Genomic DNA, 115,463 nt, shown 5'->3' with positions numbered 1-115,463 from the left:
CTGGGGCACCAGGTGGAATGTCCAAAACAAAGGCCTTTTGAGGCATAATGACAAGGCCATGGGAGAAATGTCCAGCAAATACTGGTGATCTATATACATTTTGCTACTGTAAAAGTAAGGTTTCCTTAATATATATCTTAAGCATTTTCATTGAAAAACAAAACACATTCTTATTATACTACCATTCGCTTCTTGAAGCCTGCCATAGATCTCACAATAAGACTAGGTAAGGGGATGGGAATCATGGGTATTTATATGAATTGGGGTAGAAAACATCCATAGATACTAACAATGATTACTCTTGTTTAATGGGAGGTTTGCACTCTAGAATTTAAAAGGTTAACAATGACACACGTACACTGCTAAAACATAGCCTGCTCTCCCTCTCTCAGGATGCAGCTGCTCCAGACACTTAGGGTCACGTTATCCTATGTGACTCAGGGGCCAGCCATAGATCTCTGTGTTAGCCAGCCATGTGGATGAGGCTTCTAGACCAGCCCCAGAAACTCTGGGTGTGTTAGAGTGTATGTGTAAGTTAGCGAGTAAGTTTTGAGTGCGTGTTAGTATGTTAAAGTGAGTGTTATAGTGAGTGTGCGTTGGGGTGAATGTGTGTAAGTACTGCTAGGAGGCAAGGTGCCAGGTGCCACCTGGCTTCACGTGGCCAGAATATACCAGGTCTCCCCTGACCACTACTAGTTTGGCTAAAAGACATGAATCAGAGCAGCAAACGGTTTGGATCACCGATTCCTGTAAACACTTACTTATAATTACAATTATGGTTTCATATGAGAAGAAAGCAAACCTTGCCAATGCAGATAGTACCATTTTAAGATATACTGTGGGATTCAAGTTGACCCCGATTTATTTCAAAATATAAATTCTTTAATAATCTGTATTGAAAATGCAATGGAGTAATTCACCATATGAGTTTGGGATATACTGATAAACATTTTGGCTGCACACAAGTTTTTCCATTTCCATTGTAAATGTACAATGATATTGTACAAAACTTTAGCCAACAATTCTGTATTACTATGTTGCGTGAAAAGTGACAAAAATGTTCCCCTGTGCAGAGCCACATGCAAATTCACAGCATATGTCACCTTTTGACACATAGTTGGCCATAGTTTCATGTTTAAGAAGTCAAGATAGACACGGCTTCAAGGAAAACGTCCATGTACTTTCATGCTTTCATTCTATGCTGTCTAAAACACCAGGTTTAAGCAAATGAGGAAAACCATTTAAATATGGCCAAGGTATCAAAAAGTGACTTTTGTGTGTGTCTTAGTATTAGACATGTCAACATTGACATTTTGCTTGTTTCACAGAACTTTCGCAAGTTAATTTTTACCTGATGGCTTATTGTAATTGCTGGAATTTTAGCAGAACAGCAGGAATTGCTATTTTTCACATTTTGCCTATTCTTTCATACCAAGGCACAAAGACGTGAGCAAGTTAAATATAGGAAAATGATCTGTGAAACTGTATTTTACATTTTCGTATGCTCACTTTTTTATGTTTTTAATAATAAAAACTATTTCCACTTACCAAATAACCATTTTAATAAAAAATCATGCACATCTAAAGACGATACTACATATATATATATTTTTTTTTAAAAAAATTTTTTTGAGCAATGCATAAAAGAATGGAGATTTGATAGCACTGGCAGTAAGAGGTTAGCACCATTGTTTGTCAATTTCTATTTTCATTGTACCTTTATAGCTACTGCAGCTAAATACAAAAGAAAGTTAAGGAGTAAAACATAAGCATTATTGTCTATTTTCCACCATCCATATGTTTACAACAGTAAATATTATATTCTATTCCAGCTAGCAGGAATCGCTCAATACTGTAGCATATCTAACTTGTTAACACTAAATATAAAATATTACTGTACCTCTGGCCTTCCTGGTTTTGGTAATTCCAATCAACAGCCACAGCAGCCACATAATACTCCCTGAGTACCCCAGCAGCTTGGGGTAGGCACTGTACAAGGAAGCCCCCCACCAGCAAGAAGAAGACAGAGGACCTTTTCCCTGGATGCATGGCAGACACTCACTGCCTAGGCAGAACCCAGCCAGCTTCAATTGTAAACACCAGAAAAAACCTGATCAATAAAGCTGACCTCTTGTTCCAGGTATTGACACTTTGACCAGGAGATGCTGAGCCTCCCACATCCCCTTAGGGCAGCTTACATAGTAGTGGAAGTTGCAAGTGAGCAAAGCACAAATTATTTGCACACACCCAGAAGCTGACTGCTTGCATTTATAGCACAAAAGGGAATAAGTGGGACTTGCAACATCCCAAGGCGAATCGTGTATATGTCATCCATGGAAAAGTCACTAGCAGGCCCATAGAGAGATGAGGTTGTGTGAAGTATGTATAGCAGAGGTGGTGGGGTTTAACATTAATGACTTAAACCTTCACACTACCTGGAGAAGTGCTCTACAACATCATAATGGGACATCCTGCAAAAAGAAAAACTGATTGTAAAATAAAATTTGGAATTGATCATTCTGTTTGTTTAACATGTTGCATTTTTGAACACTAGAAAAATTAAATATGTGATTCACTTTTTCATAGAAATAAAGAAGCTTAATTTGCACTTGGATAACTACAGTAAGCCATCTACACAATGTATTTTCTTTTCTTTTGAAGGTGGGGTGTATCCCATTGATTGTACAGGATTAGTCAAAGGGTTAAAAAAGGTATAGAATTTACTTTATGTTTATACAGGTAGGTTAATGGACTTTGATTTAAGTGACCTAAAAAACATGCTTTGTTGGTGGTCTGCGGAGGAACAAAGAAGAGGCTTTAAAGCAAAAGTGTCTCTTTGGCATTTTTACATTTTTGTTGGTATGTTAAAAGAACAGTAAAGATTTTTAAAAAAAATAGTTTATCTTTTTTTGCCCCTTTCCTGATAGAATGTGTTACATGAGCCAAAATAATCATATACATTCTTATCCACCATAAAATTATATGTTTTGTGTCATTTGTTTGTTTTTTAACGAAAAAGGTTGACGTCTCGACCACACTAATGCATGCTTCCCAACAGTCAGTGTTCACTGTCCCATTGGTCAGGGAGCTGGCCCATTGCCCGCTTTTGCTGGCATTGGGGATTACGGGCTGGCTCGGGAGATCCTCTGATCTCCCCTGACTGATGAGGTAGTTGTAATATTAATGGAGCTTTGAGTTACATCTGCACAAACCTCCACTGCAGATCCCACGTGCCCACCTTCGCGAGGTGGTCCTTCATGTAAGGTCCGACACTCCCTACAAAACATTTGTTCTCATTTTGACACCTGAAATGGGTATGCTTGTGAATTTAACACTTGGGTGTGAGTATGGTTCGGACTCGCAAAAACTGGGTCTATGGTTGAACACGATCGCAAGTGGGGGAAAGTAGGCAGCTGCCGATGGGTAGCCAAGCAGCATTTCCCATTTAAATGCTAATGGACTGAAGAAAGACATAGTTTAGCAAACATTTTAATTCACTGATCCCTGTAAACATACAACATTTTAATCTGTGATAATAGTTAATTTATTCAGTTTTCACAAAAGCAGATTGGGTACCACAATTAGAAGAAAAATATAGCTGGTTGAGAAAACATTGGCTGGATTTTGGCCGGGCCCTGGGTAGCGAAGAAGCAAAGGCTCCAAGCCAGAGGTGAGTTCCCTAAAGTTGTGCTTTTGAGTTCAGGCTTTTAATGCAATGGGGACCGGCCCAGAGCAATACACAAAGCTCGGAGGTGCTCTATAAATGGTGAATTTGTGAAGCATTATTCCCCCTTTCCACTTGCATCTTATCCTGGATGTCGGGATTAGTAAATTTTCCCCTTGGCAGCAATGCCTCTTTTTGGTAGGAAGTCTACCGAGTATCTCACTTATAGAAAACAACATATATTGTAGTTTAATGCCTGTGAATCCTGATTTAGAATTTCAGGGTAAATCTGAAGATTCTCATGTGACCCTCCTAGGCCATATCCTACTTTACAGTGTCACATACATCTGTGGTTTCATAGAATTAAAATCATGCCTTAATTCATTAAACCCAACCCAATAAATGACACCAATGTACATGTTTGATGGCAAACTTAACCTTTATAAAAGTTTTTGCAAAAACCCAGGAAATATTAAACCCCATACATTACATCATTGAATTATTAGTGATTAGTGCAAGGCTGCTGACATAAGTACATGGTTATAACATGACTGGACCTCCCAATAGCACCCCTGGGTAGTACATCAATTTCTACCAGGCTGCACCCATTATATGGCAATAGCGCTGGCATTTTCTTTTTTTTTTTTTCTACGTCTCCCAAATGGTATGCCTTTCTGCACTTCTTCCAGAGTACCTTCTCCTGTGTCCATCTTCTTTACTGTAAAATGTTTCATTAGCAGCTGGGACAGGAGCCCCTGAACTACAAGAATAGGTTATTTCAGGATATCAGCAATCACATTTATATAACAAAAAAGGTGCCATCCATCATCCGACACTTGAAAAACATATTTTTCTTTGTCAAGAAACCTTTCCTTGGTAATTCTAACCTCTAGTCTGGACCCCGGAGTTCACACCAAAACCTGCTGAAGCCTGTAATGTGTCGTTTCCCACAAAAGACATTTTCCCTGCAAGATTTTTGTGCAGCTGGAGACAATATTTTGACAGAGGCAAGTGAAAACATGAATAAACAAAGTCAGAGGACATCCCTGTTGACTGAGTGGCCGAGACTTGCTAAAGGTCAGAGCAGGCTACAGAGTATTCTGCAAGCATTATGTTGAACGATATATTATATTTGATGTGAGTGGTAAAGTTGCAAAATGAAACAACTGGATTACAATCAGTCATAAATAAAATGCAATGAATTCATTTCTTCCCAGTAAATGATGCTTGTTTTGGCTAGTAAAACATTATGTCCTCAAGTGTCCAATGACATTTTGAATGGGACTTTGTTGAACTATTGATAGCAGATTATGTAACAGAGTATTTGGAATGTATTTGATTAGCACAATTGAATTGTTTTTCACTTTTTTTGCACGTTATTTTCAGGACTGTAGAACGCTGTGATACCCTCATATACAGAAAACATTGCGCGCTCTTAGAAGAGAGAGACATAATGGGAAAAAGGGCAATAAAGGTTTTATCAGCAGATACGTAAATAAGGTGAACCCCTATCTCCACCCAGCCGTTGATTGTATATAAATAGGAGTTTTGTGTGATTCCTGTTTATGTACTGGCATGGAAAGGGTAAAAGGAACATATAAATCACAACACAAATAGTAACAATCTTTAATAGCACGTATGTATATTTTGTTATAATCAGGTGTTCCATCGGTATGCTAAGTACAAGGCATGTTTACTTAAATGATACGCGTTGTACTGAGCAAGCAACACGATGTTTGTTCACTTTAAACAAAAAGTTAATATTTAGTCATAGAAATAGTGGTTTCTGGAAAGTGCATCACAGTTAACTTTCAATTCCTTCTCGGTGAACTAGTAGTTATGCACGTTGCCAGTATGTACATTCAACTTTAAAAGGTAAACAGGAAATTTAAAGTATTATACAAAAAAAAAAAAAAAAAAAAAGGATTAAACAAAGGGAAAACCCTGCCACGGTATCAAAGCGAGGCATAGATTATAGGAGACATAACTTTAATTCAGATCTAAGTAGTGACCCGAGTTCAGTCTGTCAATCATTAAAGGGTCAGAAGTATATTATGAGAAAATGATTTGACATAAAACAAAAAAGGAACCTCTGATGTAAGAGGATAGGAATCGGGAATAGGGATGCTATAATATGATTTTTTCACCATTCATCTTCGCGATAGCTACAGAAGTTTCTCACTAGGGGTTTGGGAGGAAACAATTATTATGTTACCTAACAAACAAAAAAAGTGAAAAAAGCAGAACCTAAGTTATTTTCAGGCTTTTCCAAAGTCCTGTGGAAATGTTCACACATGAGCTGTATTTTGTTAAGTATTTCAGGTAGAGATGAAAAGACTTTAATCTGGTGTAAAAAAAAAATATATATTGCTGAAATAAACTTCAAAGAAATGTGGTTGTTTTCGTGTTATCATGAGACCTGACAATTATTGAACTGTTTTTCCACATACATAGTGGGATTAACAGCAATGGACAGTGACCTCTTGCATTGATAGCTTGTTATGACTCATATCCAAGTATTACAATTGTGGACGTGAGGATCTCAATGTACAACGATGGAATAAAACCATCATTTTCCTTCCGCAATAAAAAAAACAACCCCCCCCCCGCCCCCAAATAACTAGGGAGAGGAACCCTGGGATGGGTGGTGATTTCATCAGAGGGAGCTGCTGACACCACAATGCCCCCAAGAGGACATTTAGGAGAATGAAGTAATATTTGAGTCTCATTAGGCCACTTCAGCATCATGTTTCTCAATGTGATGCTTGGAAAGTTTGGAAAACGGGGGTACTTGAATTAAAAAATAAATATATATAAATAAATGTATCAAGGTGTTTAACCAATCTAGATGTGATCGATTTAGCATCAAAAAACAGTAATGTACTCAATAAACTAGGAGCTTATGGGACACGCATGAACATTTTGGTTCTCAAGTTCATTGCATTAATAAATATTATCACTCTGCAGTTTGTGTGCGAGGAGGGCAAAGTAGTTGCTGCATAACACATAGCTAAATTGGTGCAATGGGTATCAGAAGAACAAAAAACACACAAAGCCAACCTAGACTCCTTTTTTGCATGGGCTCACTGGGACTGCATCTTTAGAATACCTAGGGGTTTGTTGCCTAAAGGGAGAGTGGTCATGGGAGTTTGCAAGGTATTTGTGGCTTTGTTGGTTCTCACCAATTTAAACTAGGAATTATACGGGGCCAGGCAAGTCCTTCTTGCAGCAAAAACATACTGGGGTAAGAGCTTCAAGATTTATAGTGAAGTCAAGGAGTTGGAACCAGAATTCTCCTACAAAGTCTTCTTATAACTCTCCCTTTAGCAAATGTGTGTAACCTTAAAACAAGTAAAAATTGTGACATTACACTTTTGCAACATTATTTTTGTAATATTTAGTCAATAAAAACAGGAAGCTGATTCTCAGAAAAGAATCAAGAAGCCAGAGTAGAGTTCAGTTGTATTTATGAAAGGTCTTGATAGCATGAGTCTTAAGGAACTGCAGGTCAGCAGTCATCTCTCAAATCAAAGCTATGGATTGAGGTGTGTAGTTAATGGGACTCCCCACTCTGCTTTGTTTAGGGTACAGTAAGCAGCCCACACATGCGCCATGGCACATGCTTCCTTAACTCATGAGCACCCAAGCTGTGTTTTGTGTGCCTGTCATACTATTGTCATACTATTTTCATATCAACACCAATTTTGCTGCCCAAATACATTTATCAAAGAGAAGCTACAGTAGATACATTCAAAGGGCATGTTTTAGGATATGCCGTGCTTCTACAGTTGTACTACAGTTCCCGTATTTCCCTTTTATTTATTTTTTTTACATCATATTGTTACACAAGTTCCCTTTAAATGAATTCATCTCTTAGCCAATGCATGTGAAAAACTACTAACAAAAGATGCAACTCAGGAGTACAGGAGATAAACATCACAGAACACAAGATCGCAAACGTTGGCGTTAAACCTTAATAGGTGAAGAAGAAACACTGAAACACTTGACCATGCCCTAAGGCAACTTTTTTCCCCAAAAAGAAAAAACGCTACAATCCCCCCTTTAATTTATTATAAAATTGGGTGATAGGCAAGGATAGGCAAACACTTTTGTTTAAATGCAGGTATTTAATCAAATAAGCTTATAATACATTAAAGAAACTTTGCATATTTGTATGTATGGGAAAACCAAAAAAAAGACATGGTATGTAACTGTCTTTAAAAATCAGCTGTTGTAATTGCATTTCAGCATGTTATATTTCAGTTCATTGTAAAATGTCTTGTATAATCATATTCTAGGGTGGGAATGACCGCTTGTACAAACTTTAGAAAAATAAGAAGGTACCTGGAAAAAAAGCAATTAAGGAAAAAGCTTTCGCTAACAAGTTACATGACATACCTAAAGTCAATTATTATTACATTATTGCTATTAAAAAAAAATAACATATCTTAATAATAGGAGGACAAGGTTGGTATACATAATATATTATATTATGTCTATAACCAAGGTTCCAGTCTCTTCTTGTCTCAAGCCTTTCAGATTCATCTGCACTTTTCAAAACCGAAAATCATACCTTTTTTTGTCTACATTGCTATTGACAGGCTGTAATGAAAAGATGGAAAGGTAAGTGTTGATTTGCAAGAAACACGTTTGGATCATTTCAGGTCTGCCACAAATGTACAGATTACTGGTAGTTTGAAGGATGGAGATCAGATTCAGAGATCCTAGCCTTTTTGCCACAAAATGTGACATTGTCATTCACATGACAACTGCTCCTAGTTTAGAAAGTTTAATCGAAGGGACAGCCAGCCATACGAAAGATTAATGCATATTAAAACACTGAATACTTAAAATACGGATTCTTTAGATGTTTTTTTTTTTTCTTAATAAAGAATAAAGAATAAGATGTAACTGACAGGTAAGCAAGCCATGGGGCTAAATTAATAATACCAAAGGATACATATGCACTCCCAATTCTCCTCCGCCTTCAGCGACTGTTTCAATTATTTTCTTCATAACTTCTGCATGTCTGATGGCAAGAAACAAAAGTGTGACAGTTCTGAACTATTTGGTTGGTTTTCCTTCTCATCATTAATTTTTTTTTACATAGACATAAAAATAAGGACACACATACTAGGAAGCAAACAGCAGAAAATTCAATCAAAACCAATAGAATATTTCTACCAAATTGCTTAAAGGTGAACTAGTGTTTTATTTTAAAAAATATCTGCCTAGTGCAGTCAACAAGGAGAACACAATAAAGAGACTTAACCCCTACAGTTTTCATAAACAAGCGATTAAAATATTTTTTGTCATTTCTTGTTAAACCAAGATTCCCCTTTTCCATATTTAATCCACAGAAATTATACATCATTTTGTTCAGGAGAAGCCGGGCCTACTTAGGGATCGAATACCCTTTGTGACCGCGGCTGTTATAACATTTTTGCGGTACTCCTGTTTAGCGGTTACTTCAAATGCTAGTATTTTAACTTTTTCCATGCACCAGCCTTAGTCAAAGTTTGCGGTAGTATTTTGTGTGAGGTTTTTTTTTTTTGTTCACAACAGCATCGCCTGACTACAGTGATCCCACCCATGCGTAGGTTTGTCTGGTTGTTTGAGGGCTAAGGGGCCACATTTGGGAGGTGCGCATTTTTCAATTTGGAATTTTGACATATGTTCATCCCTCCTCCATGTCCTGTTTGGGGTATCTTTGAAGTCGCCCAATTCTGCTTACCCAATAAAAACATATATTTTTGAAAACTAGACACCCCGGCATATTTCAAATACTGATATTTTATCTCTTTCTATACACTAATTCTACCACCAGGTTTTCTCAAGGTTTGTGGCTGTATTTTTTTCACACACATTGTACTTTAGGTATGATCTTCCAGACACCCCCCCCCCCCCCAATATGTGTTCAGCAACATCTCCTGAGCACAGTGATACCACTCTAAAAAGGATACATTTCGAAGGTGAGCATTTTTTCTAAAAAATTGTTAAATCTGCTTTATTGTTGAATCCAGCTGAAAACTAGACATCCCATGGATATTTCTGAAGCTTAACTCTTTCCACGTCAGAATTTTGTTGTAAGATACTACAACTAAGACTTGCTCATAAAAAATCTTTGTATTTTTCATTTTTTATATTTTTGGACTTTGCATGGGGGTGGTTACCTGCAAGGATGGACAGAGCACATTGGTGGTGGTGGGAGGTTGGGATGATTCTCAATCGTCACAGTTTTCTTCACATGATCTTGGCTAATGTCTTCATACATGTGTTCTACAGTCAATGGCCGACGTTGCTAGGAATAATAATGAAGACACTGTAAATACAAAAAGAGTTTCACAACATAACAAACAAAAAGCACAGTAAAATATGAGGTATTAAGTGCAAGCAAAAAATACATTTTCAGAAAAAAAAAAAAAATAAAAAAAAAATAAAAAAAACTTACCCAGAGTTCATGTTATTTTGTTCATGTATAAGGGAAACACGCGAGTAATATATATATAAGAATTTACAGTATGTATTCAAGAATAGTAATCACGAGCAACCCAATTAAACATATCAGGACACAGACACAAAACACACACATAACATTTCTGCCACATAATAAAACAAACATTGTTTTCCCAATTCTGATTTTTCTCAGGAAATGTACATTGTAACAGTGACTTATTTAAAAATATTTTTGTTTCTCTGCATTATAATAGCATTTAATGTTTCTATTGATTTTAATTTGTAGAGTGTGGGTAATATAATTCAGGTATATATTTAACATTTATAGAATCGCTCATAAAAAAATAAGTGACTAATGATTAAATGAGGAATAAAAAAGGGAAACAAGATAAATAAAAACATTTCTTTTGAGAAATAATCCTATGACTTCTATATTTTTCTTGAAGACAAGGCACTTTAACACCAGTGAAAGAATAATTAAATTCTTAAATTGCCCTTTTAAAAGAAAAACTATATTTTATAAGGGACATACCTCATCATAACCAAATAGCCAAAGTCTTGGTGTCTGATAATACTTGTCATATGTGATATACAGGTCATAAGTTCTAGTCTGCAAGATTGCATCTTCACCTCCAAGATCAGATTTTGTTTTGCAGGCATCTGTGATTTTGCTGGTGTCTACAGTGGCCTGGAGAGACATTTGCAATTAAAATAAAAGCAATAACATACACTCTGCCTTGAACAGTGTGCCAATACTTAAAAACTGTGAATTTTAGTGACAATTCTAGTAACATAGTAACATAGTTCATAAGGTTGAAAAAAGACCAAAGTCCATCAAGTTCAACCTATACACATATTGTGTCCCTACTTCTCTTAGTCTATGTTGCATAAGAAAAACAGGTGAATGTTCACAAAAAATAAAGTTTTGTTGTAGGTCTTCCACTTACATCATCATTTTCCAGTAATCCACTTTCTTCATAAGCTGAAGCATAAAAGGAATAATATCTTTAATAAAGGAAATATTCAAAATCATTTAAAAGATCATACTGTATAGATCAGGTTTAAAGTAAATTATCTTCAATTACAGAAATCAAAATCATAGTTCTATTTGTCTCTTTATAGATTCTTCAAATAGGTTAGTAGACTTTCAATATATCATTTAGATTAACACTGACATTTGCTATCTTTTGTGCTTAGAGTAAATTATTTTACATTTTACAGCTGAGGTCCTCCACTTAATTTGGTCTGAATATAGTGTATCTTTTTTCCTCCTACGTGCATTAACTACCCCAACAGCTATTCAAATACACAATTAGGATTAAAATACACAAATAATGTGAAAAACGAAAGGGTATATCCTCATCTGGATTTACCAGACTACTCAACATGGGAACACCTTTCATCATTGTTTATCAATAGTCTATGACCTATATGCTAATATGCCAGTGTAAAGATTTCAAAATACATTTTTACTAAAGCACCTGTACAAGTAGAGAATTAAAATAAGAAAAACAGAAAGGGTTCCCACACAACAGAACCCAGGCATTGGTACAGCCAAAACCGCCTCTTCTACTCATATAACAGAAAACCCCAGTGCGTCTTGAATAATAATAAGCATGTGAGAAGAGTTTGTTCATCAAAACCATCTCATGCAGGGTTCCTCCTAGTACCACAAAGCCCCTGCAAAGTCTGCAGCAAGAAGACACCAAAATTAAAAAAAATTAAAATAACTGTGAAAGCCACTGTTTTAAAAAAAGGAAGTAGATATAAAAAGTGGTCATTTTTTTTTTAGCTCCACATATCTTACCCTTAAACCAGGAATCAGAATTAAGATATTAGAACCCCCCAAAAACACAACTTTTTAAGTTGGATGTTTGTTACTGAAATGGCTACATCAAGTCTGTCGAATTGACTTTGGTGAAATAGCCTACACCCTCTAAACCACACAATCTGTACCTGGCCAAACGTCAGTCACACCCTCTATATCTGACCTGCAACCGTCTGAACAAGTTAATACATTCAGAGCATTTCTTTTTCTTTAGGTGCCCAATTTAGGTGCATAAACAACATCGCAGATAAAACTGGGAAATGTGCTTTTTATTTTTCTTATTTTTTATGCATAGTAACAGGCAGGACATACACACACACACTTTGTGTGGGCAATACTAAAAGTAAAATACAAAAATCGTGTCTGAATATCCACTTAGCAAAAATGCCAAAAAAAGCTCTGGCCCCTGGGGTTTACCAGTGAAAAATAATAAGTTAGATATTCAAAACAATGTATCACTGGTAATAAAAAATGTAAACAGGAAGGTGTTGAGTATCTGCTTTATGGTTCCTTAGTGAGCTCCACAGTAGTTATGTTTTAATCACTGAAATGGTTATAAATTCAGAAACGTTTAAAAAGGACATTTAAATATAACATGCAAACTAGGATTTATACTGCATGATTAATATCACACTCCAATAGAGAACTATTCCACTTTAAAGGGATAGCTCCTTAAGATTGTAAGCAGGGCTCTCTCCACCAAATATATCGGTTTGTCTTAGTCTGTCAATTCTCGTCTTGTCATACCCCTTGAATTTATGTATTGTATTAAGTGCTGCGTACATTGTTGGCACTATATAAATAAAAGATAATAATAATAACTTAAAAAAAGTGAAAATGTAGTCCTAACATTTCCTGCTATGGGATTTGGACACAAAGCTTTAGATAAGAACAAAGAGTCACAAAGAGAACTCGTTGATTTGTTTTGTGACACAATAGGCTTTGGCCTTATACTTACCCAAGAAAACTTAATAACTTAAGAATATGTTTTAATAAAAAAAATATAAATGAGTCAAGATTTTTTTTTTTTTTTTTTTGATTAGGTTGATAACTATACACTAGTAAAGAAACAATTTCTAATGAAAAGATTATACATTATACTACAAAGGAGTGGCTTTTCTTTGCTTGCCAGCTTCAAGTAGAAACAAACCACAGAGGAGGGGGTCAGCTGCAGTAGCATCATGGTCAGGTAACTTTTCCTTTTTTCATTTTTAAAGAATGCACAATACAGTATGCACATAGCGCCTAAATATGCATCCTTCTTTGAAGGGAATGTTAGTGACATAAGACTGTCTGTTTAAGACTAGTATTCATTACAAAAAAACTTTTACTCTGAGAGACATTGTCCACTGCATGGATAATGACCTGCATTGGAACAGAGCTCAATGAAGAGTATTATGTTGTAAAAGATCATATTAAAACGTTCTTCCTTATTAACGGTCAGAAGTGAAACTAATAAAATGGAAGAGAAAAATAATACCAACAAAGCTATATTGGAGACGGAACCTGCATTCATTATGTTTTTATTTTTGAGCAGCTTGGATACATCAAGCTGAAATTGCTACACACAACTCCAAGAGTTGCTCAAAGCAATTTATTTTCAGCAGGAATGTGGAAATGTCTTACCAAGATCAAGTGGACCCTGCTGCTCTCCCTACATTAACCAAGATCAAGTGGATTCTGCTGCTCTCCCCACATTAACCAAGCAGACAGAGGAGATGAATGACCAAATTGCCATGCCATAAATCACGCAGGCTTGGCAAAAACTATCTGCTAGTGCTGGTTGTAGTTTGATGTCAGTAAGAAAAGAAAAAAACAAATTTGTGAGGAATGAAGAGAAAATCACCCGAGAAAAAAACTCTAAAAACTGTCAAAGTACTAAAAAATACAATACGGAGGACAATATACCCAACATCAGTTTTCATGATAGCTCATAAACATACCCTCCATATCAGCTGCTTCTCCATCATCATCGTCGTCGTCTTCATCATAAACTGAAGGTTTCTGTGTTGATTTCCCACTATCCTGATTTTTAAATACACAAAAGCACAACTTTAATTGTTCAAATAAATGTAAAAAAAATAAATAAATAAATAATTGGTTCAGTGCATCATAAACAGTAATATCTAACTTATACCTAAAAAGTGGTTTAAAAGTTTAGACGCTATACAAAGTGGTTTTTAGTTTGGTCTTTGGTTTCAGTAAAGTTGCATTTGTTTCTGCAACACAAGTAAAATTACATTTGAATATATACTAAAAGTTTATTTCATTTCTGGAGTTTGATTAGTTCCATATTTTTGTGGCAGTGGGTATTACATCATATCATAAGGGATATCCAGCCAAGTAAGAAGGGACAACAAAAAAATGATAGCAAGTATACTACAGAATCTTAAATTGTTTGGCCAAAGACTAGATCAAGGAATGATTAACCCCTTATGGACCGAGCTGTGTTTTTGGGGTTTTTTTTCCAGGACAAGAAGGACTTATTTTGATTATGTCATCTAATTTGCTATTTTAAAAAATTCATATGGTGAAAAATTGAAAAAACTTTTTCTGAATTTTTTTTGAAAAACATACAAAAACATGCTAAGTAGATTCTAATATTTGTCCTGAGTTTAGAAATACCCAATGGTTTTATGTTTTTTTTTGCAAGTTATAGGGTAATAAGCTCAAGAAGAATATTGCTATTTCAAAACCATTTTTTTCAAACCATGTAATCCTGCCTCTATGTCCTATTTGGGACCTCACATGGGGACTTTGGAGCCGATTTCTGTGTTGCTGAATGCCTCGACATTACAGGAACAGTTTACGCATTTAATGCCATGACGTGCCAGGCACATCATTGGTTCTTAAGGGGTTAAGAGCTGAGTCTTATCCAAGAACAACATTGGCATACTAAATGGGCCAAATGGTTCTTATCTGCTGTCAAATCTATGTTTCTATAAAACAGACAACTTCCCAAACTTCATATACATAATTGAAAGTCTTGCTTTCATACTTGATTAACCTACAGTCCTGTAAAAAAGTATTTGTCCCTACCCAATTTCTTTTGTTGCTTATTTGTCACAATAAGATGTTTCACATCATCAAGCTAATTTTAATAAAAGACAAAGGCCATGCGACTAAGCACAAAAGGCAGCTTTTAAATGATCATTTCATTTATTGAAGGTAAATGGTTACTCAAATTCTATATCACCAATGTGAAAAAGTAATTGCTACCCTAAACCTAATAACTGGTTGTGCCACCTTTAGTGGCAGCAATTGCAATCAAAACCCTTTGAGTTAACTGGCAATGAGTCTTTTTAATCACTGTGGAGGAATTTTGGCCCACTCTTCTTGGCAGACTTGTTCAGCCACATTGGAGGGTTTTGCCGCCCCAACCCCCTTCTCACATTCAGCAAACTCCCCTACCGTATGTCAGCCTACAGCAGTATACATGAGCGGTTTTCTTTCAGGGCAGTGCTTGTTCTTTATTTCAAGCTCAGTTGCAAGTTTGTTGCAGTCACAATTTCCCTTACCATCCTATTGTATTTTGCTATCTCTTCTTACCCGTGTACCAAACCCTGGCTGTCTTACTGGAATACCTTCATCTCTCTGCCATTTATTTCATACCTTGCTGATCCTGCTTACTTGTGTACCAAACCCTGGCTCTCCCATTGGATTACACAATTTATTTTCTATAGTCGTACTGGATTATTCCTTCACTGCCCTCCCGCAAGTCTGACCTCTTTTGGCTGTGAGTACTTTTTAGTGCCGTATCTAAGTTTATTATTGAATCCTCCTCTGCTTAGTGGACATATCCAGACTGGTGTTTGAACATGAACTGCCTTATTTTAAGGTCGTATCACAGCATCTTAGCCAGATGCAAGTCAGGACTTTGACTAAGCTTTCATTTTGTTTCTTTTGAGCCATACGGATGTGGACTTGCTTGTGTGATTCTGATCATTATCCTGCTGCATAACCCAATTGTGTTTGAGCATTTTCCTTCAGAATTTTCTAGTATGGTTCCATCAATTAGGGCAGGTCTCCAAGTACTGAAACAGCAAACTAGCCCCAGGTGATCAAACTACCACCACAATGTTTAACTGCTGGTAAAATTTTTTAATTGTGAAATGCTGTATCAGCATTAGACCAGATGTAACAGTACACAAGTCTTCCAAAAAGTTACATTTTTGACTCATCAGTCCACAAAATATTATCCCAAAAGAATCAAGATGGTTTTTTTTGGCAAACATAAGACAAGCCTTTGTGTTCTTTTTGGTCAGCAGTTTTTTCTTTGCAACTCAACCAAGGATGCTATTTTTGCAGGCTCTTTCTTTTTGTAGAATCTTGAACACTGACTTTACCTGAGGCAAGTAAGGCCTGAAGTCCTTTACACGTTATAAATTTAGTAGGCCACCCCAGGAAAAGTTCACTACTGTTGCAAGTTTTCTCTGTTAGATAATAGCTCTCTCACTGCTGTGTGCTGGAGTCACAGAGCCTTAAAAATGGCTTGTAACCTTTTCCCCACAGATATATGTTAAGGACTTTACTTTTCATCTGTTCTTACATGTTTTACGATCACGGCATTATGTGCTGCTTTTTGAGACCTTTTAGCCGATATTGCCTTGCAAGACAGGTTCTATTTAAATGTTTAAACTCAACAAGGCTGCCAGTAGTCACGCCTGGGTGTATCTAGTCAAATTGAACCCAATTATTAATTAAATTGGTTGATTTAGTAACTAAGGTAGCAATTACTTTTTTACATAGGGCCAGGTTGTGTTGATAGTTTCATGTATAGAAGGAAAAAACTATCATAAAAAAAATCTCATTTATGTGTTTACTGAGGTTATCTTTGTCTAATATGAAAAAATAGAAGAAATCAGGAAGGGGCCAATACCACTTTGCAGTAATGTATGTTGAAGCAACAATGCCACTTTAAATGACAAAGGGGAGTTCTTGCGTTAAGTTTTTAGCTTAAATGGACATTCAGCCCCACTGAAGAAAATATACATTTTCCTCAGTGAAGCAGCCAATCAATAGCAGGAAAGTTCTTCAACTGAAATCAATGGGATGCTTTTTTGTGCAGGTATCTGAAAAGACCACTGCCTGCACGGTGCTGGAGCTGACTGGCAGTATACCTTGTGTAGGGAAATGTGTTTGACTCAAATGAATTCTGCTGAATCCCCAGATTTATTTGCAGGGGGCATCACGAAAATGTAGAAGTGCATATGATGACTGAAATGTCCGATTAACTTAATTAAAATGACCTATAATCTATCAGGGTTAAAAGTTAACCGTATAAAAGATTGCAGACAGCTTGTGGCAATGCCAGAAATAAGCATTATTAGAGCCAGTTAACCTTAGTATCGCTAGTATGATCCTTGTATATTCACATGTACCATGAATTCTAGTTTATTATAACTTACATTCTTTTTGTGACACCATTTCACAACATTAATTATTTAAATGTTATTTATTTTAACATTTTAGCAAATGGGTGTTACCTGGGACTCAAGGGTTATTTCTTTCACTGCTTCTGTGATACCGCTCACACCTGCTTATTACAAATTTGAAAAAGTTAAAGAGAAAAGGTGCAAGTATATACACAAACATACTGTTTTTTGGCAAAAGCTTCGTTGTAGTCATGCTTTGAATAGATGTTAAATATCGGTATACTAGAGATACTGGCGTTAATTCATTTTGAGTGAGTTTTATCTCACTGATTAAACAACAAACGCCTAGCAACTCTTAGATGGCTCATAATTAATTATTCCATATTCCATACGGTTATGAAACTGCCAACGGGCAAAGAAGTATCTCACATAACTATGCCATTTACACATGAATTTATGCTATTCCTGAATTAAATACCTTGTGACATGTAACAATTTGATTGTTTTGGCGACAAACCTGAATGGTGAAAAGTGTCTACCCAGCCTCCATCTCCATCATCCTCTTCTATGATCGCTTCTTGCTCATCTGAATACTCCATCTGTTTACACCTTTTGTAGCATGGCACTAAAAAGGCAGCAAATCAATTAAATGAGCTCTATGGTACTGATAGACAGATATGTATATTAGTGTTGTTCAAAGACTAAACTTAAAGGGAATCAGTGGTTGGAGTGAAAACCCCATGCAAAAAATATATAAATATATATCTTTGTTTTCCTTTTGCTCAGAATAGTGTTTTGTCCTTCTGGTATAATCACCTACTTAGTATACAAGCGTGTCACTAGAAAGTATGAATGCTGGTAGCATTTAATCCTGAACCCTGCTGATAGAACACCATCCTGTAATTTAAAACACACATTATATGTATTCCAAGGCAGCAGCCACCTTAAATGTCTGCCTACATAATGTGGATGATCCTCTCCCAAATTATTCCTACCTTTCCTTTTTGGTTTTGTCTACCTTGTAAGGGTAGGGCAAGGAGACATGATAGGGCTTAAAGACAGAAAGCTAATGAATAACACACTTTGGCCAGAGCCAACCTCCGTAGCCATTTGTTTTTTTCCCCACTGACTGAAGGGCAACTGTGTCCACTACTGCTCCTTGGCAATAATGCAAGGTAACTAGTGTAACTAGACAATAAAAGGCTCTGAAGGAATTTTAAAGGTTTTTGAACTAAACATTTTCTCACAAAGTTTTCAGCTATTGTATTTATTAAGAGCCTGAATCCTCAGTGTCCTTAACGGCTGCAGAGCAGGATCACACAAGCATATAGGAACAATAGCTGACTGGAGTCATAATTTACTGCCAAATCAACACATGCATATTAAAATAAATTAGTTCTGAATACTCAGATTAGTGCCTCTTCAGAAATGTGTACACGTTGGCTAAATAAAAGTATGCATGACATACCATTTTTTGTCAACAGAAACTGTTTCTCACTCGGCAGATATGGCTTTATTTTCGACTCTTCACCAGTTGCCCTGAATTAAATAAATTGTGTTAAAGTGATAAACACTAAAATCAAACAAATGCTTATAAAATACAGACAAACAAATACAATCGAGATCAACCCCTAATCTGTGGATGTTATGATGTAATAAATACACCCTGCACAGCACATGTTGGAGCCCATATTTTTATACTACTTTGTGGTGCACACACTTTCACGATAAATTATTTAATCACTGTTGGCTTATTAAGTAGAAACGAAAGAGGTCATACCACATTCACATTAATTTTTAAGTGCACAGCTTGTTAGCAATGATGCAAATGGCAATATAAAACCTAGCTCAGATATGTGTCGATATTTTTAGAGCACATACACTGATAGAGAGTATTTATCAGGATCAAAATAGTCATGGGTGGGGATATTTGGACGTTGCATTGCATTTGGTTTAGGGCTGCAACTAACGATTATTTTCATAATCGATTAGTTGGCCGATTATTTTTTTGATTAATCGGATAAAAAAAATGTACATTTTTCATTTATTTAAAATAATTTAATAAAGTAACATAGGATGTTAAAAACAAAATGGCAGAATTAAAAAAACTTTGATAAAATGCATTTCTTGTTTTTATTTCCCAACCTGCCCCCAGTTATGCACATTTGAGCCCAGGCTTGCTACACTGCCACCCAGATATGCCACATACCCCCTGATATGCCACACTGCCCTCCCAGACATGCAACTCCACCCTCCCCAAATATGCCTTATACCCCCAGATATGTCACTCCGTCCTCCCCAGGTATGCTGTATACCCCCCAGATAAGCCATAGTGCACTCATAGGTTTGTAGACTCGTTCACAGACACGATACTTTTATAAATAAATACAGGGCTAATCTTCACTGCCCCCAGGATTTAGATTCCCCTCAGTTTGTCCCCCTTTACCTCTAACTGCACCCTAAGTTCACCTTATTAAATTAATTAAATTAACCCTCAGTCCTCAGCATTAAATTAACCCTGAAGAGAAGACCCCCATCAACCACAACTGCCCCTAAATTAACCCTGAGGACCCCATCTGCCACAACTGCCCCTAAATTAACCCTAAACCCATTAACCATAGCTGCCCTAAATTACCCCCACCTCCCCTAACTTTCAGCAGCCCAAATATTAATTTTATACTCACCGTTAGATGAGTTCCTGAGCCATGTGGACGCTATAGGAAATGTGCGGGGCCAATCAGCAGTTTGGCCCCGCCCCTTTCTTTCTCCCTGTCCTTCCTTGCAGCCAATCAGCAGTGACTGCAGGGAGGGACTGGTAAGTAGGAACTGCTGCTGTGAGTCACACTGAAACGGATTATAAAACCCTCATTTTATAATCGATAAAAATCGATTCAACTAATAGATAATGAAATTCGTTGGCAACGATTTTCATTATCGATTAGTTGTTGCAGCCCTAATTTGGTTTTTGCAACATGTATTTATTGTTGCTTGTTAAAGGTGTTGTTTCACATACACTGCTGAATAAAACACTTTTGTAAGTGCAGCAGTAGAAACATATTCCAATTATTACTGATGTCTTTTCCCATTTACCACTACATGACCAAATGTATGTGGACACCTGACCATCACACTTGTCATTCAAAAACCATGGAAACTTATATGGACTTGCCTCCCCTTTGCAACTATGACATCCTTCACGCTCCTGGGATGGCTTTCCACAAGATTTTTGAGTGTTGTGTGGGAATTTGTGCTCATTTAGCCAAAAAAGCAGTTGTGATGTCAGGCGCTGATGTTGGACAAGAAGGCCTGGCTTGTAATTGGTGTTCCAATTCACCCCAAACCGGTGCCACAAGGTTGGTATCATCCAATTCTCTTAAAAGTCTTTGTATGCTGTGGCATTAAAACTGGAACTAAGGGACCTAGCACAAACTCTGAAATTCAGCTCCACCAAACTTTACAGAAGGCATTATTCATTCCGGTAGGTAGCGTTCTCCTGACATCCACAAAACCTAGATTCGACCATTCGACTTCCAGATAATGAAGCATGATTCATCACTCCAGAGAACATGTTTCCACTGCTACAGAGTCCCACTCCAGAAGACACTTGGTGTGCCACAATAATCTTCGGTTTGTGTGCAGCTTCTTGGCCAAAGAAACCCATTTCATGGAGCTCCCAACACACTGTGCTTCTGTTGATGTGGCTTCCAGAGACAATTTGGAAATCTTTAGTTAGCAATGCTTCAGAGGGGATTTTTTACACACTACGCGTTTGAACACTCAGCAGCCCCACTGTGTAAGTGTGAATAAGCAATTCAGGAGTGAAGTGAAGTGGTAGGCAACCACTTCGTGACAAAGGTGTTGTCACTCCTAGATGCTTCCACTTCACAAGAACACTCACAGTAGATCGGGGCATTATTTCATGAATTGACCTGCGGCCAAGATGGCATCCCATGAAAGTTTAAAATCACTGAGCTCTTCAGTACAACCCATTCTACTGCCAATGTTTGTCTATGTGCTTGATTTTATACACATATTAGCAATAAGTGTGGCTGAAATACCAAAACCCAATAATTAGATTGGGTGTCCACATTTTGGTCATATTGTGTTTATTGTTCTAGTCCAGGGGCGTCCAACCTGCGGCCCTCCAGCTGTTGCAGGACTACATCTCCCATAATGCTCTTTCAGCTAAGGGGCTGGCTGAGGAGGATGGGAGATGTAGTCCTGCAGCAGCTGGAGGGCCGCAGGTTGGACGCCCCTGTTCTAGTCACTTAAAAAATGTACCTCATTCATAATATTTGCTGACAACACTTAATTGCCATTTGACAGAAAACCAGACACAAGCTGTTGAGATAAAGTGTCTCTGTTGTTTTGATGTGTTTGAATTCAGGAAAGAATATTGTGACAGAATGACCTGTCATACAGGGCCCCAAGGTACTCAGAGATGGCCCCAGCCTGGCTGTCAAACAAAGGTAGCACAGGTAGGAATCCCATCAATAGGATTGCTGCCAGGGGAATTAAAGGTTGGGTTGAATACATGTATCTGTTAATTTATGTTGCAGTTCTGTAGATATACGAGTCTATGTTTTACAACAATAAAAATGTTCATTCTTGCTGTACTGTGTCTACTTATTGGGTACACACAGCAGGGTTCCAAGGTGTGGATGCTGACTGGTGCTGGAAGTGATTTTGGGGACTACAGGAGGAAACATCTGGGTGGTCTCTGGGAGTAACTACAGCTCTCTTGGTGAACCTGTTACAAATATAATAACACAATTGTTAAGGTTTATTTGTTTAACCCCTTCAGTCCCCTATGGATGTACTGGTACGCCCTGCCCTTCTTGCAGCAGCAGGGACACATCCCCGCCGCTACACAGGAGACCAGGCTGTCTGACAGCCTGCACTCCCCCCTGACAGCAGAAGCCAGCATTGCTGGCTTTCTGCTGCCCGATCTCATGTAACAGTATGTTCCCTATAAGTCCTGGGAAAGTATGGGAAATCTATATAAATTAGGTATTTCTGAAATCAGGACACCTGAATTGATGAAGTTGGAGGGGATTTTCCATCACTTTACCTAATTTTGTACATGTACGGGCTTGCGATGCAATGCAACAACGGCAAAGCTCGTACATGTACGGGCTGCTGTTAAATAGCTGCATTGCTGCAATTGTGGCGTTTTCGTCGCACCATGAAAGATCGCGGCGGTGACTGGCTAAAAAATAATCGGTGTTGCTGAAAATGCCTCGATATCGGCATGTAGCAACACAAACCCCTTACCCTGATCGCCTTGTGATTGCTCCAAAGAACAACCACAAGCGCCATCAAGTGAATTACGTTTCTGCCACTAACAAGATGGCATCGCCAACTGAGAACTGGTCGTCTTCTAATCAGAGCTCAAATAGGGCCAGGGTGCTTACCGGTGCTTTGGTCGCACAGTGTGCGAGCAGTGTCCCTTGTACCGGCCAGGGAAACAGGAACCCAGCAGAGTCCCGTGAATGCACATCACGTGCCTCTGCTCCCCTCCTTCTTCCTCTGGGGGCGGGACAAGAGAAGTTGCAGAGGGAAAAAGCCGAGCCCCTGCAGAAGTCTGCCAGCGAGAGATCTGCAGTTCAGGTAAGGGGTGGGAGATGGTTTATGAGGAAGTATGCATGATTAAGGGAATTAATATTTAAATGTTTGTGAATGTGTGTGTGTGTGTGTGTGTGTGTGTGAGAGATAGCATGGATGTGTAAGGGGAGGCTGTAATCACACTCCTATCATGCCCAGGTTCCAGCATGTACTGGCTGTCTGGACATGATAGGAGTGTGCTCGCTGTTAGCAATCATATATGTATATATGTCTCCAGAAATGCCTTTTAACCCCATATATGCCACTCTGCCCCATGATATGCCTTTTAACCCCCTTATATGCCAGAGGCATATCATGGGGCAAAGTGGCATATAGGGGGTTAAAAGGCATATCATGGGGCAGAGTGGCATATAGGGGCGGTATAAAGAATTTCTGGGGGCAGATGTGCATAACTGGGGGGGCAGGTTGGCAAAAAAAAGGAAATAAAAACAAAAAATATTTTTCTCAAACATAGCTTTTATTAAATATGAAAAAAATTGTATACATTAATTAATATTTACTAGTAGAAATTTTTTCTTAAAGGGTTTACTTTTTTTCCTAAATTAATATTCAGATTTGGGGGGGGTCATCTTATAATCAAGCAAATACAGTATATTATATATAAGTCCAAAATTAACAATCGCACACCTATCACCACTTTTTTAGTTTCCAGTGCCCATTAAAAATGGGCACTGTTTTAGTGCCAAGTAGCTGCAACAGCAAATCATATAACATCCAAAAATAGTTACCGGCACTCCAGGGACTTCTTTAAATAATCACTCGAGAAACTGCAGTTTTCTAATCAACGTTTCAGTCAGGACCTGATGAAAGTCTAATAAACAGACTGAAACGTTGATTAGAAAACTGCAGTTTCTCGAGTGATTATTTAAAGAAGTCCCTGGAGTGCCGGTAACTATATATATATATACACACACACACACATATATATATATATAAAGTTTTTTATGAGCAAGTCCTACAATTTGCGCTATATCTTCCTGCATGGAAAGAGTTAAAATATTGGCATTATAAATGCCCATAGGGTGCCTACTTTTTAAAAATGTATGATTTGAATTGGCCGGCTTCAAAGATGTCCCAAATATGGGAAGTGGACAAACCCATGCATGTGGGGTATCACTGCCCTCAGGAGACGTTGCTGAACACATATTGGGGTGTTGTTTGAAAGGGACATATACCAGGAGCAGTAAATTCATACCTGAAGTACAACGTGTGAGAAAAAAAATACAAAAATCTTTTACTATCAAAAAGTTTGACAAAGGCTAGTGGTAGAATAAGTGCATGGAAAGAGTTAAAATACCAGCACTTGAAATACCTTGGGGTGTCTAGGTTTTCAAAAATATATGGTTTCATGGGGTAAATTGCATTGGCCGGCTTCAAAGATACCCGAAATAGCACATAGGGCAGAATGACCAGCTTTCAACATTTTTCTGCCCCATAACGTGTAGAAAAAAGCAAAAAAACACTGGGTATTTCTAAACTCAGGACAAATAGAATCTATTTAGCAAGTTTTTTCATTAGTTTTTGCAGATGAGTAAAAGATTTTTTAAAACAAAGTAAGAAAAATTCCCCCCCCCCCATAGATCACTTTCTAAGCTTGTTTAATGAAATGATGTGTCAGACACGTCATAGTTTTTCGTGACGTTCCTGACCCGTCAATGGACGTTAAGGGGTTAATATACTAGAGAGTGTTATTTTGTTTTGTAAATAAAATAATAAATCGCATGGCACGCATATTACACAGCAGCTGGGGGGTCATTGTACTACAGCATTTTTGTACAATATATTTAATGGCACTTGACAAAAATTGCAATGGCAGAGGTCTGTGTGATTTTTAATGGGCACTGGAAAAAAAATTGCACCATTAATCTAATCTACAAAAATAAATCACAAGAATTATTTTACGGTAGCCAAACATTTTGTTCCTAGAAAGTGAAACTAAATAGCAGTGGCAGTGTCAAGTAACCCATAAATGGGTATTCAATGCACAATACAAATCCTCTCTGATTTGTATCCTTATTTGAAGGAATATAAATTTTTTTCTCCTACATGTATCGTGACCATAAAAGACAGGATGTCAGTAGTGCGATGTCATGATCATTTATGCGAAACTCTGAAAAGCCGCAGAACACATAGAAACCTTTTCACATATAATTTGACCTGCTGTACTTACCACTGCCAAGTAGGGCAATGATGGACTAGATGGTCTCCTGCTGCCAAAAACTGTTAAGGAATGAAAGAAAATTGGAGAATTAGTTCATGATAGGGCTGTTAAGGCTCACATATATCACTTCCAAAAGCAAATCTACACAAACATTTCCACAATTTATTAAGCAACGGTAAATAGTGTAATAAAGGCCTTTTCTGGCAATATTGGAATGACGAGTGATTGATTTATAATTTGAAAGCTTCCTAAAAGGCAGTGGATTGCTAAATATATGCCACAATATACAATAATATATTTTTTCTTTAAATGGAAAAAAATGCTAATAGAGTAACGTGCCTTTAGTTCAAGAGCGGATCAACAGATGTTTCATAATATAAACAATCTGTTAAGAGTCAAGAAGATCTACACACATTATCACATACTAATGCACAAACAGAGTAGATGCGCAGAGCTTACCAAATAAAAAACCTATATTGAAAACTTTGAGACAACAAGTGGTTCCCAATATATATGCGGTCAAAGGTCAAATGATTGAAATGCACACATTCAAGCATGCTGGGAAATGAAATGTTATCCATGGTTGGCACAAGTCAGATTTTTTATATCAATCGCTATACAATTTCAACAACCAGTCAAGAAAAAAAAAAAAATTATAGAGCAGTATGAGCGGAACTAATTCCGCTTGCAAATGGACAAAGGGGAAGTGTTTTAACATTTTAGAGAACTAAAGAAACAAATCTTGGTTCTCATATGCCTTGTGTTTCAATTTTTACTTGACACTCGCAAAGGAAGAAATATAATATACACTAACGTGGAAACAGTCCTGATATCATTAACAAAGCAAAATCATTTTCTACCCACCTCTTCAGGAGTTATAACACCCGTCTCCTTAAACTTTGATTCCTATTGAAATAAAAACATAAATCAACACAATTATTAACTTAAAAACCACAAGGCCTCTTACGCTACAAATCTTTAACAGACTGCATTTAAATATAGTATAATATAGTAAGCTGTGAGGGAATCATTAATGGATATGTTATTAAAACACACCTTTTTAACCAAGACAATCCAGTAATGATGGACAAAAGTCTTCAACATTTTGTCTTATAATATATACAGTAAGTGGGGCAGTGTTAAAGAAGTCAGGGGGGTCAGACCGCAAGCATGGCTTTGATTATGATTAATGTAATTAGTGCTCTTATATTCATGCGTCGGGGTAATTTTTAAAATAATTTCAAAATTATGTATTTTCACTAACTTTTTACTTTACTTACATTTTTTTTACTAACCTGCAGATTTCTTTGTGAGCTTTTATTACTGTAGTGCTGTCATTGCTTTGTATATAGTACAACAAACACAGTCCCATTTACGGAAAACTGTTTCTATTTCTTTAGGAACTATTTTACCAAGAAGAACACCTACGCCTATGTAAATATACACAATACACCATATTGGATATGTGCAAAATACCTCTTAAATTTGGCTTTTGACACTAACTACCCAATTCATCATGTGATGCCCTGTGTCTGCCTTTCACCACCCCGATCCATTCTGACCATCTCTGCCAGATTGATTTTCTTATCCCACCGCTACTCATCTACTGCTCGCTGTGCCAGTCCCTTCACTGGCTCCTCATACCCTCCGCCATAATATTCTCCAGGCCCTTACCTACAGAGTTCTTAATGCTCTGTTCTTATCTCCTAACTGCCATATCTACTCTGATCACAAATTGTTTCCCTCCTGAACTATTAAATCGTCTTTCCAGGCAGTCAGGATTTTACTTGCCTTGTACCGGTTCTCTGGAATTCCCTACCCCATTCTATCAGACTCTCCCCTACACATCCTAAGTGTAGCCGCTAACTAACCTCCCCCCCCCTGTTCCGAGAAGCTTTCAATCTATTATGTCAACCACGTGACACCTGATAATACACCATCAGTTCTTCCCACAATCCAGATAATCAGACCACATGACTCTTGTGGGTCATCATACTTATTGAAGCAGCCCTTTACCCTCCTGATATATTGTAAGCTTGGAAGAGCTGTCTTGTATTGTGTTAATGTTATCATCCATCTGTGTATTGTCAATTTGAACATCATTGTTCATTTTCACTCTCCTCACTGTAATAGGGCTACAGAATCTGTTGATTTCATATAATTTAAACATAAAACACCTCCAGCAGCCAAGTGCAAGCTGACAAGAGTACTACTTCCTGTACACTAACACCACACAGATGTCACCAGACCCCTGGAGCCTCTCTACCCACTCGTGTCATACCTTGAGCACAGGAGTCAGGTACTCTGCCACCTCCAGCGCTTTGCCCTTCACCGTGTTAATGACGTTCTGCATTGTCCCTCTTCACAGGTAAACAAGTAGCACTAGAGAGAAAAACACCACCATGTTAGTGGTATCACATAACACCCCATTCACTTTCGTTTTTACCTCAGACACTCCCGTCAGCTTCATGTCTGGCTCATCCTGCACTAAGCCTGTCACCATGACAACCTGTGCGCGCCCACCTTGTTCTCACCCGCAGTCAAGGGTCTCGAATGTAACTGTGGCTTCTCTCAGCCCCGCCCACCAGCTCTTCTGCCGGTCACGTGAGAGGCTCCACTACCGGATACGGCTGTCGCGCAGGCCGGGGGGGGGGCAACTGGGGTGTCTGAGGACAGGGCAAGATGGGTGGGTGTGACGAAAGCCTCTAGGCACCACCTAGATACTTTCAATAGTTCTTTTAACGAATGTAAGTGATGCATAGTGGCTTTCGGTACAATAATAAGGTTTGGTTCGCGTACTGAGGTAAAGCTGCAACAGAGCCGTTAAGAGGAGCGCGTCTCATGTGTACCAACGTGTTTAGCTATAAATAAATATCCAGAGCTAAAAACTGCACTGTTTAGTTGTGTGCTATTCCAGGCTAGGATGTAATTTATGTACATCTGTGGAGTTGATACATCCAGTTCGTATTTAATTTTTTGTTGTTCAACTTTTACATGTTTATTTTAAGAAAAAATAAAATGGACATTATACAGGAATAAGTAACGTTTCAATGTAACTGTTTGTTGAAGTAGTTTGGGAAGGAAGCCGTTAAGTCTCTCCTATCAAGATTGACAGTCAGGTAAGCAACATAATTGTCAGAATCCAAAACGAGGCACGGAGCGCGTGACGTCACTACATGTTATCCCGGAAGAGCGAGTGGTAGGGTATGTGCACGGTTGTGTTTGTAAAGGTGTGCAGCAGAGTGCTGTGGGATCACATGATGACGTGTCTTACTCTCACCCTGCTTTATTGAACTCGAGGTAAGTTGTGGATTTAAGTTTTGTAACAATTTTCCCAAAGCATTGAACATTTTATATGGTTCTGATGTACACACTTTGAATTGAAATCTATTAGTTCACATCTGGTTGGTCTGAAATTCACTTTGTATAATACACATAATGGCTTTACAGTTGGCATCTCTGTTTTCATGGGCGATGCTGGTATTTCAAACAAAGTAATTGCATTAAGTCCTACAGGACAGCATGCAAATTCTAGAATAGATACTTATGACTATTAAAATAGATCTCACTGCTAAATATAGAGAGATTTAAACCTTTAAGAATTGAGCGTGGGATTAAAAAAAAAAAAACTATTATGAAAAAAGAGCATTTCAAATACAGCATATGTATGAACAGGAAAATCAGTAACAGATTGAGGGGTATTCATCACAAAAAACATTGTGAGGTCAGAATACGGAACACCTAACATGATTGACGCTGGCAAGCAATAAACATTACGTTTATTTTATGAATAGTTTGCTTTCTTAAAGCCATTAACACATTTTGATACAGAGGTTGGAGCATTGACATTGTTGGGCTCTACTCTTGGATGTAAAGAAAAAAAAAAGTGTTACCTTTATGCCAGGATACAATGTATACAAACATGGGATTTTTTTTTTTACCCCCCCCCCCCCTCTAGCTGGGAACCTGGTTGGATGGTAACTTGTCATTAGGAAGGAATTACTGTTAATCTCCAAACTGGAGTGAGCTGTATTCTCAATTTAGCTTGTTTATTTGCAATCTACTTTCTTATTTGCTCTTAAACTGTTGGAGAAATAAACACAACAAATGTTTATTCTGATGGCCATTTATTCTAAACAGTGTTATAAGAAATGGTCTACCCCACCCCTGGGTGGATGTGGGTGTATATATGTTTGTGTGTGTCCAATTACTATTCTGGACTTGTTGTGGACTTATTAGATTTGCACATGTATAGGTAAAAGACAGGTATAACGTATGTATTTTGTTTAAAAATGGGAGCTGATTAGGGTTGTGTAAAGCTTTTCAGGCGGCGGACACCTTACAAATAAATAGAATCCTTTCTGAAGTAAAAAGTTACATACCTTCAATTTATTATGCCTATTACCCTGATTGATACTTACTCATAATACATATACATATGTGATGTCAAAACAACTGATGCTTTTTTTTTTTTTTTAAATATATAATACAGTGGCCTCCACTAATATTGATAGCCTTGGAAAATATAAGCAAAGCAGGCTGTGAAAAATTTTTAACCTTTTGATCTTTTCTTTGATATATATTAGTATTTTATTTTTAAACAATTGCAAATACAACACAGGTTTATTAAAATGTTATAAATATATGTGTGGTGCAATTATTGGTACCCTATGAATTCATATGAGAAAAATATATTTGAAGTATATTCCAATGATGTTTTACATTTTTTTTGTAAACCTGGGTGACTAGCAACAGGAAATTGTTCAACCATGACTTCCTGTTTCACATGGGTGTAACTATTAGGTAACACATAGGCCAAATTGCCATAGTCATTCATCACAATGGGTAAGAGCAAAGAATAAAGCTGCAATGTGCGGCAAAACATTGTTGAGCTTTCCGTATGCAAAAAGGCTGAAAGAAAATAGCAAATGCATGGAAGATGCCCATTTCCTCCATCAGGGCAATAATTAATAAGTTCCAGGCAACTTGGAAACAGGCCCGGATAGGCCATCGGGCACACCGAGCATTTGCCCGGTGGGCTGTGCCGCGGCAGGGCCTGATTGACTTAGGGGCTGATGGAGCTGCAGCTCCAGGCTCCTACCTTAAAATAGGCCCAGTCAGGACCAGACTGACTGGGCCTATGCGGCCTTATTAACGCAGGGCATAAAGGGCACCTGCCCCATAAGCCCACCGCAACTGCGACCGGGTCCGCCACCCTAAGGGGACGGGAAGCCCCCCACCAGGGCTGGCCTTACGGGTGTGCGGCCGCACAGGGTTTAAATTAAAACATCGGGGGTGTTTTTGGTTTTTTTTTTTTTTTACTTTATTTAACATCCTCCATGTTAAATAAAGTTTTTGTTAACTTTATTTAACATGGAGGATGTTAAATAAAGTTAACCCCCCCCCCGATGTTTTAATTTAAGCCCTGTGCGGCTGCAGACCCCTAAGGCCGGCCCTGGTGGGGGCTTCCTGGCCCCTTAGAGTGGCGGACCCGGTCGCAGTTGCGGCGGGCTTAAGGGGCCCTGCGTTAATGCGGCCGCATAGGCCCAGTCAGTCCGGTCCTGACTGGGCCTATTTTAAGGTAGGGGCCTGGAGCTGCAGCTTCATCAGCCCCTAAATCAAACCGGCCCTGCCGCGGGGCCCGGTCGCAGTTGCTGCTTGCTCCGGCAACAAGGTAAGTAGGGTGAGGGAGGTTAGATAGATAGTGAGAGGGGGGTACATAGTGAAAAGGGGGAACATAGTGAGAAGGGGCAGATAATATGGGGAGAGGGGGTAGTGTGAATGCGTATGAGAATGAATAAATGTGTGGATGAATTGTGTGAATGCCTATGACAATTAATTAATTCATGTGTGGATGAATTGCTTGAATGATTTGTGAGACTGCATTAATGAATGTGTTAATGATTTGTGTGAATGAGTGAGTAAATGCAACGATGGTACATGAAGGTGGGCTTTAACAATAAATAAATAAATAAAAATGGGCTGCTCAGGCTTAAATGCCTGGGCCTATGTTTTGTCCCAGTCCAGACCTGCTTGGAAATGTTATGACAGTCAACCTGGAAGATGTTTTCATTGCCTCAACGCACTGTGAAGAGGATGGTTTGAGTGTCCAGAAATTCTCCATTTGGTTGTGTTTTGGGGTCAGAAAGTCTCCAAAACTACAATCATACATCACCACGAGTTGTTTAGAATCGTTTCAAAGAAAAAGCCTCTACTCGCATTTAAAAAACAATTCAGATGAAAGCAAAATCAAACCTTTTGGCAATAAACACCAGGGGTGGGTTTGGTACACACAGAGAGGTAGCCATATGGAAATGTACCTCATGCCCACGGTTAAATATGGTGGTGGCTCTTTAATGTTTTTGGGCTGGTTTTCTGCCAGAGGCATTATGTTAGAGTCCATGATGCCATGTATCCTATCAAATATCAACAGATATTAAATTAACACCTGACTTCCTCTGCCAGAAAGCTCAAAGTGGACTGTGGTTGGACCTTCCAGCACAGTAATGATCCAAAACATCCAAAATTGATTACTGAACACAAAATCAAGGTCCTACCATGGCCATCGCAGTCCTGACCTGAACCCCATAGAGAATCTGTGGGGTGAACTGAAGAGAGTCCACCAGCACCAACCTTGAAATTTGAAGGATCTGGAGAGACTCTGTAAGGAGAAATTGCGTCAGATCTCTTTCTGTATTCTCCAACTTCATCAGCATACCTGGGAACTCTCCATGTTTGGCGCGGAGAAATCTGGGAGAAGCTCCAGGTCTGCGGGTCAACACCTGAATCCTCTGGGTCGCAGGGCCCTGACACAGCCGCCCTTTGCTCATTTTTACCAAAGGTGCCAATATTGGTGGAGGGCACTGTACTTAGAATTATCGTATTTGCTCGATTATAAGACGACCCCCGCAAAATCTGAATATTAATTTAGAAAAAAAAACCCTGAATATAAGACAACCCTATAGGAAAAAAGTTTTACTAGTAAATATTAATTCACGTAAACTATTTTTTCATACTTAATAAAAGCTATGATTGAGAAAAATATTTTTTATTTCCTTTTATCTGCCCCCACCCAGGCTTGACACTCTGCCCCAGAAATGCCTTATGCCCCCCTATATGCCTTATACCCTCCTATATGCCATTTAACCCCCTATATACCACTCTGCCTCCAGAAATGTCTTATGCCCCTATATGCCACTCTGCCTCCAGAAATGCCTTATGCCCCCCCCCCCATATAACATCCCCCCCCGGACTTACCAGTGCTTCTGACTCCCTGGTGTCTGGCGTTACTCCTTACTCATGTGACGCCGGTGCTCCGTCATAGAAGCGGAAGTGCCAGCAATAGCAGGGGTTGTCTGCATCCATCGAGCGGACCTTCGCCGGCTGCCAGAGAAGAGAATTCCCCGCAGTGCTGCGGGGAATTCTCTCTGGCAGCCTGTGAACGTCCGCTTGATGCGCGTAGACAACCTCCACTGCTGGCGCTCGTGATAGAAGCCCCTGTGGAAGTGACAGCAGCAGCTGAGGTTACCAGACAGGAGGATCCAGGTCCCCTGCAGCGCTGCGGGGATCTGGATCTTGGTCTCACAGTCAGACCTGTAACGTCATGTATTACACTAAAGTAGGTCATTAATAATGGTGTTTGCATGTGTCTTTAGGGCTAATGAAGTTCACAGTTACAGAGAAATTGTGGCCAAAAGTATGTAAAAGGTAAGGAGAAAATAATGACTCGTAGCAATAATTTTGATACAGACTGATTTGTGAAGTGTGTCCTACTACTGTACTCTGGTCTGTTTCAGTCAAGTGTTTGGTTACCGCTACAGCTGCAATTCAAATCGCCTAAATTGCATGAAATCCCTTGAGATTATTTTATAATTTTACTCCTATAGAGAGTGCTGCCATGTTTCTAAAGTAGACCTATCACCATTTTTAAACCTGCCATCAATCACCTCCCCCGGGTTAGCCCCCCCATATTAAATTTTTTTACAAAAGATCATGGCATTTGTTAGATCATTGTTAGATCAGGTTTGATCAACTGTTTTTTTCGTTAGATCTACTCTAAAATAGGCAATATTAACAATCTTTTTCAGGGGGGGCTAACCCGTAGCCAGCCCCCCCTCAACAAAAATTTCAACAAAATGTTACTGATTATGATAGCTCTACGTTAGATCAGGTTTGATCAGACAAAATTTTTGTTAGATCTAGTCTAATTACTGAGATATTGCATATCTCAACTGAAATTTGGATTTTTTTTAATAGATCTTGGTAGATATTCGTTAGATCAGGTTAGATCAACTGTTTTTTTCGTTAGATCTACCACGCAGGAGGCGGTATTCACAATCCTATTTTGTGTGCGGGGGATGGGTACACATACGGTCTGGCCCCCCCTCAACTGAAATTTGGATTTTTTTTAATGGATCTTGGTAGATATTCGTTAGATCAGGTTAGATCAACTGTTTTTTTCGTTAGATCTATCACACAGGAGGCGATATTCACAATCCTATTTTGTGTGCGGGGGATGGGTATACATAGGGGCTGGCCCCCCCTCAACTGAAATTAGGATTTTTTTTAATGGATCTTGGTAGATATTCGTTAGATCAGGTTAGATCAACAGTTTTTTTCGTTAGATCTATCACACAGGAGGCGATATTCACAATCCTATTTTGTGTGCGGGTAATGGGTATACATAGGGGCTGGCCCCCCCTCAACTGAAATTTGGATTTTTTTTTAATGGATCTTGGTAGATATTCGTTAGATCAGGTTAGATCAACAGTTTTTTTCGTTAGATCTACCACGCAGGAGGCGGTATTCACAATCCTATTTTGTGTGCGGGGGATGGGTACACATACGGTCTGGCCCCCCCTCAACTGAAATTTGGATTTTTTTTAATGGATCTTGGTAGATATTCGTTAGATCAGGTTAGATCAACAGTTTTTTTTCGTTAGATCTACCACGCAGGAGGCGGTATTCACAATCCTATTTTGTGTGCGGGGGATGGGTACACATACGGTCTGGCCCCCCCTCAACTGAAATTTGGATTTTTTTTAATGGATCTTGGTAGATATTCGTTAGATCAGGTTAGATCAACAGTTTTTTTCGTTAGATCTACCACGCAGGAGGCGGTATTCACAATCCTATTTTGTGTGCGGGGGATGGGTACACATACGGTCTGGCCCCCCTCAACTGAAATTTGGATTTTTTTTAATGGATCTTGGTAGATATTCGTTAGATCAGGTTAGATCAACTGTTTTTTTCGTTAGATCTATCACACAGGAGGCGATATTCACAATCCTATTTTGTGTGCGGGGGATGGGTATACATAGGGGCTGGCCCCCCCCTCAACTGAAATTTGGATTTTTTTTAATGGATCTTGGTAGATATTCGTTAGATCAGGTTAGATCAACAGTTTTTTTCGTTAGATCTATCACACAGGAGGCGATATTCACAATCCTATTTTGTGTGCGGGTAATGGGTATACATAGGGGCTGGCCCCCCCTCAACTGAAATTTGAGTTTTTTTTAATGGATCTTGGTAGATATTCGTTAGATCAGGTTAGATCAACAGTTTTTTTCGTTAGATCTACCACGCAGGAGGCGGTATTCACAATCCTATTTTGTGTGCGGGGGATGGGTACACATACGGGCTGGCCCCCCCTCAACTGAAATTTGGAAAAACAATTATGGATTTTGGTAGATATTCGTTAGATCTGGTTAGATCAACAGTTTGTTTCGGTTGGAGGGACAACCCATATGTATTCCCATCCCCCCGCACACTATATAGGATTGTCAATACCCCCTCTTGTGTGATAGATCTAACAAAAAAAACAGTTGATCTAACCGGATCTAATGAATATCTACCAAAATCCATTAAAAAAAATCCAAATTTCAGTTGAGGGGGGGCCAGACCGTATGTGTACCCATCCCCCGCACACAAAAAAGGATTGTGAATACCGCCTCCTGCGTGGTAGATCTAACGAAAAAAACAGTTGATCTAACCTGATGTAACGAATATCTACCAAGATCCATTAAAAAAAATCCAAATTTCAGTTGAGGGGGGGCCAGACCGTATGTGTACCCATCCCCCGCACACAAAATAGGATTGTGAATACCGCCTCCTGCGTGGTAGATCTAACGAAAAAAACTGTTGATCTAACCTGATCTAACGAATATCTACCAAGATCCATTAAAAAAAATCCAAATTTCAGTTGAGGGGGGGCCAGACCGTATGTATACCCATCCCCCGCACACAAAATAGGATTGTGAATATCGCCTCCTGTGTGATAGATCTAACGAAAAAAACAGTTGATCTAACCTGATCTAACGAATATCTACCAAGATCCATTAAAAAAAATCCAAATTTCAGTTGAGGGGGGGCCAGACCGTATGTGTACCCATCCCCCGCACACAAAATAGGATTGTGAATACCGCCTCCTGCGTGGTAGATCTAACGAAAAAAACTGTTGATCTAACCTGATCTAACGAATATCTACCAAGATCCATTAAAAAAAATCCAAATTTCAGTTGAGGGGGGGCCAGACCGTATGTGTACCCATCCCCCGCACACAAAATAGGATTGTGAATACCGCCTCCTGCGTGGTAGATCTAACGAAAAAAACTGTTGATCTAACCTGATCTAATGAATATCTACCAAGATCCATTAAAAAAAATCCAAATTTCAGTTGAGGGGGGGCCAGCCCCTATGTATACCCATTACCCGCACACAAAATAGGATTGTGAATATCGCCTCCTGTGTGATAGATCTAACGAAAAAAACAGTTGATCTAACCTGATCTAACGAATATCTACCAAGATCCATTAAAAAAAATCCAAATTTCAGTTGAGGGGGGGCCAGACCGTATGTGTACCCATCCCCCGCACACAAAATAGGATTGTGAATACCGCCTCCTGCGTGGTAGATCTAACGAAAAAAACTGTTGATCTAACCTGATCTAACGAATATCTACCAAGATCCATTAAAAAAAATCCAAATTTCAGTTGAGGGGGGGCCAGACCGTATGTATACCCATCCCCCGCACACAAAATAGGATTGTGAATATCGCCTCCTGTGTGATAGATCTAACGAAAAAAACTGTTGATCTAACCTGATCTAACGAATATCTACCAAGATCCATTAAAAAAAAATCAAAATTTCAGTTGAGGGGGGGCCAGACCGTATGTGTACCCATCCCCCGCACACAAAATAGGATTGTGAATACCGCCTCCTGCGTGGTAGATCTAACGAAAAAAACTGTTGATCTAACCTGATCTAATGAATATCTACCAAGATCCATTAAAAAAAATCCAAATTTCAGTTGAGGGGGGGCCAGCCCCTATGTATACCCATTACCCGCACACAAAATAGGATTGTGAATATCGCCTCCTGTGTGATAGATCTAACGAAAAAAACAGTTGATCTAACCTGATCTAACGAATATCTACCAAGATCCATTAAAAAAAATCCAAATTTCAGTTGAGGGGGGGCCAGACCGTATGTGTACCCATCCCCCGCACACAAAATAGGATTGTGAATACCGCCTCCTGCGTGGTAGATCTAACGAAAAAAACAGTTGATCTAACCTGATGTAACGAATATCTACCAAGATCCATTAAAAAAAATCCAAATTTCAGTTGAGGGGGGGCCAGACCGTATGTATACCCATCCCCCGCACACAAAATAGGATTGTGAATATCGCCTCCTGTGTGATAGATCTAACGAAAAAAACTGTTGATCTAACCTGATCTAACGAATATCTACCAAGATCCATTAAAAAAAAATCAAAATTTCAGTTGAGGGGGGGCCAGACCGTATGTGTACCCATCCCCCGCACACAAAATAGGATTGTGAATACCGCCTCCTGCGTGGTAGATCTAACGAAAAAAACAGTTGATCTAACCTGATCTAACGAATATCTACCAAGATCCATTAAAAAAAATCCATATTTCAGTTGAGGGGGGCCAGCCCCCCCTCATTAAATATGCAATATCTCAGTAATTAGACTAGATCTAACAAAAATTTTGTCTGATCAAACCTGATCTAACGTAGAGCTATCATAATCAGTAACATTTTGTTGAAATTTTTGTTGAGGGGGGGCTGGCTACGGGTTAGCCCCCCCTGAAAAAGATTGTTAATATTGCCTATTTTAGAGTAGATCTAACGAAAAAAACAGTTGATCAAACCTGATCTAACAATGATCTAACAAATGCCATGATCTTTTGTAAAAAAATTTAATATGGGGGGGCTAACCCGGGGGAGGTCATCAATCAGTGTGTTTGTGTGTATATGAACAAAAATACAGAGAGACACACACCCTAAAAAATATACACATTCAGATTCCGGGGTTATGCTGAAACATGTACACACTACAAAGCACGAAATCGGTGCTTCCACTTTGTTCTGTGTAGTATTGCTAAGAGGTGTCTTCAATAGGGGTACTTCCTATTTTATGCATGTGCATCTCATTCTGGGAAGCAGGTCCACGTGCCATAGATTTAGATTGGTTGCAGTCTTTTTTGGCCATGGTACATTGCATGTGCTGTCAGTTTGTATCCTTCTTTTATGTTGGCTGCTCTTTTCATGATAGTTTATGCTGCTTTCCAGCACTCTCTCTGCCCAAGTAGGTACTTCGGGAACAGTGTTCTTATTAACCCATCATTTTACAGTTGGTTACTCTCTGTTCCATTTTTTCTATATAGAATGTCCTCTGTTCATATGACTGAATAAGAGTCCTTCTGAGGATACCCCATGTAAGGCATAGGATCAAGTATATGGCCTGTTTCATTTGCAGAAAGACTCTGCATGACCAGAATAGGTCCTTATGCTCTGCCTGCTTGAGAACAACAGAGTTTGTTGATGACAAAAATGGCTTCCTGGATTGGTCCTTCAGTTCGACATATGGAAAAACACGAACATTCAAAACCTGTGGCAACACTACTTATAAGGGAAGTTTGTGTGCTATGCCATTTATGGGGAAGTAGCTCTAGGTCCTGAATTGTAATGGCTTGTGGAAACAACCACAAGGAATATATTTTGGCTGTCCAAGAGAAAGTCCAGTTACACTAGAGGTGTTTCCTTTTGGGGTTTTGTGGGCAAGAGGAGGATTCCAGGTCCAGATCAAGTAGTGACAAGCCCTATGGCCGCTGAAACAATTCATCACGTGATTGGAGGTCACAAGACTTGTTCTAGCCCCTCGTGATACCAGATCTCTAACCATGGAGACTGCCTGAGTTTATTGTCGGGTCCTGAATCTCATCAAACAAGATTACAAGATGCAGTTCCTTGCAAGAGCAAGCCATGTTTTCTTCCATTTGGGTATACCAAAAAACTCTAAGGTAAAGATGTTGTTAATCTCCTTAATTTTCAGCAGAAGCAAGCCCTGGTAACGAAGGAACAAAGGCTTATTCTTATTCTTTTTTGATGCAAAATGTCTGTGGGAGTATAAAACTAATTCTGGACCCTTAACACCGCGTCAACTGGTTCTTCTAGATTTTTTAAATTAAAGATGGAGACAGTCAAGTCATGACCTGGATCGATATTTTGGATACCAATTTTCACATCCCAATCCACTTTGACCATCGTAAGTCCCTCAGTATGTCGATTCCGTATCAGGCCTTTTCATTTGTACTCAATTGGAGGTAGCTCATATAAGACAGCAGGGAGCTACCATTGTTGCTTACCTCGAAGACTAGCTACTGATAGCTCCTTCAGTACGTCCTCTTTTTGAAAGACCCTGGAAGATCTGGCTTGGATTGCCAACTTTCCAAATTACTTCTTAGTGCCATACATTGGTTGGGACTTCTAGGCCTATTTACCCGAAAACCCAAGAAGATATTTCATCACGGATTGGACAATTAGGAGTGCAATTCTATGACTGGTGAGGTAAAGATGGGTGTCCTTCTTGTGTGGCAAGTCAGTTGTGGAATTTCACTATGCTGTTCCTTGGGTTTTGGCTCACATGCAGCTGGAAATCCATCATTACAAGCTCCAGTTCAGTGGAGTAAAGCACGTTTTGAAAGCGATGATAGTGAGTGATGGTTTTTTTTTTACTGCTAACTTTTTGGAAGGTGATCACACAGTCACTCTCCACAAGAATACTCATGAGAGTTGCAATACTCAAAAGCTGGTGCACCAGAGGTCAGAAAAGGTTTACATGCTTTTGAGCCTTTCCTGCGCTATATTTTGTTCCCTGACCTTTATGGACTGCATGCAGAGCCGGCCTTAGGCGTTGTGGCGCCCTGTGCGGACTACTCCTCTGGCGCCCCCCCTCACTACCCCCCCTCTCTGCCCCTTCAAACTACCCCCCCTCTCTGCCCCTTCAAACTACCCCCCCTCTCTGCCCCTTCAAACTACCCCCCCCTTCTGCCCCTTCAAACTACACCCCCCCTGCCCCTTCAAACTACACCCCCTCTCTGCCCCTTCAAACTACACCTCCCCCCCTCTGCCCCTTCAAACTACACCCCCCCCACTTACCTTGTTGCCGGAGTCCTGCGGTGAGAGCGGGAGGCATCCGTCTTCTCGCTCTGCCGCGGTGCTGGCATTTCATGTTGAGGGCCGGAATAGTCCGGCGCCCAACATGAGATGCCGGCACCGCGACGGAGTCACGGAGAGTAAGGGGCGCCGAGCGGTTGCTTAGAACTTCACGAGCAACCGTTCGACGTATCGTTTTTTTTTAAAAAACTTTATTTAACATGAATGTTAAAGTTTAAAAAAAAACAAAAAACGATGTTTTAAGTTAAGTCCCGGGCAGGCGCCCCTGCTACCATGGCCCCCTGTGCGGTCGCACACCCCTAAGGCCGGCCCTGACTGCATGTGCAATCCACCTGCATGTATAACCGTATATTTCGGATGTACTTATTAAGGGGATGTGGGGCCTTTTAAGAAAATCATTCCTTTGAAATTACTTTTACTATTTGATTTTTAATTTAGGGGAAAAAATGAGGGGTAAATTGTGTTTTTCGTTTGATCATTTTGAAAAATCGCAGTCTTTCATGTGGTAAGATGCACGATTTACCCTAAAATCGGTATCTAGATATTTCTTTACTGTGTCCTGAAAAAAAACCAATCTAGGTGTCCTTAGTTAAAGTGCTAATGTATGTCTAAGATTGTCACCTAAATTGAATTAAAGCAAACTCAAAGCGTTTAAAAAAACAAATCTAGTAAAACAGATTTGTGTGGATTTAACAAGATGATATATTAAGCAGGCATTATGTGCCAAAAGAGTTGGGTAAGAGTTATAATATAAGGCTGTGAAATGAATGAGCACGGTTATGTTTTAACCTCATTAATTTACTTGTCCATTTTATGTACCAGTGAATTTGGTGAGCTGCAAGGTCAATAAATGAAATGAGCTTCAAGCTGTATTTGAATCCATCATGGCCCTCCAAAGCTTCCCTGCACACATTTCTACTTGGGTTTACCTATGTGAGCCTTGGATCCAGCCGTGTCCTTCTGGTGAAATTCTCGGCTAATGAAGGTGGGCTTTTCTTGTGTTTACACATACATAACGTCTTTCAAAATTCATATACGATCAGTTTTCAGACAAATGCATTGCCAGCAAAATCATGTCTATCATAGTGATCAGTCTATATGCAATAACGAGAGTAAATGCCCAATAAATTACCTGCCAGACCCTTACTTTGCGTAACTGAATATTATAATAGACTGCAGCACTTTGTGCTGTGCCAATTTACAAGGCGCATCCACAGCACAGCTTGGATGCGCAGACTGATATTCCGGTAATAGATAATAGATAATAGAGTTTACTATATCTTCTATTACAATACCTTATCAATTTTGGTAAGACATATGATATCTACCTATCTAGCTTTTTTGGGTAAATGGGATAATTAGGTGTACTTTTTCATGTGGTTTTAATTAAGTCCTCTATGGCAATGTAGCCTCCATTTGCGCTACATGCATTTAGCCACATCCACAGTATTCAGTTTTTGTGTGTGTTTATTATTTCTTCATCATTTGGAGGAACTGTGTATAATTATATTTTGAAGTTATATTTTATTCTTTATCATTTGTTGAGTTTGGTGTCTTCCTCTTTATGTCCAGTGCTAGGTAAAGGTACACCAGTACACGTAAGAAATGACATTTACCAAAATGTTTAATCAGACTTACATTTGAGTAAGGGTTTATAGTGCCTGGCTTACCCTCTTTGTGTGGCATAGTTCTCAAACCTACTCATCTTAGAGAAGATGCCTGCTGGGTTGAAAAAAAATAACTCTATTACTGGGGTTTAGATTTGAAGAGCTCTTCCAGATCTGAAGCTCTCACCCAAACAGTAAAACCATGGGTCCCATAACTAACTTCACAGGTTATTTTATGTTATCTGAAACACACACTCACTCGCATAACTCATACTCACATGTACATTCTCAAGTATACAAACTCACTCCATGCCTCACATACACATCTACATTTAGGACCCATTCTACCTGGGCTTAGGAGGAGACTGCTGGTCCAGCAGCTGGTGACAGGTCTGTTCTCCTGCCCTCTTACAATCTTTACACGCTTCCTGTGCCTGGCAGTGATGTCATATCATGGCGCTCATAGACAGTCAACACGCTGGAGCAGAGGGAACAACGATGGAGAGGGCTTTGCAGGTGGCTGTGGTTTTATGTACGTGGATATAATACACACCCCTTTTCAGGATTCTTGAAATTGGGGTAAATTTGGCGGTACCTGAGATATTATGGTACTCTAGTGGAAATCTTTTAAATGGCCATTTAGAAACAGTACCTGGTTAAGGGGGGAAATTACCAGTGACCTTTACCAAATCTTACAGATGAAATTATTAATTTATAACTTATTTATTATGGCTGTCCTTTTCTGTATGCAGTGTTGTGTTTATAGAGAACAACCGCCAACAATAGGGGGGCTGTAAGTCGGTTCAATGTATTTCTCAAGTAAGCTTTTGAACTTCATATTTACAAAAATCACTGATCCTTCGAAGAGTAAACAATTCACACAAATATATATTTTTTAACCCCTTAACATCCATTGCCGGGTCAGGCACGTCATGCAAAATGGTCACTTAACGACCTATGACGTGCCTGACACGTCATCAGACTTAAACAAGCTTAGAAAGTGATCAACGATCACTTTCTAAGCTTAAACGGTGTTGCTTTAATGCCTCGATGTCGAGGCATTCAGCAACACCGAGATCAGCATGATGGGCCATGTCTGGCCCCTCCCCGGGGCGTCAACAGCCGCCATACATTGTAAAGCGTTTAGGAGGCGATCTAGAGAACTCTGGCTCCACTTGCAGGTTGAATACAGGTACTGCATTCAACCATACAAGTCAATGGAGCCCAGCTTTCTAATCACTATGTGATTAGTAAAATATTTAAAAAAAAAAAAAAAAATTTAAAAAAAAAGGAAAAAAAGAAAAAGCTTAAAAAAAACATGGTAACATTTAAAAATTATTATGCTTTAGAGGAACTATCCAGTTCCAGCAAAATGTAAAAAAAAAAAGTCCAAAAAGAGTAAAATAAAAAAATAACGTTTATTATTATGAGCAAGTGCTAAAATTAGCGCTGTATCTTCCCAAAAATCCTGACGTGGAAAAATTTAAATAAAAGCATTTCAAATACCCAAGGGGTGTCTAATTTAAAAAAATGAATGGTTTGATGGGGTAAATTGGAGTGGCCGGGCTCAAATATAGGGCATAGGCACAGACTGACCAAAATAGGGGGGGGAAAAAAGCGCGCTTCCAAAATGTGGCCTTTTAACCCCAAACAGCAGTCAAACCCATGCATGGGTGGTATCACTGTACTCGAGAGATGTTGTTGAACACATATTAGGGTGTTGTTTGATAGTGACGTATACCTGGAGCTATAAATGTATACCCAAAGTACAATTTGTGTAAAAAAAAAATACCAAAAAAATACTAACACAAAGTGTGGCAAAGGCTGGTGGTAGAATCTCATGCATGGAAAGGGTTAAAATACTAGCATTTGAAATACCTTGGGGTGTCTAGTTTTCAAAATTATATGATTTGATGGGGTAAATTGCATTGGCCGGCTTCAAAGATACCCGAAATGGCACATGGGAGGAAGAATTACCAGATTTGGAAAAAATGGTTTTGAAACGCTACCTGTACTTAATGCTCCATAACGTGCAGGAAAAAACATAAAAACATTGGGTATTTCTAAACTCAGGACAAATAGTAGAATATATTTAGTAGGTTTTTTCATTAGCTTTTTTGGATGAGTAAAAGATTTTTGGGGTAAAAGTCAGAAAATGTGGGGTTTTTTTACATTTTTCATCATATTTTATTATTTTTTTTATGGGAAATTAGATAATATGATTATCTGAAGAAAGCCCTTCTTGTCCTGAAAAAAATAACATATAATTTGTGTGGGTTCACTAAATGAGTGAAGAGAAAATTACATCTAAACACGAACACCGCAAAAGTGTTAAAACAGGCTCGGTCCCAATGGTACAAAAGGTAAAACACAGCCTGGTCCTTAAGGGGTTAAAATTGAAGATTGAATGTTTCACCTTTCTTGCCCATAATGCAAAGCTTTTTGAGCAGAAATAATAATGTCCAGCAGAGGTCACTGCAAAACAGCAAATAGACCTTTATGAGGTCGGAATTCTACAATTTGCTGGTTATACTGGTTTTCTTCATGTGAAAAAAAATGGCCAACCCCAGAGAATTTCTCCTTCAAGAATAAATAAGTTATAAATGTGCATCATGCTGGGCCAGTTTTGCATTTCTGTTGTGGAAACTCTGCGGGAATGGCCCTTTACAATGCAATGATAAAATAATGAGGCCAGCTTTAAACTTAGTTTAGTGAATAATATTCCGTTGTGTGGGGCCTATAAGATAGGTATACACTTTTGAAAGCAAGCAAAAGTGTAAAGAAACAGGACTTTAAATGTTTTGCTCTGTGTTTATAACTGTACATTGCACAAACATGTTGTGGGTCATGATATAGCATATTTACTAATTGATCAACAATATTTTAGAACTAGAATGTAATAAAATTACATCATGTAATTGTGTAGTTATAGTAACACATTGAGTCTGAATACTTAACACTACTAACAAAGTTACCAATCTAAATACTTTGTTGTGTCCAAATGTAATCTGGGCATGCATATTTTTTTTAGGATTAGAATCCTAAACTGTAGATTAGCCAATTTCTGTCCAGGCAGTTACCTGACAGTTCTGCTGACAACTTGGGTATCGTGATCTATCTGTTGAGAGAAGTGGGAAGTGCCAACATAAATGCAATCATGAAGCTTTGGCAATTCTGAAAAGTACTTCAGTGTTGTAATGCGTTTCCAAATCACGTTAGATTTTCATACATCAAATATTAGCCGCAATTTTTTTTTCTTGTCCTACTTGGCTGGTTATTATCCACAAGAGCACACCTCATCGTGTTTACCTCATAGCAATGTGTGGGTAATGTGTGTAATGTTTGTGTTCTGGCTGAACACAGACTGTCTTGTGTGTGGTGGGTGGCTAATACCAAGTAGTGGCCAACTGAGGTCCACAAGCCCTCTCCAAGGCTCCAGTAGTGCTCTTCTCCAATTCCAAAGAAGGAACAATAAAAATGGAAAGGGCGACAACTCTTTTTCTATAACTTTAAGAAACTTTATTTTTTAAAGGGCACCAACACAGGACTAAAACGGCTGTCTCTTGATAGATTTCATGCACAGGTTGATAACAAAAGAAAAAAAATATATATTTTATTGTTCTGGATTCCCCCCCCCATCTTGATTATACTGTATAGTGAAACTTAATCTGTAAAATAAATTATGAAAATATAAATAACTTGCCCCCCCTGAATGCAGCATGTACATAAAGGTTTTCATAAGGGTTAATACAAGACAACTCAGTAACTACAGGTAACAATTGTCAATCAGCACATTTCGGTGGCAAAATGAAACCCAAAGACATCCTCTGAAGTCCAACCCGTGACATAATAGGAATAACAGCCAGCTCTTAAGAACTTATAGGAAACGCATTTTAGTTTTCCTCAAACTGAAAAATCTACTTTCTTCATGGTAGTCATGTATTAAAGTAACAAGTTTTTCCCTCTACAGACAATAAATACGATTATGTCCCAGCTACAGTAAATGTGTGTGCAGAAGCGGTGAAACTTCTCTTTTGTATGCTAATGGCTGCCAGAGTAATTATGAAAGGTGAGATTTGATTTCTTTTCTCAATTTGTTTGTCAAGGTCAAATTAGCAGTGCAAATTTTATCATTTTTGAGTGGAGTGAGAGTGCGCTAGAAAGGCCCCTCTGATGATATATAAGCCTTAGACCTTTAGTCAAGAGGTGAATGATCACAAACATGAGGAAAGTTTGGAAAGCTGGGTAGTCTGCAGTTACACAAATCTTGAGGTGAAAGACAAAGCTGATAACTGTTCCTAATGCTGAAATATGTCCCCTAAACTGTAAACTTGCTGTAAATGTACTAGTCCTACTGTTAGTTTTCATTCATAATGGAACAGCTGATGAATGAATAGATTTGTTTTTCAAAAAAATAGTGTAATGGAATAATAATTTCAAAGGCCTACCTTATGTTCTCTGATACAACACAGTCATTGTATGATACTTTTTTTAAGCTTGATATTACTAATAAAGTGATCTATATTTATTTATTTTTATGTATGGTTTTTTTTTCTTCTCTCCAGAAAAACGGCCTTTAAGATGTGGCACTTCTTTTAAAGAGTTTTGGCGGTACTTAAAGTGGGCTGTTCCAGCATTTCTCTACTTCTTAGATAACCTTATTATTTTTTCAATTTTGAGCTATTTGCAACCAGTAAGTAAAAGACAAATTTATACATGCAGATTCCTTAGACCAGGGCCTTGTGTTTCTCTGGAAGCCTTTTTATAAGAACACATTTTCCATCCTGCATTAAATGTCCCTTTGCATGGATGTCACATGTAGCTGTCCATCTAGCTGACAATGAAGTTAATGCCTTTTGCGAAAGATTGTTGTGGAAATATGAGATGCTAATATTGGAGAGCATCAGCCTCACCATGATGTGCATTTAATGCAGCCCACTGTGAAGTTGCTATGTGTGCATTAAGTAATAATATACAACCTTTATCTTTCTTTTTGTTTAGGCCATGGCTGTATTACTGTCCAATTTTGTCATTATTACAACTGCAGTTTTCTTCAGAATAATACTAAAGTAAGTATTACGAAACAATAAACGCATTAAGCGGTGTTCCTGTACTGTATAATAGTGGAAAAGGCAGCTTCAAGAACACATGTGCGTTTTACAAATACCTTACACTAACTTACAGAATCAATCAATAGCTGATCGTACTAAAGTTAGATGCCCCACAATAAAAACATATCACACCAGCTTTAGTTGGGGCCATTAACCTCCACATGTGAAGGATATTTTATACCTTGAATACCAGAGACTTTTTTTTTTTTGCACGTGATTGCTGGTTCTCATTCATTTTCATGGGATTGCATCAGGAACCTGCGGGTAGCAACACACACAGTATTTTGAGTAGTATGTAGTATGTCGGGATGGTATGGTACATCCATTTGTAAATCATTTTGTTAAATATTGGCTACTTTCTTTTAGAGCGTGGCATAACGTAAGTCCACTTTTATTTAAGGTTGTAAGACAATGAAGTGTGGTACCCCAAGTGCTGGTAGTGGGGTCTTACGAAGCCAATCAATAAAGACTGTGTACATCTAATATGTTTTTGTTTTGTTTTTGTAGACGGCATCTTTCATGCATACAATGGGCGTCTCTTTTAATCTTGTTCTTCTCAATCATGAGTCTAACGTCCAGAAATGGAGCAGGTTATGATGGGGTATCGATCGAAGGAGCTCGTGTTTTCCATGCTGTCCCATCCAATAGCTGTGTTTACATGGAGAAGTCTGAATCCCAATCCCAGGAAGAGCAAAGTGTGTCACAAGTATCAACTACAACCTTTAAGTACTTTCCCATCAGCCCTGGCCACTTACTGATTCTCTTGCAATGTGTCATTGCTGCTTTGGCAAATATCTACAACGAAAAAATTCTCAAGGAAGCAGACCAGATTTCAGAGAGCATCTTTGTGCAAAACAGCAAACTTTACGTGTTTGGAGTCTTGTTCAACGGTCTCACTTTGATACTTCACAATAAACACTTAGGCAAGATAAAGTCCTGTGGATTTTTTTATGGCCATAATGGATTTTCTATTGCTCTTATTTTTGCAACTGCCTTTGTTGGATTGTCAGTTGCGTTTATTTTAAAATTTAGAGACAACATGTTTCATGTCCTCACAGCACAACTAACAACTGTGATAATTACCATTGTATCATTTTTTGTGTTCAATTTCAAGCCGTCCATTGAATTCTTTTTAGAAGCTCCTGTGGTTCTTCTCTCTATATATATTTATAATGCAAGTCGAACCACGGAATCCAAAGGCCCCACGCAGAGAGTAAAACTAAAAAAGGTTAATGGCGACGCATGGGAAAGATGTAGCGGAGTAAGTATTTGTGTGAGTTTTTTTTCTCCTTCATTCATCAATTGCTTTTTATGTCCGCATATAAGGTGGCCATAACTATAAAACTGACTGGTTTTAGTGCAGTTTAGAAGATTTCTTATGGTCTATTTAGCCATGCAGGGCAAAACCCATCCTTGTTGCTGGAGAAACCATGAACTATATGTATCATTAAGAGCTAGCGTTGAACGAGGAATAACTTTGAGATTTCCTGCTTCAACTTGCCTACAACTCATAAATTGATAAATGGTCTGGCTTCCCCCCCCAAATGTGCTACAGCATTTAACATTGCATATAACTCCGTAAGCTCCAAAAGTTAAAATAAAGAAATCTAGTGTCAGCCATATAGGTCTTCTGCTGTGTTGGGTATCACCCAAGATTGCTTACCCAGCCATTCACGGTTGTTATTATACCAGTGGGAGTTATATTCACAATGTCTTCATCATTGCTTTGAAGTGCTTATTAACTTTCCTATGTATGTATTATAAAATGTTATACATTTATGGCTTTTGTATCACTGCAGGATGGCCAGGAGCTGGAGAAACTCACTAGTGCAATGGAAGATTCAGATACAGATGAAGAAATTTTCTAAGGGAAATAAATATGGCTAACTTAAAATGAACTGAAAAATCCCATATTTGGATACATTTATAACAACACATTTTTATTCTTCCCCAAGTCAGTGTTTTTACAATTTATTACCTTTTGGTGTTGCTACAAGGGGACTTTAATTACGATCACAACTTCAACTGTATACGTGATGTGAAAAAACAGTGTGTTTATTTTGTTACCTGTTAATACAGGAAAAGAAAGGGGTTGGTATTACTTGGGCTGCATATAACATTCCCCTGCTTGTGCAATAAGTAGTTTAGACTCAAATCTGTAATAAAATGTTTTTGTATAGTTGTATAAAGCACAGCTAGTGACTCTTCAGTTGTCCTAAAGAAAAAGGAGCCAAAAAGATGATCATCATACCATTTTATGGACTGGGGGATGTTTGGTTAGATATATGGTTCTTGAAAATGCATTTGTACAAGAGTGCCTTAACTATTTTTTTTTAAGGATTTTGTGAAATAAATGTAAATCAAAAATACCTTGTTATACTGTGAGTTTAGATGTAAGAAGAAACTTTAAAATGGCACAACCAAAGTCATTACAATACAAATTGAACAAAAGACTACGGTGCCATCACTCCAAACAGAATAAGGCTTGGAAAGACTTAACTAACATGGAAAGAGCTTGTTTTCAGAGTACCTGTTAGGGCTATTTTTTTCAGTATTACAGTCTGCTTGTGTCATTAGCAGGGCAATCACAAAACAGAGTTTCAAACTCCCTTACATTTTGAAAGGACAGCTCCAGTAAGCTGCTATTGCAAGGGGCTGAATTGGCACTTAATTCATAATTGTATCATTTTGATCTTTTAACAAGGGGAAGCTGCCCCAGGCGTACCAAGAGCCTCAACGTAGTAGAGTACTTGCAGGCACAATTCTCGCCTCCCTTGCGATTATAATGCATGATGCTGCCTTTTTTGTTAATGCGTCCTCCACATAGTATGTACACAGCTGCCAAAAATTCTCAATAAAGCTACATTTTTGTAAATTTGTCTAATATTATTACAATCTGAACTATCTTGTGCATATGCGTAGTCTTGTTTCCTTCGTCTTTAACCACAATTGCAATTGTATTTGGGTTGTAAGATCTTCAGGACCAACAATTTTTCATTCTGGGCAGCAAAATTGCTATCATCAAGGATAACCCCAGGAAAGGTTACCGATCTAGGCACTGATTAGGCTTGCCTTGTTCACAAAACTAGGGCTACAGCCACATAATCTAATTCTTCAACACTAATTCTTTTTGGGAAGCAAAACTATGTCTGACCTGCTCATCACCAAATGTGGCTGTTGGTTTGGTGTCTTAAAGTAATTATGGTCACATGCCACCTATGCTTCGTAAAATTGATTGCACCCTTACAAATATCTTCTGGCTGTCATGGGACATAGATGTCCTTAACTAAAAATTGCATATTCTTCATACAGTAATGGAGGACCTCTAAGATTTATTTTATTGGAATTCTGTTTCATATTCTTTGCATTGTATTTCTGACTGGAATCACCTTGATCCAGATGAAGCCAGGGATTAAAGAACTACTCAAAAGGTCACACTATTTTAAACAAAGCAGGAGACTGATGCATGCTTTTGGTTACTATAGAAGATTGGTCTTCACCCAGTAGGGGGGAATTATTAGACAGAGAGCAGTGAATAACTGCTTTAAAGGAATTTTGAATTTGACCATGGTAATGAAAACCACATTTGGAGGGCAATAAAACATGCACTTAATGCTAGCCGGATAAGACAAGACTTTACAGAACCAAAAAAGCTGAAAAAGTGCCGAAACATTTCACCAGATGGCAGGATGGAAAGTACAGAATGTGAGCAATACACCCTAGGCTCAGCCAAAGTGGGAACCTTTGATGCGGTTCCCACCAAGCCCAGTTAACCACTAGGTGGGTATGGCTTTAAACATCAGTTATACCTTTAAATATCAGTTATTCCCAGTGGCTGCCTGAATGAAGTATTAGTACACAAGCTAGTGGCAGGCTGATGTTTGTAAGATTTGTAATCTCTTGCAATGCTCCACTAGAGATTGCCCTGGAATATAATTTCCATTATTATTAGGTAAAGGTAGTTTTAGTTTACTGGTAGATATGGGGAACAGTTCCCCAGCAGAAGTGCTAGAGTTTAATACAGTTGAGGAATTTAAACATACATCGGGTGGGCATGTGGCGTAAATTTAAGTCATGACCAAAGATAGGTTTGAGTCTTTACAGCATGAAAAACAGGCAGACTGGACTAGACAATTTTTATCTGTTGTCAATTTCCACGACTCCATATTAAATAATAACTTTAAGCGTGTGTGATTTTTAGCGACACAGCAGCTGCTTTCAACCACAGCTCCTATAATGCCCAGCAAAGAGTATCTGGGAATAATGGGAATTGTAGTTCACGTTACTGTCAGATAGTCCTCGCTGAGAATTATATTAACTGTAGTTCACAGCAGTAGATGTACCCGATACTGCCTGTTCTGAATGTGTGGATTTGTTGCGCCCGATGCATGATTAACAGCGGTCTGCCTTTTGAATGTTAAGCAGTTTCTGCTGTATGCTCTGCTTTATGCTCTGCGTTTAAACCACCCCTTTAATACCTTGTTTCTATTTTTACTTCCTTACTTCAAACAAAAGAGCAGTCTGTTTCCAGGGGCAGCAGCCTAACAGCCCTGCAGAAGGGGCGACAACTCTGATGTAATTTCCTGCTGCTTTAGAATTACAGCTATATTGGTGTTTTTTCAGTACTACAGGCTAATTCCAGCTTCTGTATTAACTATTTAGTTGCTGAGTTGCCTGACTTTAAGCCGGAAACTCGTGTCATGGCTATATTAAAAGCTGAGCATGTAAAGATAAATGGGCAGATTTTAAGGGTCTGGAATTCTTTCCATAATTTATAAGAGAATCTTACTCAGGTCAAAATAAGTGGGTGGAGGGCAGCAGCCCCCCCCCCCCCCCTGCTGCCTGTATTATCATCTACAACAAATAATAAAAAAATAAAATAAATATGCATATCCTGGTCATCACCATGATATAATTGGAGGTAACATCTGGTTATAAGTGAGATTCTTGAGGTCTATAAAGACAAGTTATGTTCTCCCCACGCAAAGTAAAATAAAATTAAAAAAAAAACCAGGCTACTATGTAATGGAGTGTTTTGTTATGCCGAGTATTATTGCAAAAGCCAGAAATTTCACCTTAATGTAATTTTCTACAAGCTTATATAAATTCAAAGGCCCATTTATATTTTGTGTTGCTGTTCAGATAAATTCCTGTGACAAAAGACAAAAGTTATGAGGGAAATTTAAAGTTTAAAAAAAACTTTATTTTTTTTTTTTCACGAACGGCCGCATACCATGTTCACAATTCTCATAATTATACTTCCAAGAAAAATCAGCAAATCCCATCAGACTTAATAATGGTCTATGTTAATTAGGTTGTGAATTATTTAAAAAGGAATATAGAAAAACAAAGAAAACCCAGTTCATCCAAGTTTGAAAAAATTTCTCTCAGGTGGTCTTTTTTGCCAAGGACCCTTAAAAGAATGCTTTCTACAGGGCAACATACATTTTAAACAACTCTTTAATATATTTTTTCTATGCATCCTTGGTCATCCTATTTCACTTCAAACAATAAAAAAGGAAAAATGTTTTGTGTAACTAAAAATCATATTCACAACCAAGTTGAAAAAAAAAATCGTAAAAATTATGCTAAACAAGTGGCCTTTGGTTGCCTTTAAACAGAGTACTACTAGGTAGTACCATTTGTTTTTATGCAGTTATTTTGAGAGATATTAGGACATTAACCCCTTAAGGACAATGGGCAGTCCCTAAACCCATTGAAAACAATGCATGTACATGCTTTGTCATTAAGGGGTTAAAATTTAAAAATTCATGTTCCTCGTACATAAATGTATTGGGTACAGTGGCCTGATCCTGCAAGGCCCACGGTGGCAGATAAGATGAGACAGGAGCAATGTTCCATCTAATTTTTCTTAGTTGGTGTGCACAGAAAATTTCTCTTGTGCAAAAATTTTGTGCGCAGAATATCAGCGCCGCATAAAGTTTCAAAAAAATTATTATTTTTTTCTTTTTTGGGGAAAAACTGTTGTGCGCACAATTTTTGGACGTGTGCGCTGCCTAAAAAAGCTATGTGCGCGCGCACAAGCGCACAGCTTAGAGGGAACACTGGACTTGAGCAAATTCACCAGTGGACTATTGCCCTATTGAGTGACTGCCGCTCTAATGCGCCACAACTCTTTAAAGGCCAGTTTGGGAGATCAAAGATCTCCCTTAAAACCAGCCCAGTCATAATACTGAGCTCTGTGTTTTACTTGTACACTACTGCGGCATGCCTAGCATATAACAACATTTCCTGGCGCTTTTTACAAGGCTGCCAGTGGAGAAGGAGGACTGGGGCAGGTCGGGAGGTGGTGGCAGTGAATTGCACTGATTAGGGACACCCTTCTCTGTATATATTAACAAATAATATGTTGAGTCGTTACTCTTTGATGTTGTTGAGGACCATGGGGTTAGTCCCTTGAGACAGCAAACTTGTTACTATGACTAATATCTTCTAAATTTTTTTCATTTTTGTCAGCAAATGATAGCTATATAAATGAAAAAAATGTCAAGATATACTTCTTGGGGTTTTTATTAAATTAATTTTATTTATTTCAATTTAATGAGCATCAGTAATAATGTTTTTTATAAATGTAAACTATGTTTACATTTACGGTATCTAATTACTTTACAACATATTAACCACACTGCCAAAAAGGACCTTATTTGTAACCATCAGCCATATCTACAGTTGGCCTGGTTAAACAGGTGTAACGTCCAGGTGAAATAAGAGTTTTACACAGAAAAGTATATTTCTCTACACTCTAATGCATTGTGTTTCATAAATTAAAAACGTAGGCTGTTGTATTTTTTTTTTGAAGACTGATTGGCTTGAATGTTGGTCACTGATGGCGTATACTTAAATTTATGCGATTCCATGTGAATTTGAGAGTCACGTTGATGGTTATTATCCTTAGATTTTGCAACTGACTTCAGATCTCCAAAAATATATACTGAATATAAAATGAATCACAACAAAACACATATCTCCTCAAAGCTCAAAATCTAATATATAAACATTTAAGTTGCTTGTAAATTACATTTAGGATGGGTACTGCTTTCATCGATGTACTTGATGATTGAATAAAAACAGCATTGTATCATCCATGGTCTTTCTTGAAGGAATGGGAAACACATTAGTTCTAAACTGTGTTAAAAAAATAATGTAAACATTTTAGAGGTGGTAAACTGCATAGAGAGTACCAGAATAACATATATAAAAAATAAAGCTGGCAAAACAAATTATTCTTTAAATAACTAAACAATACAACAGTCTGCATTTCCCGCCATATTTAAAGCTAATGAAATCTCTCTCCAACAGGGCCTACTTGGTTGACAGACTGCTAAACTCCTTCTAAAACTTTGGCCATGTCTGCATTGACCTTTGTAACATTATTCTGATTAACTGATATGGCTTGTTCCTCGTTTCCATCCATTTATTTTAACATATCAGTTTTCCAATAAATATATTTAAAAAGATATACATAAAGAAACAAGAACGCTAAATTCTATTATCTGAAGATAAAATCGTGAAAATAACCAAGCAGAGAGCAATCTTGGTCCAATCCAATTTCTAAAAAAAACCATGTAAAACTATATACTACATTTATAGTTGTGGTTAAGGAAGAACAACTGAATTACCATTTGCAAGTTCAAATTCCTTTACTGTTTATTTTTTTTCAGTCATGGTATCTATGATAGTATCCCTCATGGTGTCGGTAATCGTCTTGATATCCTTCCTCATATCCCTGATGTGGGTACCCATGATAGCCATAACCTCCATATTCATCTTCCGGGCAGCGCATCCCTAGTGATTGTTGAATAGCCATCTCTTGCCGTCTGAGCTGCATGGAGTCAATTAAGTCGTATACAATTGCCATAGACCACATCGGAGAAGGATACCAGGATTTCACATTGCCGTCTTTGCCAACGAGAAGCATTGAGAAATATTCAGGGCTGACTTGAAAGTAATTTCTTATGTCTTTTACCAAATTAGAAGAAAGATCTTCTCGATCAACACTGGAGCTTCCTGTAAGGAGCAAACAAAATATATATGAATAGAGTTTGAGATTCTAGTTGGTAATGCGACTTTGCCCTGTGAGTCTGTCAGTTGATTCGGCAGTCAAGTTGATCATCAAGTTTGTCATTCCTATTTATTTTAATGGAGCTCTCGATCAACTCACTTACTCGTGAGGTATCAAGTTAAAATATGTGATTTGTTAGATGACTTAAAAGGTAGACAGCTCATCACTGTTGAGCAACTTGCATTTTCTTACCTTTCTTGATTTGACTTTTATGAATATTTAAGCTGGACAAGTTGGCCGGTGCAAACTCAGCTGAAGTGTGAACTTCAAACACACATAACCATCTATTCCAAAACTACATTGTCTAATTATCTAATTTCTTGGTAACTTCTTAAGATGTTTAGTTTACTACAAAAAGACAATGCAATGACTAATGCTGTAATGCACAGTTGCACATCCATATTTATTAAAAGACGGAAATGGTTTCTTACCGTTGATAGGATACAGTTCCAAAACACCACCGGCTTCAGTACCAATGCCTACCATTTTCAGAATTGATAAATGACGAAGTCCTGTGAGAAAATAAGTCAAATAATGATTACATTTGTAATAACCTAATGGTATTTTACTGTGTGACGTACTCTTACACTCAGTTTTCAGGGGGAATGTCTTAATGAAACCAATGCTGAGTTGTACTCAATGGCAGGCCCATTTTACCTAGATTTGGTAATGCAACAAAAGAAGTAGCGTCTCTAAAACAATACCGTTATTTCAGGTGTATTTTATGTCCAGAGATGGTGGTGAGAAGTAACTAAACATGCTATTATGAGTGGACAATAATTTAAGAGGCAACAGTAATTGCTAGTATAATTCTTATTAAAGGTGAATACTAATTTGTACTTCAGGCGTTCAGATTAGTTCAAGGGAAAGCTTTGATAAATAGTGTGTATATCATACTGAAGAAAAGGTATCTCGACTATATATTTAATTTCCTCCAAGTCAAGTCAATTTCGAATGTAATTAACTTCTAAAATAATATGATCTACATGTTTGTTTCCAAGGGGTCCTTGGTTTATATAGACGTGGCACATTTCCCTCCATACACAACACATATTGGGATAACTACTTGTGCTTTGGTATACCAGGTCAGTAACATGCACATGTTTGCAAGTATAACAGTTAAAGGGCATTACTGGCATTATGGAACCTGTGCCCATCCTCGTTGAATTAGTGTTTTGTTGTGTGACATAGAAAGTAGCAACAATGGTAAAATCCATGCCCTATAGGGGTATAACCTGATATCCATTTGGAAATATCGATAGAAACATCCTCACAGCAACTTGAGCTTAGTTTTAGGGATTTACAAGTGTCAGTACAAAAATACACGAAAACATTATGAAAATGGGGGTATATTTTTAAACCTATTATAAATTCCAGCTCTTATTATTCAAGGTACATTATCATATTTTCATTTATGAATATTCTTAAATATTGGATAACAAAGAAAATCAAAAGATAATGGAACACAACATTTATTATACAGATATTTTTTAGATATGGGTTTATGTTTGTGCCAGACTGCACTGGTAAATAAATATCTTACAGGGATCTGATTTTGAGTTACGTTGTTAAATGCTGTAAAAAAGCCTCAGTCAATTGGTATGTATGTAAAACCATTTAATAGTCCACCACAAGGAATGCATTGTCATGATTCATGAATGGTCACTAGGAAAGCCTTCATGGTGAAGGCACTTGTATTTAAGCAGGTTGTATACCGGTGAAAAAAGCACCAATCTGAATGCCAAGAAATGTATGTAACTATATGAAAGGCACCAAAAGCTTAGCAAATCTTCTGCTACCTGTACCACCCAGACTTAATGTTAACACTCTATGGACCTCCCTGTTCGAGAAGAAATGACACATTAATTCCATTACATTTTGGCAGCAATGTTTGTCTGGAATACATATGACTATTGAGATTATATTTGCTTTGGCAGGCAATCATGAGGATGCAGCAAAACCTGCATTTTCATTGTTTTAAAGAAGACTTATTACCATTTTTTTTCAATTTTAAATAATAATTTGAATTCTATGAATTTCTGAATTTGTGTTAATAAACACTATTCTTAAATAAAAATTGTTTTATAGTAGTAGGTGTTTTTTAATTAGACAGCATGGGCTAAATGATTCATGTAATGTAAGTGCCTATAACAAAAACTTGAAATATGCATTAATCTTGTCTATTTAAATTCTTATTGTTACAGGAAATCATTTTATAGCAGGCAAGGGGCTGCTGTCGATTTTTTTTTATCTGTGCACTTTCTGGTCGATGAAAGTAGTATGACAGCTGTGATCCTGTCATAAGAACAGAGCTTCGGTAGATAGTTACAAGGAACAGCTCCAGTCGTAACATTTTGATGACATCACAACCCATGGAAAGCTGCCGTTAAAGATGGTTAAAAGCACACTCCAGTTATCATTAAGTTCATTCAAAACTAGCGCTGGCCCAGGAAATGTGTGTCAAGCATCCCATTGACGTCAATTTTAGCTGGCCAATGTTCATTTTGGGGAAGGGACCTCTGCTGTATTGAAAGTGTATGCGACTAATGCTATATAAACATTTGCCCAATAAATGCTACAACATATTTCTTTGTACTAGACTACATAACCAAGAGTATTTTACACTACACTACACTGTAGCAGTTTCTGTGTTTTCTTCTACGAGGAGAGAGGCAGATAACAAAGACAAATGCAGTGCTCTGCTCCATTTGATTAACTATGAAATCGTTCACCAGGGCATCTGCTGTACACTCATTGCTGAGTGGACAATAAAAATGGTGGGGCCACAATCGTAGCAATGTGGGAGTGTTTTTTGAACCAATGACGTACCAGGTCCGTCATGGGTCCTGTAGGGACAACTTTTCATGATGTACCTGGTACATCATTGGTCGCAAAGGGTTAAAAAAATATATATTTAGCAAGGTTAACCACTTTCAGCTGGTCATTGCTTCAGTGGGGAATTCCAGTATTGGGACAAGAAATGCCATGCTGTCTGGTCACTAAAAGAATAGCCTTGACCTTAACTGATCTTGCTGATTCAAGATAAATGTGCTTGTTATATTTGGGGAAATATTGATAAAAGACCCAGAGAGAACTCAGCACTGTAGAAAAGTATATTATCAGAAATGTGGGCATGTTATGTTTTGATCCTCATCAGAGGATATTACATCAAATAAAAATAATCTCAACAAAATTACTGTAACATCAAAATGTGAGACTAAGGGGTTAAACACTATGTTCTACTTTTAAGGCCACATGTCTAATGAAAGATGACTACTAAGTATACTACTACGTATGGGCTAAAATTAGGTCTCAGGCTTTATACAGACTTTGGGGGAAAAAATAAAAATAAATCAGCTAAACTGGCTAAATCATCTTAATCTACAGCCATGTAGTTAGTTTGTATAAATGCCAAGTGAGTCATACAGGAAAACTCTTGAGGTGTGTTTTTTCAACTCCCCCTCACATTGAAATAGTTTATGTGGGCTTCTAAATTCTTCTAAAAACAACTTAAAGCAGCGTTGAACATGAGAAAAAAATCATGACATCTGTTTACATGAAGAGCAGCGAAATGCAGTTCAATATAAAGTCTTGAAATTAAAATGAGAAATGAAAGAGAAACTTAAGGACCTCCATAAATTATAAGGAGGCCCTCCAATAGAGAATTCTTGGAAAGGAGCATGAACTGGGGTAGATTTACATGTGCTATATTTGGACAAGAGATGTCTGGGGACCTGACCATGTTAAGGGCATCAGATATGGGGTTACTGATATTTGGTGTTAGAAGAGGAGACGGATAGATGTCTATATTAAGTTTTTATTTGAGGGAAGGTGCTTAAGAGGGATATTAGTGAAAATATTTTAACAATAGTAAATATATGGATATGGGAGCAGAAACTGTGAGGGATACCACATAAACTCACAACCACCACCAACATCAAATACAGATGATACTATGAGACGAAAGGACAGTTCAAAAGAAAACATTTGAGGTATAAATGAGCAAACATTTCCACTTTCTGTTGAAGGTATGATATGTGCAAAAGGGGAAAAACCTGGAATATAAATTAATTTCCCATGAGCTATTATACTTCTCCCAGAGCTATTATACTTTTCCTAATCCCTTGTTAGGGCTGTCTACAATTGTCCATCTCTTCACATGCCATGCCCAGTATTGGTATCTCTCCAATTTGTATAAGCCATTCCTTTGCATAGCTAGCCACAGATACTACAGCCCGACCCTTTTTTATTCCAAATGTGGAGCTGAGGTGTGGGGGGGTAGCCTCACATGCAACACATGCATATAGGGTGAGTTTCTTATACAGAAAATATGCTGAACGGTAGAATTTGGGATCTAGGAAAAGTCACAGATGCAATTAAATTGAATGAATGCACCATGCATACCCATGTTACAGGCTTGTCCCGTCAAAGCGTATAGTTGCTGTTGATAGCCCCATTCTTCATCATTAGGAGCTGATATGACCAGCAAACGTCTTCTCCAGCGAAACCTTAAACAAAAAAGTAAAACAAAAGTGTAACCAAAAATGAAAGTTGTTTCAAATTTGTGAAAAATTTGTGGTTTTAATAATTGCTGTTTCATGTGATGTTTCTTCTGCTAAATGGTTTTAGAAATAAAATGTAAATCTATTATCCCAGTAGTGGCTCAAAACTTTCTATACATTTTCCATTACACAACTTTATTTTGGTTAATATACAATTAAGTTAATTTACAATTACAGTTTAATATGTAGATAAAAGAACATTATGTCACTATTTATTATTAGTTTTTTTTTATATATATCAAAATCATTTGGAAGATTAGTGTTCTTTCTGTAAAATATATTAACATAAAACATTAATTCCTTCTGGCTGAATATTGGAAAGTACATTAACTTTATTGAAATAGCAGACCCAAGTTATATTACATACTGTGAAATCAGTTCCTGTGCAATGATTAAACTTTAAATCCAATCCAAAGAATTCTAGCTAAAAACGATTACTGCATTGCTACAGTACTTAACAATGTTCAGAATGAGAAAAGGAACCGTATATATGGAACAAGATGAATCATTCAGGCTTGAAATAAATGAATTTGAATATATGGTGGTTTAAGAATTTAAAGTAAAACCAGACAATTCTGTATTAAAGTCTTTTTGTGATTTTCAAAAAGATATAGCTCTTAACATCTGACAGAATGTAACTATTTCTCAAAGTTCCAGTGCCAGGGGAATAAACCTTTTTTGCACCTTATAGTACTTGTGTTATTTTACACTTGAGTTACTTGTTCAGTAAGCAATTTTAGAACAAGCCCAAATTATCTTTTTTTAACAATGTCTTTCTGAATATTAATTTAGTTTGGGTATGTTATATCAGTGTTTGGAAGCATATATATACAATTATGACCTATGAATTATGAGCCTGCTATGAGGATCTTAGGGTTGCTTGTTTTGACCCTGGCTGAGTGTGTGTCCCCTACCTTATCCCAGTCCCCTTGATATATTTTCATTTGTAAATATGTGTATCTCAGGTTTAATCATAGGTTGATCATAATCAACCTATCAGTGCCTGCTTTAGTTTCCCATGACAAGTGTTCCTTGCAACATTTTACAATTAAATAATTATTTCTGGGAAGGGTCTAAGCATGCCAACACAATAGAAATGATGCTCTTAGTTAATTCAACAGACTTGATGGAGTTGTGGCACAAAAAGACTGATTTCAATCTACTTTCTGTGAAATTCTGTGAAATTAATTCGGTTTAGGGCATTTTATATAAAATGCATGTTTTTGTACCAGTTGTAAACTATGTTACACACATTTGAAATATAAACAATGATGAGGAATAGAACATAAGAACAGGAGATACAGGGAATTGTGTCAATCAGTTATAGAATTCAATACAATGATGATTATTATGCTATACTGATTTGTGGAAATGTCTTTTCAGGTAACTGAATCAAAAGGTGTTTAGTATTACCCCACAGCTAATCTGATTTAACAGTTCTGTGCAATTACATGTCCAAGCAGAATACCTTCTTTAAAAGATTATCCATACATTCTATACATTCCAGAAACCATCAATGCTTTGTAGGGCAATGCAAGGAATGACCAAAGAAAGTCTTGTTGAAATTATTGTCAATGATGCGTGAAATTATGGTACATTCACAGTACCATTCATTGTTACCTTGTTATTAAGCGGCCCACAGGACAACCAGCTAGTTTGTTGTGGTCACACTGTTATATGCATTTATGTATATTATGTGAATTTGTAAGAACAGTAAGAATGAGTTTTAACTTTAGTTCATTCCCTTGATTTTAGTGGAAAAAGAATGCCAGTATTTTTCTGGCAATTCTGCAAAATATAATACTTTTGTGATTAAATATACTGTCATAGCTGTCATCTCTATTACCTTTTGATGCCAAAACGTACCCATCAATATGATTTTAACTAAAAAATGTTGGCAACATTATTTTTTTTATATAGGAAATTGGTCTAAATCGTACATTCATCTGATGGAACAATGATGACAAAGAAGATCATCGGCCTCCAAATGGGTTTAACAGAGATTTAATTAGAAAAGCTATCCTAATGAGTCTTGTATCTGACGCATTCATTGGCGACCATCAAGTTAACCTCATAAAAAAAAATTGCTAGGCAAGTGAAGGTAGATGGCGAGATCCAACATTGTTCATTGTTGATTACAATTAGCATTAAAATCTTGATAAAGTAGTCGGTATGTTTGGACTCTTTGAAACTGTAAGCCCTGCGTTCGATGATATGGCTGGTAAATTTGCTGTACTGTCAAATGGATGGTCAATGCAGATAAGAGAGAGAACAAAGATTTTGTCTCTTATTGCGTCAATTGAACCTTTAAAGTATGTTTCAAAGTCGCAGACTGTAAGGCAGAGGTGGTCATAACTGGGCTGAGTAGTGAATTGAAGGTACTGAAAAGGTGTGTAGAGTTGTGTTATAAGGGGGAAAAAGGGATGTGAATTAGGTCTATTTTGCAAGGAATAGGACTCAGTAATAGGCGCATAGTGTGAAATTACACTGAGCTCACCTTGTTCACATGCGTATATTATATTATGAGGGACATACAAAAAGTTTCCACATTACGTAAAATATAAATCACATCACTTTTCTACATGGTCACCTTCCTTTACGATGCAATTTTCCCAAAGTCGTACCAACTTTTTAATGCCATTAGCTAAAATGTTTTTGGTTGAACGTGAAGCCACTGATGCACCGCTGCTTTCACATCATCACATCATCACCAGTGACTATCTTCTTCACGATAGCGGGCCATGCATCACACACTTTACTGAACTTAAGGCTGTCATGAATAGACAGGTCCAACACTCACACTCATTCCAACTGAGCACACATGCTTCTTTGGTGCAATTTATAAATTTGGCAGCCATCTTCACCCCAGGGTGAAAACTCTTATACTAAACTAGGGTATTTGGCTTGCCAGACAGAACTAGTCACATGACACGCTAAGAGACGACCAATTACTCCTCCTCCCGCCTTCACCGTTTTCAATGACAAAAGTGCGGAAAATTTTGGAAGGTCCCTCGTAGTTATTTCTGAGTAGTTTCAAAAGCAATAACTACAGTTGCCCAGCCATCTATTTAAACAATTTATTTTCATTATTCATGTTTTTTCCCTAGCACACAAGATAACAAATACAAATAATATAATACGGTAATATAACACAGTAAATAAAAAAAACAATATATTTATATAAACTGCTTTATACTGTTATACTGTTAAAGTGTAAAGTTAGGTGTGGTACTGCCAAACTCCTATTGCATAGTAACACTTTAAGAAGGAGCTCTTAAAATTTGCACAGTAGTTTATTTTAAATGTGATAATATTCAGGCTAAATATGGACATATTTTCCAGTGCAGAAAACAGACTTTGGAATGAAATGTAGAGGAAACAGTCATCACAAAATCTTGCTGTCATAGGAACGACGTGCTACCCTAAAGGCTACTGTCTAACTAAGTTTATAAATACCATGCTTATTTGCCTTTGCCCAGTGAATAAACCTTTACCTCATCAATCAGACCTTTAACGTCTTGTGCTTAAAGGGACAGCGAAGACCCCAAACAAATAAACCTTATATTCATTTGGAAAATGTATGCCTACCTATGTTCAAAATCATAATTTTGAAAAACAAACTAAACCTTGTCTATATTTCCTAACACAAGCAGGTATAAGCTCTTCATAAGGCTGACTAGACCTTTGGAGGCAAAAGTGGAAAAAAAGGTGTACTCTTAACTATGCCCGCTCCTATTTATGGTCCATCCAGTAATTTTTAAAAGAGTTACACCTATTTCATTTACCTTTAATGTCCTGCCTACAAGGCCTTTACTTATTTATTCCACAGTGTGGAGGACATTTCACATCTTCGTGCCTATAAGGGCCCAGAATGTCGAGCAGAACCTGAAAGCATATCCCTGTACTAAAAAAAAAATGATCCTTCTAATAGGCCTTCATGGTTCCTAGGAGGCTCAAACTGGGTTGTCTACATACATTATGTCCAAATAGGCATGTACTCGTTTTGTAAGTGATCAAAGGTTTAAAGGTACTGTTACACAAAACAGTAATTACATATTATATCTGATATTATGGTTTTATTGTATAAAACAGAAATGTATTTTTCAGTTTCTATGGCAGTTATGTATCAGTGTCTACTTTTGCATCACATGACCATTAATTGTTCATAGCGAAAGTTATAAAAGAAATACAATTTTACATTAATTATTAATGAATTGTTCCTCAGCAGACATTAAGTCTGGGGGAAGCTTTTGGTATTCAAGTGTTCTGGGGATGATGGTGGCCATTTGGCGACTTACTGACTCTATTCAAACAGGAAAGTAGTTCCTCTGATTGATATATATATAAAGGATGATACATACTTTGTGGGGCTAATACTGCTTGCTCATGGAGGCATGGAACTTGTTTTTTTGTTCTTCAAAAAAATAATTTGGATTTTTTGTTCACTATTTACTAGTACTATACTCTGTTGCAGATGGACATTTGGTCTAATACAACTAATGATAACCCTGAGAGTATAAGTCTTGTCTATATTACTCATATACCCCTTTGGTTGAACCCCCAGGTACAATACCACCAGGAGTAATCAGCTACAACTCAAAGTCAAACTACCGCACACACTAACACACGCAGTAACATACTTACACACATATACTAATACACACACAATGACATACTTACTTGCATACACACATTTTTCTTACTTTTTTTTAGCTCAAGACAGCTCTTCTGCTCCCTCGCAGTCCTCACACACTGCTGGGAAATGACATAATACCCCCACGCTCATACTGCCCCAACTGAATACAAAGTACAACATGCACCTTAGAGTTTAAATTTAGCCCTAAACTGTGTATGGTACTTTTGTACAGTTAACCCTGTGCTCCCATGCAAAATCCTAGGCTCCAGGAAGTGATTTCTTGTCACCATGACGACCTGGGGTTTGTCGTGCCTTGTTCTATACATAATTAAACATTACAATCCAAAATGTGCTTAATTCATTAGTTGATTTTATGAATATATTTACCTAGAGAGAAAGTTTTCCAAGGACCTTGTCTTGTCTTCCCTTTTGCATGTTATTCCTTCCCTTTTTTGCTTCTCCATTTCCTTGATTCTGGATTGGAAAGTGTCTACTATGTCAAATATTGACTTCATTGCAATGGGGACCTCATAGTATTGCTGTGCAAACAAAGAAAAATTATTCACACAAAAAACTTTACATAAAACTAAAGCATATATCCAACAGGGAAAACAATGACAAATGTGTTGGGCTCCATATCACATCCCCACAAAAGAAAAATGGTAAAACACTGAGGTTTGGACTCTTAAGTCAAGTCATGGAAACTTTGGCAGACTTTCAGCTGTCAGACCTTAAAGACTCTGTTATTAATTGGCTATTCCACTGATTTAGAGAAAGCAGTTTGGGTGTAGTTCTGGGAAACTGTCTGACTTCCAAGAGCAACGAGGACAATTTCAGTGAAGGTGGTGTAGCCAGCCAAATGGCCCAGTCATGTAGAGTCACAAAAACATATCTGCCATAAAGTATACACTAAAACCTTCAATACAAACAAAGAATTTGAACAGTAAAGGCCAACAATTACTAACACTGTTCCAAGCATATGGAAACGCCACCAGTAAGTGGAAAATTATTGGCTAAGGTTTATGCGGTCTGGTGTATTTTGCTAATCTGTAGTAAAGATGCAACTGAAATAACCTCGTAGTTGTAGTCCTTTGTGAAAAATGTTAGTGCCTGAATAAACCCCGTTTGAAGTAGACTTGGTTTTTCTTTTCTAGGACTTGGATTTGTTTCATTAACACATAAGTAGATACCTAGTAGTTCTAGAATCTTGTCACCTTTATGGAACTAAACATTGTCACATAATAACACCCACCTGCCGTCTACATTTTTCAATGAACCAAAACATTCCATTTTTGTGTGAGTTCGCAATTACAATGGTCTTCTATAGGGGTCTATTTGTCTTACCAGAAACAACACTAGAGAACTCAATAATGACATATGTGTAGGACAAAAGCGGCAGGTCTAATACATTTCTCAGGGGCCCACAGAGGGCCACCCAGGTCTCCAACAGCCATCATATTTTGGTTTAAACCCCTAAAATGGAGCTAAGGGAAGAGAAGAGGTGCAGAAATAAAAAGAGGCATAGATTGATGGGTGCTGTATGAATCACATTAAGGAATTTGAGGCGCCCACCACCCAGTGTTTAAATTGTGCTCAATCTATAATAAAGACACTGCCGCATATCTCTTTGGTATTCTGCCTTTCTTTGTTTAACATTTGTCTTAAGAATACGAATCATTAACAGTTCAATATATATATATATATATATATATATATATATATATACACACACAATCTCTAAATCAGCGCACACACATCAAATAGATTATAAACTCTCATGACTGTAGTTAAAACTACTTAAAAACACCTTTCTAAGATGACAAAATTGGAGTTTTAGTCACATTATATGGCCATATTATGCTAAGCCCACCACTACGCCAAAGTACTCCAATGTAGGTGGGTCCTAACCTAAATACTGTTGCTTATATGGAGCTAAATCTTTGCAAGTACATTGCTTACCAGGAGCCAAAAGGCCTTCCTAAATACAGACACTCCTGCAATTTATAGGTTTCCATAAATAGAGGCTAGGATGTAGAAAGACCCTCGTTACAAAATATGTTCTACATACATAAAGAGGGTCTTTAGTCTTAAAGTCTTCTCTTAAGCCCCAACCTATTTAATATCTTGTAATCTATGCTCTTGAATGCGTCAAGATCTGACGTGGGCTACAACATGTTGTCTGTGGTAAAATAAGTTGTCATTTTAGGAGGCCAGTGTGGTAACTAGGTAAGGACCTGCAAAAGGCTGTATCCATGTTCCAGAGGTTTTACCCATGTATGGCAAACTTGATGTAAGATGCAGCAAATTAGAGATTCTAATTTATGGCTAGGGAGGTGGTGTCAAGGACAGTGTTTTCTTCCCACACTAGTCCTAGTGGACACAATGGGATATACCAATAGTTATTTTATAACCATGGATATATCCAAATGTGTCCCATGGATTTGCCTATTTTTACTTTGGAGAGTTCAAGTAGATCTTCTTGCTCTGTAAACACACATGATTTTACGGTGTTCTGGTTAAATATGCTAAAGACATATATTGTTACATATCTGGATGTAAATGGTTTGCAAGAGCGGGAGCAGAATGGGTTTACTGCAGATAGATCTTGTTAGACTAATTTAATGTATCTTTGTAGATACAGGATATCAAGATCTCAATAAGGCATTTGGCACTGTGCCTAAAAAAAAAAGACTTATAAATTGTAGTGTTTGGGTTTGGAAAATAAAATAGTTGAATTGGTAAAGGCAATGGCAGGAGATAGAAGGTGGAAGTTAATGGGAAGAAAATGGGACTGCTGCAGTTTAATGCTGATAACTTTAAAATAATGCAGTTATTTAAAAAAATCCCAGGGCAGAATATAGCATTGATGACAGTGTTCGCTCAGTGACAATAGAAGAAAGGGACTTGGGAGTAATTATTTCTGAATACTTAAAGGTAAGCAGGCAATGCAATAAAGCACTGGAAAAGGAAAGCTAGGTGCCAGGTTGTATTGCTAGAGGTGCCAGTAGCAGAACGAGAGTGATGGTCCTACCACAAAACTGATCATACCTATGTGCAGTTCTGGAGACCCCATCTCTAGAAGGATATTGACATATTGGAGAGAGTTCTGAGGAGGGCTACTAAAATGGTAACTGGTTTTCAGAGTAAAATGTTTCATGAAAGACTAATGAATGTATGGAGGAAAGAAGAGAGAGGGGAGATGTGACAGAAATATTTAAATACCTTAATAGATTTAACGAAGTACAGGAAGGAAAGTTTCTTTCAGAGAAGAAATGTTAGACAAGAGTCCATAGTCTTATGCTGGAGTGTGAGAGGTTTAAAAGCAGAGGCATATCTAGGGTATGGCACCTATGGCTCCTGCCATAGGCGCCATTTGAAGGCGGGCTTTTAAACGCCGTCTTTTATTTTTTGATGTGGAGGAGAGAGAGGGGCGCCTAGCAACCGCTCGGCACCCCTCATTCTCCTCCACGAGGCCTCTACCTCCGTCCCGGCGCCAGTGCCGGCGCGGGCATTTCATGCTGAGCGCCGTAATATGACGTCATATTTCGGCACTCAGCAGCGAAGCAGCGGGCACCAGCGAGCGGCTTTTAAACACTGTCTTTTTTTTGATGCGGAGGAGAGAGAGGGGCGCCTAGGCACCGCTCAGCGCCCCTCGTTCTCCCCCGCATCAAAAAAAAAAAAGACAGTGTTTAAAAGCCACTCGCGGATGCCGGCTGCTTCACTGCTGAGCGCCGAAATATGACGTCATATTACGGCGCTCAGGAGTGAAGCAGCGGGCAGTGCAGGAAGACAGAAGCCTCATGCTCCCGTCGCTGGACCTCAAGGTGAGAGAACTACAAAGGGGGAGAGGGGTTAGACAGTGATAAGGGAATAGAGGGGTTATAAAGTGATAAGGGAGGGAGAGGGGTTAGAAAGTGATAAGGCAGGGAGAGGGGTTAGAAAGTGATAAGGGAAGGAGAGGGGTTAGAAAGTGATAAGAGAAGGAGAGGGGGTAGATATAAGTAAAGAGTGTGAATTAATGTGTGGATGCATTGAGTGAATGAGGGAGAGCATGAGTTAATATGTGAATGTATTGTCTGAATGAGGGAGAGCATTAGTTGTCTGAATGAGGGAGAGCATGAGTTATTTTTGTGGATGAGTTGTCTGAATGAGCGAGAGCATGAGTTAATATGGGGATGAGTTGCCTGAATGAGGGAGAGCATGAGTTAATATGTGGATTAATTGTCTGAATGAGGGAGAGCATGAGTTCTCTGAATGAGGGAGAGCATGAGTTAATGTGTGGATGAATTGTCTGAATGAGGGAGAGCATGAGTTAATGTGTGGATGAATTGTCTGAATGAGGGAGAGCATGAGTTGATGTGTGGATGAGTTGTCTAAATGAGGGAGAGCATGAGTTAATGTGTGGATGAGTTGGCTGAATTAAAGTGTGAATTAGTGAGTGACTGTAAAAGTGTTTGTGTGTATCATAGATGTATAATTGTGGAAGGGCAAAGATGGCACTAGCAGGAGGTTTGAGCCTTAGGGACCAAGATGGCACAGGCAGGGTGTATATGGGACAAAGATGGCACAGGCCGGACAAAGTTGACTTGTGCTGGGCTATTTGGGGACAAAGATTGCAAATCTTATGTGTGTTATCTGGGTGCTGGTCAGGTTCTATGTGGGCAGTGTGGACGCCAGGGCTGACTTTGGTGTGTGCAACCTGTGATCTATGCCTGTAATTTAGGGGGTTTTAAATATACCTTTAATGCCGTGTTTTTTATGTGAATTCCAATTGATCTTTACCTGCAAAGCTGGGTTTTTGTGTTATTCTGTAGATCCATATGTGCTATGCTATGTTTCCATACATTATTTATGTGTACCTGCAAATACAGGGTTAATATGTCTTATTCAGTTGATTAATACCTGCAATGCTGTTTCCATGTATGTATTTGATCTATACCTGCGATGCTACGCTTCATATATTATTGTATACCTGCAAATACAGGATTTGTATGTCTGATTCTGTTTATTTGATATATATATACCTTCAGTGCTGAGATCACAAGTGAATTTCAATTGATCTGGGTTTGTATGTTGATCTATACCTGCTATCGGCAGCAGGGACTAATATTTATATATATATGGGCAGCAGAGGCTAGCTAATTTTAGATATTTGGACAGGGGCACAATTTCAGTGCTTGCCATAGGCGCTATTTTCAGTAGATACGCCTCTGTTTAAAAGTAATATAAGGAAGTTTTATTTTACTGAGAGAGTGGTAGAGGCTCATATAGTGAGATAATTTAAACATGCTTGAGATTGTGAATAGCCCTATGCCTACGTCAAGACCAATGATTGATAAAGGTCTCAGTTTTTACAACGGGCAGACAAGATGGGCTGAATAGTTTTCATCTGCTGTCAAATGCTATGTTCTGTGATGCTGAATGTGATTCATCCCACCTATATATGCATTTTGTATGTAAAATCTAAATGAAAACTTGCAGTTGGTGTAAGAGGTATGGATGGAGCAGGGGGCAAATCCCACCAAGAGGTTTTACTGATTGTAAAACAACTCTCCTATACCCATTCTTCCTCCTACAATATATACATGTAATCCTTCATATAAAAACGTGACGCTTGGTAAATTCTATTCCCCTGAGATTTTTTTGGCTTCCTATTCCAAAAAAATTACATTAACAAATGTACTCCAGTCAAGCAATATTATATTATGTATTTTTTATATCATATAGTTGTAGTCTGAGTACCATGCCTTTAATGTATGTGTCCTGATGATGGATCTTTTCACAAGCTGAGCTGTGTCCCGTCCCTGATCCCCAGCAACACAGCTTTGAAAAATAGGTTCGTGCTATGGGCACATGCCTGGCTCCACATTTTAGATTTCCTTTATTTTTAGTCCAAGAATGTTTTTTTTTAAAGAACAGATAATTTTATTATAAGTACAGCTCTTTCATATCCTCAAGAGCCGTGTTTCCTACTGCTTAGATGTGAAATCATGTTTCCTGGATGTAATCTGAAACAAGATTGTGTAATAGTATGTTTACATAAAGACTTATCAAAACACATGGTATACTGTTCTGTATGTGTTCTTATGACTACACCTTACAAATAACCAGCAAGCTTGGCCTTTTGACAAGAATGTTGACTTATCCAAGAAATTGTTTTTTTTTATCATTGCAGTCTGAGGAATTTTAAACAGTAATTCTTTTATTAATATGCCATGACAGAATTCAAGTAAACTAAAGTGTATCTCGGAGGCTGCCTGTAGGACTACTGAATATTGTTTTGTGTGTCATGCATACTTCACATTCGTCTTGATCTAATGGTGTTTTAACCTTGTTAAAAAAGTACTTATATACTTAAACATACGGTATTACTGCTTCTCATCCTATTGCAAGAGACAACTGTAAGATTATACAAAATTCTATTTCTAAGTGTCTACCTGGTTCTCCATTGGGAGGGAGCAAGGATTCTGGCTTACTGCCACAATGAACCCCACAGTCACAGGATCTTCTAGTTTGGTTGATAAGTTAAGCTGTTTTTAGTATTAATATACGCTAAATTCATCACACAATATTTCCTCTTATACTGCTTATAGCAGTATAATAATATAATATGTCATAAGCCAGGGGCGTCCAACATGCGGCCCGTGGGCCAAATGAGGCCCGCGAGACCTCGAGGTGCGGCCCGCGTAAGATCGGCAGCCAGGGCAACCGATCTTACGCGACTTACCTGTGGGAGGGTCTTCTGTACTGCATAGAGGAAGCGGAACATAGCAGAGGCCACGTGACATCACATGACTCTGCTCCAGTCCCGCTTCCTCTGTGCAGTGCCAGAGAACCAGAGAGGCCGCGCCCTCTGCTGAAGTCTGTGAGCAGCATCGAGGAGCTGCAGTGCAGGTAAGGGGGTGGGGAGGGTGTTTGGATGAGTATGCGTGATTGAGGGAATTAATCTGTGAATGAATGAGTATATGAATTAATGAGTGTGTGTGTGATAGCATGGATGTGTAAGTGCTGGAACCTAGGCATGATGGGACTGTGATTGCTGTTAGCAATCACACTCCTATCATGCCAAGTCAGCCAGTACATGCTGAAACCTAGCTAGCTGCCCCCCTTGTGTATTGATGCTGACAGCAGTATGGGGTCTGCACATCACTTACAGCCACCCTGTACCAGCATGTACTGGCTGACTTGGCATGATAGGAGTGTGATTGCTAACAGCAATCACAGCAAGCACAGTCCCATCATGCCTAGGTACCAGCATTTACTTGTTGCCTGGGTATGATAGGAGTGTGATTGCTGTTAGCAATCACACTCCTATCATGCCAAGTCATATTGCTAATTTTTTGTCCAATTGTGGTGTGTTACCTACTTTTATAAAAAATGTGAGTTTTTATTATTATTTATAAAGGTGGGGGGTCATTTTTGGTTTTGGCTAAGTGAAATGTGAATGTTTTGGTCCAGAATTTTCATTTTGGTGCATCCCTAGAATAAACAGAAGTATTTCATTTTTAATTATCCTGAATTTGTAGTCACAAACCTTTCTAGGCCCAGAAATCAGTGAGAGGAAAAGTAAAGGTTTTGTGTCATTTACTTTATTTTAATCGGCATATTTTATTACAGGCCATATTTTCTCACAGTGAAAAATGAGTGCGGCCCTTGCACGTATACAATTCTGATGAAGTGGCCCACTGCAGAAAAAACTTGGACACCCCTGTCATAAGCATTTGAAGAGACGCTCTGAGGTATTACATATTATTATTATTAGTTTGAATAGGTAGCATTAAATATTGTTATCGTTAAAGCAGGATAAAAATGGCTGCCCAGCACCAAAGTTCTTTAAAAGGGCTCACAGAAACATTTCTGTGGTGGGTGTAGGGAGGACAAAGGAATTTAGTTTGGGGTAAAATAAAGAGGTGATTCTGTATTAGAGGGGCACCTGGGTATGAGGAGAAGAGACCTAAAGTTACAGGTTCTTAGGGAGCTTCTAGGAACCAAACAAAAAAACAGAGCATCACCAAGGTCTCTATTAACTTTAACCCCTTCAGGACCGGGATTTTTAAGCTAGGGTGTCGCTAAAGGACCGGAGCCGTTTTTGTGTTTTTGCCATGTCTTTCTTCAACTGTAATTTCTCTCTTATCAATTGGTGCACCCACACAAATCATATATTGTTTTTTTCAGCACAAGTAGGGCTTTCATTTGAAACCATAGTAAGCTGGGTAGTACATTGTTTTGTTTGAAAAAAACTGGAAAAAGTGGGGAAAAAATGAAAAAAAAACGAATTTTTTTACAGTTTTGTATACATACAAATTGTACACACATTAAACCAGACCTGGGCAAAGCACGGCCCGCGGGCCACATCCGGCCCGCTGAATAGCTCGGACCGGCCCGCAAAGAGTGTCCTGGTGACTCACCAATGAGTCCGGTGTCCCCCCCCCGCCCCGGTCACTTACCTTAAACTCCTGTGTTGGAAGCGTTTGTCTCGGGTGCCGGCGCTTTACGCTGGGCGCCGGCATATGACGTCAGACGCCGGCGATCAGCAGTGAAGCGCCGGCACCCGAGACAAACGCCTCACGCTTCCAACACAGGAGTTTAAGGTAAGTGACCGGGGCGGGGGGGGAGATCCTGAGAAGGGGGGGTTAGGGAGTTAGAGGGGAGATACTGAGAAGGGGGGGTTAGGGAGTTAGAGGGGAGATACTGAGAAGGGGGGTTAGGGAGGGAGGTCTTACTGTGTGTGTGTGTCTTACTGTGTTTGTGTGTGTGTGTCTTACTGTGTGTGTGTGTATCTTACTGTGTCTGTGTGTGTCTCACTGTGTCTGTGTGTGTCTTACTGTGTCTGTGTGTGTCTCACTGTGTCTGTGTGTGTCTTACTGTGTCTGTGTGTGTCTTACTGTGTCTGTGTGTGTCTCACTGTGTCTGTGTGTGTCTTACTGTGTCTTACTGTGTCTGTGTGTGTCTTACTGTGTCTGTGTGTGTCTCACTGTGTCTGTGTGTGTCTTACTGTGTCTGTGTGTGTCTTACTGTGTCTGTGTGTGTCTCACTGTGTCTGTGTGTATCTTACTGTGTCTGTGTGTGTCTCACTGTGTCTGTGTGTGTCTTACTGCGTGTGTCTTACTGTGTTCATAGCTTATTCAGTTATTGTAATAAATATTTTAGCCCATTTTTTAGCTCAAAATATTTTTTCCTTTTTTTTCTCCTCTAAAATCTAGGTGCGTCTTATCAGCAGGTGCGTCTTATAGAGCGAAAAATACGGTATGCACTCCGAAGCCTTGTTCATTTTGTTCACTTCTGTGCTGTGCTAATAGTTATTCAGGCCTTACTTATTCAAGCACCTCTACCAATGACGTAGGCTTGAATAACTTTATTAAACAGCACATAAGTTAACAAAATGGACAAGGCTTCGGAGTTTGTAGTTTGTAGAGGTCTGGCCCTCTAAAACCATTCCAATTTCTCATGTGGCCCCATGGGAAAATTAATTGCCCACCCCTGCATTAAACCAATGGGAAAAAATTATCCCAAATATATTCATTAACTTGTCCTGATTTGGAAACCACCCAACATGGCCAGGATTTTTATCTATTTTGACCAGTATAGGGCAAATATTGCAAGGCATGCATCACGTTTTTGAAATGTAATTTTTTTCAAATTTGGCATGGTAGTCTAATAACTGCAATAGTTGTCACAAATACTGATTATCCCCCCAAAATTATATGTTTATGAAAAGTAGATAAGTCAAGGTGTACAACTAGGGTCATTTTGACACTTTTCAAACAGGGATTTTATCGCCAATTGCTGCCAAATTTTGAGGTATTTTTATATTTTTGGGGTTTTTTTTGCATATGTTGCAATGTTGCTTTAGATTTTATATTATATTTTGTATAGAATATGTGCAACTGCAGAACAAAACACCAAATTGTGTTCACCAACATTCCCCAGTTCCAACAAGGCCTCACATGCATGGTTCATGCATTTTTTGAGGAAGCTATGAGGGCAAAACTGGAACATGCGCATTTTCGTTTTCACATTTGGAATTTTCAGAAATTGGTTTCCTGGGCCCATATCCCATTTGGGACATTTTGGAAGCCCCCTGCTGTAAATTACCCCATAAAAGTATATATTTATGAACAGTAGACAAGTCAAGGAGTTCAACTAGGGTAGTTTTGACAGTTTTCAGCTAGTCTTTTCTTCACTGATGTCTGCCAAAGTTCACGGAAAATTTATTTTATTGCGTTTTTAACAAATACATTTCAATGTTAAAATTTATTTCTTGCACAGCATATGTGCAACAGTGGAAGAAAGCACCACATTTTGTTCACCAACACCCCCCGGTTCCAACACGGCCTCACATGCATGGTTCATGCATTTTTTGAGGAAGCCATGAGGCCATAACTGGAACATGCGCAAGTTTTCAGAAATTGGTTTCCTGGGCCCATATCCCATTTGGGACATTTTGGAAGCCCCCCCACTGTAAATTACCCCATAAAAGTATATATTTATGAACAGTAGACGAGTCAAGGTGTTCAACTAGGGTAGTTTTGACAGTTTTCAGCCAGCCATTTCTTCACTGATGTCTGCCAAACTTCACAGGGAAATTATTTTATTGCGTTTTTAACGCATACATTTCAATGTTGCAATTTATTTCTTGCACAGCATATGTGTAACACTGGAAAAAAAACACCACATTTTGTTCACCAACACCCCCCGTTCCAACAAGGCCTCACATGCATGGTTCATGTATTTTTGGAGGAAGCTATGAGGGCAAAACTGGAACATGTGCATTTACATTTTTTTAAATATTTTTTTTCATCAGATTACTTGTAAGTGACAGGTTTAGGCCGCTGACATCAATCAGGGAGACCGATCAATAATCAGCGACTTAAAATGTCACCGACAAGTGATCAGGTAATAATTATGATTTTTTCATTTATTAATAATTTGTGTTTTTTCATAATTACCCTAGATGACCCCTCTCTCTTTGTAGAGCAGGGTCATCCGTGGGCTGCCATAATGATCCGATCACTCCTATTGGCCAGGAGTGATCTGATCAGCCCAGCATTTGACCTGGAAGCACCCTGGACTTTCAGGTCAGTGCTGTTATTTTTTTTATTATTATTATTATTATTATTTTATTATTTTTTTTAATTTATTTATTTTTTTAAATTTTTTTTTAATTATAATTATTATTTTTTACATTATTTTTTTTTTACTCTTTCAATGCTGATGCTCCATTGAAGCACAGCATTGATTGATATTTAGTCCCCACAAGCTTGTGGGGACTAATATTAACCCCTGCAATGCTGCGATGGGGGTCATACACAATCGCAGCATTGAAGGGGTTAATTGAGGAAGAGGGGGTAGGGGTTAACTGAGGAAGGGTGGGGGTGGGGGAGGTCTGGTCTCCACACTCATGTGGAGACCAAAGAACCCTGTCTCCCTGTCCCTGAAGCTGCCTATCTCCAATAGACTTCTGGGGGCTCGTTTTTGCTGTTGCTGGTCTGCCTGGGCTTCCAGGCAGACCACCAGCTAGTGATGGGAAGTTCGGATCATTAAAGTGAATCGGATCATTTCGATTCGTTCACTGAAATGATCCGATTCATGATCCGGATCTTCGGATCACTCAGTGTGTCTGCACGGAGTTACTGTTTTCCAGTAACTCCGTGCAGGCACACTAACGATTGGCCCCGCCCCTTTCATTATGAATCCTCCCCCCTGCCTCCAGTGATGTCAATGAAGGCAGAGAGTCGTTCAAAGATTCGGATCTTACAGGGATCCGAATCTTACAGTGATCCGGATCACTGTAAGATCCGGATCATTGTAAGATCCGGATCATTGTAAGATCCGGATCATTGTAAGATCCGGATCATTGTAAGATCCGGATCTTTGAACGACTCTCTGCCTTCATTGGCATTGTAATCATTCAGAGAATGTCACCATACTGTTATAAATAATACATTCATAATCACTGCCCCCAGGATTTACATTCCCCTTTACCTGCAACTGCACCTTAAGCTAACTTTATTAAATTAATTAAATTAACCCTCACCATTAAATTAACCCTAAACACCCCATCAACCATGACTGCCCTAAAATTAACCCTTAACACCCCATCAACCATGACTGCCCCTAAAATTAACCCTTAACACCCCATTAAGCATAACTGCCCCCAAATTAACCCTAAACACCCCATTAAGCATAACTGCCCCCAAATAAACACTAAAGACCCCATTAAGCATAACTGCCCCCAAATTAACACTAAAGACCCCTTTAAGCATAACTGCCCCCAAATTAACACTAAAGACCCCATTAAGCATAACTGCCCCCAAATTAACCCTAAACACCCCATTAAGCATAACTGCCCCCAAATTAACCCTAAACACCTCATTAAGCATAAATGCCCCTAAATTAACACTAAAAACCCCATTAAGCATAACTGCCCCCAAATTAACCCTAAACACCTCATTAAGCATAACTGCCCCTAAATTAACACTAAAGACCCATTAAGCATAACTGCCCCCAAATTAACCCTAAACACCTCATTAAGCATAACTGCCCCTAAATTAACACTAAAGACCCCATTAAGCATAACTGCCCCTAAATTATCCTTAAACACCCCATTAAGCATAACTGCCCCTAAATTAACACTAAAGACCCCATTAAGCATAACTGCCCCTAAATTATCCTTAAACACCCCATTAAGCATAACTGCCCCCAAATTAACACTAAAGACCCCATCAACCATACCAATTTATTAGGTAATTTATCTGGAGTACATGCAATTAATTTAGGGGCAGTTATGGTTAATGGAGTATTTAGGGTTAATTTCAGGGGCCGTTATGGTTAATGGGATCTTTACGGTTAATTTCAGGGGCAGTTATGGTTGATGGGGTATAAGGGTTAATTTTATGCTGATGATTGAGGGTTAATTTAATTAATTTAATAAAGTTAACTGTAGGTGCAGTTATAGGTAAAGGGGGGCAAACTCAGGGGAATCTAAATCCTGGGGGCAGTGTGAACATTATTAATGCATTTATTTATAAAAGTATGGTATCAGTGATTTTCTCTGAATGATTCGAATCTCTGTAAGATTCGGATCCTTGTAAGATCCGGATCCCTGTAAGATTCGAATCATTCGACTCTTCGGTTCATTCGACTCTTCGGTTCATTCGACTCTTCGGTTCATTCGACTCTTCGGTTCATTCGACTCTTCGGATCATTCGACTCTTTGAACGAATCTCTGACTCTATGAGTCATCGTTCCTGTGAGAATTAATGAGCTGTAACCTGACCCCAGAGTGCTCTGCAGATGACTCACAGCTCTAGGATCAGGTTACAGCTGCATGATGATTCACAGACTGAACCGCTACAAACGAATCGTTCAGTCTAGTGAACCGACTCATCCGGATCACTAAAAAGAACCGGATCAAATGAACGATTCGTTCATGATCCGGACATCACTACCACCAGCAGCAGAACCCCCTAAAAAACGGGAATTAACCCCTTCAATGCCGCGATCGCGGCATTGAAGGGGTTAACGCTGCACTGACGCTCTCATGGAGCGATCAGGCAGCAGGGGGGTGTTGGATCAGGTCCCCACACTTGTGTGGTGACCCATTCAATACCCCCCCCTTCCCTGAAGCTGCCTGTGGCAGCTGAAACCGCGATTGCAGATTTTTCTGCAATCGCAGTTTCTGCCTAGAGAATCACTCCGTGGGAGTGATCGTGGGCTTGGGGGCGGGCTTAGACAGGCTGTGCTGTCTGCCCAGGAGTCCTGGGCAGACAGCAGCAGCAGCGCCCCCACGATCACCGCGATTGTGGTGATGTGGGGGCGTTTTTTGGAGGAGACGTACCTGGTACGTCCCGGCCTACCGGTGACTGTTAACCAGGAAGTACCAGGTACGTCCCGGTACTGAAGGGGTTAAAGTTGGCCATATTAAAAATATTAACTTTACTTATTTAATTATACGTGCCTTACCTTAACCTTCATGTCCAAATCTGTTAGGACCATAAAGAAATCATTGTAAGTCATTCCATATTCTTTTCTCAATTCACTTATAAGGTCATGGTCCAGTAGATCATCATCACCTATTACCTTCATGGGTTTTTCATTATCTAAAAAAAAAAAAAAAGGGCATTTGTGTTACAAAATACAGAAAGCATTTACCAAAAATGCATCTAAATTAGCAAGGAATGAATCTGAAAAGCTGTATAGATGCTGCCCAGTATGTTTGTATTGATACACACAGAGAGCTGTGCTGTGAAAATTTTTTTTCAAAGAAACAATCTAGTCACAAGGCAAGGCAAAGCCATTAATCCTAACAAAACAACAACTTATCTTTCAATTAATGTTTTACCTTGTTCTGTCAAACTATCCACTACACATTGTTACATTAAACCCTCACTTTTTACTACAGAGGAGGCCATCATGTTTAACTTGAAACACAGGCTTTTCACTTTGGTCCCCCAGGCAGGGAGAAGATAGCCCTACTACACTCAAAAAAATATTTGCCATGTTTACCATGAAAGCATTTGTGGGGTGCTAAAATGAGTGTGTTTGGGGGGGTGTCAGCATACTGTTCTAAACTGTGTGTGTCTGTATGGTGTTAGAGTGAGTGTTCATGTTCGGTATGGTGCGTCGATGTACAGTGTTAGCGTGAGTGTGTGTAGGAGTGTCAGTGTATAGTATTAGATTGTGTTGGGTGTCAGCGTACTGTGTTAGAGTGTGTGTGGGGTGTCAGTATCCAGGTAAAGCTCTGCTTCCCTAGGTCTCTGGGATAATTTTCTCTTTTTCCAGGCAGGTAGTGACACTTGGCTATTACTGTTGCCTACCCACCTGTGGCTTGCTAACGCTGGCCTTGGTTCCATGCATAGCTATCCCCACCACGCAAAGGGCTACCCCTGCCCCAAAGCATGGCTAACCTCCCTCAGAAACCCACTCACTCAGAAGAGGGAAAGCCTGAACTCTACAGCTAACCCTGTAAATATTGAATTCCTTATTTATCTATCTGTTAAACAGTACAATCCCAGACCATTAATTTTTTATGCTTCAGGTCAGTTCAAAGATATGGCGTATATTTATATATATATATATATATATATATATATATACATACACATAATATCCATTATACAAATAGTCAGTCAAAAAAGCAGATGCTATAGAGCTATTTCTAAACAAATCACAGGTTGCTATATAGTTCTGCATTCATATGCATGACATTAATTTGTCTTTTTAAATTCCCTTATATCATTCTTTGAAGTAACTGGAACACGTCATGGCAAGTTTATGTAACAAGAAAAAAATGTAAATACAAAAAGAGATCGAATTGCCTGTCAATAAGGATGCCAAGATGCACGACCTACTGATACATCCCATCTGTCACCTTAACTGTTAACGTGCCAGATGTACGCAACATTTTATGTCATAGAAGACAGCCAATTAAACTAACCATCAAGGCTATGCCCGAGGTGCCATGGGGCCTAGAAATATTCACTGTTTGACAGATACATTTAAACAAAAAAAGAACATAATGAAATGGAATGAGTGAGTCTAAGTAATGGAAAACGCAAGAACAGTTGCGTGTAATTCCTCAGAAATGGCACGGACTTATTCATAACCAGTAAAAGAAAAACAAGATGCCTTAAGGCTGTATCATACAAAACACAAGTTAGTAAACTGTACTCTGGGATAACACAATTAGAAAGCTAGAATGTCCTTTCAAATAAATGCTAGATAACCTTTAATTTTACCAGTATATATTGAGCCCCCATCGACTTGGTATATCACGTGGACTCATTTAAGTAAAAAGCAGTTCATTACAATACGTTTCCACATGCCATTAACTTTTCTAATTTATAAAATACCAAAAAAAATATACAATCAAAAAGATTTCGATTGTAAGTATGCATACTGTATATAACACTCTTTACCCTTCCTTTGCATTTATCTTTTTAGTACAATACAAAGGCATTCTGAGTTTTAAAAGTTTGGAATGTGATATTATCACCATATTCTGTTAATATGGTATTATTAATAATGGTATGATCCAATAAGCAGGAACATTTTGTTCTTTGCTTTAATGATAAGACTGATTTCAAGATTTGCACCAGAGTTTCATGTTACTCATAACTCTCAATTTGTGTCACTGTAAATATACTTGCCATTATACAGTGCTGAGAAATATGACGGCGCTACATAAATCAGAAAATATTAATCAGTTTGGTCATCAGCTGTGCTCCATGGGTTGACTAGACTTTGTGGAACACGTATGCTATTATGTGATATGGAATGATAAGCATAATTAAATGTTTCTGTATGGCGTCAAAAAGCTTGCATCAAGAAGGCAATACAAAGTCCTAGTGTATCCTAGACAGCATGAAAACTAACAACCATAGTATTCAAATATGAGCTTCAAACTTTTTATTGGGATAAAAAAGACTTTCTTTTGAAATTATATTTATCATTTTTATAAATAAAATTTGGGAATTTCACATAAACATGTATTCACAGCTTTACTAGTATATATGGGTAAATTATACAAAGCTAGTGCAAAATATGGTCACCCTAGCAACTACACAAAGTACAGCCTGGGGTGCTGTGGAGGCTATTTTTTTAAGGAGAGCCCACAGCCATTAAGCATAGAGGTGGGCTCCTCAGTGAAAGAGAGGCTGCTTGGGCAGTGTGTGTGTGTGTGTGTGTGTGTGTGCAAGCAGTTAGAAGGCTCCAGAAAGGTAAAGGGGTAATGGGAACTGGTGTGAGACAGGTAGGGATGAAGTATGTGTGAGTGTGTGTGTGTGCCTGGGTTTTTTGGCATGTGTGTCTGGTTATTTTAGTGAGTGTTCCTGGGTTTGTTAGCATGTGTGAGCGTGTGCACATGTTTGTTAGTGTGGAGTGCCTTGGTATGTCAGTGTAAATATGTTAGTGTGTGTAAGTGTTGAATGTGTAGTTGTGTTAGTGTGAATGTCTGGGCATGTGTGTGAAAGAATGTCTGGGCAAGTGTGAGTGTCTTAGTACATTCATTTGTGCTTCTGGGTGTTTGTATTAGTGTTGTAAAAATATTGATCTCTAAAATATATTTTTTCCAGGGGGAACTTTTTGGTACCCAAACAGTTAAAATTCATACAACAAACTGTTAAATATTATAAAGTATGCATGTGCTGCACTAATGAAACTAAATCAAGCTAAAAATAATAGTGGTCATTTTGGCTCAAGATACATTTTCTTCACTGTAGGCCCTGTTTTTAAGACACCACAAAGATTTTATATTGGTGTATTTCAGGTGTTGGTTGTGTGTTGGTGTTAAACACAAAATTATGTGGATTTAGTCTATTTTAAGATTCTGCAGACGTGTCTAGGTTGGGTAAAGGCAGAAAAACAAAAATAATACCTGGAATTAGTTCTGACTAGAATCAAGCAATATGTACATTCTAAAGTTGGGCTTGACACGTTATCTTTTTAAATTACAGTCACCTGATTTTGTGCCTTAACTCCCTTAACATAACTCATACTTGGTGGACCTAAGAGGAACTAGCCTTTCTCCCAAACCCCAATAACGACAGGACACCATATTGGAGTTTGAAGAAGCCACAGCGTTTATTTCTAAACGCACTGTAATGACAAAAACATACCGTAATAAAATGCAAATATTCAAACCACAAATTGAACCAAAAATGTAACTCTCCACCCAACACTTTAGCAAGATCCCTCAAGAATGTAAGATAAAACCACCGGCCGCAATCTTCCTAGCGCGATGGAGCCATAGACCACATAACTCCTCAGGGGCCCCACCCCTGAAGGAGACTGCGCACCATAGTCCCATTGGCTAGTGTTCCTGCTGTAGCCCTCCCAGTGAGTGCTACCACCTGCTCTAGTGCCAAATCCCATCAATAGAATGCATAACTCCCAATTATACCTGTTCCGTAGGGACTGAAATCTCTTGGTCCCTAATTTCCTGCCTTTAAGTCCCTCTTCTTTCGTAGTTCATAATGTTTGTTAGGTATGTGTGTAGGACAGTGTACTATAGCCCCAGTGGCGTCGCTACAGGGGGGCAAGGGGGGGCAATTGCCCCTGTTGCCCCCCCACCGAATTTGTAACCACCCAGGACAGTCCCGCAATGGGACTTTAACCCCTTGACTGCTAACGACGGCATGGTGCCGTCGCTAGCAGTCCCAGTCAGGTGCTAACGACGGCACCATGCCGTCACTAGCACTACCCTACCTTGATGGAGGTCTGTGGACCTCCATCACCACCTACCCCGGCGATCTGCCCCTCAAACTGAAGAGCATCACCGGGGCCACCCGATGACGTCACCGCGCAACTTTATTAACAACTGACAATTGTCAGTTAAAGAGGTATCTCAGGCATCTAAGCAGCTACATACCCCCAACATATACCGTTGGAAAGGTAATCGCCTCACCTTTCAAACAGTATATAGATTGTAAAACCAGAATAAAAAATATTAAGTTAAAAAAATAAAAATGTAAAAAAAATGATTTGCGGGTCTCTAAAGGCTATAAAAAGTCACATTCCCTTTTTAAAAATGGCCGATACTAATTTTTAATCCTATGATCCCTTTGATCATGGGGTTAAATTTAGCTAACGGTAGAGGGAGGCAATTTTTGAAATCCTGATGAACTGTAAATATTATTAAAATCAGCCATTTAGCCTGTGCGGTACGTGAGTAACCATCTCATCCCTGGAGCGCATTGCATTTTTACTGCAAAACTTATTTTTGCTGTAAAAGTGATTTTTTTTCTCCCTTTACCATCATTTCTTTGGGATTGTAAGGGGGAAGAATGGTGTGTGCTTCTGTGAGTGAATGTATTTAAAGTATGGTTTGTGCTTCTGCGAGTAAATGGAGATATGAAAGGCGTGTGAATGGTCAGTAATTAGGGTTGAAGCCTTGACGTGGCATTACTGCTCACGTAGGAAGTTAAATTATGGCACAAAAAGTACACATTTGCAAAAACGACATCCCTTGGCGCATCAAACGAGGGGCTGCATGTGTTTCTAGTACAATACTGGAGTGCGCAAGACACAAATGAACATGTCGCTATGGTTAGAAAAAACATATTTTCTAGCCAAAGCGACATATTCCATATATTTGAAGCTCCAAGGGGTGTAGTTTCTTAAAATGGATGACATGTCTGAATGAGGGAGAGCATGAGTTAATATGTGGATGAATTGTCTGAATGAGGGAGAGCATGAGTTAATATGTGGATGATTTGTCTGAATGAGGGAGAGCATGAGTTAATGTGTTTGTGTGTATCATAGATGTATAATTGTGGAAGGGCAAAGATGGCACTAGCAGGATGTTTGAGCCTTGGGGACCAAGATGGCACAGGCATGGTGTATATGGGACAAAGATGGCAAATCTTATGTGTGTTATCTGGGTGCTGGCCAGGTTCTATATGGGCAGTGTGGTTGGGGTGTGCAACCTGTGATCTATCCCTGTAATTTAGGGGGTTTTAAATATACCTTTAATGCTGTGTTTTTATGTGAATTCCAATTGATCTGTACCTGCAAAGCTGGGTTTGTGTGTTCTTCTGTAGATCCATATCTGCTATGCTATGTTTCCATACATTATTTATGTATACCTGCAAATACAGGGTTTGTATGTCAGTTGATTAATACCTGCAATGTTGTTTCCATGTATTTATTTGATCTATACCTGCAATGCTACGTTTCATATATTATTATTGTATACCTGCAAATACAGGATTTGTATGTCTGATTCTGTTTATTTGATATATACCTTCAGTGCTGAGATCACAAGTGAATTTCAATTGATCTATACATGCAAAGCTGGGTTTGTGTGTTAATGTGTTGATCTATACCTGCTATCGGCAGCAGGGTCTAATATTTATATATATATTTATATATATATATCGGCAACTGGGGCTAATATTATATATATATCAGCAGCAGGATCTAATATTAGGCCCTGAAATCATTTAGTGCAAAAGTTAAGGTATTGTATTGTTTAAAGGATTTCAAGGATTAGTCGTACTAAATTGTGGCTTCCGGCTTCCCATGTTGAATGATCAAGTATTGTATTGTCCAATAACAAAAGTATTCCATAGCACATTACTTTTGGCAATATATATACATCTATCTATCTATCTATCTATCTATATATGTGTGTGTGTGTTTTTTCAGTGGTATGATTTAAGGGTGGAAATTATTAATGCCCCCCCCAGTTTGACTGTGGTATCTTGTGTGCCCCCCCTATATATTGTTTCTAGAGTCGCCACTGTATAGCCCTAAAAGTCGCCCTATTGCAGGGGCGTCCAACATGAGACCTCGAGGTGCGGCCCGCGTAAGATCGGTTGCCCTGGCTGCACCTCGAGCCCTGCTACAACAAGAGCCCTGCTACTTACCTGTGGGAGGGTCTTTTGTACTGCACAGAGGAAGCGGAACCCAGCACAGTTCACGTGACATCACATGACTCTGCTCCAGTCCTGCTTCCTCTGTGCAGTACCAGAGAATGCAGAGGGAGGCCGCGCCCCCTGCTGAAGTCTGTGAGCGGCATCGAGGAGCTGCAGTGCAGGTAAAGGGGTGGGGAGGGTGTTTGAATGAGTATGCGTGATTGAGGGAATGAATGAGTATATGAATGAATGAATGAATGTGTGTGTCATAGCTTGGATGTGTAAGTGCTGGAACCTAGGCATGATGGGACTGTGATTGCTGTTAGCAATCACACTCCTATCATGCCCAGTCAGCCAGTACATGCTGAAACCTGGCTAGCTGCCCCCCTTGTGTATTGATGCTGCCAGCAGTATGGGGTCTGCACATCACTTACAGCCACCCTGTACCAGCATGTACTGGCTGACTTGGCATGATAGGAGTGTGATTGCTAACAGCAATGTTTTGGTCCAGAATTTTCATTTTGGTGCATCCCTAGAATAAATAGAACTATTTCATTTTTACTTATCCTGAATCCTGAATTTGTAGTCACAAAACTTTCTAGGCCCAGAAATCAGTGAGAGGAAAAGTAAAGGCTTTGTGTCATTTACTTTATTTTAATCTGCATATTTTATTAAAGGCCATATTTTCTCACATTGAAAAATGAGTGCGGCCCGCGCACGTATACAATTCTGATGAAGTGGCCCACTGCAGAAAAAACTTGGACACCCCAGCCCTATTGTGTATGAATAGCGGTCAGTCTATAGCAGATCTCCTAAATTTCTGTGCATGTGATCACTTCTATGGATACAATCAAATGAAAAAAGCCAGAGAGAGAGAGAGAGAGAAAACACTAAAAAAGGGTTCCCTGCATTCCAGAGCCTTTTTTTTTAAAAAAAAAATATATATAAATATATATTATTTATTTACCAGATTTTTTAATATATTTTTAAGTTTATATCTTTTTAGTTAAAAATATGGGGATTAATTAGTGGGTAATTAGGTAGGTTAGGGTTATGTTTATGAAAATTAGAAAGTTTAACATAAAAAATTATATAGGAATATATGGTGGTTACCAAACCGGGGCAAATAAACAAAAATATTTTTGCAATTTTTTTACCCATTAATGCTAACTGTGTGTAATTTATATACCAGTAAAACACTGAATATTTTTTATAGCAGTTATATATATATATATATATGGTTATGGTTCAGTGGTCACACGAAACATTGATTGAAATAAAATAAATTATAATAAATAAACTATAAACATGTCTATTTTGACAACTTTTGCACAGTACTGAATATAATAAAGAAAGCCTTACTGAAAAAAATGTGTGGGTACACTAAATGAGAAAAAGAAAATAAACGGTTGAAGGAAGAAATTGCAAAAATTGCGTTTAAGGGGTTAAACAATATATCTACAATAAATATAGTGTTGCATAAACCTTGATGTGGTTTTGCTGATCTTTCTCTGAAATGTGGAGAAAAAAGTAATTTAGACTTTTATGTGGCTTCTTATGAGATCAAAGGAAAAAATGCATTCCACCTTAAAAGTGGTTAAGTTCTGTTGATGTTTCAGGATCAAGCAGTGTCAGTCGACTAGACCAAAAATATTTTGGAAAGTGTGCAGGTGTAGGATAGCTCTAGTTACAAATATTCACAGACTTCTCATTAAATAAAAGTGATTATAAAACATCTGTTTGTGGGCATATACTTTTTAAAGTCCCGAGAGTGCTACAGTATCTCTGATAAAACAAAAGTGTCCTCCATTGGCCATGTGAAAGGCACAAGGTACCCCAAAACCACTAACAGTTTTCAAATTTTCCTCACCATAATTTCCATAATTCATCATACTTATGGGATCATATAATTTCTTTGCATAACATTTAGATTTCTTATAACTTTACAACATTTTAAATATTTTTCTTGTTTGCAGTTTGGAAACCAATGTTTTATGTTTATCAATAATAAATAGAGCCCAATTAGCTTTGAAGACCTTAAAGGAATCTTCTTAAGATTATAACTATATCTATCTACTAAAAGGTATCAGAAACATATCTGTAATAACTTTCAATGGACCAATACTGATTTTGTGTGAAAGAAATCTGATATTTAAGCAATTTACCATGAGAAAAGACATTTACAAAAATATGTAATAAAAGGAGTCATAATCAAAGAAGCATGGGATATCTCATGCAAATAACATCCACTTCTTGATTCTAGAATTATCATCCTCCAAACTGGACCAATATATTGCTCATCTAATCCAGTAAATTTCTTTCTGCATTTTGGGGTCTCTCAATAGGCTTTGGCTGGAGCCAAGAGAGACGGCAGTGAGGAATTTACTGGACTCCAAATACAGCAGGGGGGCACATTTTCAACAAAAACAATTCCATGATTCAGAGACTGCTGTAATTGAATTGCTGTTGTGAATTAAAACCAAGCATCTGAAACATGATTCTAAGATATCACATATGCTGGTAAAAGTTTGAAACTGTTTTCTTTTTTGTGTTTTACATACTACAGTAGCAGTAATTTACTCTCTATCTCTCGTCTTCCCACGAGGGGGTGACCCCTTTCTGGACCCCTCTTATGTCCTCTATTTATTAGGCGTTTTGTGTTCATCCATAAATGGTGGGAAGGCGAGAGATAGAGAGTAAATTACTGTTACTGTAGTATGTAAAACACAAAAAAGAAAACAGTTTCAAACTTTTACCAGCATATGTTATATCTTAGAATCATGTTTCAGATGCCTGGTTTTAATTCACAACAGCAATTCAATAACAGCAGTCTCATTACCTGAATAGCCACCTCAAGGTGGGAGCTGCAATGGATTTCAATGCATTGATTTCAATGTGTTTGATTTTTCACCTCCATGATCTGGTCAGGGGAGATCGAGGGATCTCCAGAACTGGCCCATGCTCCCCATCGCTCTGTAAAAGTGAGATAGCGGGGTAGCTACCTGGGACAGTGCCTGAAAATCCCACAAAAAACGGTACTGTTGAGAGGCTTGTATGGGAACTTCATTGGGCTGCCCCCAGGACCTCTGACTGTCCTCAGGGAGGTGTGGAGAGCTGCCTCTCTGTGCATGGGTTGCACCAATTGTGATTTTTTATGTTTGTATGGTTAGACAACAATAACCAATGAGTGATTATAGCCTAGTGCAATCATGAGACGGCATATACCATTAGTACCATTGCCAGGAAAAGAATGGCAGCTTTCAGCCTGGAGTCACCAAAACAAAGTGGCCCAGTCATTTAGCAGGCTGTAAAATGTTGTCAATACAATCCATTCACTCATTAAAGAAAAAGCATAAAAAAGGATACAAAACTTAGTCAGGCTTTAAATGTTGCCTGAGGTTCTTCTTACTCCAGACACCCTGAAGATTGTATGTGCAAGGATTAAAAAAAAAATGCATGCATCTGGAAATTGCCTTGTTAGCTACCTAATTGTTGATAGAAATTTGTATTTTTTACTTTATACATGGAGTCTATAAAAGTTTAGAGTAATGTTAGGTGCCAAAAAGTACACACAGGACTGCCATATCCTGCTAATTCTAACACAAGGGTAACTACCACTCAGACTCAGGCCATTGGCTGTATGGCTGAACGATGGCCCATAAACACTTATATGACAGACGTAACCACAGGGCACCCAACAGATGATTACTAAGACTTAGTACAGTAACTTTGTATTTTCCCTTTAAGGGAAATCTTATTTTGCTCAAAGCTAATTGTTCACAGCTGCTAATTTATCTAGGGCTAAAAATGTTTAAACTGAGCAATTTAGCTGTAGCCGTATTGAAATGTTTACTCAAAGTTACTTTTTTTCATTGTTATATTTCCTTTGCATATCCACCCACACTGCTTATATATAGTATTATTCCCAATTGTGTTGACACAGCTGTACTTTCTAAAGTGTTTGCCTTGTTGCAGGTTTGCTAAAAAAGCTTCCTCACATTTGAAGCAGTTTATTTAAAGTTCTCCCAATTGTGTTGCCTTTAACCGCCGTGGCTTATTTTTAACCTGTTGTCCGTGTGGCTGGTTTCATCGTTCCCATCACATGCTGTCAGGAACCACTTTTTCACTGCCTGAACCATGGCTTTTTCATACCTGTGGTATAGAAATCTGATACCACTAGTGGCCACCCTCCGCCCTCTGGAGCACTCAGAACTCAATTACTGGGATCAGGTGTGCCTTGTTACCTGGGTTGACCCCTAGTCAATACATGCAGCTGGGCCTTGTTACCTGGATTACCCTGCCTTTATGAATCTGCCCTTCCCTTCAGTCAGGGCCTTTGTATTGAAGTCTATGGACCTTTCTGCTGTGGCTCTGCACCTGTACTGTTCCTGGTTCCCTGCTTTGTGTCCTGATCAAGTGGACTCCCTGCTTTGTGTCCTTCCAAGTGGACTCCCTGCTTTGTGTCCTTCCAAGTGGACTCCCTGCTTTGTGTCCTTCCAAGTGGACTCCCTGCTTTGTGTCCTTCCAAGTGGACTCCCTGCTTTGTGTCCTTCCAAGTGGACTCCCTGCTTTGTGTCCTTCCAAGTGGACTCCCTGCTTTGTGTCCTTCCAAGTGGACTCCCTGCTTTGTGTCCTTCCAAGTGGACTCCCTGCTTTGTGTCCTTCCAAGGGGACTCCCTGCTTTGTGTCCTTCCAAGCGGGCCGTGTGCCTTTCGTGCCCTTCCAAGCGGGCCGTGTGCCTTTCGTGCCCTTCCAAGCGGGCCGTGTGCCTTTCGTGCCCTTCCAAGCGGGCCGTGTGCCTTTCGTGCCCTTCCAAGCGGGCTCTCTGTCTGTCGTGCCCTTCCAAGCGGGCTCTCTGTCTGTCGTGCCCTTCCAAGCGGGCTCTCTGTCTGTCGTGCCCTTCCAAGCGGGCTCTCTGCCAAAAGACTTATTACCGGTATTTATTTTGCCATACGTCTGGTTTCATGCTTTGACTGTAATACCCTTATTTGCTGGTCCTGTTATATACATAAAATACATTGCATTACCTGGATTTCTGCTTGTGGTGTCTTTGTTTGCATAATCATGCACCGTGGGTTACAGACTGAACCCCAAGTATCCTCCGCACATGGGCTCCTACCCAACCTGATCACCCGAGACACATGCTGGTCTTTACATAAGACGACAATTCGTCGACACTCTGCTGGAGACCACGAGTGATTCACAAGGGCTGGTCTGTCTGAGAATCTGTCTAGTCATATAACATCATAAAGTAGGTTTTCATAGTGTCTTGCCTCCAATGCAGTGCTCGTAAATATAGAGGAACCTTTACATAATGATGTAAACCAATCAAAGGTACTTACTATACATTTTACATCATTCTCCTTATTTTAATGCATACGAATATAATGTTTTAATTACTAAATACATTTAAATTATGTTCATAACAATCAGGTAGACAGACACATGCCTAGTAGCCAAATAGTCATGACTACTATCATGTTCTGTATAACATTTGTTGTCTTGATGTGACCATACCTTACCACTTACCTAGGTGTCTGGGTCACTTTCCTCGTTGTTTACTTCCAACCCATTGAAGCCTATCTGAGTCTAACCTCACCCAGGTGTGGGCATCTATCTTCACCACAAGCACAGAAAGCCCCACTTCATTGCCACAAGAGAGAGAGAGCTTCCGGTGGCTTAACCAGGGAAGTTCCTAGGTATGGCTTTAACAGATTTGATAATAGTTATCAAATTGCAAGTTATGAAATAGGGTTTAACAAGAATGGGACAATATTATTTTTTTATATTTTTCATGCGTGTGGGTTAGGCCAAGATGAGACCATTATTTCTGGATTACCTATTACTTTGTCACTGAATAGTTTTACAGAGTCGATTGCAGTTGTGGTATCAGCAATTTTATAGGGCTGGCGACAAACATAAAGAGCTACTAGAGGAATTAAGAAAATCCCTGTTTTTTGTCTAATCCATAATTAGCTAATCTGATCCTTTTCACTGTTCGGAATGACTAATGTGTTTTAACAGAATGACCTTTCTCATCGACTGACACATCCGGATTGTGTGGATAATCAGATAGGAAACTACTCAACAAAAATTTTGCAGAATACAATGGATTCCACATGCTACCACTGGGGAAAAAATACATCTGGTTATATTGATGTGCAAATATTTTTCCACGAGTAATAGTTTCCTTCAAACATATTTTATGAGAATACTCAATCCCTGAATCTTCATAAAAACAGCTATATTTGACATTATACTTTTAGAATGATCATTCATGTAGGCATTTTCTAACTTTATCATGGACTCAAAAACCATGTGGCTACAATTTATTTGAGCGGGTTGGTTTTGTATGTGAAATGTAAAACAGAGGACTGATTTCCAACAACAAACATGATTTATACGCTGTATATGAAGGTGTTAAATTATAAAAACCTCAGAAAGGAAATTAGATTTCCTTATCGTCTGTGTAGATTTAATACTCATAGTGTTGGTACTCCTATTAAAGAACCCTATTCAATATGAGAAAAAAAGCTTTCTCCTGTAGGTTTGGACAAATAACACTGGCATTTAAATAGGAACTCTATGCAGATTTAACCTTTTCAGTTCCAACAGAGCTACTTTCAGTAATTATTGTGACCTGCTGGCGTACAGCGCAATAATGGATTTGAGTTACCTAACAGCCTTACGTGATGCTTTGATTCTATCTAGCTATCTATCTAGCTATCTATCTAGCTAATCAACAGCTATGCCCCAATTATTAGTACTCTGTCCAGACAAAACGAGACCCTGTTGTACATTTGAAAATTTTAAATAATGTGCAAATTCACAAGCATTTCAATGTGTCAGTGCCTACAAATGCATGTATTTGAAGATTGTCAATATCTTATTAAACAAGTGAAATTCTTGATGTATCAATAAGGGTTTTAAGCATCGTAGTGTATCATTAAAAGTCCCAAGGATAACATAAAGCCACAGACCGATTCTCAAGAAAGTACCCCAAGACATGAGATGAAAAGAGGTATGTTTAGAACGTTTAGTGAAAAATCTTGCATATAGTCTAAAGTAACCATAATGCATTCTTTAGTGCAGTACATAACAATTAAGCATTTAGTTAAACTGTTGCAATTAAGTTATTGCACTAATATAAGTGTAAAATAGGAAAATAATTTTACTACTTACCTAGCTGAAAGTGGTCAATTTTCATGGTACTGTTTGTCAGTGTTCCAATAATAGTGATAATTGAGACTTTCCTCACTGCCATTTCACAAACCGTCTCCAAATACTCATCCCGTTGCTGGGAATACATGGTGTTGTCTTCTTTTGGTGACGTAATCAGCTAAGTGTTAAAAAGAGATCCATTAAAGCTCCAGCAAGCATTAACACTTTGGCTATGGCAAGGCCTTGATAAGAACAAACCATTATAGTGATATCAAATGCAGCACCACTGATGGTACCTTGCCTTAATCACAGGTGAATTAAGGTATGGTCTCAGCAATGGTAGCTTAATCAGTAATTCCAGTTTCTGATATTTGCTAAATGTAACTCAGTAGTGTTTCTACTTGAGACAGTGGTTCAGTGTCAAAAATCATGACAGCTTAGGCCTAGAGCCCAGACTCCTCCACCCCATAACCCACTTTAGATAATGACAACACATGTGGGGAAGGGCATTGGCTACAGCTTTATTATATCCCCATGTCAGCATAACATACAATATACCGTATTTGCTCGATTATAAGACGAGGTTTTTTTCAGAGCAAATGCTCTGAAAAATACCCCTCGTCTTCTAATCGGGGTCATCTTCTAATCAGACCTCAAATAGAGTCTGATTGGGAGACTAAGATCCAGATCCCCCGCACCGCTGCAGGGGACCTGGATCCTCCTGTCTCACCCCCCCCCCCCATCATACACACTTACCGGTGCTTCCTGCTGTATTGCCGGGGCAGCGGGTTGACGTCTACGCGATCCGCGTAGACAACGTCCGCTGCAGCCGGAAGGAGGTGTGGCTAGCAGCGGGGGTTGTCTGCGTCCGTCGCGTAGACCTTCCCCGACTGTCAGAGATCTCTGATCTCTGACAGCCGGGGAAAGTATACGCGACGGACGCATACAAACCCCCGCTGCCAACTCCACCTCCTTCCGGCTGCAGCAGAAGGCGACGTCAACCCGCTGCCCCGGCTGGAAGCACCGGTAAGAGAGGGCTGAGAGGGGAGAGAGGGGAGAGAGGAGAGAGGAGAGGGGAGGGGAGGGGGGGGAGAGAGTGTGTGTGTGTGTGTTAGTTAAATGGGGGCATAGGGCATTTCTGGAGTGGCGTTAAGGGGGCATTTAATAGAGCACTCTGCCTCCTGAAATGCCTTATACCTCCCTATATGCCACTCTGCCCCATAATATGCCTTTTAACCCCCTAAATGCCAGAGTGGCATATAGGGGTATAAGGCATTTCTGGAGGCAGAGTGCTCTATACAATGCCTTTTAACTCCCTTAATGCCACTCTGCCTCCTGAAATGCCTTATACCTCCCTATATGCCACTCTGCCCCATAATATGCATTTTAACCCCCTAAATGCCAGAATGGGATATAGGGGTATAAGGCATTTCTGGAGGCAGAGTGGCATATAGGGGGTCAAAAGGCATACCATGGGGCACAGTGGCATATAGAGGGTTAAAGGCATATCATGGGCCACAGTGCCATATTGGTGTGGCAAGCCTGGGGGCAGATGTGCGTAACTGGGGGACAGGCTGGAAAATACAAGAAATAAAAACAAAAAAAATATTTTTCTCAATCATAGCTTTTATTAAAAAAAATAGTTTACATGAATTAACATTTACTGGTAAAACTTTTTTCCTTTAGGGTCGTCTTATATTCAGGCTTTTTCTTTTTTCCTAAGTTAATATTCAGATTTTGGGGGGTCGTCTTATAATCAGGGTCGTCTTATAATCGAGCAAATACGGTAACAATAAACCATGACTATAAAAAAAACTGCCAGCTACTGAGCCTTGTGCTGCTCCAGATCCAACGAGTGTCTTGAAACACCCGCTGGACCCACCTCCCCCAAACCTGTTTGGGCCTCACTTTCAGGTATTTTTCCTTAAAGTAGCTGTGACTACAAAAAAATGACAAAACAGCCATCTCCTTAACAATCACAATTACTAATGGGTGGACAGGCAGCAATTACCTGTTGTCACGAGAGCTGCCGCGGCACTTACCTCGCACGCCAGGGGATCCCGTCGATGCCGCCGACGCCGTACGGTCGCGGCTTCACCGCCGCCGCAACCGGACGCTGGCAGGGAGGTCCTGCCTCCACGTCGTCACTCGGGCTTGCGCCTGCTCGCCAGGGACGTGCAGGCGCGTCACCACCTCCCTCCACCGGGATCGCGGATCGGATGACTGCCGCGATGACGTCACGCGGCGCACGTCACGCACGCCGCGGCCTCATTGTGAGTAGGCATTTCCCTATTTAAAGGCCATTTGTTTTATCTTCTGTACCCGTTCAAAGTATATTGCTTTTTGGGGTGTGCTGTTCCGTGTGACATTATCTTGCCTTGTGTACCGACCCTTGCCTGCTCTTTTGACTACGATTCTGATCTGCCTGCCTCGACCTCGGACCTGTTATACCGTTTTGCCTCTTATCTGCCTGCCTCGACCTCGGATACGTTTTGACCTCGCTGTTTGCCGTTGCTCTTTTGACTGGACTACGCTACATCCATATATCTGCATAGTTGGATCCTCCCCAGCTACCTGACCCCGTGACACCTGTCCAGAAAGGATCCAGGTGGCAAAAAGGCAGTACTCACTTTACATTCCTCACACTGCCAACAGCTCTGACCATTGTACTGCTCAAGGAAATGGAGCGACATGCAAAGATCGTCCCCCAAAATGCATTTAGTCATTAGGTGACCCAACAATCCCTGCGCCTGCTTAAATTGAACCTTACGAGATCCACATACTCACTCCAGAAAACACCTCAGGCTATCTATTTTCTTGACAGGAAGATGAAAGACCATGGTGACAGTATCAATCTCCACGAATGCAAGCACTGAATCACCATTTGAGGGCCTTCCATTTTGTCCTGTGATAAAAGGACCCCGAACTCCTGAGTTACCTCCCTTAAATTAGCCATTAAATGCTGACACTCATCACTACCCCACATACCCACAAAAAGAAAGTCATCTAGGTAAAGTAACACTGAATAGAGAGAAACAATTTCTGAACTACAAGCCATTCCAGAAACATAGCAAAAACCTCTAAATAGTAACATGAGGTGGAACAACACATAAGAAAATATATTACAAAAAAATTCCCTTAACCCCTTCAATCCCAAGTCCCAGAGCAATTTAGCGCTATGTCGGTTCAGCGATTATTCTCTTTTCCTGCAAATAGTGTACCCATGTAAACTATATATTGTTTTTTCAAGAAGAGATAGAGCTTTCTTTTGTTACCATAGTTGGATGATTAGCTGAAAATTTAGAATGAGAACTTTAGTAAAAACTAGCGAAAATTAGAAAAAACATATATTAAAAATTTTCCCTCTGAATCCTCATAAAATTAGGTAAAGTGATGGAAAATCCCCTCCAAGTTTATCAATTTTTTATTTTTTTATATATATATATATATATTTTACTTTTTTTAAAATGGTTAGAGGTCCTCTTAGGGACCTCTTGAACATGTTATTAATGCCAGTGATGTCACAATGACATCACTTAGCTCACTTTCTTTTTTTATTTTATTATTATTTATATTATTATTTTAATGATTTATTATTATTATTTTTTTAAATGAATAACCAATTTTTTTTTCTCCTTTTTGTTTTGCAGCATGGGAGGAGGGTGAGAGAATGGTTTCTCACTCTCCTCCCTGCGATCCCCCTGCACTGATCACACTGTGATCTCTATGCAGGTCTGTGAGGAGATCGCAGCATCTGTGCCTCATCGGCGGGCAGTTTTAAATGTAACAACTTTCCGGCTTTCATGCCAGAAGCTGTTACATCAGATCAGGCAGCAGAAAGCCGGTTCAAGATGCTGGTCATACTGAAATCAGCACTGCCCGCCATAAACTTTACACACTCCCAATATTAAATCCAAATGCGGAAACAACCCCTGACTCTTTTCTGGGAATCTCTCACACATTATCCCCACAAAAGTTGTAAAACCCTGTAACCAGTTTCCAAATGTACATGGCAACTGGTAACCCTTATCGCCGTCATGGAATTCAATCTCTTTATCTGGCTGCACTAATAAGAGGACATCAACATAATCCCCTTTCACAATCTCACTCACCTCTGGACTGTCAACAAAAACTTGTACTTTTAGGAGGGAGGCTTTAATATTTGGGTCCAGCTTAGCTCTTAATTTTTTTTTATTAAAGGCCCGAGCTCAGTGAGTCTTCTGTAAACCCCCCCCCCCAAAAAAAACGTACCAGGTGCCTTTCATTTCTTTGATGTTGCACTCCATGAAGGAATATGCAACCCTTTCCTTCCCTCCCCGGCCAGAAGGCCTGCAAGAGGGCCGGATCATCTTGCTTCTTCCCCGCAAGGGTATGGACCACTGAAATCTTCAATAGAGGAGGGTGCACTCAAAAGAGCTACTTATCTTCCCTCCTCAACATAAAAACCAACACCTTTTCAGGGGACCCATCTCCACCATGGCTTTTTTCAGTGTCTCCATCAATCCGATAATCTTTGTCTGTGTCATACCATACCATATTTGTATTAATAAAATCATTTAAAAAAAATCATAGTATATAAAAATTACAAAAAAAGTGCAGCCAGAAAATATCATGCAACTCAACAAGCTAATCAACTGCTGTAATATAAGTTAGAAAATGTGCATAGAAACATATCATGTCATAGATTATTCAAAAGCCTTCTACAACTTTTGAAACACAATGATATTTTGCTCTATACACCCGTTTCAAACTATGTTAAACACTACTCAGGTGACCAACTTCTTTTGAAAACAGGATTTATGCCAGGAAAGCAGGATACTGATAAAAGGAAGTGAAATCTCAGAAACTGGCCCTGGAAATCCAGGTCACTTGGCAGATATTTACTCCTGTTATCTTTTGAGCAAATACACATTTTTGCTTGATATGGGCTTGGCTCTGTCAAGTTATGGCATATTAGTGTTATAGGCACTACTAGTTTTATGTGAAAGTATAGGTGCACTTGAAAAATGGCAGCTTTATGGGACTAACCATTTGATTTGACACTGGAAGAGTTATTGAAAGGAGTCTTGGTGTATAGATGTGTAACAAGATGTTACTGAGCCCCAGTGCAAATATTTTCACACACTGGGAGGCAATTTCAGGAAAATGTCTTATTGACTTAAAGCAAAGAAGACCACAGCCCACTGCAGACTGTGCCAGGTTCTTAACTGACCCCTACCACTACATATACACACTGTTGAATCCTGGGATGACTGTACGCTCTGTATGCCTATAATTAAGTTTGCTGTATTAACACAGGGCCGTAAGTATATCAGAATACTAAAGTAAAAGGATAGATTAAGAATTGAAGTGTTGGACATTGTTGCACAAACATAGATTGTATATAAGTAATGTGTACTAGGCCGACTAATGACTAGGCCTGGGATGGTAGTTCTGGCAGCCCCTGTGTTCTTTACAAGGGGCAGATCATGTTATTAGGGTAACTACTAAAGGTCTCAACGGGACTCTTGGGGAGATGAGGGTGAAAAATAAAATCTGGACATTTATACAGTGAAGATCTTCGCAGACCTCTGTAGTACCTCTTCTATATGTCGCACAACCTAAGCCCATAGCTAGTGATGCTCTGCGTTTCGCCTCAAGACTCTGGGTGAAGTTCTGCCACTCCAGTTCTCTGGGTCACCATAGAGAATCTCTGAGAATCACCCACTTCCCCTCCTACCATGTCTAATTTTTCTGCATTTGGGGCTAACCCCTCATGCAATGGGAGGGATCTGGGTAGCTTGATGTTCCCAGGTATGCCCAAGGCAGAGTTCTAGAGTATATGATCACATGCCAGGACTCTACACAAAGAAGACACACAGCAGATGAGGGGTCAAACAAGTCCATCTAGACCAGGGGTGGGCAATTAATTTTCCCATGGGGCCACATGAGAAATTGGAATGGTTTTAGAGGGCCAGACCTCTACAAACTACAAACTCCGAAGCCTTGTCCATTTTGTTAACTTATGTGCTGTTTAATAAAGTTATTCAAGCCTACGTCATTGGTAGAGGTGCTTGAATAAGTAAGGCCTGAATAACTATTAGCACAGCACAGAAGTGAACAAAATGAACAAGGCTTCGGAGTGCATACCGTATTTTTCGCTCTATAAGACGCACCTGCTGATAAGACGCACCTAGATTTTAGAGGAGAAAAAAAAGGAAAAAATATTTTGAGCTAAAAAATGGGCTAAAATATTTATTACAATAACTGAATAAGCTATGAACACGGTAAGACACACGCAGTAAGACACACACAGACACAGTGAGACACACACAGACACAGTAAGATACACACAGACACAGTGAGACACACACAGACACAGTAAGACACACACAGACACAGTAAGACACACACAGACACAGTGAGACACACACAGACACAGTAAGACACACACAGACACAGTAAGACACACACAGACACAGTAAGATACACACACACACAGTAAGACACACACACACAAACACAGTAAGACACACACACACAGTAAGACCTCCCTCCCTAACCCCCCTTCTCAGTATCTCCCCTCTAACTCCCTAACCCCCCCTTCTCAGTATCTCCCCTCTAACTCCCTAACCCCCCCTTCTCAGGATCTCCCCCCCCGCCCCGGTCACTTACCTTAAACTCCTGTGTTGGAAGCGTGAGGCGTTTGTCTCGGGTGCCGGCGCTTCACTGCTGATCGCCGGCGTCTGACGTCATATGCCGGCGCCCAGCGTAAAGCGCCGGCACCCGAGACAAACGCTTCCAACACAGGAGTTTAAGGTAAGTGACCGGGGCGGGGGGGGACACCGGACTCATTGGTGAGTCACCAGGACACTCTTTGCGGGCCGGTCCGAGCTATTCAGCGGGCCGGATGTGGCCCGCGGGCCGTGCTTTGCCCAGGTCTAATCTAGACTGACACTGAGTGCACCAGGAATATGTCCAGTTGGATAATGCTATATTATAGACAAACACAAGTAAAATGTTAACTCCTAAGACTGAAGGTATATTATGTACATCAAATCAATTTGCTACATCAAATTAACTTGAAGATGTACTACGCCACTGTCAATAACTCTGTGCACATTTCCAAACTTTCTGGAATTTGTGGAGTATGGGTCATGTTTAACAGGAAGCATCTACAGTATCTCTCACCCTAGTCAATACTAGCAATAAAACATATCACCTACAAATGATTGATCCCCAGCATGTTTGGCTGTGTTGCATGTTCCATTTATTCCCTGTATTTGGACTTGTGCTAACATTTATTTCTACAGATTTCAATAAATTGGAATATACTGTTCGGGACATGAATGCGGCATGTTCCTTTCTAGCAGTTGTTATAGATGCAACCATAACCGTAGCTGAAAGTTGGATGCTAGTGTGTAGAAATTGAATGAGCTGGCAAACAACATTTTAATTAATCAGAACATTTGTTTCATTCCATGTAAGAGATAAGGCCCGTATGATAAGCCTTACACAGAGAAGACTTTGCACAGATCGGCAGTGGGGGCAAATGGGATTTCCAGCCATTCTGCAGCCAAATCTTTAGAAAAGACCACCACATAACACCCTTAAATATACCTTGTATTTGGCAACATACCTCTAATCTATATGTCCTGTTACTTTTCCTGTCCACCAAGCTCATCATTTCATACATTGCAAGCTTAAGCAAAGGTGATTTATGGTTTGAGTTCATCCCTGTTCTCTCTATACCAACCTTATAACCAATGTTCCCTCTAATTTTTTGTGCGCAGAAAATTTCTCTTGTGCAAAATTTTTCCCAGAGCCAAAATTTTGTGCGCACAATATGCTTCTGCAAACATTACATTTAAATTGTTATTCTATATTTTTGGAACAGCTCGCTCATGGTTAATAACACTACATTATAGTGTGATAATGTAGTATTAGTTACACAACAGTATTACTTACTGTAATGTTTTTTAAAGGTGAAATTCTCACTGCATAAGTAAATTATGAGCGGATCACGAGCAGAGGCTCCAGGCCGCATAAAAAAGATAAAAAAAATAAAAAAGGGAAAAACTGTTGCGCGCAGGGTCGTACCTAGAGTATTTGGCACCTGGGGAGGGTCCTGTACGTGGGACCCCCACACACACACTTTAAAACTGCATAGCTTCAAACATTGACAGGGGTACAGCATAAGTGTTATCATTATTTACTAAGGCAGACATAGGGTGGTACAACATAACACCTATCACTATATACTGAGGCAGACATTGATGGTGTTACAGCATAACTGCTATCATTATATACTGAGGCCAACATTGCCGGTGGTACAGCATAACTGCTATCATTATATACTGAGGCAAACATTGACGGTGGTACAGCATAACTGCTATCATTATATACTGAGGCAAACATTGACGGTGGTACAGCATAACTGCTAACATTATATAGTGAGGCAAACATTGACAGTGGTATAGCATAACTGCTATCACTATATACTGAGGCAAACATTGATGGCGGTACAGCATAACTGCTATCATTATATACTGAGGCAAACAGTGACAGTGGTACAGCAGAACATCTATCAATATATACTGAGGCACGCACTGACGGTGGTACAGCATAACACCTATCACTATATAGAGAGACACATATTGACCGTGGTACAACATAACACCTATCACTATACATTGAGCCAGACATTGACAATAATGCAGCATAACCCCAATCACTATATACTAAGCAAAACATTGATGTGGTGTAGGCCTACCGCTTTAGTGTCTGGCCTAGTATATATATATATATATATATATCATATATATATGATTAACAGCAATCACACTCCTATCATGCCCAGGTTCTAGCATGTACTGGTTGCTTGGGCATAATAGGAGTGGGATTGCTGTTAGCAATCATATATATACAAATTAATATTGTTATCGAATTTTTCTGTCCAATTTTGGTGTGTTACTTACTTTTAATAAAGGTGTGGTTAACACACCAAAATTGAACAAAAAAATATATAATTGCTACCAGCAATCTCACTCCTATCATGCTCAGGCAGCCAGTACATGCTGGAACCTGAGCATGATAGGAATATGATTACAGCCTCCCTATGCCATGCTATCCCCCCCACACACTTACACATCCATGCTATCACACACACACACACACACACACACACACACTCATTCACAAACATTCAGTTTAAACTACAACATAACACCCATCACTCTCACACACTTACTAATTCACTCTCACAGAGTTTTCCTACCTTTTTTCTGTCACTTTTCCTCCTGTTCGTTCTTCCTCTTTTGTGTCCTCTCCTTCCGGTGTAGTAAAGACGATGGGCGTGGCTTCAGTGCTGTGCATCAAATCCCGACGCACAGGATCAGTTGCCGCGCGCATCGCAAGGGAGCAGGATCGGAGGTCTGTATTAACAGACCTCCCGCTCCCTTGATTGATTTTAAGCCGGTTGGAGGGAGATCCTTCATCTCCCCAACCGAGCTTGCTCCTCTAGCGGCGGACATTACTGTCCGTCTCTGGAGGGGTGCTGTGCACACAACCGGTAGCGGACCTCCCCCCCCGTTCAGTACGCTACTGGTTGTGCGCACAATTTTTGTTCGTGTGCGCTCCCTCTGAAAGCTATGTGCGCGCGCACAAGTGCACAGCTTAGAGGGAACACTGCTTATAACCATAAAACATATCCAGGTAGCTTACAGCAAAGAATTGTGGCTCCTTCAGTGGTTCAACAGTGACATTGGTGGGTGTGATTGAATAGCATATTTTAAAAAACAAGAGGGGTAGAATACCAAGCCTATTTAATATATTCTCTGTTGACTGTCATTTCTTTATGATTGCTACACATCAATTTAGTTTATTTATTTGTGTTAAGCTATTGAAAATAATAGAGAATGAAAGAAACTAGGTAGGAACTGTTAGGTAACAGTTCCTGTTCATTTGTTCATTTACCATATACAAGTGTTACCTTTACAATTAAGAAAGTAGCTGAGTAGTTCTATAATGTTAATACTTAATAATAATATATGGATAAATACGTTTTCTAACTTACCAATAAGCGTCGTTTGCCTTCAAAATTGTCCAAGAATGTCGACAGTGATCGTTTTGGGATTTCTAATGTTTTCCTTGCAGGCTTAATAAATTCCTCATTATCATTTTTGCTATTCTTCTTGTTCTTTTTGCTTCTATCTTTTTCTTGTTTAACCTTTTTATCTACCTTCTCTTTTTTAGCCTGTTTTTCTTTTTTTGGAGGTTTCTCCTTTTCATTTTTCTTTTTTTTCTTTTCAATTTTGTCTGGTTTCTCCTCATTTCTTTGGTCAGTTCCCTTTTTAGGTGGAATTATTTCCTCAGTCGCCTCTTCTATCTGTGTAATTGTAGGTCTTCCAGCATCATATTTGTCCTCATATTCATTGTTCAATATTTTTTCCGCTCCTTTCTTTTTTGATGGCTTAGTTTTCATTGTCTTCTTTTGGTTTGGTGTGACAGCATGAGAACTTTGAGATTTTCTATCTGTGCGGTTATCTCCATATTGTTCTGTATTTTCTCTTCTAAACAACTCTGTAGTAGTAGTTGTAATAATAGGAGGTTCAGTATGGGGTTGATAGACTGGGGCTTTGCTTGTTCTGCTTTTAGAAGCAACATGCTTTCCAGTTTGCACATGTTGTCTGTCTTTATTTTTCTCTGTTCTAACAGGATAGTAGCGATGTTCTGGCTCTGACTCCCTGGTTGTTACATCAACTTGCCCATACAATCTGTGAGACTCTGGAGTAGTATAGGGTTTGGTTGTCCATGGTTTTTGGGTTGTGGCTAGTACTGTTGTAGGAACTGTAGTAGGTGGCCTTGTTGTTGTTAATATTCGAGTAGTCGCCTTGGTTGAAGGAAAAACTGTTGTGGCTCTAGGTGTTGGTGATGGTGTTGGTGGCACTGTAATAGATTTTTTTGTGGTTTTTACCCTAGGAAATCTGGTGGGAATTACAACAGGCTTTTTTGTCTCCTCTCTCCTAGGTGATACTTGGATAGTGTTACTTCCTGGAGTAGGTTTAGCGCTCCTAGTACTACTGCTACTGCTGTCACCATCTTCAGTTACCTGTCCCTCAACTCCAGCTGCTTTGCATTTTTGTACAAATCCTTTCTGCCTGAGTTTCTCTATGCGCCTTATTGGACTTTGGTCAACAACCTCATACATTGCTTCTAGACGCACAGGATAAGGGTATCTTTCCTCTACTTGCATGGTCTTTTTTAGCAAAACCATACCAAACTTTCCTTTCTCAAGCTTTAATGAAGCCATCATTTTTGGAATAACCGCTGGGTCAAGTGGCTGTTCCACAATCTTTCCTTCATTTGTTATCCTTCTAATTTTCCCCCCTTCCTCTCCTTCTTCATGGAATAAGATAATCTGTTGAATATGTCTTTCAGCAAGTTCACAGTATACGTCATTTTTAAGGAGGCTCATCATAAGGCGGTAATAACCATCAGAAGCATGTGGTGCTGATATGATCCAAACCCTATTTTTTCCAGCAAAACTAGCCAGGATATTTGGAGAGCTTGAACTAGAAGGGAAACGTGCCATCCTTGATCGTGCAGCTGTGCCACTGTCATCCTTCAACATTGTAACCGGGCCTTTTTTAGCAAGTGGTCTCTGTCCTTGGGTCAACCGACGAATGTGGCTTTCATCTCTTTGAGGCAAGTTCATTTTATTTAGGTCTTTTTTTGCTCCCAAACTGGAATAAGTTTGATTTCTAATCGAATTTAGGAATCGTCTGTGTGAACGTACTGGTCGCACTGGATTTTGCAGATGTTGAGTTTTTCTTGTTTCTCCATTTTTTAAGGATGTTCCCAGAGATGTATCAGAAGCACATACTAACCATACCACTAACAGAATTGTTAGATGTAAAATTAATATCCAATTCATTGTGCAGTTGGCTGGTTAAAAAAAAATAAGGATGAGATTAGCTAAATATAAATTAATGAAAAAAAATGTTCAGCTTCAAAAAAGACTTATATCTGGCAGCCTGTAATATTCATATGAGCATTGTAGCTTTTATGTACTGAAGTGTTAGTGTTCTGGCATTTCCCCTTACAACATTAATCTATTTTCTGTCCAAATAGTTGATTACTTTTGTTGTTTTTGTCTTGTATATTATGCTTTACTGTGCAATTTCCAGATTACACTTTGTGTGCTTGTTATTCATGAACTATGTCAATAATCTAAAAATAACATTTTCTTTTGTCTTATGTAAATGTATTCACACACACACACAGATATATATATATATATCTATCTGTGTGTGAAAATTATTGAAATAATTGAAATTATAGTAAAACGCACAGCCAATAGAATACTTGTTATTAAGATGGGTTGGGTATTATTTTTTAAGATTTGTTTTTCTTTTTGGTAGCTAGTTCATTGGATATTTAATAAATAGTATTTTTTTTATAAAAAATGTGTTAGTGCAGAAAAATGTTACTTAAACCTACTATATATAATAAAATAAATTAACAATTTAAAAATCTGTTTTTAAATCTTTACGCATCTGCTCCTATAAACCAAGATTAGAACAATTAGGTTGTTAGTATTAGCTATTCAATACAATATAATCAATCTCTCTTATATCTCATGAATTCTAGTGATGTCATAATGGCATTACTGGACTCCTTATAAATGAATGTTACTTATTTATTTTATTGTCCTATTTTTATTTAAATTACATTTTTTAAATATATATGTTTTTCTTTTCTTGTTTCTCCTTCTTGTCCCTCTGGTCTCCCTTATACTGATCACACTGCATTGCTAATTGCAATGTGTGTGATCAGTCTGCAGTGGAACAATCTGGGATTCCAACAAGGTCTGGAAAGACCCTCCTGGTCTCTACTCTTGAGACATTCTGGCAGGTGTCAGCTTTGACATCTACAGTAAGGGAATGCACGATCTGTCAGTGGGAAGCCAGTAATGTTGGCTGCTGCTGAGAGGGGAGAGTCTAGGCTATCATTAGACAGGCTAAACGGACATATATGTCCTAATGGTTATCTTTACACAGTTTTTGAGGACTCATATGTAAGTCTACAGGGGGTTACGGGGTTAAATAAATGTAGTCCCAACCTGTCTTTTACGCAGCAATTGGCTGTTCACTGCATTCCAATACTTACATAACCTTCCCAGTCGTACAGCTGAGGAGTGACAATATATAGTGTAAATTGTGTCAGTTTAGGCAACTTGCATTAACAAATGAAGAATGATAATGTTAATGGTTTAGTATTAATGTTTTATGAAAAAGGTTGAGTTTATATTAGTTTTAACACCATCTGATATTACCTATTGCTTTAAATTATTGGGTAAATTGGATAAATGGCGAGATTGGAAACCATTGCCTCATTACAATAAATGATTTTAAAGAGAAGTTTAGTTAACTTATTTTTATTTTTGCTTGTGCTTGTCATAACACTAGCTGGGCGTGAAACTGGAGTCAAAACCTAAAAAGTAAATATGAATTTCATATAGAAAAGTATAATGATGTACTGGTGCCAACATCATGGTGATTATAGTATAGTCCTTCACCTAATATTGCTTTGTTTCTTGAAAATGTAGTTAAACTTTTAGTTTAAATATGTAGAATTTACTGTATAAATACCGAAGCATCCAATAAACTCAGATTACAAAGAATATACAATGAAACATAATGTTTAAAGTAAAGCATCGACTACTTAAAAGCGAAAACAACTATTTAAAGAAAATCTAACAATAAAAATGAATTTAACCATATTTGAAGATGTTGGCTTTATAATAAATTAATTATTTTTGTTTGGATGGTGACCCTTAACCCTTTACAGCTTTCCAACCTGGATAAAACATTTCTCTGACTCATCTAAGTCCCAACCCTCCCCCAACATTTTTTTCCTTTTCCTCGCTACAGCTGTATGTTTGGTTTCCTGTAATCTTTTCTGGTTGTCTCTGTGTTGTGGCTCCAGGAACAAACGCAGCAATGTTAGTCTGAAGTTTTAGTGTCAGCTGTATCAATAAATTTGGAATACTTCTACTACCTATTGTCCGGGCATCGGCAATTTGGAGAGGACATATATGGGACATAAACACAGAAAGGGTTAAACTGATTTTTTCCAGACAAACACATGTGCAGGAAAAGGAAAAAATTCAACATCGAAAGTAAGACACCACCAGAACAACGCAAGTAGGTTAGAAAAAATAAATTATTTTCTTGAACTCTAAAAGAATGCATTCATTCGAAATGTTAGCAGTAAAGTGTTTTACTTTGTAACGTGCCACCACCCCTCTCACACTCAAACATACACACACGTACAGACCGTTTCTCCACCACGCACCCATGTTAAATACAAATGTAACTTTTCAAATGCTTCCTTAAGGATTGTCAAATTGAAGCATTAGTTTCAAGAAGTTATAGAAAATTGATATGAGACCAACATGATGGATACAAGTTACCTAAAAATTTATTTTGCTATATTTATTAGTTAAATTCCCATTTTAACAGAATGTTTTACAAAATATTTTACTTTGGTATACTACTATTCCTGAAAAAACGTTAGTAGTCATTCTGAAAACAAAATCTAAAAGCAAAATGTATGTTTATCACAAAAGTTTTCTGTTACACACAAAAAAAATTACCTTATCTTTTTTTTTGCCAGTTATACCGTCATTTTGTCCTCCACAAAAGTCAACTGTCCTTTCAAAGCATCTGGTTTCAGACGTCCATAGTGTTATAATTTTTTCCTTGGTCCTTTGTTTGGAAAGATGATGATTAATAAACCGTAGCTCTACCCTAATAAATATTAAATGCTTTCAAACGGAAACAATTGTTTGTTTTTTACTATTATTTCCTTTTTTAATAGTTTAAAAAAAGTTTAAGGTCGTCTGCTTTTTTCTGAAAAAGAGATTCTCAGAACAGCAGTAGCCACTGCAAGTTACAGGGAAACTTTAGGAATTTAACCGATCAGAAGCAGGACACCGCCTCCTGTCCAACTGAGGAACTGAGGGAGGGCTAAGGACTGAGTCCTATTAGGGGCTGAGACATAAAACATCATCAGAAAGAAAAAAAAGTAACAGAAAAACCAAAATGTTATTTTTTTTGTTTGTTTTTAAGTAATGTTTTTTTTTTTTTTATTAAATGATAACTCAAGTCTTATTTTATCTCCCCAACTGGTCCATTAACATTATGGAGGACTGTTTAGAAGTGGCACAGCTTCCATAGCTTACATCTTTAAAAAGAGTAGCATTGGGATATAATGTTATATCTTGGACCAACGTGTAGAAGAAGCCTTACCCAGATAAATACAGCACTGCCTCAGTAGCACCTTTACAAAATGTGCTATGGAAAAAAAAAACATTTTGTTGGGCTTTTGGGTTTTGTGTCCCAGGTATGTCTATTGTAATTATTATATTTTCTGGTTTCCTCTCAGGAGATAACCAGGGAAAACATTTTTTTTCCCCACAATCATCTTTCTGCCAGCTTAGGTTACATTATGAGATGCCGAGCATTAAATGGTTGGATTCGGGGTACAGTAAAGTGCTCTTTTTTGGAATAATAGCGCATAGATTTTCTTTGTAGAAATACAAAAATGTGTAAAACTTGAGGACAACAAGGAGTCATAAATGAAATTATATAACTTTAAGCAAATCTTATTAAGAGCTTCTGTTTTAATGTTGGACAGGTCTGCAGGCTGACATTTATTGAGGACACCAAATATGTTGAAATCTGTTTTCCAGGTGCACAATTGCACTGCAATGAACATCTGTGTTAGGTAAACAAACTAACAGAGCAAGCAACCAAAGAGACTAAAAAAAGACAAATCAAATCTAATCAATGAAATAACTTATAGTTTACACGCTGTTTGATCTACAGAATTTGTTTTGCTACAGAACTCCTTGGCAATAAAAGTATAGTAATGCCACATATATAGCTAATAAAAGTGCCATGTTTATATTTTTTTTTCTTGGTCTGAAATTCATACCTTCAAATCTTAAAAAAAAACAAAAAACACAATTTACTGCCTATAACAAAATAACATTTAATTTAATTGTAAGGGGGATTGCCAACTGGCACTAAGAGAGAAGCATCTCTTATATTGATGCTTGTATAAATCCTATGCATCTGGTAGGTGAGTCCATCTTGGCTTCTCATGGGTTCTTTGAGCTTGATTTTTACTCTGGTTTTGCATGGAATGGCTGGCTCGCTCACCTCTACATTTTGAGTACATTTATGCGCACTTTAGGCTATGAGTACAATTTACATGTCTGATACTGAAAAATAAGATAACAAAGTGCAAAGGGTAAGATACTTGTGTTATATAAGGTATTATGCAGAAGGAAATTATATATGGGTCCTTAGAAGCAGCTTGGCTATAGCACCCTTACTGATGGGCCAGGCTACAGGGCTACAAATGGCACATTAGGTAGGAATATCCTCTTTAATCCCCACAGTTTGGGAGTATAACAGGGAGTTCTAATAAGCCACAAATGAGTCAAAGTTCCAGTGTAACGTGACCATGTTAAGATCCTGCCTACCAACTTCTCATTTCATGCAAAATAGATAATTAAGTCCTTCACTCAGAACTTGACTCTTTATTCCAGAGCTGTCCTGGTGAATCCATGACCAATATCATCGGATTGAGACCCCCTCTAATTCAGGCACCTAAGACAGCTGCCTGGAAAGCCTTGTACTTAGACTGGTCTTGTCAGGTTAAGTCAGGCATTGGGTCTCAAGACTGTCGCTAGCCCCCTCTGTTGTAGCACAAAGCCACAATCTTTAGCCCATAGTAAAAATCACTGGTGGTGTTTACAGGGCATACAATCACAGTGGTGAGAGGCTGTGATGCCAGAGACCCCCAATTCCAAAAAATTGCAAAATCAGTCAATAAGCTTAAGTAAGATTCACATAGGCTGGAGTGTGCAAAAAAGCCATCCTGTTTGTCCTTTAAAAAGAAGAGAGCTGGTTGTTCACACCATATACCTTATACAGTGAAAGTAAACATTTGATCTTAGAGACAGTTTAGAGAGCTCAATCCAAACACTTTATTCCTGCATTGTGATGTACTTTGATATTTCTACTGTATGTCATTTTAGACAACTTATCGACTTTTATCTATAATTTGTAGTACTAAAGGCAGATAACTGTATAATTTATTGAAAAAAACTAAAATAATATAATAGATTTATATAAAGGCCTCCTAGAGATTCTGTTGTACAATGATGTGTTCTGCAAGAAATAGGTCTTTTTATTTTTAATCTGGCACTATACCTTTTGAATTTTTTTATTTCTGTCACCTTCTATATTTTACTTAACCTCCATCTGTTTTTCTTTTTTTTTTTTTACGTGTCAGAAAAGCAATATTTTCCATGGAAACAACAAATATTTAAGCTTTCAACATATCATCCACAAATCTTTTTTCCAGTCCGATTCCTGTGTCAGGCATTCCTCACCACAGCCTCTGAGGCATTTAGAAAACAATGGTTAGTCATTATGGGAGAATGCTCAGACTCTGATAACATAGCTGATTTTACGTGGTCAGACAACTGTAGCTTGATACATTCTGTTATTAATATGATTTAGATTATATTTTCCTGGACAGGGTTTTCATATTTATACAGCTTTGTATTCCATTTTACCGTAATCCAAGAAGAAAAAATATTATTCAGAACAAACTGAATTCCATATTCTCTGGTCACATAATGTATTACAATACATGCCTCTCAAGTACATGATTTTAGGATCCAAAGCCATTTTCCCCCTTTTTCCTCCCTGTATGATCCTCCTTTCTAGGAGGCCAGAATGTTTAGGGGTAAAAAGGTATTAATTTGTACAGCCCCAATAGTCATAAACAAAGGGCATGTGAATAGTAGAAAAAAAGTTTTCATTACATTAAGTGAAAAATATATATTCTTCTCCCCACTAAATCCCTTACTTAATATCAATACATCTTGAAGTCTCCTAAAAAAAAAAAAGTTTCATTAAAAACCTGCCCCCTATCTGCACCACAGGCCACATGCCAAAACCAGGTCTCCCTCTTTGTCCAGTTAAAATGATGGGACGTATGTTGGCCTCAAGCATTTTTATGTTGTTTTGAATAAAAAAAACAGCCTGTACCATCCATCCATCCAGAATAAATGCAAGTAACAGGTTATAGAGAAAGGGAGGAGTGTGGGATGGACAACCATGTTGTGCTTCCTGTTTCCATTTTGAGTCCAAAAAGATCCTTTTGAGAACCTTCATGTGGGGGTTCAGTTTTCCCACCTCAATCTATATTTTGTGCTAGGTAAACCATTTAAAACCAGCAAAACGTAATGACTGGTGATTGGGAGGGTTCAACAAAAATGCAAGTTTGCTTGATGATGGTCCTTTTTGGTAGTCTAATATATATACTAAGAGGAGATCTGCACTCCTGTCACACATTTATATGACTTGTTGCCTCATCTGGCTCCAGTCAGCTTAGATCTACGTACAACATTGTAGACTGGGATTTGCTCTGTATTTGCAAACATATAGTGACTATGGAAGCATGAGACAGAGAACCTTGTGCAGAGGGATATCTGGGTTAGCGTATGCTGAAAAGATTCCAGATGTGACCATATAGCAGGTCCTTTGGATTCACTAAAGAAGGAGTTTGCAGGACAATTCAAGTCGCTGATATCGCTTTGCATTATAATGACAAAACTCTAGTGAGATTCTGCTGCAAGAAGGCACAACCTTGTTTGATCATGCATTGCATGTGACCTAAAATGTGTTCTGCATCCTCAATTTTGCCCAAACTTCCTTCCCTATCATATTTCATAATTAAATAAATTGCATCTGCTACCCGCACATCTGACAAGACATGTGGCCCTCCCAGAAAACATAATGGACTAAGTAAAGCACATACATATGTTGAAGTTGAACTACCTTTGTAGGTTCTCCAGTACAACAGTTCATTTGATTGCTGTATAATTTATTGGATTTCATACCAATATTTTCCTTTATACTGACTGGACACGAGAGTAGGGTTCGCAATGCAAGGGTCTGGATGTACGTATGTGTTTGGTGTTAGAGTAAATGGGTGTTACAGCGCATTGTGTGTGTATAGTTATTGGGAATGCACCGATAAAATATTTCACCCAGGCGAAAGTATCCCTAAACTCACTCCTGATCACCAGCACAGATCTCTAGGTCCCTCTGCATTGATCTAAGGTGGTACCACAAAGACAATTAATTATTCTGCACCCCCCCCCTCTTTAAGAAGTCCTTGAGCCCTCACCTAGGTCGCATTTACCAAAGGCTAACTCCATATGTGGCCTAAGTACATATAACAAAACAAAACCTATAGGTCAAGTCCTGAGAGTCTCCAGCTATTTGACGCTCGTACATATAATTAATACATGACTATAGATATACTTTATTCTGTGCAGCTTGATCCAGACGCTTTAGTCTGCTATCGTCTGACATTTAAATGGTTAAGATTGGCTGCCACCCTTCCCTACCTTTCCAATCAGCTTCCGTAAACCTTTCTTGGTACAGCTGCAGTTAATTATGTCAATTTAATGGCATGTTAACTTATTCCTTTCAACACAAAAAACACACAAGCCTCATTACAGCTAACATTCCTCTACCTTGTATAACCCTAACCCACGATTTGTTTATATATTTTTATAACCTCATCAATTATTGATTATAAGTTTTAGCACAGAATATATACTAGCCTTGCATGAAATTATACACTGATGCCAATCCATTTTAAATGTTATTTCAAATCTAAGAATGCCAAATGGGCTTTCCTTGCCAAGCCAAAGTACATAGTAACGTTGGCTACATACGCACAGCACATGTACAGAAGGATGATCAGTCAATTGACATACTACTACGTTAACAAAAAATGTTAACAATACTAGTATTTAGTATTTGCTAGTAGATGTGACTTAAAGCAAATTTTAGGTTCATTATGTGTTACTCGACTATTCGCAACTGAAACATTATGCATTTGTATTTAAGGCATGTACAGAAATACATGTCTGAATCCCATTCATATCTCCTTCAACTAAATTATTGCAGCTTATGGCACATTGTGAAAGCACTAATAAGGTGGAACACTTTGTTGCCATAGCAGCACAAAAAGCTTGAACATGTTTTATATCCCATGTGCCAAAAACAAGGATTGGAGAACTCTTCGACACAAGGGTAGCAAATATTTCTTATACCCACACATTTCCCTAACATGCATACCTGGGAACTCTCCGGGTTTGCTCCTCCGGTTCTCCGGCTCAAGACCCGAATCCTCCGGGTTGCGGGAGCAGGGTCTTGACACGCCACACTCTCCGCCCATTTTTTTCCTTTACATGGGGGTGTTTCAGCGGGAACTCCCCCGACGTCAGCGGGACCGCCCACGAAAGTCAGCGGGACCACCCACCGCTGACATCAGTGGGCAGTCCTGGCCGCGTCCCGCAAGGGAAGGCTCCGGGTACCCGGAGCCGAGAAGTTCCCAGGTATGCTAATATGTCACTTAAAAAATAGCATTCTAAACTACCTTTTGGAGAACCAGGCCTTGTACAAATCACAGGAACCAGATTGCCATGGCTCCTTAAATTCTGCTACATGCTATTTCGTTTTTGTGGTGTTTTAGTCTATTCTGTTTCCTTTCAAATATCGTAGTAGTAGTAGTAATTTCAGAATATATGCTTCCATTATATAGTTACTTGAACTATATTAGAGATTTTATGAATAAAAGAAACAGGGTATGGATTATGACGACAGAATTGTCATCAAATTGTACAAATCTAAACTAGGCCGTTGTGTCTTGAATTGAGACTTCACCATTTTCCACCTCAGTAAAAAAAAGAAATACAGTTAGCATGGTCAAACGCATTACTCTTTATAGCATGTAGCATGTATTTCACATGGTCGAGTTGCATAATGAAATGAACGTCCATTGTATTCTCTTATAGTAAAGAGTCCTCCTTTTCTTTACTTATAAAGAAAGTTCACATAAACTTTCTCGTGGGAAACTAGAAAAATCTTCAGAGAATGAAACTGTTCAGTTTTATTTCATGTTGGTTGTTGCTTCCTTGTGTACCATAAAAGCTGTCTGTATAAAAATGTGATGTTACTTGACCACTGGAAACTGGTTGTTTTATACCTATGTTTTGCCTACTCATAATAATAATTATGAAATAACCAATTATCCGCAATTTCTTGGCAATGCTCTGATAAAATGAACATGTGGTTAAATACAAAAAAAATATCTAAGCCAGTAAAATGTACTTTTACATTTATTCACTAAAGCACTGGTTTCCAGGAGAGATGCCATTCCAACTCGCTAACCTCACTATGCTTTGAGAGTTCTTCTTCAGGAAGGGTTCTGGCACTGCATAATCCATACTAAAAATTGGTGAGAAACCTCAATGATTGAACTATGCCTCCTCTAGTAGAAGCTGAGCTTTTCTTGTACCTCCCATACATACATCAATGGATACCTCATATGACAAGATTTCTTTACACCATACATTTGTTATGTTTAAGCTAAATATGCATGTTTTTGTAATATTTTATATATTTATGCTCAGTTGCATTGTATGTTATGTGTGTTGCACTGCCACCTTCTGTCAATACCTAGTACATATTTTATTATTTCACAGGTTTGATGTCATATTTGCTAAATATTATTGAAGTCTTGGATATTGTTTTCAACTTTTAACCTACTTTATGGCTCCATCTGAAAATTAATTTTCCTCCTCTATGCTGAGTGTGTAATCTGTAGTAGCAATAAACTGTTAAATCACAATGAGCGTGGTTATATTATGTGAGGTACTCTGTTCCTGATGTTGTCTAGTATAAAACTAGAAATATCTCCTTATTTAAAAAAATGGCTCAGTACTTCTTTGCATAAGAACATAGTAGTGGAGTCTGCTTTGGGAGTGGTCGCTGCACACACACACACATACTTAACAATTTTGGCAAAACATTTATAAATTAACAAGATTTGGATTTCTTTATTTCCAGCAACCTAGTTGAAATATGCAGCCAAGTCTACGTACATAAGGACTTACCCCACACCCAGATTGCACCCACAGTGGTCTGCTCTCAGAGTCTCAGGTCTCCTCTTGATCCTCCCTTTTCTCATTATCTCTTCCATTTCTCTTCATCTCAGTGCTCCCTTTGCTCTTTATTTTAAGACTTGTTAGTAAGTAAGCCAGTAAGAGATATTTTCTCTAGTACATTGTCCCCCACAATACTTCCACGACCTGTTGTCTCTTACACTGAGCACTAGGATATGATGTCCTATTCCGGTACATTGCATGCACGGAGTAAGATGGAGGCTGTGCTGGCAAGGCACAGTAGTCCATAGAGTATATAGGCCAGTTACAAGGCAGACCTCCCCAACCGGGCCATGGACTAATGGCAGAGGGTCTGCCATTCTCATGGAGCTGCCACCCTAGGTCAGAAATAAAAAATACACAAAAAATGCAATTTTTTAATATCACTGATTTCAAAATTTCTAAAAAAAAACTGCTCGCCTTCAATATGTCTCCCAAGATTCTTCACAGCTATCTTAATAATGTCAGATGATTTTCTTTATTTTCTTTCATTCTTTGTTCTGGTAGATGAAAGAGCAGATAGCACATTAAAGTTTCTCTTCAGTAAATGTTAATTTAACATCTCATGTTTTTAATGTTTTTGGTTTTTTTCGGTTTAGTTGTTTATATTTTGCTGCTTCTTACTTTTTGGTAAAGTAGGTTAGTATTGAGAAGAGATGGATACACAAGACATGCTGGAAGATCAGAACTTGGGCTTCATTGTATTCTCAGATTTTCAAAGCAATTTTTACCTTGCTATGTGCCCTACAAAAGCAAAAAAAAAAAAATCTAAAAAATATTAAAGAGGTGATTTACAGACATTAAAAACCCACCTGATAAGTATACCTAGTATATAAGTATATCCTGCTCACTTTACTCCTGTCCAATTTAAATGTCTTGGTGACCTGACCAGAAGTTCATGTCTCTGGGTCATTGAGACCTTTCACAAGGTAATTGCAATTAGGTATCTCTCTGAAAACATTTGTTATCAGGGGTCTCTACCCCTTGTCATCATAAAGTTTATGGAGAGATAATACACCTGGTTAAATTCAGGTGACTCTACAACTTAATCTGTAAACATCAGTGCACTAAAAGACATCATAAAACCTATTTGATTCATTGTTTTAGGACCAATATGGAAATATCCATGCTGTGATGATATAGTGTTTGCTCTTTATGAAATTGAGTATGGCATTTTGAAGGATTATTGTGACTTTTAGTTCTGTAGCACACAGTGATACCCTCATACCTACAAAAAAAGCAATGAGAACATATCCACATTAAGGTAGGAAAGAGGGACTGAGGGATTGGGATCTCAAAGAGGGTTGGTACATATATTCAGCTATGCATTTAACTTAAAAAGGGCACAAAGGGCCTGGATATGATGTAATTTCCCTGCGCTCTGGTGTTTTAAAGGCACACAGAGCCTTCTAATGCAGGTTATGCAGACACAGCCTCCATAGTGTATATCAGCCGGTTGAGGACATCAGAGAGCTCTTCTGTAACCGGCCCATTGAGCAGCGTGATCTGCCCCCCCCCCAGTTTGGCAGCAGGGGACTGCAATAGTCTACTTTCTGTCAATTCCTTTTTGTTCAGCGTTACATGGTGTCATCCAAGATCCAACATATCACTTTACAATAATACATATAAGGGAAAAAAATAGCAGTCAAAATAATCTCTGAATCGGTAATCACACAAACAGGGAAAAATGCAAGTTGCCACCTCCCACCTTCTGCAGCAATTCCATTCCTTTAGTGTGTGGCAGCTGGATGGATACTCATGGTTAAAAAGTAGCATGCGGGGCGTGGTTAGCCTGGCAAGGAAGATGGCCGCTTAGTCTGAGAGCTCCTCGCCACCCGCTCCTAATTATCGTGAATTGCACCAGCTAAACCAGATATGGGTAGAACCAAAAGGGCTCCATCGGAGCAAGGCTCCTGTGACGTCTCTGCGTGAATACTTTCACACACCGGCCTTACTACAATCGCAGCCGGAGGAACCAGAAATGGTGCCGACCCCCGCGTGCTCGCAGGCCTCAGGGGAGGACTCGCCTCAGCGTGGCCCTGAGAGCCCTCCGGAACCCTCCTCGCTGCCTACTAAAGAGGACTTTAGCCTCCTTGTTACGGAGGTGAAACAAACAGTCCGGGCCGAGGTTACAGCCTTGCGGGCGGACATCTCGAGGTTGGACGTGAGGGTTTTGTCTGCCGAAACCAGGACGCGGGACGTGGACCGACAGCTCTCTGCCTTTAAGCGCACCTGTTCCTCCCAACTCGCCACCCTGTTTTATCACCTG

The 115,463-nt window shown here is 38.8% G+C and overlaps 3 protein-coding genes across 3 annotated transcripts; 1 reads left to right on the top strand and 2 right to left on the bottom strand.

Moving 5' to 3' along the window:
* Positions 1-7,923: 7,923 nt before the first annotated feature.
* On the bottom strand, positions 7,924-27,462 carry LOC149298293 (ubiquitin-like-conjugating enzyme ATG3). The gene is made up of 12 exons (XM_089487476.1): positions 27,391-27,462; positions 25,974-26,015; positions 25,119-25,168; positions 18,792-18,862; positions 17,841-17,948; positions 17,435-17,484; positions 13,892-13,973; positions 11,068-11,102; positions 10,653-10,808; positions 9,838-9,965; positions 8,625-8,693; positions 7,924-8,008 (listed from the first exon to the last, which is right to left on the bottom strand). The coding sequence occupies exons 1-12, from the start codon at positions 27,460-27,462 to the stop codon at positions 7,924-7,926; spliced, it is 948 nt and encodes a 315-aa protein (XP_089343602.1).
* Positions 27,463-40,445: 12,983 nt separating this feature from the next.
* On the top strand, positions 40,446-48,176 carry LOC149298292 (UDP-sugar transporter protein SLC35A5-like). The gene is made up of 6 exons (XM_089487585.1): positions 40,446-40,575; positions 45,168-45,266; positions 45,763-45,890; positions 46,199-46,266; positions 46,816-47,569; positions 48,108-48,176. The coding sequence occupies exons 1-6, from the start codon at positions 40,446-40,448 to the stop codon at positions 48,174-48,176; spliced, it is 1,248 nt and encodes a 415-aa protein (XP_089343711.1).
* A 5,810-nt stretch (positions 48,177-53,986) lies between these two features.
* LOC149298291 (coiled-coil domain-containing protein 80-like) lies at positions 53,987-102,802 on the bottom strand. Its single transcript, XM_089487475.1, has 7 exons — positions 101,162-102,802; positions 91,129-91,285; positions 77,555-77,691; positions 63,977-64,128; positions 58,796-58,899; positions 54,823-54,903; positions 53,987-54,336 (listed from the first exon to the last, which is right to left on the bottom strand). Exons 1-7 carry the CDS (start codon positions 102,800-102,802, stop codon positions 53,987-53,989), a joined length of 2,622 nt encoding a protein of 873 aa, XP_089343601.1.
* Between the last annotated feature and the right edge of the window lie 12,661 nt (positions 102,803-115,463).

This window comes from Sceloporus occidentalis, unplaced genomic scaffold (genome assembly GCF_023333645.1).
Source record: "Sceloporus occidentalis isolate IW3139 unplaced genomic scaffold, rSceOcc1.0.p SCAF_33, whole genome shotgun sequence".
In the NCBI taxonomy this organism is placed as follows: Eukaryota; Metazoa; Chordata; class Lepidosauria; order Squamata; family Phrynosomatidae; genus Sceloporus; species Sceloporus occidentalis.
The sequence above is the reverse complement of the archived record's forward strand: the minus strand, read 5'-3'. Positions and strand labels throughout refer to the sequence as shown.

Bases quoted from the DNA above. Each gene is read 5' to 3' on its own strand.
- LOC149298293 (XM_089487476.1), bottom strand. From the start codon at position 27,462: ATGCAGAACGTCATTAACACGGTGAAGGGCAAAGCGCTGGAGGTGGCA. The intron at 8,694-9,837 runs GTAACCACCCCC...TCTTGCCATCAG, and splicing joins TGCTCTGTCCATCCTTGCAG to ACATGCAGAAGTTATGAAGA. The intron at 8,009-8,624 runs GTATCCTTTGGT...CTTTTTTTCCAG, and splicing joins GGAGAATTGGGAGTGCATAT to GTACCTTCTTATTTTTCTAA.
- LOC149298292 (XM_089487585.1), top strand. From the start codon at position 40,446: ATGAGCTTCAAGCTGTATTTGAATCCATCATGGCCCTCCAAAGCTTCC. The intron at 45,267-45,762 runs GTGAGATTTGAT...TCTTCTCTCCAG, and splicing joins TGCCAGAGTAATTATGAAAG to AAAAACGGCCTTTAAGATGT. The intron at 46,267-46,815 runs GTAAGTATTACG...TTGTTTTTGTAG, and splicing joins TTCTTCAGAATAATACTAAA to ACGGCATCTTTCATGCATAC.
- LOC149298291 (XM_089487475.1), bottom strand. From the start codon at position 102,802: ATGAACTTGCCTCAAAGAGATGAAAGCCACATTCGTCGGTTGACCCAA. The intron at 77,692-91,128 runs GTAAGTAGTAAA...TTTTTTTTTTAG, and splicing joins AATTGACCACTTTCAGCTAG to ATAATGAAAAACCCATGAAG. The intron at 64,129-77,554 runs GTAAGGCACGTA...TTGTTTGCACAG, and splicing joins ATTTGGACATGAAGGTTAAG to CAATACTATGAGGTCCCCAT.